The 117,791-nt window shown below is 44.3% G+C and overlaps 2 protein-coding genes and 1 long non-coding RNA gene across 10 annotated transcripts; 2 read left to right on the top strand and 1 right to left on the bottom strand.

Moving 5' to 3' along the window:
* The first annotated feature begins 16,107 nt into the window (after positions 1-16,107).
* LOC139552224 (chloride intracellular channel protein 4-like) lies at positions 16,108-21,266 on the top strand. The gene is made up of 6 exons (XM_071363737.1): positions 16,108-16,434; positions 18,749-18,858; positions 19,112-19,237; positions 19,461-19,567; positions 19,673-19,848; positions 20,227-21,266. Exons 1-6 carry the CDS (start codon positions 16,399-16,401, stop codon positions 20,389-20,391), a joined length of 720 nt encoding a protein of 239 aa, XP_071219838.1. The 5' UTR covers positions 16,108-16,398; the 3' UTR covers positions 20,392-21,266.
* A 7,251-nt stretch (positions 21,267-28,517) lies between these two features.
* Positions 28,518-44,953, bottom strand: LOC139551753 (uncharacterized). Of its 2 annotated transcripts, XR_011670316.1 has the most exons (3): positions 44,522-44,953; positions 29,751-29,900; positions 28,518-29,235 (listed from the first exon to the last, which is right to left on the bottom strand). It is a non-coding gene; the product is annotated as an uncharacterized lncRNA (long non-coding RNA). The 2 variants fall into 2 exon arrangements; XR_011670315.1 differs by lacking the exon at positions 44,522-44,953 and having other exon boundaries at positions 29,751-30,775.
* Positions 44,954-50,384: 5,431 nt separating this feature from the next.
* Positions 50,385-90,810, top strand: LOC139552225 (patatin-like phospholipase domain-containing protein 7). 7 transcript variants are annotated; one of them, XM_071363739.1, is made up of 36 exons: positions 50,398-50,541; positions 56,845-57,060; positions 58,840-58,931; positions 59,106-59,189; positions 59,911-59,998; positions 60,295-60,374; positions 63,317-63,405; positions 63,480-63,620; positions 63,748-63,907; positions 64,291-64,371; positions 65,428-65,556; positions 65,822-65,902; positions 66,305-66,521; positions 66,610-66,698; positions 66,849-67,004; positions 67,596-67,673; positions 71,428-71,633; positions 71,728-71,859; positions 72,339-72,462; positions 73,312-73,425; positions 75,551-75,617; positions 75,754-75,903; positions 76,423-76,486; positions 76,637-76,805; positions 77,695-77,877; positions 78,709-78,827; positions 81,038-81,194; positions 81,716-81,832; positions 82,131-82,200; positions 83,023-83,139; positions 83,414-83,562; positions 83,944-84,096; positions 84,759-84,884; positions 88,110-88,197; positions 88,824-88,942; positions 89,280-90,810. In XM_071363739.1, the coding sequence occupies exons 3-36, from the start codon at positions 58,842-58,844 to the stop codon at positions 89,397-89,399; spliced, it is 4,107 nt and encodes a 1,368-aa protein (XP_071219840.1). In that variant the 5' UTR covers positions 50,398-50,541; positions 56,845-57,060; positions 58,840-58,841; the 3' UTR covers positions 89,400-90,810. The 7 variants fall into 7 exon arrangements, 5 of the variants coding, with proteins under 5 accessions (XP_071219839.1, XP_071219842.1, XP_071219841.1 ...); XR_011670396.1 differs by lacking the exon at positions 56,845-57,060 and having other exon boundaries at positions 50,385-50,541; positions 88,489-88,942; positions 89,280-89,309; XR_011670397.1 differs by lacking the exon at positions 56,845-57,060 and having other exon boundaries at positions 50,385-50,541; positions 84,759-84,878; positions 88,489-88,942; positions 89,280-89,309.
* Positions 90,811-117,791: the final 26,981 nt, after the last annotated feature.

Below are 117,791 nucleotides of genomic sequence, written 5' to 3' on the forward strand. Positions count from 1 at the left end.
AAACAATAAAAATGAACAGTAAACATTACACTCAGTTCCAAAATAATAATAATTAAAAGGGGAAAGGGGGGGGGGGGGAATTAACATAAATATGGGTTGTATTAACAATGGTGTTTGTTCTTCACTGGTTGCCCTTTTCTTGTGGCAAGAGGTCACATATATTACTGCTGTGATGGCAGACTGTGGTATTTCACCCAATCGATATGGGAGTTTATCAAAATTGGGTTTGTTTTCAAATTCTTTGTGGATCTGTATAATCTGAGGGAATTATGTGTCGCTTATCAGGTTTAAGGTATGACAGTGTCAAAGAAAGAAAAGTTTATTTCTAGTACAGGGGCAGGCAAACGACAGGTCAAAGCCCGCCAGAGATCAGTAATCCAGAGAGGGTGCAAAAGGGTCCAGAACGGCAGGCAGTCTCAGGGTCAGGGCAGGCAGAACGGTCAAAACCGGGAAGGACTAGAAAACAGGATTAAGAACAGATAGGATCAGGGGAACAAATGCTGGAAAGTTTAACGAAACAAAATGAACTGGAAACAGACAAACAGAGAACACAGGTATAAATACACTGGGGATAATGTGGAAGATGGGCGACACCTAGAAAGGGGTGGAGACAATCACAAAGACAGGTGGAACAGATCAGGGTGTGACATGTAATATGGTCATACATTTATTTGGCAGGAGGTTAGGAAGTGCAGCTCAGTTTCCACCTCATTTTGTGGGCAGTGTGCACATAGGCAGACCTGGCTCTCAAGAGAAGACATGCTATGGCGTCCTCTCTCAATAGCAAGGCTATGCTCATTGAGTCTGTACATAGTCAAAGTTTGCCTTAAGTTTGGGTCAGTCACAGCAGTCAGGTATTCTGCCACTGTGTACTCTCTATTTAGGGCCAAATAGCATTCCAGTTTGCTCAGTTTTTTTGTTAATTCTTTCCAATGTGTGAAATAATTATCTTTGTGTTTTCTCATGATGTCGTTGGGTCTAATTGTGTTGCTGTCCTGGGGCTCTGTGAGGTCTGTTTGTGTTTGTGACAGAGCCCCAGGACCAGCTTGCTTAGGGGACTGTTCTCCAGGTTCATCTCTCTGTAGATGACGGCTTTGTTATGGAAGGTTTGGGAATCGCTTCCTTTTAGGTAGTTGTAGGCTCTTTTCTGTATTTTGATAATTTGCGGGTATCGGCCTAATTCTGCTCTGCATGCATTATTTTGTGTTTTATGTTGTACACTGAGGATGTTTTTGCAGAATTCTGCATGCAGAGTCTCAATTTGGTGTTCGTCCCATTTTGTGAATTCTTGATTGGCATGGGACCCCAGACCTCACAACCATAACGGGCAATGTGTTCTATCTCTCTCTCGGTCTCTCTCTCTCTCTCGGTCTCTATCTCTCTCTCTCGGTCTCTCTCTCTCTCACCCCCCCCCCCCCTCTCCCTGTCTCGGTCTCTCTCTCACCTCCCCCGTCACTCACTCTCTCTCTCGCGTGCGCGTTGTCTCTCCCTCACCTCATCTCCTCTCTCTCTTTCAATTCAATTTCAATTCAAGAGGCTTAATTGGCATGGGAAACATATGTTTACATTGCCAAATCAAATGAAATAGAAAATAAACAATAGTGAAATAAACAATAAAAAAATTAACAGTAAACAATTCAAAAGACAATTCAAATGTCATACTATGTCTATATACAGTGTTGTAATGATGTGCAAATAGTTAAAGTATAAAAGTGAAAATAAATAAACATAAATATAGGTTGTATTTACAATGGTGTTTGTTATTCACTGGTTGCCCTTTTATTGTGGCAACAGGTCACAAATGTTGTGATGTGATTGCGCACTGTGGTATTTCAAATCAAATCAAATCAAAATGTATTTATCACATGCGCCGAATACAACAGCTGTAGACCTTACAGTGAAATGCTTACTTACAAGCCGTTAACCAACAAAGCAGTTTTAAGATTTTAAGAAAGAAAAAAAAATGTAAATAACAAATAATTAAGGAGGAACAATAAAATAACAGTAGCGAGGCTATATAGAGGGGGTTCCGGTACAGAGTCAATGTGTGGGGGCACCGGTTATTCAAGGTAACTGATGTAATATGTACATGTAGGTAGAGGTAAAGTGACTATGCATAGATAATAAACAGAGAGTAGCAGCAGCATAAAAATGGGTGGTGGTGTGGGAACAATGCAAATAGTCCGGGGTAGCCATTTGATTAACTGTTCAAGAGTCTTATGGCTTGGGGGTAGAAGCTGTTAAGAATATTTTTTGACCTAGACTTGGCGCTCCGGTACCGCTTACCATGCGGCACTGGTGGAAAAAATACCCAATTGTCATACTTGAGTAAAAGTAGATACCTTAATATAAAATGACTCAAGTAAAAGTGGAAGTCACCCAGTAAAATACTACTTGAGTAAAAGTCAAAATGTATTTGGTTTTAAATATACTTAAGTATCAAAAGTAAAAGTAAAATAATGAATAATTTAAAATTCCTTGTACTAAGCAAACCAGACGGCATCATTTTGTAATTTATTTACGGATAGCCAGGGGGACCCTTCAATACTCAGACATAATTTACAAACGGAGCATTTATGTTTAGAGAGTCCACCAGACCAGAGAAAATAGGGATGACCAGGGATGTTCTCTTGATAAGTGTGTGAATTTGACAAAAAAAAATATTCTTCTAAACATTCAAAATGTAACGAGTATCTTTGGGTGTCAGGGAAAATGTTTGGAGTAAAAATAACATTATTTACTTTAAGAATGTAGCCAAATAAAAGTAATAGTTGTCAAATATATAAATAAAGTACATATACCCCAAAATACAACTTAAGTAGTACTGTAAAGTATTTTTACTTAAGCTGCTTTATTTTAGGGGTTTAGTGAAGGTCGGTCATTTTTTACCCTTAGGACTGTCAGGTTTTTTGTCACTAGATGTCCCCATTGCACCTTTTTTGTACCTTTTGTTTTTCCCTTGCTCTATTATTGTTTGCACCTGTATGTCGTTCCCTTGTTAGTATTTAATCCCTGTGTGTTCCTTAGTTCCTTGCTCAGTGTTTGTATGTTAGCACCCAGCCCCAGCCCAAGCCTTGTTGTGAACATATATTTTTCTCTTGTTGGATTTTCCAGAGGTTCTCTGGTTTTGTTCTTTTGTATTTTGTATTAGTCTTTTAGGTTTGTTTTTTCCCTTGCTGTTTTTACCACTTTGTGGATTTTCTTTGTATTTTGGAAGTTATCTATTTTTTATTAAACCACCATCTCTAGTACTGCTGTGTCTGCCTCATCTTCTGGGTTCTGCCGATTTAGTGACTGTTTCTAGCACCGGGTCCTGACAGAAACACTGAGCCATTAAAATGAACCCAGAGGCAGCCAGTACCCAGGACTTTTTTCCCATGCTGTCCCACCACGAGGGGACTGTCCAACGTCACGAAGCTGCTCTGGTTCAGCAAGAGGCCTTAATGGCTGGACATTCTCAACTTCTGTCGGAAATGATGACTTCCATAAAGCAGATTTCTGATCAACTTTCTCCTGCAACCGCTTCTGCTCCAGTTCATCAGATTCAAGTGCCCGTGGCAGTTAACCCCCTGGCTGAACCTCGTCTGCCGCCTCCCCAACGGTTCTCAGGTGATCCGAGTGGTTGTAAGGGGTTTTTCACCCAATGTTCTCTCTCCTTCGAGCTGCAACCCTCGTCATTTCCCACTGACCGGTCCAAGATAGCATATATCATCACCCTGCTGTCGGAAAAAGCCCTAGCCTGGGCTACTGCTGTGTGGGATGCCCAAAGTCCCTGCTGTGCCAGCTACTCTACCTTTGCTGAAGAATTCAAGCGAGTGTTTCAAGGTCCTACCAGCGGTCCTGACTCAGCCAAACAGCTCCTGACTCTCCGCCAAGGTCGGCGCAGCGTGACGGACTATGCCATCCAGTTCCGCACGGTGGCAGCAGCGAGTGGCTGGAATGACGAGGCGGTCACAGTGTGCTTTTTGAAGGGTCTTTCCGACACCATCCAAGATGAACTGGCCACTCGGGAACCACCGGACAACCTCGAGTCCCTGATCAAGTTGGCTTCACGCATAGACCAGCGTCTGAGAGAGAGAGAGCTCAACCGTAGATCTCTCACCCTAGCTCCTATCGGTCCCAGCTCCGAGTCTCCACCTTTATCCCCGCTGACTCCACCGGAACCCATGCAGGTTGGACGCATCTCCCAGGCTGAGAGAGGCCGCCGGATGAGGGAGCGATGCTGTCTATATTGCGGCAAACCGGGCCATTTCCTCTCCACGTGTCCCGGGCTCCAGGGAAAACGCACTCTCCCGTGCAGGCCTGGGAGGACTGTAACGGGAAACATAACCTCCTCCCATCCATCCAACTCCCGCCTGCTCATTCCAGTTACCCTTTCCTGGGACAACCACGAGCTTCCCCTTCAAGCCTTGGTAGACTCTGGAGCCGCAGGTAACTTCATGGATGGTGTCTGGGCGAAGGAGAATGGCGTTCCCTCTGAACCTCTAAGTGACCCCATAAGGGTTACTACGTTGGATGGAAGCCCTTTGGGATCTGGACTTGTCACTCGTGTCACTACCCCCTTGCGTCTTTCAGTTTCCCAACACCAGGAAGTGATGAACTTTCATCTGACCTCGTGTTCCGAGTTCCCTCTCGTCCTTGGATACCCCTGGCTTCACAGCCATAACCCTCACATCGACTGGTCTGTGGGCACTATCAAGCAGTGGGGTCCTACGTGCCAAGCCACTTGTATCTTCCCAAGTTCCCCGAGTTCCCCTCCCGAGTCTCTAGAATCCATCGACCTGTCCCGAGTTCCCGAGTGTTACCATGACCTCAAACCGGTATTTAGCAAACAGAGGGCCACCAAACTACCACCCCATAGACCTTATGATTGCCCCATCGACCTGTTTCCGGGCACCTCCCCCCCCAGGGGTCGGATCTTTTCCCTATCTCCTCCCGAACGAGCTGCTATGGATACCTACATCAAGGACGCTCTGGCAGCAGGCCTCATGCGTCCATCCACCTCGCCGGCGGGAGCAGGGTTTTTCTTTGTGGCCAAAAAAGACGGGGGATTACGTCCTTGCATCGACTACCGGGGACTTAATGCCATAACCGTCCGTAACCGCTACCCGCTACCCCTTATGGCCACAGCCTTTGAGCTGCTCCAGGAAGCAGTGGTCTTCACTAAGCTTGACCTGCGGAACGCATACCATCTTGTGCGGATCAAACCCGGTGACGAGTGGAAGACCGCTTTCAACACGCCTACTGGTCACTACGAATACTTGGTGATGCCCTTCGGCCTGACCAACGCCCCGGCTGTGTTCCAAGCGCTCATAAACGATGTGCTTAGGGATATGCTTAACATTTTCGTGTTTGTTTACTTGGATGACATCCTCATCTTTTCGAGCTCCCTTCAAGAACACACTAAGCATGTCAGACAAGTGCTCAAACGCCTCCTAGACAGCCATTTGTACGTTAAGCCGGAGAAGTGTGAATTCCATTCCTCTCGAGTACAGTTCCTGGGATTTGTAGTGGAACCCGGTCGAGTCCAGATGGACCCCAAGAAGGTAGGGGCGGTAGCAGATTGGCCCACCCCCAAGTCCGTTAACCTCTTGAGAATACAGGGGGTGCTATTTTCGCATTAGCATAATTTGCTCTACAGATTAAACTGCCTCTTATTCAATTATTGCTCTTACTATATGCATATGAATCATACCATTGGAAAGAAAACAATCCCTAGTTTCTAAATCCGTTTCAATTTTGTCTCTGAGTGATACAGAAGTCATTCAACAGCACTTTCCATGACCAAGAACATAAAATCAAGATGTTTATGCTGGCTTCAAAGCTCTGCCTATATATGGTCGTGCCTCCTATGACCCGAAACACAACTCACTGGCCTTCCTCTGGGTGTCTAGAGGACGTCAGAGGAAAAATTTCTTGTCTATCTGGGACTGACGTGAAATGAGAGCAAAATCTTTGGCATGACCGACAACTTCCGGTTCTCTGTTGCATGGAAATTGGAGCTACGTTTGTCTTCTGTTGTGCGGCCATTATTATCTCCGTGTCGAAGTTTGTTTGATACATGTGACCAGATCATCGTAATGTATGTTTTTTCAATATAGTTTAATCAGATTATTTGAATTTTTTAGGGAGTTTTTCGGTGTTCCGTTGTTAGATTTTAGTATCGTTTGAGAAATCCGTGCCACTCGACCGGTACCTGTGCTAAATGGAGTGGGAAAGGAACGACTCTGAACGGAACCAACAACTCATCTTGACAAAGGACACTTTGATCAACATTCTGATGAAAGATCAGCCATAGTAAGACCCAATTTACGATGTTATATCATATCTGTTGTGCATGTGATCTTGCCGTGGGCGCCCAGCCGAATCTGCCTGGTATAGCTATGCTAATTTAGCGCTACATTTTGTTTTCGTTATAAAACATTTAAGAAATCTGAAATATTGTTTGGATTCACCAGATGTTGGGCTTTCAATATCTGTACGCTGTGTATTTTTCTGAAATGTTTTAAAATGAGTAATTAGTTATATGACGTTGGTCTCTGTAATTGTTCTGGCTTGGTCGGCACCTTTTCAGATTGCAGCTGCAATGTAGAACTGTGATTTATACCTGAAAAATGCACATTTAAAAAAAAAAAACTATGCTATACCATAAATATGTTATCAGACTGTCATCTTATGAATTTGTTTCTTGGTTAGTGGCTATATATATTTTTATTTAGTCAAATTAGTGATAGCTACTGACGCAGGGAAAAACTGTTGGGAGTGAAAAAATCCTCTCCTTTGCTAACGTGGTTAGCTAATAGATTTACATATTGTGTCTTCCCTGTAAAACATTTTAAAAATCTGAAATGGTGGCTTTATTCACAAGACCTGTATCTTTCATCTGGTGTCTTGGACTTGTGATTTAATGATATTTAGATGCTACAAGTTACTTGTGACGCTATGCTAGCTATGCTAATCAGTGGGGGGTGGGGGGGGGGTGCTACCGGATCAGGGTTGGTGACTCGTGAGAAGTTAAGGAAGTTCAGCGTTTCCTGGGCTTCACTAACTTCTACCGCAAGTTCATCAAGAACTTCAGCTCGGTGGCAGCCCCTCTCTCAGCTTTAACCAAGGGTGGCAACACAAGGTTTCTGTGGGGAAGAGAAGCTGAGACGGCCTTCCAAGGACTCAAGCAGCGCATCCTCTCTGCTCCCATCCTGACACTACCGACGGCGGATGAACCTTTTGTGGTGGAGGTAGACGCATCAGAGGTTGGTGTTGGAGCTGTCCTGTCTCAGAGGGGTGAAGACAAGAGGCTTCATCCTTGCGCCTTCTTCTCTCACCGGCTTACCCCGGCCGAGAGGAATTACGATGTGGGGGATCGTGAACTCCTAGCGGTTAAGATGGCATTGAAGGAATGGAGACACTGGCTCGAGGGGGCTTCTCAACCATTTCAAGTGCTTACGGACCACAAAAATCTGGAGTATATCCAGCAGGCGAAGCGGTTGAACTCCAGACAAGCTCGATGGTCTCTTTTCTTCAGCCGATTCCAGTTTATTCTCACCTATAGACCCGGGTCGAAGAATCTCAAACCGGATGCCTTGTCACGAGTCTACTCTCCTGCCATTCGAGAAGATACTGACATGACTGTTCTTCCTGCCGCTAAGATCGTGGCTCCGATCTCGTGGCAAGTGGAGGATACCGTGAAACAAGCTCAAGCCATCGAACCGGGCCCTGGAGGAGGTCCTGCTAATCGGTTGTTTGTTCCCAAGGCAGCAAGGTCCCAAGTCCTTCTGTGGGGGCACTCCTCTCGCCTCACCTGTCACCCGGGCGTAGGTCGCACCTTGGAGTTCATCCAGCGTAAGTTCTGGTGGCCCACCATAAAAGAAGACGTTGCCACTTTCGTCAAGGCCTGTTCCGTGTGCTGCCAGGGCAAATCTTCTCACCTCCGCCCTCAAGGACTCCTTCACCCTTTATCTATTCCCCACCGACCCTGGTCCCATATCTCGCTGGACTTTATTACTGGCCTTCCTCCGTCCCATGGTAATACTACGATCCTAGTCATCATCGACAGGTTTTCTAAGGCGGCCAGGTTTGTTCCCTTGACCAAATTACCTTCTGCCAAGGAAACAGCTGAGTTGGTGATTAACCATGTGTTCCGAGTCTTTGGCATCCCGCAAGATATGGTTTCCGACAGAGGTCCCCAGTTCGCCTCAAGGTTTTGGAAGGCCTTCTGCCAACTCATAGGGGCCACGGCCAGTTTATCTTCAGGGTACCATCCGGAGTCCAACGGCCAAACTGAGAGGATGAATCAGGAGCTGGAAACCACCCTCAGATGTATGGTTTCCAACAACCCATCCACATGGTCATCCTTCATTGTTTGGGCTGAGTACGCGCACAACACCTTGTGCTCCTCCTCCACTGGTATATCCCCGCACGAGTGTCAGTTTGGCTATGCTCCTCTATTGTTCCCGGACCAGGAGGCAGAAGTCAGAGTGCCTTCAGCCTCGAGGTTCATCAGACGCTGTCGGCTTACGTGGAAGAAGGCCCGTCTTAATCTTCTGCGTTCCTCTCAGCAGTACCAACGACAAGCCAACAGACGTCGCCGTCCCGGTCCTACCCTGTACCCCGGCCAGAGAGTATGGCTCTCAACAAAAAAACTTACCGCTACGGGTAGAGTATCGCAAGCTGTCCCAGAGATTCATCGGACCCTTTAAGATTGCCAGGAGAGTCAATCCCGTTACTTTTCGCCTGCACTTACCCAGATCCCTTAAAATCAATCCCACATTTCACATTTCTTTATTAAAACCTGTTGTTTTTTCTCCCCTTATTCCGGCAGGCAGACCTCCCCCTCCGCCCCGTGTCATCGGAGGCCAGTCGGCTTATACCGTCCACCGGATACTGGACTCCCGCCGGGTGCAGCGGTCCTGGCAGTATCTGGTGGACTGGGAAGGCTACGGTCCCGAGGAGCGCTCCTGGGTTCCTGCCAAGGACATACTGGACCCTGACCTCATTCGTCAGTTCAGGGCCCTCCACCCTGAGAAGGCTGGTAGGAACGTCAGGAGCCGTTCCTAGGAGGGGGATTCTGTCAGGTTTTGGCCAGGACTGTTCTGTTTTTTTGTCACTAGATGTCCCCATTGCACCTTTTTTGTACCTTTTGTTTTTCCCTTGCTCTATTATTGTTTGCACCTGTATGTCGTTCCCTTGTTAGTATTTAATCCCTGTGTGTTCCTTAGTTCCTTGCTCAGTGTTTGTATGTTAGCACCCAGCCCCAGCCCAAGCCTTGTTGTGAACATATATTTTTCTCTTGTTGGATTTTCCAGAGGTTCTCTGGTTTTGTTCTTTTGTATTTTGTATTAGTCTTTTAGGTTTGTTTTTTCCCTTGCTGTTTTTACCACTTTGTGGATTTTCTTTGTATTTTGGAAGTTATCTATTTTTTATTAAACCACCATCTCTAGTACTGCTGTGTCTGCCTCATCTTCTGGGTTCTGCCGATTTAGTGACTGTTTCTAGCACCGGGTCCTGACAGAAACACGGTGAGCCATTACAGAATGTTAACACCAGAGGCAAGCCAGTTTACCCAGGACTTTTTTCACCACTGCTGTGCGCCACCACGAGGGGACTGTCCATGACGTCACGATAGCTGGCGTCTGGTTCAGCAAGAGGCCTTAATGGCTGGACATTCCTCTAACTTCTGTCTGGTAAATGATGACTTCCATGACAAGCAGATTGGTCCCAGTGATCAACTGTGTCGTCCTGCACTACCGCTTCTGCTCCAGTGTCATGCAGATTCAGAGTGCCCGTGGCAGTTAACCACACCTGGCGGTGATACAACTCAGTCTGGCCGCCTCCCCAACGGTTCTCAGGTGATCCGAGCTGGTTGTAAGGGGTTTGATGATCCACGCCAAATGTTCTCAGTCTCCTTCGGGGGAATAGGCGTTGTCATACCCTCGTCATGATTCCCACGGTGTACCTGGTCCAAGATAGCATATTAGTCATGCACCCTGCTGTCGGAACTTAAAGCCCTCAGCCTGCGCCGCTACTGCTCCGTCGATGGGAATGGGGGCACGCAAAGTCCTCCTGTTTCTGTAGTCCAGCTATCATCTACCTTTGCCTTGAAGACATTCAAGGCGAGTGTTTCAAGGTCCTACCAGCGGTCACTGACTCAGCCAAACAGCTCCTGACTCTCCGCCTTATAGGCTCGGCGCAGTGTTGACGGACTGTGCCATCCAGGCCTCCGCACGGTGGCAGCAGCGAGTGGCTGGAATGACGAGGCGGTCACAGTGATGCGTGTTGGAGTCGTGCTTGGCCGACGCCAGTCCATGGGTGAACAGGCCACTACGGGAAGGCCACCGGAGCAACCTCGAGCCCCTGATCGAGTTGGCTTCACTGCATTGAGGACCAGCTGTCACGAATAGCACCGAAGGTGGCTCCCCTTCCTGTTCGGGTGGCGCTCGGCGGTCGTTGTCGCAGGTCTACTAGCTGCCTATCGGTCCCAGTTTTCCTTTCCGTTAGTTCTCGTCTAACCGGTTTCATCCGTTCCTTGCTGGGTTTTTAGGGCGGGTACCATTCAAGTTCGTTTAGCCCGCTTGCATTGGTGCGGGCTTGTTGTCATCGTCCGCAGGAGGTGTATTGTTGATTTTGGGTTTTCGCTGTCCGGTTTATGTAACGGTGAGTCTTTGGTGTTGTGTTTGCGCCTGTGTTTTGGCTTCACCCATTTTTGTACCTGTTCCTGTTTACTGTGGACATTAAAGCGTTTTTTTCCCGTGAAACTTCTGCCCTCTGCGCCTGACTCCACACCCATCATTCTCCTGACGTTACAGAAGCCTGCACACCATATATGGAGAGGAGTGGTCCCTACTACCCCACCTACCCTCCCACCAGCAACTCTACCATCTCCTCCAGCGGAATCCGGTGCCAGCGCTCTGCGTATTACGCCTCCGAGGGAGTAGGATGGAGCGGCAGCGGGGTGCCAGGGATTCCTGCTACAAATAGAGCTCTACCTGGCCACCGTTCGGCCGGCTCCCTCGGACGAGGAGAGCGTGAGTGTCCTCGTCTCTTGCCTGACGGGTAGAGTCCTAGAGTGGGCCAATGCCGTCTGGAACGGGCCCGACTCAGCGAGGGGCGGGTGAGAGGTTGTTCCATCTCCGGCAGGGGACGAGGAGCGCGCAGGACTTTGCGCTGGAATTCCGGACCTTGGCCGCTGGAGCGGGGTGGAACGACAGGGCCCTGATAGACCATTACAGGTGTAGCCTGAGAGAGGACGTCCGCAGGGAGCTGGCTTGTCGGGACACTACGCTCAGCCTGGATGAGCGTAGTGAGCTAATAGACATTTCGATCCGGCTAGACCATCTGCTAGCTGCTCGCGGACGTTCTGAAAGGGTCCTGTCAGTTCCACCTCCTGGCCCTCCCACTCCCATCCCGATGGAGCTAGTGGGGGCTGCATCTAGGGAGACCGGAGGTGGAGGCTCCTCCTGTACCAGTTGTGGCCGGAGAGGGCACACTTCCGGTCGGTGCTGGAGGAGTCCATCTGGGAGTCGAGAGGGCAGGCAGAACACTCCGCGGTCACCCCAGGTGAGTCAGCACCACACTCTCCCAGAGCTTCCTGTTGGTCACATGTTTTTATTAATTTGTTTCTTAAAATGTTTTCCCTCTCTCCAGCATAAGGAGCTAGTCGATTCAGGCGCAGCGGGGAACTTTATAGATCGCGGACTCGCCCAGAGGTTGAGGATTCCGTTAGTTAAGGTAGACCCCCCCTTCCCCGTGCACACCTTAGATAGTCGACCGTTAGGGTCAGGGCTGGTCAGGGAGGCCACGATTCCTCTGGAGATGATTACGCAGGGGAATCATAAGGAGCGGATTAGTGTGTTCCTTATCGATTCACCTGCGTTTCCGGTGGTGCTGGGGATTCCCTGGCTGGCTATTCACAATCCTAAGATTTCGTGGAGACAGGGAGCTCTCCAGGGGTGGTCTGATGAGTGTTCAGGCAGGTGTGTAGGAGTTTCCATCGGTGCGACAACGGTGGAGAGTCCAGACCAGGTTTCCACCGTGCGCATTCCCGCTGAGTATGCCGATTTGGCTATCGCCTTCAGTAAGAAGAAGGTGACCCAATTACCACCCCATCGACAGGGGGATTGCGTGATAAACATCCAGGTAAACGCTGCACTACCCAGGAGTCACGTGTATCCTTTGTCCCAGGAGGAGACGTTGGCTATGGAGACATATGTCACAGAAGCCCTGGGACAGGGGTACATTCGGCCCTCCACGTCACCCGTCTCCTCGAGTTTCTTTTTCGTGAAGAAAAAGGAGGGTGGTTTGCGTCCGTGTATTGATTATCGAGGTCTCAATTCCATCACTGTGGGTTTTAGTTACCCACTACCCCTCATCGCTACGGCGGTGGAATCATTTCACGGAGCGCGTTTCTTCACGAAACTGGACCTCAGGAGCGCGTATAATCTGGTGCGTATTCGGGAGGGAGATGAGTGGAAAACCGCGTTTAGTACCACATCTGGCCATTATGAGTACCTCGTCATGCCGTACGGGTTAAAGAATGCTCCAGCCATCTTTCAATCCTTCGTCGACGAGATTCTCAGAAACCTGCACGGACAGGGTGTGGTGGTGTATATTGACGATATCTTGATCTACTCCGCTACACGCGCCGCGCATGTGTCTCTGGTGCGCAAGGTTCTTGGGTGACTGCTGGAGCATGACCTGTACGTGAAGGCGGAGAAATGTGAGTTTTCCAAACGAGCCGTTTCCTTCCTGGGTTATCGCATTTCCACCTCGGGGGTGGTAATGGAGGGTGACCGCATCAAGGCCGTGCGTAATTGGCCGACTCCGACCACGGTAAAAGAGGTGCAGCGGTTCTTAGGGTTTGCCAATTACTACCGGAGGTTTATCCAGGGTTTTGGTCAGGTAGCGGCTCCTATTACCTCACTGCTGAAGGGGGGGCCGGTGCGTTTGCAGTGGTCAGCAGAGGCGGACGGAGCTTTCCGTCGTTTGAAGGCGCTGTTCACCGACGCGCCAGTGTTGGCGCATCCGGACCCTTCTTTGGCGTTCATAGTAGAGGTGGACGCATCCGAGGCTGGGGTTGGAGCCGTGCTCTCACAGCGCCCGGGTACGCCACCGAAGCTCCGTCCCTGTGCTTTTTTCCCCGAAGAAGCTCGGGCCAGCGGAGCGGAATTATGATGTGGGCGACAGGGAGTTGTTGGCTATGGTTAAGGCCCTGAAGGTGTGCAGACACTGGCTTGAGGGGGCTAAGCACCCTTTCCTAATCTGGACTGACCACCGTAACCTGGAGTATATCCGATCAGCTAGGAGACTGAATCCTCGTCAGGCAAGGTGGGCTATGTATTTCACCCTATTTCGTTTCACGATCTCGTATCGACCAGGTACCCTCAACACTAAGGCCGACGCGCTGTCCCGCCTCTACGACACTGAGGACCGGTCCATCGATCCTACTCTCATCATTCCGGCGGCTAAGCTGGTAGCACCGGTAGAATGGGAGGTGGACGCGGACATCGAGCGGGCGCTAAGGGAGGAACCTGCGCCTCCACAGTGCCCGGAGGGTCGTAGGTACGTGCCGCTCGCTGTTCGTGATCAATTGATTCGGTGGGCTCATAGTCTACCCTCGTCAGGTCACCCGGGTATTTCGAGGACGGTGCGAGGTCTTAGAGGGAAGTACTGGTGGCCTACCTTGGTGAGGGACGTGCGATTCGATGTCTCCTCCTGTTCGGTGTGCGCCCAGAGTAAGGCTCCTAGGCACTTGCCAAGAGGGAAGTTACAACCCCTCCCCGTTCCACAACGGCCGTGGACCCATCTATAGTAGGATTTTCTCACTAATCTTCCCCTGTCTCCCCGATCTTGTTGTGGATCGGTTCTCGAATGTCTGCCATCTTATCCCGTTGCCCGGTCTCCCTACGGCCCTACAGACTGCGGAGGCGCTGTTCACCCATGTCTTCCGGCACTACGGGGTGCCCGAGGACATCGTTTCTGATCGGGGTCCCCAGTTTACGTCCCGAGTGTGGAGGGCGTTTATGGAGAGTCTGGGGGTCTCGGTCAGCCTGACCTCGGGGTATCACCCGGAGAGTAATGGGCAGGTGGAGAGAGTGAACCAGGAAGTGGGTAGGTTTCTGCGGTCATATTGCCAGGACCGGCCAGGGGAGTGGGCGAGATACATCCCCTGGGCTGAAATGGCCCAGAATTCACTAAGCCACTCCTCTACCAACATGTCAACGTTTAAGTGTGTGTTGGGGTACCAGCCGGTTCTGGCACCATGGCATCAGAGCCGGACCGAGGCTCCTGCGGAGGAGGAGTGGGTGCAGCGCTCTAAGGAGACCTGGAGAGCCGTCCAGGAGTCATTGCATCAGGTGAGTGGACGGCAGAAGAAGAGCGCTGACCGTCACCGCAGTGAGGCCCCCGTGTTTGCACCGGGGGACAGGGTCTGGGGTCCCCAGTTTACTGAGCCACTCCTCTACCTATTGAGCGAGTCACTGAAATTTCCTGCTTTAGTTTTTGATTGTAAGCAGGAATCAGCAGGATAGAGTTTTGGTCAGATTTGCCAAATGGAGGGTGAGGGAGTGCTTTGTACCTGTCTCTGTGTGTGGAGTAAAGGTGGTCTAGAGTTTTTTTCCCTCTGGTTGGACATTAAACATGCTGGTAGAAATGAGGTAAAAAGGATTTAAGTTTCTATGCATTAAAGTCCCCGGCCACTAGGAGCGTCGCCTCTGGATAAGCATTTTCTTGTTTGCTTATGGCCTTATACAGCTCATTGAGTGCCGTCTTAGTGCCAGCATCGGGTTTGTGGTAGTAAATAGACAGCTACGAAAAATATAGATGAAAACTCTCTTGGTAAATAGTGTGGTCTACAGCTTATCATGAGATACTCTACCTCAGGCGAGCAAAATTAATATTAGATTTTGTGCACCAGCTGTTATTTACAAATAGACACAGTCTTGCCGGAGGACCGCCGTTGTTCAGCCACGACTCGGTGAAACATGAGATATTACAGTTTTTAATGTCCCGTTGGTAGGTTAGTCTTGATCGGAGCTCATCCATTTTGTTATCCAATGATTGCACATCGGCTAATAGGACTGAGGGGTTTACTCACTCGCCTACAAATTCTCAGAAGGCATCCCGACCTCTGCCCCCTTTTTCTCCATCTTTTCTTCACGCAAAGGACGGAGACTTGGGCCTGTTCCAGAGAAAGCAGTATATCCTTCACGTCCAACTCATTAAAGTAAAAATCTTTGTCTAGTTCGAGGTGAGTAATTGCTGTTCTGATGTCCAGGAGTTATTTTCAGTCATAAGAGACGGTAGCAGCAACATTATGTACAAAATAAGTAAAAAGATAAGTTACAAACAACATGAAAAAACTAACAAAATAGCACAGTTGGTTAAGAGCACGTTAAACGGCAGTCATCCCCTCTGGCACCATTCTTCTAATAGATGTGGGAGTTTATCAAAATTGGATTTGTTTTTGAATTCTTTGTGGGTCTGTGTAATCTGAGGGAAATATGTATCTCTAATATGGTCATACATTTGGCAGGAAGTTAGGAAGTGCAGCTTAGTTTCCACCTCATTTTGTTGGCAGTGTGCACATAGCCTGTCTTCTCTTGAGAGCCAGGCTATGCTCACTGACTCTGTACATAGTCAAAGACTTCCTTAATTTTGGGTCAGTCACAGTGGTCAGGTATTCTGCCACTTTGTTTTCAAATTCTTTGTGGGTCTGTGTAATCTCTCTCTCTTTCTCTCTGTCTCTCAGTCTCTCTCTCTCTGTCTCTCTGTCTCTCTGTCTCTCTGCCCTTAACTCAACTCTCTTTGTCATCTTTTAGAGTGTTCAGATGAATGACGAGGTCTTCAGCCGGTCATAAATGCCGCTCAAAGAGAGAAAGTGGGCTTAATGTGTCCACCAAAAACACTGCAAAATGTATAACTGGGTAAGGTACGCAGGAAGGTGGGGGAGAGGGGGTGGGAGAGGAAGAGAGCCACACTGACATGACATTGTTTGGAGGCCTGTGGGAGAGTGAGAATAGGTGGGGTGATCTCACTTTACTGGTCTGACTGGTAGGTCTGGTGGGGGCGTTTTCTTCAGAGACAGATGACGGGTGCGGTGAGAGACAGCGAAACAGATAGAGGCGACAGAGAGGTACTAAAGAGAGGGAGAGAGGGAGGAATAGAGGATTGGTTCTAACAAACCAGTGTTGTTGCTTCCTGTGGAGGAGCTGACCATCTTTTATCATAACAGCAAATCTGACCTTCATCACTAAGAGAACCATTTGGATCCTCTGACCTTCGGTGACCTACGGTGATTTAGCCGTGTGTGTATGCATGTATGTGTGGATTGGGATGACACTGACAGCTCTCGCTTCTCTGAGAACCAACATTAACTAGTTGCTAAGCTCGAAGGAACTGAGAGAGATGGCGGAGGTCCCCAAGATTGAACTTTTCATCAAGGTAAAAGTTAGAATCCTAACCTGCCTCCAATGGAGACTGTATTACTGTGTTTTGAACTTTAGTCCTGTTTTATAACAACAGGGGTACATTATAGTTCCACCATCTTGGAATGGGAGACAGCATACAGCAAGGACTTAGACTTTCAGGATATAGATGAACGTTGACCCATTTTGCATGCCCCACCCTATCATGAGAAAAAGATAAACGGTTTAGTTTGATATCATTGGAAAGCTTAAAAACAGGGTTGTCAAACTATTTTATCATATATTTGTAAAAATAAATTATACTTTTTAAAACTTTAACATCAATGATCTAAAAATGTGTAAACTTTTTTCATGTTCATTTACAGTACCAGTCTAAAGTTTGGACACACCTACTAATTCAAGGGTTTTTCTTTATTTGGCTATTTTCTACATTGTACAACAATAGTGAAGACATCACAACTATGAAATAACACATATGGAATCACATAGTAACCAAAAAAGTGTTAATCAAATCAAAATTTAGTTTATATTTGAGATTCTTCAGAGTTGCCACCCTTTTCCTTGATGACAGCTTTGCACACTCTTGGCATTCTCTCAACCAGCTTCACGAGGTAGTCACCTGGAATGCATTTCAATTAACAGGTAAGCCTTGTTAAAAGTTATTTTGTGGAATTTCTTTCCTTCTTAATGTGTTTGAGCCAATCAGTTGTGTTGTGACAAGGTAGGGGTGGGTATGCAGAAGATAGCCCTATTTGGTAAAAGACCAAGTCCATATTATGGCAAGAACAGTTTAAATAAGCAAAGAGAAACGACAGTTCATCATTACTTTAAGACATGAAGGTCAGTCAATGCGGAACATTTCAATTGCAATCGCATCATCAAGCGCTATGATGAAACTGGCTCAATGAGGGCTGCCACAGGAAAGGAAGACCCAGAGTTACCTCTGCTGCAGTGGATAAGTTCATTAGAGTTAACTGCACCTCAGATTGCAGCCCACAAAAATGCTTCACTGTGTTCAAATAACAGACACATCTCAACATTAACTGTTCAGAGGAGACTGCGTGAATCAGGCCTTCATGGTCGAATTGCTGCAAAGAACCATTACTAAAGGACACCAATAAGAAGAAGAGACTTGCTTGGGCCAAGAAACACGAGCAATGGATATTAGACCGGTGGAAATCTGTCCTTTGGTCTCATGAGTCCAAATTGGAGAATTTTAGTTCCAACCGCCGTGTCTTTGTGAGATGGAGAGTAGGTGAACGGATGATCTCTGCATGTGTGGTTCCCACTGTGAAGCATGGAGAAGGAGGTGTGATGGTGTGGGGGTGTGTTGCTGGTGACACGGTCAGTGATTTATTTAGAATTCAAGTCACACTTAACCAGCATGGCTACCATAGCACTCTGCAGCGATACGCCATCATATCTGGTTTGTGCTTAGTGGGATTAGCATTTGTTTTTCAACAGGACAATGACCCGAAACACACCTCCAGGCTGTGTAAGGGCTATTTGACCATGGAGAGTGATGGAGTGCTGCATCAGATGACATAGCCTCCACAATCCCCCGACCTCAACCCAATTGAGATGGAATATGTGGGAACTCCTCCAAGACTGTTGGAAAAGCATTCCTCATGAAGCTGGTTGAGAGAATGCCAAGAGTGTGCAAAGCTGTCATCAAGGCAAAGGGTGGCTACTTTGAAGAATTTAAAATATGAAATACATTTAGATTTGTTTAACACTTTTTTGTTTACTACATGATTCCATGTGTGTTATTTCAAAGTTTCGATGTCTTCACTATTATTCTACAATGTAGAAAATAGTAAAATAAAGAAAAACCCTTGAATGACTAGGTGTGTCCAAACTTTTGACTGGTACTGTATGTATGGAAGGTTCAAATCAAAAGGGTGCAGTCAGAAAGTGATTAAAATGATATGGAATGACCCTGAAGCAATGTAACCTCTTCATAAAAGCTTGTTGTTTACATAAATCCTGTACAGTTACAGCGTATAGGTGTGTTTTCTGTTTGAAGCCAGGTCAGGTGAACAGAAACTGAAAAAGAGGATTGTCCAGTTTGGAGGCTTTCTGCTTGTCTTTATCCCCTGCTGCTGAAAATGCCTTCACTTCCTCACAGTCCAATGACTCAATTATCTTGATTCGCAAAGTGTTGTAAAAAGTGCTATATAAATAAAACGGTGACACTTTACATTAGTGTCCTTACTACAGCGGAATAACGTAAGGAAGTATAGTGTAACAAGTACAGCATTAAATCTGTCTTTGTTACACTGTACTTACAATATGAAAAAGTCCTTCTCGAATACCCCTCCACCCGTCAGGCCAGTGATGATGGGGAGAGCGTGGGGAACTGTCCCTTCTGTCAGCGACTCTTTATGATCCTCTGGCTGAAGGGGGCCAACTTCACTCTCACCACAGTGGACATGAAGAGGTACGTATGTGGCTATTCACCCTCACACATATACACTCTCCACAATACACCTAAAGCAACCGTTCCCTACATCCAAGCCACGCCTGAATCGAAGTGCTTGTCCAAACATGCCCATGCATCCTCCAAAGTCATTTGCCACTACTTATGAACTGCTAATGATGACAGAACGACTAGAGGATTGTGTGTAATAGATGAAGTGTGCAGTTGAGTGACTTTCTCCCTCATGTGTTTCATCTGGTCCTCTGGTTGTCAGGGCTCCAGAGGTGCTGAAGGACCTGGCCCCAGGTTCTCAGCCCCCGTTCCTCATCTTCGGGGAGGAGGTGCGCACTGACACCAACAAGATCGAGGAGTTTCTAGAGGAGGCCCTGGCTCCTCCACCGTGAGTGTGTGATGAACATAAACAGGCATAAATGCACGGAAACACGCACACACACACACACACACACACAGACACACAGACACAGACACACACACGGCAAATGAGACAGGTAATGAATAAATACATGTTTATTCCAGGTGAATTAACCTCTTTGCAGTCAAATGTATCCTCCACTGGTTTCACTGATCCAGAAAGCTGAGAGCTAATGGCAATGCCTTTCCAGGTACCCCAAGCTCTGTTGTCGCTACAAGGAGTCCAACGGTGCTGGAGATGACATCTTCCACAAGTTCTCTGCATACATCAAGAACCCTAACCCTGGCCTCAATGATAGTAAGAGTCCCTCCTTGTTTAGAAATCGCTGAGTCATTGAAACAGTATGTCCTGTATTAAAATGAGCCTCGTTCCAGCTTCTGATGAGGCTTTGCTCTTTTTCAGTGCTGGAGAAGAAGTTTCTGAAGAGCCTGATGAAGTTGGATCAGTACCTGCTGACGCCACTCCCACATGAGCTGGACCAGAACCCAGACGCCCGCCAGTACTCACGGCACTATCTGGATGGGAACTCCCTCAGTCTAGCTGACTGCAACCTGCTTCCCAAGCTCAACATAGTCAAGGTTATCAGATCAAGCATTCCAGGAACTCATAGACCACATCGCCTTTGCCTATGTCATCTATTGTCCTTTCATTTATTCTGTTCCTCTCTTTTGGAACCATCTCAATCTCTATCAGGAAATGCAAAGGTTTATTCACGGTATTTATAGGTGTACTCAGGGGTGTCACTATGGTAACATGGCACTGTAATGATCAAATACGGACAGTATGGGTAGTCTTGAAGATCAAACAATGGTTCAAACAATGGGAATATATACAGTGCATGGCCTTTTATTGGTCTGTATGACTACAAGTACCACTGGCACCACTGTGCTAATAGTAAACAGATGAAACATTGCTCAGTGTGGTTCAGTGTGTGTCCTCCCTCTTGCTCCCCACAGGTGGTGTGTAAGAAGTACCGTGACTTTGAGATCCCTGTGGCTCTAACTGGTCTGACCCGCTACCTGACCAAGGCCAACCAGCAGGACGAGTTCCGATATACCTGTCCCAAGGACTCCGAGATCCTACTGGCCTACCACTCAGTGGCCAAATACCTAAACAAGTAGATCGGCAGAGAAGGAGGGGGAAAGAGGGGTGCAAGGAGTGAGAATATAGAGAAGGGTGGGGGTGGGAGGGCAGACAGGGTAAAAGAGGAGCTGAAAAATATATGTTTAGAAAAGAGAAGAAATGTAAAAAAAAAAAATAATAATAATAAATAAGGGAAAAGAGGGCTATGAAGAGAACAATACGCCTGCTGCCCGTGCTGCAGAACGAGGCCTGTCTGTCTTCTTTCAATAACATATTGATGTATAACGCAGTGCGTGCAGGGTGAAAGTCTACTTATACTGTACATGTACTATTACAATGTGTAATATATCAATAATATATGCCTTTTCGCCGAAGCGTTTATCCAAAGCGACTTACAGTCTTGCGTGCATCATTTCTTTTTATATGGGTGGTCCCAGGACTCCCTATGGTGTTGCAAGCACCATGCTCTACCAACTGAGCTAGGGAGGACCATGTGCGTACAATACAATTGTGTGCTGCCTGTTTAGTTTATGTAGATATTTGCATTCTCTGAGTTATGGTCAACAGTTCAAATGTTATGTTTAATAACCTTTCAATGTATTTTATGCTCGCTTTAAAAACCTAGCAATGTGCATACTTTGTCTGGCAATTGTAATGATCTGTATTTTCTACCCGTGAGAGACAAAGAGACGGCACTATGTCACATGCCACGTCAACAAAGATAAATGTGGTGCAGTTATGTGTGGGTTGATAGGTTTTGCATTTATTGAAATGTTCTACGTTGAAATTACTGTCACCTCTCGTAGGCCCAGAGCAATATTAGTCTGAGTAGACATCATTTTAATTGGTTTATTTAAAAGTGTTTGGATTGCCAGAGGGAAACAGTACAAATCTAATAAAGTTCACGAAACTGCCTCATTTCATGAAAATTATTGATCAAATGGATGCCTTTTAATTGCTGTGGGGGTAATCATAACATGTGAATGATCATTCTAATTCTATGGGTGGAATGCACCATTACATCACAAATACATTGTTTTGTTTTTGTTGTTGATATTGGTTTTGGTTCAAACAGAATATAAGTCCATAGATATATTATATATGATACAGTCAGTCAGTTCACTGGCAGAAACACTGAATGTATCTCTTGTCTTTGATAAGAGAATCAATTCTATCAAGGAAGGAGATTCCAGAGAGAGGAGAAACAGATGGAGAGGGTTAAGAAGGAAAAACATAGATTGCCAATACCAAACCAGTCAGCGATAAAGACGGAGATGAGGAAAAACTGAGAGAGAAACAAAAGAAGGAAAGACAAATGGACATTGATCGGCTGAGAAGACAGAGGGAGCATGAAAAAGCAATGGAAAGGACGAGAGAGAGTAGGCCTACAAGGCGAAAGGAAAAGGTTCAACAGAGGAACGTAGCTAAACAGCGAATTGATGAAGACAAAGGAGCGATCGAGAAAGCGAGGCAAAACGAGAAACAGATTGAAAGACAGAGAGCACTGCCGGTGCGAAAATGGCAAGAGCAGCGCATTAAGGCAAGACAAGCAAAGGTAGAAAAAGGTACAGCATATGAGCAAGAGAAGAAAGAAAGGAGGAAACAAATAGAGCCAGAAACAGGTGGATAGAGAGGAAGAAGAAAGACCGGCAGAGAATGAAAGACAGGAGAGTAAAGAAATGGAGAGAGAGACAAAAGAGGAGATGAGGACCAAAGCGACTGTGGAGGAAGATGACGGTGGAAGCATCATTGAAGAAAAGAACAAGGAAGATAAAAGTATCAGTAGGAGAATCTTCAACTGGGGAAATACTAAGGTCAAAGAGAGACACCGACGACAAATCGAGAGGACCATTCAGAGGGAGAAGGAGGAAGGCGGTCATTTACACAGCATGGGTAGGAAGCTATGCTAGACAACAAATATTTTATCTCAAGCCTAACTGACCATTAGGCTACCGTCAGTATTTTCTCACTAGTTATCTCTTATCTCTTCTACTTTACAGATTCTATAAGTTTATTTTTCAAATTCTGTTTGGGAAAGCAGCCTGAAAATATTCTTGCTAATAAGAGCCACGTTACAATTCCCACTAAGTGGGTTAACCCTATTGGCGCAATGCGTTGGGTGTTAGCCTTCACGCCAGTGACTCGGGTTTGCTTCCCTACCCCGCCATTCGCTACACTGGTGCCAGAAGTGAGATGGCGGCCGTGAGGCCATTGGAATGCACATCTGGACGTGTCAGGCTGCTGATGTGTTCGAAGGGGGGGTAAGTGCCTTCCTTTTCGGAGGGGGCAGTGTAGCGATCCTCACTAATATGAGTCAAGTTCCTATTCCCACCAGGGACACTGTAATGAAAGTCATCGGGAGAAGGAGAGGAGGACCAAAGTGCAGCGTGGTACGTATCCATAACTTTTAATCAAGATGAATACACAAACAAAAACAACAAAACGACCAACAAACAGTTCTGACAGGTGCAACAAACACTAACCAGAAAATAACCACCCACAAACAAAAGTGGGAAAACAGGCTACCTAAGTATGGCTCTCAATCAGAGACAACGATAGACAGCTGCCTCTGATTGAGAACCATACCAAATACATAGAAATAGAAAACCTAGACATACAACATAGAATACCCACCCACATCACACCCTGACCAAACTAAAAATAGAAACATACAAAGCAATCTACGGTCAGGGCGTGACAGACACACTCTTTTCACGCCACTTCGATACAAAGTCATTTTCATAGAAGGTTATGAGAGCTAACTCTTTTCCTAACCTTAATTATCCTAACCTGCTGCGTAAGTTCTCCTAACCTGTTATGATAAAGTCACTTCGGTATTGAAGTGGTGTGAAAAGAGTGTTTCCCATTCCTACCAAGTGGGGTAGCCCTATTGGCACGATGCGTAGGCTGTTTGCCTAGCACGCCAGCGACCTGGGTTCGCTTCTCTGTCCACTATTGACAGTCTACCAACTCTCCCTTCTTCCCACCAGGCACCTTAGGAGGTGGTCTTGGGTCCGTGGCCCATTGTCTTGTCAGCACACGGGCCGAGCGCGAGAGAGAGCAGAGGCATAATCTGTTCAAGGCTGAACTAAGAAGACAGAAATGGGAAGGGTGCTGGTATGAATACCAAGACAAGAAAGAGGAGAAAAGGGAGAAGGAAAAGCTTAAAGAGGAGAAGATAAGGATGGCCTCTGAATCACTCCACAGTCTATACATTTATTTCTCCTGAAGTATATTAATAAAAATGATTCAACTTTTGTTAAGTTCATCCTGTCAAACATTCCATTCAAGGTAGTGACAAATAATCATCCAGTCAGTCTAGCAGTCTAGTGAAGCAGAGATAGCTAACTAGCTGAAGATACTGTAGTTATACCAAAGATAGGTTACACATTTATGGCAGCCAACAGCAGTGAAAAAAAGCAGGTACCATCTACCTTAAGCCTAAAATAGTCTTGGTTGGTGCGTAAAACCAATAAATAATGAAATCCCCAAAATTTTGAGCAGAAATGTCTCAATGATTGTAAGATGTCCTTGTTTCTCTATTGGAAACCACAAAGAAAGGTTTGGTAGCCTAGCCTTAGCCCATCAACCACCGATTCATCAGCTGGGTTACGTTAAGGAGTGTTAGTGCTGGGTTAGAACAAATACAGTAGCTGACAAATATATTGGCACCCTTGCAAATTTCTTAAATAAATCCCTATTTCTTCTCAAATAAATTGTTATTGAAAAAAAAGTTTGGGCTCCACATCTTGTTATTGGATTTTCAACATTGCAGAAACAATTTTATTCTTGTAAGCTTAAGTTTACAATTTTTAATTTAGAAAATAAAGACAAATGGCATGGACAAAATTGTTGGCACACCAGAGCTAGTACTTGGTTGCACAGCCTTTGGCCAAGATAACTGCAGACAAACACTTCTTGTAGCAATCAATGAGCTTGCTGAAGCTTTCTACTGGCAATTTGTCCCACTCTTCAGCAGCAAACGGTTCTAATTCTTCAAAGTTTGAGGGGTGCTCTCGACCAACTGCTGTTTTCAGATCTTGCCTATAGGTTTTGGATGTGATTCAGATCTGGACTCTTCGCTGGCCGCTCCAAAACAGTCTAGTGTTTCTTCTTGAACCATTCCTGGGTGCTTTTTGATGTGTGTTTGGGGTCATTGTCCTACTGGAAGACCCACAACCTTCAATGGAGACCCAGTTTTGGACACTGGGTTAATATTGGATTCCAAAACACCTGATAATTTGCTGATTTCATGATGCCTTGTACACGTTTAAGGCTCCCAGTACCAGAGGCAGCAAAGCGAACCCACAGCATTATAAAACCTCCCCATGTGTGATAGTAGGGAGGGTGTTATTTTCATTGAATGCTTAGTTTGATCGTTGGTAAACAGAGCGCTGATCTGTACATTCCGAAATAGCATTTTCCCAGGATTAAGCGTGTTTAGGTGGCTTTTTGCTACGTTCAATCAGGCCTTCTTGTGTCTCCGTCAGCAGCTGGGTCTTCTTATGTTTACCAATGACCAAATGAAGCATTCAAAGACAAGAACACCCTCCCTATAATGACACACGGGGAAGTTTGATAATGCTGTGGGGTTGCTTTCAAATGAAGGGGATGATGACGCAATCTCTGCGAGAGGTAGGGAACCAGATTTCATTGGTCCTCAACGCGTGTCATTTCATTCATGGTAAGTGGACTAATGCTGTGTTCAAAACAACTGGAAACGGGGAACTCTGAAATCTCAGACTTCTGACTTCATTGCGTTCAAGACAACTGGGAACTCTGAAAAAAACGAGCCCCGACTGGGAAATATTGTTTTGAACGGTCATCCAGCTCGGAATTCTAAGTCGGGAACTCAGGCTTTTTCTAGAACTCCGACTTGCCGACCTTGTTCCCCCCCCCACCCCCCAGAGTTCCCTAAAGCACCATAAATCCATCTACTTCGGGACACACCCGTGACTTGAATGACGCAATTTTGAACCTTAAGTATATTTTTGCAATTACACTTACTTTTGATACTTAAGTACATTTAAAACCAAAACGTTTTAGACTTTTAATGAAGTAGTATTTTACTGGGTGACTTTCACTTCTACTTGAGTCATTTTCTATTAAGGTATCTTTAGTTTCACCCAAAGTACGACAATTGTGTATTTTCTCCACCACTGCGCTTGTGCATACGGCAGATGCATGCGTGAACACGCAAATGGAGGGGCGAGGGGTAGGGAATCATTTGGAATTCAGCCTGAGAAGGCCATGACATATGGCTTACATCGTTTTCATGCTCATCAAACCATTCAGTGACCACTCGTGCCCTGTTGATGGATGCATCATCATCCAATGGAGAAATTGCCATGGTAGTCAAAATAATGGCCTGTGTTTTCATACATTATGGGATGTTAATTGCTTAATTAATTCGGGAACCACACCTGTATAGAAGCACCTGCTTCCAATATACACTGCATGACCAAAAGTATATGGACACCTGCTCGAACATCTCATTCCAAAATCATGGGCATTAATATGGAGTTGGTCCCCCCCTTTGCTGCTATAACAGCCTCCACTCTTCTGGGAAGCCTTTCCACTTGATGTTGGAACATTGCTGCAGGGACTTTCTTCCATTCAGCCACAAGAGCATTAGTGAGGTCGGGCACTTATGTTGTGCGATTAGGCCTGGCTCGCAGTCAGCGTTCCAATTCATCCCAAAGGAGTTGAGGTCAGGGCTCTGTGCTGGCCTGTCAAGGTATTCCACACCGATCTCGACAAACCATTTCTGTATGGACCTCACTTTGTACACGTGGGCATTGTCATGCTGAAACAGGAAACACAAAGTTGGAAGCACAGATTCGTCTAGAATGTCATTGAATGCTGTAGTGTTAAGATTTCGCTTCACTGGAACTAAGTGGCCTAAGAGAAGAAATTCAGTAGACGGCACGTGTCCGAAAGTGATTGATGACCACCTATTTTATGTGTCACACATTTATGCCCATTTATGTAGATCCTGAGTGGATGTTCTCAGGCTATGTACATCCTGTCCGGATGTTCTCACGCAATCGAGTGAGTGCTTATGTAACGTGATACTGCAGCTGTTTTGGGTAAAGCATGTGTTTGCAATAAAGCTGTCCTGGTGATTGATGTGTAGTGTGTTGAACTGAAAGAAGATGGGACATTTGGGAATTTATGTAGTGAATGGTGGAGGCCTGAGTTTGACAATTTTAAACAGATGGGAATTTTTGTAGTGAACTTACGGAGCTGATGCTAAGGGAGCTTGTGAAATGAAAAAGTATTTTCCAGGTAGGTCTGCCTAAGTATAAGTAACTGTTAGACTTGTCCTATTTGTATTTATTATGGATCCCCCTTAGCTGCTGCAAAAGCAGCAGCTACTCTTCCTGGGGTCCAGCAAAATTAAGGTAGCTTATACAATTTTAAAACATTACAATACATTCACAGATTTGACAACACACTGTGTGCCAGCAGGGCCCTACCACATATCTACAGTACTAAATCCATGTGTATGTATAGTGCATATGTTATCGTGTGTGTGTGTGTGTGTGTGTGTGTGCGTGTGTCTGTGTCTGTGCCAATGTTTGTGTTGCTTCACAGTCCCCGCTGTTCCATAAGGTGTTTTTTTATCTGTTTTTTAAATCTAATTTTACTCCTTGCGTCAGTTACTTGATGTGGAATAGAGTTCCATGTAGTCATGGCTCTATGTTGTACTGTGTGCGTCCCATAGTCTGTTCTGGACTTGTGGACTGTGAAGAGACCTCTTGTGGCATGTCTTGTAAGGGCATGCATGGGTATCTGAGCTGTGTGACAGTAGTTTAGACAGCTCGGTGCATTCAACATGTCAATACCTCTCATAAATAAAAGTAGTGATGAAATCAATGTCTCCACTTTCAGCCAGGAGAGATTGACATGCATATTATTAATATTAGCTCTCTGTGTACATCCAAGGGCCAGCCGTGCTGCTCTGTTCTGAGCCAATTTTCCTAAGTCCTTTTTTTGTGGCACCTGACCACACGACTGAACAGTAGTCAAGGTGCGACAAAACTAGGGCCTGTAGGTCCTGCCTTGTTGATAGTGTTGTTAAGAAGGCAGAGCATCGCTTTATTATAGACAGACTTCTCCCCATCTTAGCTACTACTGCATCAATATGTTTTGACCATGACAGTTTACAATCTAGTGTTTCTCCAAGCAGTTTAGTCATCTCAACTTGTGTCACGCCCTGACCATAGAGAGCCCTTGGTTCTCTATGGTGTTTAGGTCAGAGCGTGACTAGGGGGGTGATCTAGTCATTTTGTTTCTATGTTTTGGTATTGAGTATGGTTCCCAATTAGAGGCAGCTGATTATCGTTGTCTCTAATTGGGGATCATACTTAAGGGTTCCCTGTTCTCACCTGGTATGTGGGATATTACTTTGTGTTTTGTGCATGTGCACCATGTAGTTACGTTTCGTTGTTAGTTTATTGATTTATTGTTTTGTTCTGGCTAAGTTTCACTTTATAATAAATATGTGGAACTCAACATCCGCTGCGCCTTGGTCCGTCTCTCCTCACGTACGTAACAACTTGCTCAATTTCCACATAATTTATTACAAGATTTAGTTGAGGTTTAGGGTTTAGTGAGTGTCCTAGACAAGTCTGACACAGATAAACCACAGAAAACTACAGAAAACATGTCTCCTAGACCAATTCTAGGTGTATTGTGATTTACCTTCAATGAATGAAATCGCTCTCTCTCTCTCTGTCTCTCTCCCCCCTTGGGGTATGTGTGAGGCCTGGTTGCATGGGTGGTGCCAGGTTACAAGCTGTGAGGTTACAAGCAGAGAGAGAGAGAGAGAGAGAGAGAGAACCCTTCCTGAGGCCTTCTTTTCTAAGACATTAAAAGATCTGTCTTCCAACAATTAAAAATAATTATACATTTGAAATATACATTTTGTGGTAATGTGTGATAATAGTATGTATGATATATATATAAAGGTTTAGTAAAACAACAGAGGTATAGTTTAATATTGCATAGTAACTTTTAATAATAGTATTATGTTTAAATGTTGGTAGTAACATTTTGAAGAAATAACGGGTTTTAAAATGTAATTGACCTTTAATGAAATATAATGCACTTCAACCATTGATGGATGGTGACGAAAATAATGACATTGCCAGTAGTCATGTTAAGGTTTTCAATGTTTTATTGGTGGAGTTGATGGATTTGCATGTGGCTGTGTATTATATGATGCCTGAATAGGAAAGAGGATCTGATCGTCCCTATTAGTATTATTGATCAATTCTTGATCCAAAAAGACATACATCTGCTTGTATTAGCATGGTATGAGACAACATGAATAATACAATTTCATAAAAATACAAATAAACAGTATTATCCTAAATTGAGACATGAATAAAAATGTGTTATCACATCAACAACAATGACATGACATGTATGCAGATTATATTACAACTTTTTGTGTTTTGTCTTAATGACTGTTCTTTAGTAGATAGGATACTCAACAGTGTGTTAGTACAAGAAACATTAACTAGATAGTTGTTTTATGTTTGTGAAACCTTGAAATTAACACAATTAGAAGTGATTTTGTAACAACAGTTTTGAATAGGTAATTGTATCAAATATATATCATTTTATGTTTGAATTAGCGCTTCATCACTGCCTCGTAAACACATTCTTGTAAATTGGAGCTACCATACGTGATTATGTGGGGCTGCTGTACAGATTTGAGCACTTGACATAACGTTGACATTTCTGGGTATGTCTCACCTGTAACATAATCATAATAATGATTATGATAATAATCATATTGTTATATTATTTTTTATAATAACACAAATCTGTCAATCAACCAAATGTATTTCGTATTTCTTCTTTTCATTAGCCTGAGAGAGAGAGAGAGACAGGATCTATTACATAAAGTTATCACAGAAGCACACTATGTAACACAATATATTAATAATTCCCTAAAAGGTGGGTGTCATTGTCTTTCAGAACTGTTGCAATACAAAACGTTGAAACGTTGTTAAATATTTGTTCCTTTGGTATACATTGAGAGATGTAGTAGAGAGAGTAATATTACACAATTAAATAATAGATCATTACTCACACACACAGATATGGCTTCATAGTTGTTCATAGTTTCTCATCGTTGTTTGATCATAGTTTATCATAGTTTCTAATTATCGTTTCTAATCATAGTTTCTAGTCAGAGGTTTGATATAATAAGAGGGTCAAATAGATCGTTTACAAACAGTATGAAAATAAACAATGGCTACTGTTCAATGGATAAATAGCCTTCCTTTTTAAAAAACATACATTTCAATGAAAACAATTAAGACACATCATTCTTAAATAATATATATCCATATACAAACATCACATTGAATATTCAACTCACCTTCAAAAAGCTCCACAAGGAAGAAAGTTATCCAAATTATCTTTTAGCTGTTCTGTCTTCATGCTGTTCTGGGCTGATGGCTGTTGGAGAGGAGAGGGGCAGTTGAGTGAGCTGGGGCCTTTTATGGCCCTGCCTCTGGGAGCCTGTCAGCTTGTGACATGATGAGAGAGTGAAAGAGGGCCGACCGGTAAGATATTTTATGCAACAAACATACTTCTATTTGAAGAGGTTTTTGACCATTCAGGGATCTACTATCAAACAGTCATGAAATCATAAAAAAATGAATGCATACACTAAAGAATTTGAATTTGGTCATAAAAATACTTTTTGACAAAAGTTACATGTTTGAAAATAAAAATGCTTAAAACATTTGACATTTTGGAGACATTTCTGGACACTATAGGGGCCTCCTAGATCCTTATTAATGACAAGTGTCTATAAAGATAGATTGGTGTAAGATATCTGCTCCATTTTTGGGGCACATGTTGACAAGATGTTGGGGAATCACTCGAGGGGAATATTGACCAACTGAGCATCTCAGTGTACAGCTCAATAGGCATTTTGTTACATTTCAGTCTTCTGTGATGTATTTAAAGTGTCATATTGGGTTGCAAACTCAAAAATGAATACATTTACACTATCTGACATGTTACTGGTGTCTTCGTTTTTTAAGCCCATAACAATGTGTGTGAGGTGTACACTTTTGTTTCACAGTAGATTTTTGTAAGACTACCAAGAATCACTCTGTGTGACCTTGATTTAGCCCACTGCAGTAATAGGTTATTCAGGGGGGGGTATAATGGATCTGTTTAAGTCATAAGTAAAGGGCCCATCTTAAAGAGTACAATTACCCTTTCAAAAAGAGGATGGTGTGATTGACTGAGACAGTCCCCCCCAAGACAACTCATAACTGTTTTAAAACATTTGTTATGTGGTCTCCTGAGTTGTAAGGGTTGTAAACATTTGTTGACCCTTCATATGGATATATGGACATTTGTTTGACCCTTCATATGGATATATGGACATTTGTTTGACCCTTCATATGGATATGCCGAGAAGTCTTTTGGAAGGTCAGTGGTTCGACAGGTTTAAAAAACGCTGGTACAAGCACACACACACACACACACACACACACACACACACACACACACACACACACACACACACACACACACACACACACACATAGAGAGAGCCTTATATTTCATTAGAGGTAAATTACATTTTAAAACCCTTTATTTCTTCAAAATGTTACTATCAACATTTAAACATATTACTATTATTAAAGTTTACTATGCAATATTAAACTATACCTCTGTTGTTTTAATAAACCTTTATATATATCATATATATAAAGGCTCAGAACAGGGCAGCACGGCTGGCCCTTGGATGTACACAGAGAGCTAATATTAATAATATGCATGTCAATCTCTCCTGGCTGAAAGTGGAGGAGACATTGACTTCTTCACTACTTTTATTTATGAGAGGTATACACATCAAGTAACTGATGCAAGCAGTAAAATTTTATTTTAAAAGCAAAAAACAGATTAAAAAACACCTTATGGAACAGCAAAGACTGAAGCAACACAAACATTGGTACATACACACACACACACACACACACACACACATGGATTTAGTACTGTAGATATGTGGTAGGGGCCTGAGGGCACACAGTGTGTTGTGAAATCTGTGAATGTATTGTAATGTTTTAAAATTGTATAAACTGCCTTAATTTTGCTGGACCCCAGGAAGAGTAGCTGCTGCTTTGGCAGCTAATGGGGATCCATAATAAATACAAATACAAATAGGACAAGTCTAACAGTTACTTATACTCAGGCAGACCTACCTGGAAAATATTATTTCATTTCACAAGCTCCCTAAACAAGCTCCATAAGTTCACTACAAAAATTCCCATCTGTTTAAAACTGTCGAACTCAGGCCTCCCCCATTCCCTATATAAATTCCCAAATTTCCCAAATGTTTCACATCTTCTTTCAGTTCAACAAGGTTACTTCACATCAATCACCACATACTTTTGTATATATAATGTACTTCGTATCGCTCATTTATTCAAGTATTTCCATTATTTTGGCAGTTACCTGTAGCTTGTATTACAAGTCTTGTAATAATAATGCATGCCTTTGTAAAAATCATCTTGTTGACATTGTCTCACCAACACAACTTGACAGCTTTGAAGTGACTGGGCCAAAGATTGTCTATAATGTTGACAAGATATTCAAGTGGAAATACATGTCCTCAAAGATTGAAGACACGTGGGAGGTGAGATCAGGTGGGACCTTTCTAGCCAATGAGAGGGCAGATAAGCGGGTGCACAACAGTCCATAGAGATAGATAGAGGACTCATCTTTGTATCTGTGCCATTGTAGCGTCTGTGACAGCATGGGCCACGCCACTGAGGCTATCTCCATTTTAAAGTAGTTGATTTTGTTCTTCTTCATTGCCTGATTGCTCCCAACTCATAGGAATCCCCATCCACTTTAAAATGTGTTATATCCATTTTAAACATATTGCTGGTTTCGGAGGATTCAAGCACTGTTAAGGACAACAAACCCAATCAACAAACCAAAGCCAAGTTAGCGAAGCGGTATCAACGATGGCATCAAACCATCACCAAGCAAGAGGGCGCGCCTGGAGAGTGGGGAGAGGTTTACGGATATGGATGTTGACTTGTTGAAATCCATAAATGAAAGGCTTGCCAAACTTGATATCTTGGATATACTACGAGAGGACATCAATGCATTATGTGCCAGTCTAGAATTCAGCCAATGTCAGATTGATGATCTAAGGAAAGAGAACACAGAGCTGAAAGGTACTGTAGACTCTTCATGGCAAGGTGGATGTGGTGCAGAGGGAGAACAAACAACTTAAAGAAACCTTTCTTGATGTACAGTGTTGATCAATGCGGGACAATCTAATCTTTTCAGGGATACTGGAGAATGACAACAGCAGAAGCTGTGAGGACACTGTCCGAGACCCTAGGTCAAGTCAACTGAAACTGCCCACTGACGTTGTGTGTAATGTCACTTTCTCTAGAGTCCATAGAATGGGTAAGGCCTCTGGAAATAGGCCACATGCTATTATTGCATGTTTTGAACATTTTAAGCGAAAGAGAACTCAGAAACACTGATTTTGGAATGAATGATCACTTCCCCACGCAGATCAATGAAAGGAGAAAAAAAAAGTATCCCATCATGAAGGAAAAGCGTTGCCTAAATCAACGAGTCTCCTTTACATCAACGGGAAACTGTATCCGGACTCTAGAGTAACTCCCTGGCTATTTTAATCCAACTATATCGGGACTCTAGAGTAACTCCCTGACTATTTTAATCCAACTATATCAGGACTCTAGTGTAACTCCCTGGCTATTTTAATCCAACTATATCAGGACTCTAGAGTAACTCCCTGGCTATTTTAATCCAGCTATATCAGGACTCTAGAGTAACTCCCTGACTATTTTAATCCAACTATATCAGGACTCTAGTGTGACTCCCTGGCTATTTTAATTTAATGTTCAAATCTGAGTTTGTGTGTTGTAGTATATCATGACAACTTCAACTATATATATATTTTTTTCACCTTTATTTAACCAGGTAGGCAAGTTGAGAACAAGTTCTCATTTACAATTGCGACCTGGCCAAGATAAAGCAAAGCAGTTCAACACGTACAACAACTGTAACAGTCCTGACCTGTTTTATGTTGTTTTTATGTGTTTATGGTCAGGGCATGTGTTTTGGGTGGGCAGTCTATGTTATTCGTTTCTATGTTGGTTTTGGTTTGCCTGGTATGGCTCTTGATTAGAGGCAGGTGGTTTGCGTTTTCCTCTAATCAAGAGTCATATTTAGGTAGGGCATTCTCACTGTTTGTTTGTGGGTGATTGTCTCCTGTGATGTCTTTCGTCGTTGTCGATGTGTTTTCACTTACGGGACTGTTTGGCTGTTCGTGTGTTTCGATGTAACGTTCCTGTCCGTGAGTTTACGTTTGTGATGTGAGTTTATGTTCAGGTTGCGTTCTACGTCGTTTTGTTATTTTGTAAGCTTTGAAAGTGTTTGTTTTCGTGTCATCAGTTTTCGTTTTATAAATAAAGATGGCATATTTCCCTGAACCCGCATTTTGGTTAGAAGATCCTTCTCTCCTCACCTCATCCGAGGATGAGGAAAGCGACAGCCGTTACAGAATCACCCACCAACAAAATGTGACCAAGCGGTATGGGAATGCTCGACGGAGCAACAAGGACTTTTGGACTTGGGAGGAGATCCTGTCTGGTAGAGGACCCTGGGCGCAAACTGGAGAATATCGCTGCTCTCGTGAGAAGAGTGAGGCAGCCACAGCCCAGGAGCGCTGGTATGAGGAGGCAGCTAGGAGACGTGGATGGAAGCCGGAGAATCAAGCTCGTAACCGGAATTATGAGGGGACACGTCTTGCACGGAAGCCCGAAAAGCCCGTGAGTAACTCCCAAAAATTTCTTGGGGGGGGGCTAAAGGGTAGTGGGCCTAGGGCAGGTAGGAGACCTGTGCCCACTTCCCAGGCTAACCGTGGAGAGCGGGAGTACGGGCAGACACCGTGTTACGCAGTAGAGCGCACGGTGTCTCCTGTACGTGTGCATAGCCCAGTGCGGGTTATTCCACCTCCCCGCACTGGTAGGGCTAGATTGGGCATTGAGCCAGGTGTCATGAGGCCGGCTCAACGCGTCTGGTCTCCAGTGCGTCTCCTCGGGCCGGCATACATGGCACCTGCCTTACGCATGGTTTCCCCGGTTCGCCTACATAGCCCGGTGCGGGTTATTCCACCTCCCCGCACTGGTCGGGCAACCGGGAGTATTCAACCAGGTAAGGTTGGGCAAGCTCAATGCTCAAGAGAGCCAGTACGCCTGCACGGTCCGGTATTTCCGGCGCCACCTCCCCGCCCCAGCCTAGTACCTACAGTGCCTACATTACGCACTAGGCTACCAGTGCATTTCCAGAGCCCTGTTCCTCCTCCACGCACTCTCCCTATAGTGCGTGTATCCAGTTCAGTGCCTCCAGTTCCGGCCCCACGCACTAAGCCACCTGTGCGTCTCCTAAGTCCTGTACACACTGTCACTTCTCCCCGTACTAGTCCTGAGGTGCGTGCCCTCAGCCAGGTGCCACCAGTGCCGGTACCACGCACCAGGTATAGAGTACGCTTTGAGAGTTCAGTGTGCCCTGTCCCTGCTCCACGCACTAGTAGGAAGGTGCTTATCATTAGCCCGGTGCCTCCAGTTCCGGCACCACGCACCAGGTCTACAGTGCGCCGTATCCGGCCAGAGCCATCCGTCTCCCCAGCGCCATCTGAGCCATCCGTCTCCCCAGCGCCGTCTGAGCCATCCGTCTGCCAGGAGCCTGCAAAGCCGCCCGTCTGCCATGAGCCTGCAAAGCCGCCCGTCTGCCATGAGCCTACAGAGCCATCCGCCAGACAGGAGCCGCTAGAGCCGTCAGCCAGACAGGAGCCGCTAGAGCCGTCAGCCAGACAGGATCTGCCAGAGCCGCCAACCAGACAGGATCTGCCAGAGCCGCCAACCAGACAGGATCTGCCAGAGCCGCCAACCAGACAGGATCTGCCAGAGCCGCCAATCAGACAGGATCTGCCAGAGCCGCCAGCGAGCCATGAGCAGCCAGAGCCGTCAGAGAGCCATGAGCAGCCAGAGCCGTCAGTGAGCCATGAGCAGCCAGAGCCGTCAGTGAGCCATGAGCAGCCAGAGCCGTCAGAGCGCCATGAGCGTCGAGAGCCGTCAGAGCGCCATGAGCGTCGAGAGCCGTCAGAGCGCCATGAGCGTCGAGAGCCGTCAGCCTGCCATGAGCGTCGAGAGCCGTCAGCCTGCCATGAGCGTCGAGAGCCGTCAGCCTGCCATGAGCGTCGAGAGCCGTCAGTCTGCCATGAGCGTCGAGAGCCGTCAGCCTGCATGGACCTGCCAGAGCCGTCCAAACAGGACCTGCCAGAGTCCTTCAGCCGGGATCTGCCCCTTGTCCCGGTGCTGCCCCTTGTCCCGGTGCTGCCCCTTGTCCCGGTGCTGCCCCTTGTCCCGGTGCTGCCCCTTGTCCCGGTGCTGCCCCTTGTCCCGGTGCTGCCCCTTGTCCCGGTGCTGCCCCTTGTCCCGGTGCTGCCCCTTATTCCGGTGCTGGTCCTTATCCTGGTGCTGCCCCTTGTTCTGGTGCTGCCCCTTGTCCCGGTGCTACCCCTTGTCCCGGTGCTGCCCCTTGTCCCGGTGCTAGCTGTTTATTTAGGGGAAGGTAGTGTTAGGGTGGTCAGTAGAAGGGGTAGACAGAAGAGGGGAGTGACTATGGTGGTATGGGGACAGCGTCCTGAGCCGGAACCACCACCGTGGTCAACTGCCCACCCGGACCCTCCCCTGGACTTTGTGCTTGTGCGCCCGGCGTGCGCATCTTGAGGGGGGGGGTACTGTAACAGTCCTGACCTGTTTTATGTTGTTTTTATGTGTTTATGGTCAGGGCATGTGTTTTGGGTGGGCAGTCTATGTTATTCGTTTCTATGTTGGTTTTGGTTTGCCTGGTATGGCTCTTGATTAGAGGCAGGTGGTTTGCGTTTTCCTCTAATCAAGAGTCATATTTAGGTAGGGCATTCTCACTGTTTGTTTGTGGGTGATTGTCTCCTGTGATGTCTTTCGTCGTTGTCGATGTGTTTTCACTTACGGGACTGTTTGGCTGTTCGTGTGTTTCGATGTAACGTTCCTGTCCGTGAGTTTACGTTTGTGATGTGAGTTTATGTTCAGGTTGCGTTCTACGTCGTTTTGTTATTTTGTAAGCTTTGAAAGTGTTTGTTTTCGTGTCATCAGTTTTCGTTTTATAAATAAAGATGGCATATTTCCCTGAACCCGCATTTTGGTTAGAAGATCCTTCTCTCCTCACCTCATCCGAGGATGAGGAAAGCGACAGCCGTTACAACAACACAGAGTTAAACATGGAGTAAAACAAACATACAGTCAATAATACAGTAGAAAAATAAGTCTATATACAATGTGAGCAAATGAGGTGAGATAAGGGAAGTAAAGGCAAAAAAAGGCCATGGTGGCGAAGTAAATACAATATAGCAAGTAAAAACACTGGAATAGTAGATTTGCAGTGGAAGAATGTGCAAAGTAGAGATAGAAATAATGGGGTGCAAAGGAGCTAAATAAATAAATAAGTAAATACAGTAGGGGGAGAGTGTCACGTTCCTGACCTGTTTTCTGTTAGTTTTTGTATGTGTTAGTTGGTCAGGACGTGAGTTTGGGTGGGCAGTCTATGTTTTCTGTTTCTATGTTGGTTAATGGGTACCTAATATGGTTCTCAATTAGAGGCAGGTGGTTTTCATCTCCTCTGATTGAGAATCATATTAAGGTAGGTGTTGTCACATTGTTTGTCGTGGGTGGTTGTCTTCCGTGTCTGTGTTTGTTTGCACCATACGGGACTGTTTCGTTCGTTCATCGTTTTATGTAGTCATTTTTCCTGTTCGTGCGTTCTTCGTGTTATATGTAAGTTCGTATGTTCAGGTTTGTCTACATTCGTTTTGTTGTTTTTGTAAGTATTCAAGTGAAGTTTGTGTTTTCATCTTTGCTTAAATCAATTCATTATGTCTAAATACAACGCTGCATTTTGGTTCAATCCCTGCTCAAACGCCGTTACAGAACCACCCACCAATCCAGAACCAAGCAGCGTGAGTTCGAGCAGTGGACATGGGAGGACGTGTTAAATGGAAAAGGTTGCTACACATGGGAGGAGATCCGAGCTGGAAGAGAGCCTTCCATGGGAACAGCTGGAGGCGATTAGGAGAGCGGAGGCAACGGGAGAGAGACCGGATTTATGAAGGTACACGGCTAGCACAGAAGCCCGTGAGGAAACCCCAAAAATTTCTTGGGGGGGGGCTAAGAGGTAGTGGGCCAAGGGCAGGTAGGAGACCTGCGCCCACTTCTCAGGCTAACCGTGGAGAGCGGGAGTACGGGCAGACACCGTGTTACGCAGTAGAGCGCACGGTGTCTCCTGTACGTGTGCATAGTCCGGTGCGGGTTATTCCACTTCCCCGCACTGGTAGGGCTAGATTGAGCATTGAGCCAAGTGCCATGAAGCCGGCTCTACATATCTGGCCACCAGTACGTCTCCTTGGGCCGGCTTACATGGCACCAGCCTTACGCATGGTGTCCCCGGTTCGCCTACATAGCCCGGTGCGGGTTATTCCACCTCCCCGCACTGGTCGGGCGACGGGGAGCATTCAACCAGGTAAGGTTGGGCAGGCTCAATGCTCAAGGGAGCCAGTACACCTGCACGGTCCGGTATTTCCGGCGCTACCTCCTCGCCCCAGCCTAGTACCACCAGTGCCTACACCACGCACCAGGCTTCCAGTGCGTTTTCAGAGCCCTGTTCCTCCTCCACGCACTCTTCCTATGGTGCGTGTCTCCAGCCCAGTGCCTCCAGTTCCGGCACCACGCACTAAGCCACCTGTGCGTCTCCAGAGCCCTGTACACACTGTTCCTTCTCCCCGTACTCGTCCTGATGTGCGTGCCCTCAGCCCGGTGCCACCAGTGCCGGTACCACGCACCAGGCAAATAGTACGCTTTGAGAGTCCAGTGTGCCCTGTCCCTGCTCCCCGCACTAGCATGAAGGTGCGTGTCCTTAGCCCGGTGCCTCCAGTTCCGGCACCAAGCACCAGGTCTACAGTGCGCCTTATCCGGCCAGAGCCATCCGTCTCCCCAGCGCCATCTGAGCCATCCGTCTCCCCAGCGCCATCTGAGCCATCCGTCTCCCCAGCGCCATCTGAGCCATCCGTCTCCCCAGCGCCATCTGAGCCATCCGTCTCCCCAGCGCCATCTGAGCCATCCGTCTCCCCAGCGCCATCTGAGCCATCCGTCTCCCCAGCGCCATCTGAGCCATCCGTCTGTCCCGAGCCATTAGAGCCGCCCGTCTGTCCCGAGCCGTCAGAGCCGATAGTCAGTCAGGAGCCGCTAGAGCCATTCGTCAGACAGGATCTGCCAGAGCCGCCAACCAGACAGGATCTGCCAGAGCCGCCAACCAGACAGGATCTGCCAGAGCCGCCAACCAGACAGGATCTGCCAGAGCAAATGAATAAATTCATTATGTCTAAATACAACGCTGCATTTTGGTTCAATCCCTGCTCCTCCTCTTCGGATGAAGAGGAGGAGGAACGCCGTTACAGAGAGGTAGTTGTTTGGGCTAAATTATAGATGGGCTATGTACAGGTGCAGTAATCTGTGAGCTGCTCTGACAGCTGGTGCTTAAAGCTAGTGAGGGAGATAAGTGTTTCCAGTTTCAGAGATTTTTGTAGTTCGTTCCAGTCATTGGCAGCAGAGAACTGGAAGGAGAGGCAACCAAAGGAGGAATTGGCTTTGGGGGTGTCCAGTGAGACATACCTGCTGCAGCGCGTGCTACAGGTGGGTGCTGCTATGGTGACCAGCGAGGTGAGATAAGGGGGGACTTTACCTAGCAGGATCTTGTAGATGACCTGGAGCCAGTGGGTTTGGCGACGAGTATGAAGCGAGGGCCAGCCAACGAGAGCGTACAGGTTGTAGTGGTGGGTAGTATATGGGGCTTTGGTGACAAAACGGACAAAACGGATGGCACTGCATCCAATTTATTGAGTAGGGTATTGGAGGCTATTTTGTAAATGACATCGCCGAAGTCGAGGATCTGTAGGATGGTCAGTTTTACAAGGGTATGTTTGGCAGCATGAGTGAAGGATGCTTTGTTGCGAAATAGGAAGCCAATTCTAGATTTAACTTTGGATTGGAGATGTTTGATGTGAGTCTGGAAGAAGAGTTTACAGTCTAGCCAGACACCTAGGTATTTGTAGTTGTCCACGTATTCTAAGTCAGGACCGTCCAGAGTAGTGATGCTGGACGGCGGGCAGGTGCGGGCAGCGATCGGTTGAAGAGCATGCATTTAGTTTTACTTGCATTTAAGAGCAATTGGAGGCCACGGAAGGAGAGTTGTATGGCATTAAAGCTCGTCTGGAGGGTTGTTAACACAGTGTCCAAAGAAGGGCCAGAAGTATACAGAATGGTGTCGTCTGCGTAGAGGTGTATCAGAGACTCACCAGCAGCAAGAGCGACATCATTGATGTATACAGAGAAGAGAGTCGGTCCAAGAATTGAACCCTGTGGCACCCCCATAGAGACTGCCAGAGGCCCGGACAACAGGCCCTCCGATTTGACACACTGAACTCTATCAGAGAAGTAGTTGGTGAACCAGGCGAGGCAATCATTTGAGAAACCAAGGCTATCGAGTCTGCCGATGAGGATGTGGTGATTGACAGAGTCGAAAGCCTTGGCCAGGTCAATGAATACGGCTGCACAGTATTGTTTCTTATCGATGGCGGTTAAGATATCGTTTAGGACCTTGAGCGTGGCTGAGGTGCACCCATGACTAGCTCTGAAACCAGATTGCATAGCGGAGAAGGTATGATGGGATTCGAAATGGTCGGTAATCTGTTTGTTGACTTGGCTTTCAAAGACCTTAGAAAGGCAGGGTAGGATAGATATAGGTCTGTAGCAGTTTGGGTCAAGAGTGTCCCCCACTTTGAAGAGGGGGATGACCACAGCTGCTTTCCAATCTTTGGGAATCTCAGATGACACGAAAGAGAGGTTGAACAGGCTAGTAATAGGGGGTGCAACAATTTCGGCAGATCATTTTAGAAAGAAAGGGTCCAGATTGTCTAGTCCGGCTGATTTGTAGGAGTTCAGATTTTGCAGCTCTTTCAGAACATCAGCTGACTGGATTTGGGAGAAGGAGAAATGGGGAAAGCTTGGGCAAGTTGCTGTGGGGGGTGCAGTGCTGTTGACCGGGGTAGGGGTAGCCAGGTGGAAAGCATGGCCAGCCGTAGAAAAATGCTTATTGAAATGATCAATTATAGTGGATTTATCGGTGGTGACAGTGTTTCCTATCCTCAGTGCAGTGGGCAGCTGGGAGGAGGTGTTCTTATTCTCCATGGACTTTACAGTGTCCCAGAACTTTTTTGAGTTTGTGTTGCAGGAAGCAAATTTCTGCTTGAAAAAGCTAGCCTTGGCTTTTCTAACTGCCTGTGTATATTGGTTTCTAGCTTCCCTGAAAAGTTACATATCACGGGGGCTGTTCGATGCTAATGCAGAACGCCATAGGATGTTTTTGTGTTGGTTAAGGGCAGTCAGGTCTGGAGAGAACCAAGGGCTATATCTGTTCCTGGTTCTAAATGTCTTGAATGGGGCATGCTTATTTAAGATGGTGGGGAAGGCATTTAAAAAAAAATAACCAGGCATCCTCAACTGACGGGAGGTCAATATCCTATATATAAGGTCAATATCCTTCCAGGATACCCCGGCCAGGTCGATTAGAAAGGCTTGCTCGCTGAAGTGTTTCAGGGAGTGTTTGACAGTGATGAGTGGAGGTCGTTTGACCGCTGACCCATTACAGATGCAGGCAATGAGACAGTGATCGCTGAGATCTTGGTTGAAAACAGCAGAGGTGTATTTAGAGGGCAAGTTGGTTAGGATGATATCTATGAGGGTGCCCGTGTTAGTGAAATAATGAATGAATACATACTCTATTGATCTCCACTATAATGAATACATACTCTATTGATCTCCACTATAATGAATGCATACTCTATTGATCTCCACTATAATGAATACATGCTCTATTGATCTCCACTATAATGAATGCATACTCTATTGATCTCCACTATAATGAATACATACTCTATTGATCCCCACTATAATGAATGCATACTCTATTGATCTCCACTATAATGAATACATGCTCTATTGATCTCCACTATAATGAATACATGCTCTATTGATCTCCACTATAATGAATGCATGCTCTATTGATCTCCACTATAATGAATACATGCTCTATTGATCTCCACTATAATGAATACATGCTCTATTGATCTCCACTATAATGAATAGATGCTCTATTGATCTCCACTATAATGAATACATACTCTATTGATCTCCACTAATGAATACATGCTCTATTGATCTCCACTATAATGAATACATGCTCTATTGATCTCCACTATAATGAATACATGCTCTATTGATCTCCACTTGACAAGGAAAGGGCTGCATATAGCTCAGGTTAATGTATGTAGCCTTCCTAACAAAATACATGAGGTTTTAACTTGGTCAACATAAATCATTTTCATATTTTAGCTTTGACCGAAACACATTTGGATGCATCTGTAAATGATGGGCAAATTAACATTCAAGGATATAATCTACTGAAAAGGGACAGGAATAGGAATGGTGGGGGTGTAGCACTGTACATTCAGAATCATATACCTTTTAAGAGGAGGGATGACCTTAATGTATGTCAGATAGATGCACTATGGCCTCAAGTACATCTGCCTCACCAGGCAGCCATATTGGTAGGATGTGTGTATAGACCTCCTAGCTCTAATGTGTCCTATCTGGATGACTTATGCACTGGGTTTGACCAGGCCACAGATAGTAACATAGATTTCTTTTTCTTGGGTGATTTTAATGTAAATTGGAAGGATCATAATAATTATAATTCATGATTCCAATATAATTCAATTAATGAGATATGCTGAGATCTGTGGTTTGAAATGAAGGGTTAATGATACTACTAGATCATCAACTAAGTTAGGTCACAGTTCGAACACGTGCATTGATCTGATCTTCTGTAATATACCTTTGCAATGCTTAAAAGCCAGATCAATGCCAGTGGGCTGGACAGACCATAATATTGTGACCATAACCATGAACACCAAGGTTCCCAAAAAAAATTGTGGTCAAGAGGAATTTTAAAACATTTAATCATGAGCTATTTCAAAATTATTTGGCTGCTGTACCCTGGGAGCTGATTTATCTAGAGGATGGTTTAAATCACACTACAGAATGTTTTATTGATTTTCTCACTGAGATAATGGACCATCATACACCAGTAAGAAAGAGTACAGTTGGGGGTCGTCCATCTCCATGGATTGATGATCAACTGGGTGAGGCATTTTCTCTATTTTACAACAATGCTTTTATTGATTGTGAAACTTATTCTAAAAGGTATGGAATACAGTTAAGGGCTTACTTGGTACATCTATCTCATCATGCCTATCTAGTGTGGAGGTTGACGGGAGAACAACAACAAAACCAGCTGATATTGGCAATCATTTTTCAGATTTTTTTTAACAAAGAAAATGTATTTACTGAGCGATAATGTGAACAGCAATTCTTCCAAACAAGCTATTGTTCAATGGATTGATGATCATATTATGAGAAAGAAACCCTGCTCTTTTAGACTACAAATGCTGTCAGTAGAGGAGGATTTAAACCTACTGATGTCATTACCCGATGGTAAAACTACAGGTTATGATCTTATGGACAATGTTTCACTTCACTATGCTGCTCCCCAGATTGCAGCACCACTGAAATACATATTTAACTGGTCACTGGAAAAGGGGACATTTGCAAATGTATGGAAGCATGCTAAACTGTGTCCAATCCCGAAAGACAGCAAAGAACCCATTACTACTGCCAATAGTCAACCAATTAGTCTACTCCCTTCACTCAGTAAGATATTGGAGGGTATTGTGAGTAGACATATATGGGAGTACATGGAAAAGAATGATCTGATTACAGCCAATCAGCATGCTTATCGCAAAAACCATTCCACTACCACTGCATTGGTTGACATGACTGGCCAGAGGCTCAATGCTATGGATAATGGCAGGTTTGTGGGTGTACTATTTTTAGATTTTAGTGCAGCATTTGATTTAGTGGATCATAAAATAATTTTGACAAAATGATTGCATTATGGTTTTAAGGAGGTAGCATTGACTTGGGTACAGTCATATCTAACTGACAGGAAACATTCCACCTATATCAATGGTTCATTTTCTTCCCCTCATGCTTTAAACTGTGGAATATCGCAGGGCAGCTGCCTTGGGCCACTTCTTTACTTAATATATATACCAACAACCTTCCTTATGCCTTATCTGAAACTCAAGCTACTATATTTGCAGATGATACTACAATTTATACAACAAGACAATCGGTTCAACAGGTACAGAAAGCTTTAGAAGTAGATCTAGGAAATATCAGGGAGTGGGTTTGCTCGAACAAACTTGTTGTGAACACTAAGAAAACCAAGGTTAAGTTGGTCTGTTCCACCAGGAAAAGACCAACAAAGAATGAGATACAATTAAGTATGGGGAAAGGAAAGGGAAAGGGGGATACCTAGTCATTTAACCCAACCCCTCTGAATCAGAGAAGTGCAGGGGGCTGCCTTAATCGGGGATTACAAATTGAGGAAGTGGCAGAAACCAAACTACTACGGGTGCAGCTACACAGCTGCTTATCATGGTTGTCTCAAATAACTAATCTATTTAAAGAAAAATATTAAAACTGCATGCATGATCAGAAGGATAGCTCAATATTTACTGGGAAAGATTCTTAAGCAAACAACCCAAGCATTAATTTGGGAGTCAGGTGAACTACTGTTCTGTTCTGTGGACATGCATCAGCAAGTCAAATTAGGAGGCTGCAGATCGCACAGAACAAAGCAGCAAGGATTGTTTTAAGGTGGTTCTTCTGTTGTAGTCATGCTCACTGCTCAGTGAATAATGGCACCGGAGGGGATGGCTTCCGTTTTACCGGGCTCCTAACCAACTGTGCTATTTCTATTTTATTTTTTGCATGTTTTGTAACTAATTTTGTACACAATGTTGCAACTAACGTCTCTTATGACCGAAAAGAGCTTCTGGACATCAGAACAGCGATTACTCACCAGGAACTGGATGAAGATTTTTTCTTTAATGAGTCTAACTGACTGCTTCCCGGAGACCAGGCGCAAATCCCCGTCATTCGCGTGAAGAAAAGACCGAAAAACTGGGGGTGGAGGTCTGGGTGCTGTAAGGGAATTCTGCCCTATGTGAACACAAGTGACCACAGGAAACGTCTTTGATCAGAGGTTTATTTGTTTAATAAGGATTGCAACGCAAAACCGGATTGCAACGCGAAGTATACACATACAGTAATTGCAAGTAACACAGCACAAAATATGGTGTTTTCCCTTTTTATCCCCTACTGAGGATTACCCCACCCAGGGTGATGTCCCTTAACTTTAATACCATATAAGCTCATAATGAATAGTTGCTAATACAAAGATGTTTCTGCAAGGCGGAGTTCAGCTCATTGTTATTTGCAGTTAGTTTCCCAATCCTTCTTCCTCCTATTGCTACCATGTGCTAGCAGAAGTAAGACTGGAACATAGTATCAACAGGAACTGAAAGTATAGTTTCAACACATAGACATCTGACTTTTTGTACAGTTGACCTCTTCATGCACTTACAAAGTCTCTCGCAGTGATTCTTAATCTCAAGCTAAAGCAAAACATTAATCATTGTACTTTTGTAATTACAGATGTTCCTATAATGTACCGATATTATAAAATTCCTTTCAGTGCTTTGTGAGAATTTGTTGGCAAGTGAGCAAACCACCACTACCATCTGTATTATTGGCCAACGCGCAATCATAGGAAAACAAACTGGACTATCTACGATTAAACTATCCTACCAACGGGACATTAAAAACTGTAATATCTTATGTTCCACCGAGACTTGGCTAAACAACGACACGGATAATATAGAGCTGGCTGGCTTCTCCATTTTTCGTCAGGACAGAGCAGCTACGTCTGGTAAGACGAGGGGCAGGGGTGTGTGTCTATTTGTCAATAACTGCTGGTGTGCGATGTGTAATATTAAAGAAGTCTCGAGGTATTGCTCGCCTGAGGTAAAATACCTCATGATAACCTGAAGACCACACTATCTACCAAGAGTTCACATCTATATTATTCGTAGCCATCTATTTACCACCACAAACCGATGCTGGCACTAAGACGGAACTCAACGAGCTGTATACGGCCATAAGCAAACAAGAAAATGCTCATCCAGAAGCAGCGCTCCTGGTGGCCGGGGACTTTAATGCAGGCAAACTTAATGCAGGCAAACTCCGTTTTACCTCATTTCTACCAGTATGTCACATGTGCAACCAGATTTAAAACAACTCTAGACCACCTTTACTCCACACACAGAGATGCATACACAGCTTTCCATCGCCCTCCATTTGGCAGATCTGACCATAATTCTATCCTCCTGATTCCTGCTTACAAGCAGGAAGTACAAGTGACTCACTCAATACAGAAGTGGTCAGATGATACGGATGCAACGCTACAGGACTGTTTTGCTAGCACAGACTGGAATATGTTCCGGGATTCATCCAATTGCATTGAGGAGCATACCACCTCAGTCACCAGCTTCATCAATAAGTGCATCGACTTCGTCGTCCCCACAGCGACCGTTCGTACATTTCCCAACCAGAAGCCACGGATTACAGGCAACATCTGCACCAAGCTAAAGGCTAGAACTTCCGCTTTCAAGGAACGGGACACTAATCCGGAAGCTTATAAGACATCACACTATGCCCTCAGATGAACCATCAAACAGGCGAAGTGTCAATACAGGACTAAGAATGAATCCTACTACACAAGCTCTGATGCTCGTCAGATGTGGCAGGGCTTGAAAACTATTATGGACTAGAAAGGGAAACACAGCAGCGAGCTGCCCAGTGACACGAGCCCACCAGACGAGCTAAATGCCTTTTATGCTCGCTTTGAGGCAAGCAACACTGAAGCATACATGAGAGCACCAGCTGTTCTGGATGACTGTGTGATCACGCTCTACATAGCCGATGTGAGAAAGACCTTTAAACAGGTCAACATTCACAAAGTCACTGGGGCCAAGCTTCCTAACATCCAGGACCTATATACAAGGTGGTGTCAGAGGAAGGCCACAAGAAATTGTCAAAGACTCCAGTCACCCAAGTCATAGACTGTTGTCTCTGCCACCACACAGCAAGCGGAACCGGAGCGCCAAGTCTAGGACCAAAAGGCTCCTTAACAGCTTCTACCCCGAAGCCATAAGACTGCGGAACAACTCAACTAATCAAATGGCCAGTCCTTAAACATTAGAATACAATTTATAATACAATGCATTTTCACATGTAACACACTGTTACAAACAGACATAATACACTGACATGGGGGGGGGGCCATGTCAGCGTATTATGTCTGTTTGTAACAGTGTGTTACATGTGAAAATGCATTGTATTATAAATTGTATTCTAATGTTTAAGGACTATTGGAAGTCTAGTCCAAATGAGGACTAAAAGAGATCATAATAAAATAAAATCAATAAAATCAATCCTCTATGACAACAGGCACAATCCAGATATAAAGAATTGTGCATACACTTACAGGATATCCGTGCATTCATAACAACCTAAACATTACAAAACATATATTACATAAAATAAGCCTCATGTAGCAAATTAGCTATTAAATGTTTTGTTTACCAAATTCAACTATCTCTCATTATGGAGGACCAAATCTGCCATAATTGGAATTAAATTAATAAATAAATGCACACATAAATAGATAAATAAACAATTCCACACATAATTAAAGAAATGAGTAAGGAAATAAATGTTCTCTACATATCTCTATGTAATTAAATATTTATCTATGTATTATCAAATTATTCAAACTTTAATTTATTTTATTCATATATTTATTTATTTATGTATTTTTTCCTCCAATATGATAATGAGGGGGGTGTAAATACTTATGAACTGAACATTGTATGTGAATTTCCATATATCAATGACAGTAACAAAAGGGTTGAATTGTTCAGCAACATGTGCAGTAAATGCTAACATGGTTTTGGTGATAAAAGATACTGTCACGCCCTGACCATAGAGAGCTGTTTATTCTCTGTTGGTTGCGGCGTGATAGTGACTAGGGTGGGTCATCTAGGGGATTAATGGTTTATGTTGGCCTGGTATGGTTTCCAATCAGAGATAGCTGTTTATCCGGCGACGACACACGGTCCGGTTCCTCCTGCAACGATCCTCGCACCAGAGCCGCCATGGAGGAAGACGTCGTATCTGCGAGCGGAGTGGGTACTTCGCCTCGCACCGGAGCCGCCCCCCCGACGGTAGATGCCCACCCGGACCCTCACCGATTGAGTCAGGTTTTGCGGTCGGAGTCCGCACCTTTGGGGGGGGGGGGTACTGTCACGCCCTGACCATAGAGAGCTGTTTATTCTCTGTTGGTTGGGGCGTGATAGTGACTAGGGTGGGTCATCTAGGGGATTAATGGTTTATGTTGGCCTGGTGTGGTTTCCAATCAGAGACAGCTGTTTATCGTTGTCTCTGATTGGGGATCATATTTAGGTAGCCATTTTCCCCATTGTGTTTGTGGGATCTTGTCTACAGATAGTTGCCTGTGTGCACACCAGTAGCGTCATGTTTCGTTTGTGGTTTTGTTTGGTGAGTTTCTGTTTAATAAAAGATGTGGAACTCTACGCACGCTGCGCCTTGGTCCATTCCTTTTCGACGAGCGTGACAGGTACATAATGCATTTGTCATCTCCCTGTCAGGCCACTGGATGATGTGACATGGGCCTGGATGGGGACACATCTTCAAGCTGCCTGACTGAAGACTGTGGCCTTCAGTGGTACCGCAGCCATTCTGTCAACATGTATTGTATGTAACCACTCAAATTCATACAAACAGCAACAGACACAATCACTGACTTATATTCACTTTGTCTACTTGTCCCATTCTTCAATCTTGTCTGGGATATATTTTAGTTGGCACACCTGTGTGGTGTATCTGATATACAGTACCAGTCAAAAGTTTGGACACACCTACTCATTCAAGGGTTTTTCTTTATTTGTACTATTTTCTACATTGTAGAATAATAATGAAGACATCAAAACTATGAAATAACACATATGGAATTATGTAGTAACCAAAGAAGGGTTAAACAAATCAAAATATATTTTATATTTGAGATTCTTCAAAGTAGCCACTCTTTGCCTTGATGAGAGAAGAGAGAGAGAGAGAAATATCATGACTTACTGACACAGACAAATTCTACTATTGTGGCTAATCCGTATTGTGGCTAGCTTCACATAGATTACTTATTCCATCACAACAACATGCTTCTCCCTATTTGACTGTAGTAAAGCTAGCTGCTAACTTAGATACCTGTGATTTTTGAGACCTAATTTTGCAGCCAAACTGCTTCAAAGAAAGATTATGTCAATAATTAGCCAATGTAGCTAGCTAGCTAACTAAATGACAACCCTATTAGTTAAGTATCCACCATATTGCTTAATAAATGATCTAGTAAATGATCCTGCTGACAGATATTTAGCTACCGTATCTAGCTAGATAATAATGGTTTATCATAATTGCAGTTTAGTTCCTTATTTAGCTAGCTAGCTAAGTGTAAAACTGAGAGTTTGTCTGTAAAACGCAGCTAACTAACCACCTTGACTATATTAGTTGTAGCCAAGCTAGCTAGCTTGATACTCACTAACGTTATATTTTCCGGCCAACTAGACATTCCTCTCGCCCATCCCGGGTTGACTCCTTGGTTGTCTTCTAGGTTCAAAACTATATGGCTGTAGTCCGGTGCCTTATTGTCAAAAGCAACCCACTTGTAACACAGACACCTGGTGCAGGCAGGCAGTCAATGGCTTACTGTCCTAAAACTGTTCACCTGTCTTTACATCAAGCAAGGACAATGTTGCATTTGTTATTTTTATGTTGCGCTTGCAACACAGCAGCATATAATAGATTGTATTTTCTATTTCCCCCCCAAAAAGTGACATCATATTGATACATATCTATATGCGCTACACATTTATTTATTTTATGTGCATTTTTTTATCTATTTATGTGTGCATTTATTGATTTAAATCTAATTATGGCAGGTTTGGTCCTCCATATTCTCATTGACCTGCATACAAAAATGCCTCACTTGGTTGGCTTATTTTGGAAAGGAATGTGTAGCATTGGGGAAAGTAGTGGTATGTGTTAATTGTAGGGGTGCCCATGGTGCTGGGGATCAGAAATGTCCCATGCGAGAGAGGCACGTTGAGGTTTCCAGGGTTAGAGTAGTGCAGAAGCTGTCGTATGCTGAGGCAGTGAAGAAAGTAGAGGAAGATGGGTCAAGGCCAACAAGTGATATATGTTTCAGTAAGATTTGATTTTTAGCATTTATAGCAATGGTTATCAACTGACCTGCAGGGATGGAACGTACGTTGCAGAAAATTGGGGTTGTGGTGGCAGCTGCAGAGAGGTATTTGGGTGTGCGAGACTTGACATCAGATGAGTTACAGGGTGTGTTAAGTGGTGGTGTCCCATCCTTTCAGGTTGTTGGCCTGAGGTAGGACAAACTACATTTAAATAGTGGAGTAGGGTATTGTTATTTTTTTATAAGATGTTATTTAAAAACAATTGTGAGTGTTGTGTTAGATGGTAGGGTATTTTCAAGCATAGTATAAGGGAGTTGTACTCCAGTCTAGTAGGTGGCGGTAATGCAACATTTATTGGATGCCAACCGACGTTAAACCTCATCGAAGAAGAATACGGTTTATTTTGGGTGGCGTAAAAACTCTCGCTTCCTCTCTGACCGTGCTCGTGTAAACAGGAAGTACATAGCTAACTGAGAACATAAGCACGACTCTGATAGGATGAGTGCATATAACGATAGCCAATTGGAATGAATGACACTGTGTGTTGTTTTTACGGCAACAGCAGGGATTGACTAGTGATGTAAATGGGTGGGATTGGGCAGCCAGGAGGAATAGCAACATTTTATTTTATTTTTCAACTGTATCATATGGCTAGCTATGTTGGACGAGAAAGAGAGACATAGCGAGTCAAGAAAGTTATAAAGTAAGTTTCCAGCGCCAACATTTCATGGGCTTTATCTAAATGTGATTAGACTTTGTGTGGCTTCGATTGATTGTGACTGTTCCCTACGTTAACCAGCTTTTCTGCTTTACTAGTAACATTAGCCAGGTAACGTAAACTAGTACATGAACAGTCTATGCATGTCTTCTTGTACACACCAGCGTGCACGTAATAATCGTAATGAATATTGTAGCTAACTAGCTAAGTCAAACGCAAGTCAGCTAACTAGCTAGCGTCTCGCTTGAAGTTGCATGGATAGTGACTGGGACGTCAAACGTTCAGCCTGCTGCCAGAAGTTCTAACTTACCTCGAACGTTACTAGAGGCTCTAGCCTCTACTGCCTCTGATCTGGCAGACTCACTAAACACAAATGCTTCGTTTTTAAATGTTTGAGTGGGACTGTGCCCCTGGTTATCCGTACATTTTAAAAACAACAATGTTTGCGTCTGGTTTACTTAATATCAGGATTTTAAAAAATACGTTTGATACTTAAGTATATTTAAAACAAAATACTTTTTGACTTTTACTGAAGTAATTTAGTATTTTACTGGATGACTTTTACTCGAGTCATTTTCTATTAAGGTATCTTTACTTTTACACAACAATTGGGTATTACTTTTTCCACCGGTCACGAACAATACCACCCTCAAGGGCTAGGAGATGACAGGGATGTTTTCTTTAAGTACGTGAACTGGACCATTTTCCTGTCCTGCTAAGCATTCAAAATGTAACGAGTACTTTTGGGTGTCAGGGAAAATGTATGGTGTCTAGAGTACATTATTTTCTTTAGGAATGTAGTAAAGTAAAAGTTGTCAAAGATAAAAAAGTAAAGTACAGATACCCCTCAAACACTTAAGGTATTTTTACTTAAGTACTTTACACCTCTGCTCATGCCAGTACCTCGTAAATCCTTTCCCCAAAAATCCTTTAGTCTCAGGAACTGCTCCGCCACATCCACAATAACATCCATCCTTCTGGACCTCTTCTCCACCTTAGCTGTGCCATTGACCACCATTGCCATAAAAAAACACAAATTCCACCTTCACATGCAACATCTCTGGGACCTGCTGGTGAGAGCACGCCCGTAGAGAATGCCTACCGACCAACCCTCGTCAGGCACTCCAAAGATGTCGCTTCATGGTTCCCACCACAATTGCAACACTTCACTTTCTCACTTCTACAATACATTATAATTCACATATCCCAAATTCACCTGGGTAGGGAGGGGCTCCGCTTTAAAAAAACAAAAGAACAGACCCGACATTTCACTTTCGCTCCATTAACCACTCGATTCAACCGACGTGCATCAATCACTCCGAGAACATGTTTAATCTGTGCAACATCGATTTCCCACGAGATGCCAGATATTACCACCTTGAAGTGCGCCCTGTTCCGAAGAGACACGGCAAACTTCTCGAATCAGGTGAGATGCAGCACACACTGATCCTCAGAAGTACATAAAACAAGCCTGCCTTGTGATTATCAAAGCCTTTACTTTACCCAGCACTCTCTCCACCAGTTTGGATATCTCAAATGTATTCTTCAAGATTGGTAATCCAATCAACTGCTCATCATCAACAAACAAAAATAATATCTCACGATCTACAGCAATCTTTTAAGTGGACCACAATAAATATTTAGTACTTAGGATGCTTAAGTGGCAACAAACAATAAATATATAAGGATATCTTTATTCCATTACTCAAAAATATGAAAGCGGATCTAATTAAATAGAATAATCTTCCCATAAACCTCGTTAGAATGGCATGGATCCCAAAGTTTTTGTATTTAATTTTGGTGATACAGAAATTTCCCCACAAGTCATTCTTTATAAAAAAGTATACATGGTCATAAGACTTTATATGGGCAAATAAAATTAATACGATAAATAAGACGGCTCCCGAGTGGCGCAGTGGTCTAAGTCACTGCATTTCAGTGCAAGAGGCATCACTACAGTCCCTGGTTCGATTCCAGGCTGTATCACATCCAACCATGATTGGGAGTCCCATAGTGCGGTGCACAATTGGCCCAGCGTCGCCCAGGTTTGGCCGGGGTAGGCCATCATTGTTAATAAGAATGTGTTCTTAACTGACTTGCCTTGTTAATTGAATACAAAAAAGTTTTGCATCTTCCTAAGTCTGAGGGTGGTTTTAACCTTCCAGACTTGGAATTGTATCAACTCGCTACCAAAGGCTTTTACTTGCGACGTGTAGTTAAATGCACTAAAAAGGAACAATTCGTACATATTGAAGATGCTCATTTGCAGAATCTTTTTACGTGTCTATTTTCAAAGGATAAAGCTAAGAACATTAACAACTTCATAGTTAAGGAACACTAAAACAACATGAAAGAAAATGAAACGTATTCTACAAGAACCAGTATCTCCCTAAAAACACAACCTTATGGAACAGTCATTGGATAGCTTGTCAGAATACACATATAAAGGGCCTCCCGGGTGGCGCATCTCATATGCAGCAGTGGCTAGCTGTGCCACCAGAGACTCTAGGTTCGAGCCCAGGCTCTGTTGCAGCCGGCCGCGACCGTCCGGGTTAGGGAGGGTTTGGCCGGTAGGGATATCCTTGTCTAATTGCGCACTAGCGACTCCTGTGGCGGGCCGTGCGCGGTGCACGCTGACCAGGTCGCTAGGTGTACGGTGTTTCCTCCGACACATCGGTGCGGCTGGCTTCCGTTGGATGCGCGCTGTGTTAAGAAGCAGTGCGGCTTGGTTGGGTTGTGTTTCGGAGGACGCATGGCTCTTGACCTTCGTCTCTCCCGAGCTCGTACGGGAGTTGTAGCGATGAGACAAGACAGTAACTACTAACAATTGCATACCACGAAATTGGGGTTATTTATTTATTTAAAAAAATAAATAATAATACACATATAAATTGGTCCACATGGAAAACTAAAGCAGTAGAAATGTCTTGGTAACAGGAAATATGGCTATTTCCATGACACAGTTAAAAATAAATTTTTGACTGACCACATGCAAATACAGTCAACTTAAGTTACATATCACAATTTTCATTTGAAATATTTTGGCGATCAGAGCAACGTTGAGGGAATCTTATTTGAGTCAGAAAAGTATGTTCGTATGACAAGGAAGATGTACAAAACCTTGCAGAGAGCGCTTCCAACTGAAATCACTTAGAAAAAAATAGAAACTATTGGAACCATGACTTAAAAATAACTGATGTTGGCACATGATGGAGGGAAAGTTGGAGCTTAACTAACAAAATTACAGTTAACAAAAATGTACGCTTAATCCAGTATAAACTAATGTATAGAATTTATAATGAGACAAAGTTCACAGATTCTACAGCACAATGGCAGAGTCATGTCTTAAGTGTAAAACTAATAATGACTCAATAATCCATGCTTTCTTGGAATGTCAAAGTCCAAAAGTTATGGACGGGAGCTAGAAAGTTACTGTCAGAGGTATTACAATGTAAAGCTACTTTGAATCTGTTTGTCTGCATATTTCAAAACATAGTATATGGGGGTTTAGTGATATACCCAATGGGTTCGAAGATTCTCTTCTCATTATTAACACAATGGAAAAATCAAATTTATTATTGAAATAGCATGGAAAAACTAATTGGAACAATTTAAGGCCAAGTGGCAAACAATAATGCAATCACAAAGGATGGAGGTGTGAGCATGCGGGTCTGGGCAAATGAGATGTACAGTGCCTCCAGAAAGTATTCATACCCCTTGGCTTATTCCACATTTTGTTGTTACAGCCTGAATTCAAAATGGATTAAATATATATTTTGTTCTCAACCATCTATACACAATACCCCATAATGATAAGGTGAAAATATGTTTTTAGAATTTTTTGCTAATTTATTAAAAATAAAACAATTTAATTTAAGTAAGTATTCACACTCCTGAGTCAGTACTTTGTAGAACACCTTTGGCAGTGATTTACAGAGTCTTTCTGGGTAAGTCTCTAAGAGATTTGCCCACCTGGATTGTGCAACATTTGTCCATTTGTTCTTTTCAACATTCTTAATTTGGTTGTTGATCATTGCTAGACAACCGTTGTCAGGTCATAGATTTTCAAGTAGATTTAAGTCAACTGTAACTCGGCCACTCAGGAACATTCACTGTCTTGTTGATAAGCAACTCCAGTGAAGATTTGGCCTTCCGTTTTAGGTTATTCCTGCTGAAAGATGAATTTCATCTCCCAGTTTATTGTGGAAACAGACTGAACCAGGTTTTCCTCTAGGATTTTACCTGTGCTTAGCTACATTCCATTTATTTTTTATCCTAAAAAAAACTCTCCATTCCTTAACGATTACAAGCATACCCATAACATGATGCAGCCACCATCAAGCTTGAAAATATGGAGTTGTGGTACTCAGTAATGTGTTGTATTGGATTTGCCCCAAAATAACACTTTGTATTCGGGACAAAAAGTGAACTGCTTTGCCACATTTTTTGCAGTATTATTTTATTACTTTTGCAAGCAGGATGCAATGTTTTTGGAATATATTTATTATGTACAGGCTTTCTTCTTTTCACTCTGTCAATTTGGTTAGTATTGTGGAGTAACTACGATGTTGATCCATCCTCAGTTTTGTGCTTTCACAGCCACTAAACTTTGTAACTGTTTTAAAGTCACCATTGGCCTCGTGTTGAGATCCCTGAGCAAGTTTCCTTCCTCTCTGGCAACTAAGTTAGGAAGGACACCTGTATCTTTGTAGTGACTGGGTGTATTGATACACCATCCAACGTGTAATGAATAACTTCACCATGCTCAAAGGGATATTCAGTGTCAATTTTATTTGTTTTTCTTCCCATCTACAAATAGGTGCTCTTCTTTGCCATGCACTGTAAAACCTCCATGGTCTTTGTGGTTGAATCTGTGTTTGAAATTCAATGCTCGACTGCCAGACCTTACAGATGTGTGTGGGGTACAGCGATGAGGTAGTCATATTGCACACAGAATGAGTCCATGCAACTTACTATGTGACTTGTTAAGCACATTTTTTATCAACTTATTTAGGCTTGCCATAACAAAGAGGTTGAATCCTTGAATAACAAAGAGGTTGAATACTCGAGACATTTCAGCTTTGAATTTTTTATTAATTTGTACTAAGAAAAATATTCCACTTTGTCATTATGGACTATTGTATGTAGCCCAGTGACAAAAAAATCTGAATTGAATCCATTTTAAATTGCTGTAACACAACAAAATGTGGAGAAAGTCAAGGTGTGTGTGAATACTTTCTGAAGGCACTGTAGTCGTTTGTGTGAGTCTGTAAGTTGTTTGTACAGTACCAGTCAAAAGTTTGGACACACCTACTCATTCCAGGGTTTTTCTTTATTTTTCCTATTATATATATTGTAATAACAGTGAAGACATCAAAGCGATGAAATAACACCATGTTGTAGCCAAAAAAGTGTTAAACAAATCAAAATATTTTATATTTGAGATTCTTCAAAGTAGCCACCCTTTGCCTTGATGACAGCTCTGCACACTCTTGGCATTGTCTCAACCATCTTACCTTAATGCATTTGAGCCCATCTGTTGTGTTGTGACGACAAGGTAGGGGTGGTATACAGAAGATATCCCTATTTGGTTAAATACCAAGTCCGTATTATGGCAAGAACAGCTCAAATAAGCAAAGAGAAACGATAGTCCGTCATTAATTTAAGACATGAAGGTCAGTCAATCCAGAACATTTCAAGAACTTTGAAAGTTTCTTCAGTTGCAAAAATCAAGAACTGTCTCTCATGAGGACTGCCACAGGGAAGGACGGCCCAGCGTTACCTTTGCTGCAGAGGATAAGTTCATTAGAGTTAACTGCACCTCAGATTGGAGCCCAAATAAATATTTCAGACTTCAAGTAACGGACACATCTCAACATCAACTGTTCAGAGGAGACTGCGTGAATCAGGCCTTCATGGTTGAATTTCTGCAAAGAACCATTACTAAAGGACACCAATAAGAAGAAAAGACTTGTTTGGGCCAAGAAACACGAGCAATGGACATTAGACAGGTGGAAATCTGTCATTTGGTCTGAGTCCAAATGTGAGATTTTTGGTTGCAACCGCCGTGTCTTTGTGACACAGAATAGGGGAACGGATGATCTCTGCATGTGTGGTTCCCACTGTGAAGCATGAAGGAGAAGATGTGATGGTGCTTTGCTGGTGACACTGTCTGTGATTTATTTTGAATTCAAGGCACACTTAACCAGCATGGCTACCACAGCATTCTGCAGTGACACACCATCTCATCTGGTTTGGGCTTAGTCCCACTTATTTGTTTTTCAACAGGACAATGACCCAGCACATGTCCAGGCTGTGTAAGGGCTATTTGTTCAAGGAGAGTGATGGAGTGCTGCGTCAGATGACCTGGCCTCCACAATCACCCAACCTCAACTCAATTGAGATTGTTTGGAATGAGTTGGACCGCAGAGTGAAGGAAAAGCAGCCAACGAGTGCTCAGCATATGTGGGAACTACTTCCAGACTTTTGAAAAAAGCATTCCAGGTAACACTTCTTTTTTTGGGGGGGGTTACTACAGTCGTGGCTAAAAGTTTTGAGAATGACACAAATATACATTTTCACAAAGTCTGCTGCTTCAGTGTCTTGAGATATTTTTGTCAGATGTTACAATGTACTACTGAAGTATAATACAAGCATTTCATAAGTGTCAAAGGCTTTTATTGACAATTACATGAAGTTGATGCAAAGAGTCAATATTTGCAGTGTTGACCCTTCTTTTTCAAGACCTCTGCAATCTGCCCTGACATGCTGTCAATTAACTTCTGGGCCACATCCTGACCGATGGCAGCCCATTCTTACATAATCAATGCTTGGAGTTTGTCAGAATTTGTGGGTTTTTGTTTGTCCACCCGGCTCTTGAGGATTGATCACAAGTTCTCAATGGGATTAAGGTCTGGGGAGTTTCCTGGCCATGGACCCAAAATATTGATGTATTGTTCCCCGAGCCACTTAGTTATCACTTTTGCCTTATGGCAAGGTGTTCCATCATGCTGGAAAAGGCATTGTTCGTCACCAAACTGTTCCTGGATGGTTGGGAGAGATTGCTCTCGGAGGATGTGTTGGTACCATTCTTTATTCATGGCTGTGTTCTTAGGCAAAATTGTGAGTGAGCCCACTCCCTTGGCTGGGCAACCCCACACTTGAATGGTCTCAGGATGCTTTACTGTTGGCATGACACAGGACTGATGGTAGCGCTCACCTTGTCTTCTCCGGACAAGCTTTTTTCCGGATGCCCCAAACAATCGAAAAGGGGATTCATCAGAGAAAATGACTTTACCCCAGTCCTCAGCAGTCCAATCCCTGTACCTTTTGCAGAATATCAGTCTGTCCCTGATGTTTTTCCTGGAGAGAAGTGGCTTCTTTGCTGCCCTTCTTGACACCAGGCCATCCTCCAAAAGTCTTCGCCTCACTGTGCGTGCAGATGCACTCACAGCTGCCTGCTGCCATTCCTGAGCAAGCTCTGTACAGGTGGTGCCCCGATCCCGCAGCTGAATCAACTTTAGGAGACGGTCCTGGCGCTTGCTGGACCTTATTGGGCGCCCTCAAGCCTTCACAACAATTGAACCGCTCTCCTTGAAGTTCTTGATGATCCGATAAATGGTTGACTTTGTGAAAATGTATATTTGTGTCATTCTCAGAACTTTTGGCCACGACTGTACATGTTGTCTTCAATATTATTCTACAATGTAGAAAATAGTACAAATAAAGATGAACCCTGGAATGAGGATGTAGATTTAAATATTATTTAAAAAATAAGAATTATCTGATACAAGGCAGAATTCATTGTTCCTTCAATGATGGCAAGTCGTCCAGGTCCTGAGGCAGCAAAGCATCTCCAAAGCATCACACTACCACCGTTGGTATAAAGTACTTTCTGTGGAATGCAGTGTTTGTTCCCTTTATCTAATATTAGGTTTTGGTTGAAGATCTGATAACATTCAGTGTCCAAAATATGTAAAAAATATAGGCTCAGAAAGGGGTAAATACTTGTTTGCGGCACTGTATCACATTGTACACCAGATAATCTATAGCTAGAATGTGCGAGCTACTTTAGCAACTTTCTCCATCCCTGCTTTTCTCACCCCGTGTGTGTGTGTGTGTGTGTGTGTGTGTGTGTGTGTGTGTGTGTGTGTGTGTGTGTGTGTGTGTGTGTGTGTGTGTGTGTGTGTGTGTGTGTGTGTGTGTGTGTGTGTGTGTGTGTGTGTGTGTGTGTGTGTGTGTGTGTGTGTGTGTGTGTGTGTGTGTGTGTGTGTGTGTGTGTAGGAATGGGCGGCGAAGAGGATACTGATGACCAGTGCAGTTGGACCAGTGCATTGAGTCACAATCTCAACGATGACATGTCAGGACTGAAAACGGTATCTTAAGTCCAGCAAATGCCATGTTCTATTACACCATTTATTTTCAAACATTCCTATCACAATATTGATTCCTGTGTGTGTGTGGGGTTACTGGATCTATGAATCTTTGCATTTGTCTGCACTCTACATCAATTATTTCCTTTATGACTTTGTTTGCCTGTTTCTCCACAGTACTTAGCAGGAAAGGTGCCTAGCAGGGAGGATATCAGGGCACGTGTCCAGCAGTTTGTGGAGGAGAGGATGCAGACTACCATGGTACAGAGATCCACTAAGCCTTATGAACGTGAATGTGTACTTAGCTAGGGTGTATTTATTGTTGCACACCGTAGCAAAACGTTTTCACCGCAGCAAAACTTTTCGCAACAGCATACATTTTTTGTTAGACAAATTCAGTTTGGTCCCTCCCCGTTTCGCTCCGTTAGCTTCTGTTTACCTCCGTTCGGTTCTGATGCTTCCTAGTGAGTACACCCGGGTGTATTCACTAAGACGCTAACGGAACGAAATGGGGAGGGACATACCTGAAATTGTCCAATAGAAACTTGTTTACATTGCAAAAACGGTTTTCGTTTGTGAAACGTTTTGGTACTGTTTGCTACGGTGTGCATGCACTAGTGAATACACCCCAGATAAACTTCTATTTCCATGCGTGCAAAACATTTTAATAAAGCAAAAAACCTAACATAATAACCATAGTAAAGTCTCTGGCCTTCTGAAAGTAAATCCTACATCAACAATGTCTAGTAAAGCCTCCTTAGACATCAAGAATAAACAAAAAGAGGAAGGAGGTCTTTGATGTAGCCCCCCCACATCCCCCTTTGGTCTCTCCATGACTTCTTGATCAGACTTCAGTGATCATGTTTGTTGTTGTTGGAATGTTCTGTGGTTCCCAGTGTCTGTGTCTGACACCAAACTAGCCATAGAATAGAACACTGTAATTGAATGGATCTTTATGGTATAACTTTGTTTTGTTGTCCAGTTGACTGGCGTGCTGATCGGGGCTGTGGTGGCAGTTTCTCTAATTGGCATCGTGGTGCTCTTCCTCTATAGAAGATACAAGCTGGCCAGTGAGTCATCCATCCTCTTCCTCCCCACTTCATGGGACAAACATGAGGGGCAAGGAAACAGTTGATATTAAACTTTGACATTAAAGTAACTGAACTCATTTTGTGGCAAATGACAAAGTGTAACCACATCGGCATAATAATAGGAATTAATAACGGGACTTATGAATTGGACCTGAACAGAGAGGTCCTATGTTTTACGGGACATCATTCATTGTTCATTCGTTGTATGCTCAGTAGCCACTGTTGCATAAGTGCTGTTATCTTTGTTGATAGCATTTTGTTGTGTCTATTCGAAGGTGGACAGCAGGCTGTTCCCCGCTATCGCTTCAGGAAGAGAGACAAGGTGCTCTTCTACGGCAGGAAGATTATGAGGAAGGTTAGTCATTATTGCTCTGTGTTCCAAATGGCACCCTAATCCCTTTATAGTGCCACTACTTTTGACCAGGGACCATAGGGATCTCTGAGCGTAACGGCTAAGATGTTTGGTTTACAGTCTCTGGACCCGGGTTCGAATTCCAGCCAGGGCTATCACCCGAATTCGCCACAATACTACTTTTACCTGGGGAAATGGAATGATTCTTCACCAAGTCACTCAGCTCTATGCCATGCATTACGTATCAGGGCCCATATTCATAAAGCGCCTCAAGAGTAGGAGTGCTGATCTAGGGTCAGTTTTGCCTTTTAGATTATAATTAATACAATTGCAATTGGACAGCTGGGACCTGATGCTAAATAAGCAATTACTACTTTTCTGAAACACTTTATGAATACAGGCCCAGGAGTTTCAACACTCATATAATGCTGGAGGGCCCTCAGCCAATTCTCATTGCTATCCAATTAAATTTCAGGATATTACATATCAATTTTAATGTACTCATTGCAATTATCAAGTTTCAAATCATTTAGCATACTCATTTAGCACTCGTATGGTGTTCTTTGAATTCATACTGTGATACAGTTGCGGCAATATACAGTGCATTCGGAAAGTATTCAGACCCCTTGACTTTTTCCAAATGTTGTTACTTACAGCCTTATTCTATAATTGCTATAAAAATGTATCATCAAACAACACAATATCCCATAATGACTAAGCGAAAACAGGACATTTTGTTAAATTTATGAAAAATAACTAACAGAAGTACCTTATTTACAGTATTCAGACCCTTTGCTATGAGAAAAAATTGAGCTTGGATGCATCGTGTTAACATTGATCATCCTTGATGTTTCTACAACTTGATTGGAGTCCACCTGTGGAAAATTTTAATTGATTGGACATGATTTGGAAAGGCACACACATCTCTATATAAGGTCCCACAGCTCATGTCAGAGCAAAAACCAAGTCATGAGGTTGAAGGAATTGTCCGTAGAGCTCCGAGACGACAGGATTGTGTCGAGGCACAGATCTGGGGAAGGGTACCAAAACATGTCTGCAGCATTGAAGATTGCCAAGAACACAGTGACCTCCATCATTCTTAAATGGAAGAAGTTTGGAACCACCAAGACCCTTCCTAGAGCTGGCCGCCCAGCCACACTGAGCAATCCAAACTGAACAATCAGGGGAGAACGGCCTTGGTCAGGGAGGTCACTCTGACAGAGCTCCAGAGTTCCTTTGTGGAGATGGGAGAACCTTCCAGAAGGCCAACCATCTCTGCAGCACTCCACCAATCAGGCCTTTATGGTAGAATGGCCAGACGGAAGCCATTCCTCAGTAAAAGGCACATGACAGCCCGCTTGGAGTTTGCCAAAAGGCACCTAAAGACTCTCAGACCACGAGAAACAAGATTCCCCGGTCTGATGAACCAAGATGTAACTATTGGGCCTAAATGCCAAACATTGTCAAGCATGGTGGTGGCAGCATCATGCTGTCGGGATATTTTTTAGCGGCAGGGACTGGGAGACTAGTCAGTATTGAGGGGAAAATTAACAGAGCAAAGTACAGAGATTCTTGATGAAAACCTGCTCCAGAGCTCTCAGGACCTCAGACTGGGGGCGAAGGTTCACCTTCCAACAGGACAACGACCCTAAGCACACAGCCAAGACAATGCAGGAGTGGCTTCAGGAGAAGTCTCTGAATGTCCTTGTGGCCCAGCCAGAGCCCGGACTTGAACCTGATCGAACATCTCTGGAGAGACCTGAAAATAGCTGTGCAGCCATCCAACCTGACAGAGCTTGAGAGGATCTGCAGATAAAAATGGGAGAAACTCTCCAAATACAGGTGTGCTAAGCTTGTAGCATCATACCCAAGAAGACTGGAGGCTGTAATTGCTGCCAAAGGTGCTTCCACAAAGTACTGAGTAAAGGGTCTGAATACTTACGTAAATGTGATAATTTACTAACATTTCTAAAAACCAGTTTTTTTTCTTTGTCATTATGGGGTATTTTGTGTATATTGAGGGTAAAAAAACATTTAATACATTTTTAAATAAGGCTGTAACGTAACAGAATGTGGAAAAAGTCAAGGGGTCTGAATACTTTCCGAATGCACTGTATATATATATACAGTGGGGAGAACAATTATTTGATACACTGCCGATTTTGCAGGTTTTCCTACTTACAAAGCATGTAGAGGTCTGTAATTTCTATCATAGGTACACTTCAACTGTGAGAGACGGAATCTAAAACAAAAATCCAGGAAATCACATTGTATGATTTTTAAGTAATTAATTTGCATTTTATTGCATGACATAAGTATTTGATCATCTACCAACCAGTAAGAATTCCGGCTCTCACAGACCTGTTAGTTTTTATTTAAGAAGCCCTCCTGTTCTCCACTCATTACCTGTATTAACTTCACCTGTTTGAACTCGTTACCTGTATAAGACACCTGTCCACACACTCACTGTAAATGTCCTGGGGACTTTAAGTAGCAACCACCTAGCAGACCAGGTATGTTAACTGCTGGTGGTGAAGGAGACCAGACTACAGAGGTAAAGAGGGTTTTTACCCAAAAGGGCTTTGTAGATGAACACATACAAATGTATCTTTCTGCGCATATAAAGTGAAGTCCAACCTACCATTTGGTACAATGTGCAATGGTGGGTGAGTGACTTGGCATTTGTTTATCATGCATCCTTGCTCTTTATTACAGAGTCCAGTCTCTTAACCATAATTGCTCCAGGACAAATAAGCACCACAAAGTGCAAGGGGTGCCAATATATTTGGCTGCAACTGTGTCTTCTGATGATAAGAAATGTCAGTTACATGTTTCCCCACTAGAGGGCAGAGCGAAATAGCATTTTGTGCTTTTGGGAACTCATTCCTTCATCCCCTTCCTTCCTTCCTTCCTTCCTTTGTTTTCTCTCTCTCTGTCACTCACAGGTCCAGACCCTTTCCTCCCCACCATCTTCTACCTCGGTGTCCAAGCTGCGCCCTCGGAAGAGACCCAAAGTCCTGAGTATAGCTCGCAGGTACCATCTCTACTCAAAACTACCGATAAGGAAGGGTGCACTAGTCTCTGCTATTTAATGTGTTTGTGTTCTAGGATCCTGCGTATCCGTAAGGAGCCCCCTACTCTGCAGCCCAAGGAACCCCCTCCCTCCCTGCTGGAGGCGGACCTGACTGAGTTTGATGTTCAGAACTCCAACCTTCCCTCAGAGGTCCTCTACATGCTCAAAAACGTCAGGTAATCACAACCTTGTTGCACACACACACACACACACATACACACACACGCGCGCGCGCACGAGAACACCAGTAGCATTGTGTGTGTGTGTTCTGTGTCACTCTTTGCGGTCTCCCTCTGCTCTCAGGGTGCTGGGCCACTTTGAAAAGCCTCTGTTCCTGGAGCTGTGTCGTCACATGGTCTTTGTGGAGCTGCAGGAGGGGGAGGGGCTGTTCCGGCCGGGCGATGACGACGACAGCATCTACGTTGTCCAGGATGGACGTCTGGAACTCTGCATCCACGAGAACGTAAGACTGGGCTAGAAAAGCTGCTGGGAATACCCAATGAAACCTACTGTAGACGAGCTCAGAGCTAGCTAAGTCAGAGCTAGCTAAGTCAGAGCTAGCTAAGTCAATATCAGACTTATTTTTGTAAGTTATTCTGTGCACCATGGGGGAACTTATCTTTCTGGACAAAAATTTGACCAACTGGGGACATTTTGTTAGTCCCCACAAGGTCAAATGGTATTTATAGAGGGTTTAGGGTTAGGGTTATAATTGGGGTTAGGGTTAGGAGCTAGGGTTAAAGTTTAAGTTTTTGGGTTAGGTGCAGTGAAAATAGGATTTTTAATGAGACTGAATTGTGTGTCCCCACAAGGTTAGTTATCTGTGTGTGTGTGTGTGGTGTACAGGATGGCACAGAGCCGGTTGTGAAGGACGTGCTCCCGGGGGACAGTGTCCACAGCCTGCTCAGTATTCTAGACATCATCACCGTGAGTTTTCTGCGAGTCTTATAGGGCACCCTATTCCCTTTATAGTCCACTACTTTTGACCATAAGGCTGTGGTCAAAAGTGGTGCACCATACAAGGAATTAGCTGTCATTTGGGACGCATCTTATATCTTCCCTCCATCTGACGCTTGTGTCACACCCCGCCTCTGTCCTCCACCTCTGGCTTATCCTCGACCCACTTCTCCATCCATCCATCTCTCCCTCTTCCCCGTCCTGTCATCCATCCATCTCTCCCTCCTCCCCGTCCTGTCATCCATCCATCTCTCCCTCCTCCCCGTCCTGTCATCCATCCATCTCTCCCTCCTCCCCGTCCTGTCATCCATCCATCTCTCCCTCCTCCCCGTCCTGTCATCCATCCATCTCTCCCTCCTCCCCGTCCTGTCATCCATCCATCTCTCCCTCCTCCCCGTCCTGTCATCCATCCATCTCTCCCTCCTCCCCGTCCTGTCATCCATCCATCTCTCCCTCCTCCCCGTCCTGTCATCCATCCATCTCTCCCTCCTCCCCGTCCTGTCATCCATCCATCTCTCCCTCCTCCCCGTCCTGTCATCCATCCATCTCTCCCTCCTCCCCGTCCTGTCATCCATCCATCTCTCCCTCCTCCCCGTCCTGTCATCCATCCATCTCTCCCTCCCTCCCCGTCCTGTCATCCATCCATCTCTCCCTCCCTCCCCGTCCTGTCATCCATCCATCCCTCCCTCCCTCCCCGTCCTGTCATCCATCCATCCCTCCCTCCCTCCTCCCCGTCCTGTCATCCATCCATCCCTCCCTCCCTCCTCCCCGTCCTGTCATCCATCCATCCCTCCCTCCCTCCTCCCCGTCCTGTCATCCATCCATCTCTCTGCCTTTTGTCTTTTAACTACTGTACCTCTATTCATCTGTTCATGTTTCCCCCTCTCTTTTCAGACATCACTCCTCCCTCTCTCCTCCTCCTTTCTGTTTTTCTGATTTCAGTGTTCCATTCACCTCCTCCCCTGTCTCTTTTGTCCTCTCTGTCTCCCCCTCCCTGTGTGATTGGTTGGTTCCTGTGTTCCTCAGGGTTACCCCGCCCCCTATAAGACTGTGTCAGCGCGGGCTGCGTCTCGCTCCACAATCCTGCGTCTGCCCGCCTCAGCCTTCCAGTCTGTGTTTGAGAAGTACCCCGAGACTCTGGTGCGCGTCATTCAGGTACGGCCCCAACCTCAGCCCACTCCCGAACACACTTCAAATAAACAACTCTTTGGATGAGACCCCCCTAATGGCAAGGGCCTGCATCCCAAACTCCACCTTATTCCTTATTGGCCCGTTTGGGACACACCCAAGGGTGAATACTCTGCCTAACCTGAGTTGAAAGTACACCCTGATTGTTCTGGAGAGGTCTTTATTTTGGCTGTATCACAGGCATTGTTGTGTCGTGGTGTTTGATCCACCTTGGTGTTTGTTTGTGTTCCAGATAATCATGGTGCGACTCCAGAGAGTGACTTTCCTGGCGTTACATAACTACCTGGGCCTAACCACAGAGCTCTTCAACCCGGTAATACACGCACATTACGCCCAGCATCATAACGCTATCCTCCGTGCAGAATCATAAAGCTCAGTGAAAAGGAATAACATGGATCCCAAGCCTCTATAAATAACATAAAGGGCAGTAACACTGATGGAAGAGAAACGGCAAGAGGGTTTAAAAGTTATGTCACTCAGACCCTCCCTGACCCAATCTTCTCCAACAGCCACATTATTCTACAGTGGAATTCTGTCATCTAGATTGGATTTTCTCTGGTATTCATTCTATTGTTCACCCACCTCATATTGCATTCTCTTTATAGCCAATCAAACATGCATCCAAGGACACATTTGTTGTGTTATTAGTGAAATGTGTGATGAGGTTGATATGGTGTGAATAGTTAATGTAATATTTTGCCTCTTTGATTGACAGGAGCGTCAGGCGGTCCCCTTGGTGGCGGTTGCTGGGGTGATGGAAGGGAGTCCGGGCAGGATCCCACGCAGACCCCACTTTCAGGAGGACCCGGTCTTCGCCCCCATCCCCACACCTGCACTCGCAGACACCTCCTCGGACACAGACGCCGGGAAAGATAGCCCCTCCAACGCCTTTAGGAAGACTCGCTCTATCTCTATGCCCACTGACGGCACAGGTAGGCTTGTCCCCTGCCCAGTGCTGCAACTACATTCACTTGTGACTTCACACGTACACTATGCCCATCAATACCTCTCTCTGCTCAGCAGGGGTGACAGGGATCGACCTGAACATGGCGTACGAGCGAGCCAGAGTCACCATAGACGAGCGCCCCTCTAGCCCTGTCATTTACAAGGTGAGCCTCCTTTCTCCCTCTGCCTATGGGCCCTGGTCAAAAGTAGTGCACTAAATATGGAATAGGGTGCCATATGGGACTCAGTCATTGACAGACCTCTGCTTCACTCATGTCTGAACCCCCTCCCTCTCTCCCCTAACCTTCCTCCAGTCCATCCTGAAGAAGAGTGTGACCATGCAGCATACGCCCTCTGCCGTGTTCCACTACACGGACAGCGGGGGGCGCTCTGACACCGTCCACCCCAGCAAGGTCAGCTCCATCTTTCAGGCTGCCAAGAAAGACCTGCTGGGCATCATCCAGCTGCAGGTGAGATGTTTCGGACAGGGAGTACCATATAGATCTATAGTATATTGTTAAATACACGGAAATATAATTACTAGACTTTCCAATTTAAGTCATTCCAGTGTGACGGGTGGATCGGCGGCCACATGTATTCTATTTCTCGCTCTCCATAGAGATAGAATAACTAGAACAGTCGTTACCTTTCAAGTCATTCTTCTGTCCATGTGTGGATCGGCGGCCATATGCGGTTCTACATCTATGGCGAGCACTACTGTGAGACAGTACCGGGTGTGTTCCGGGAACTATGCTTCCTCTTGCGACCTCACGTTCTCTCTGTCAATGTCTGAATCGCTAGCAGTCTCTCACACCTACCTTAATCCTGCTGTACCATAGTCTCTCCCTCTCTGTCAGGACCCTGGTCTGTTGGAGGGCAGGGTGACTCTGCACCAGGTCAAAGCAGGCTCTCACACCTACCTTCATCCCGCTGTACCATAATCTCTCCCTCTCTGTCAGGACCCTGGTCTGTTGGAGGGCAGGGTGACTCTGCACCAGGTCAAAGCAGGCTCTCACACCTACCTTAATCCTGCTGTACCATAATCTCTCCCTCTCTGTCAGGACCCTGGTCTGTTGGAGGGCAGGGTGACTCTGCACCAGGTCAAAGCAGGCTCTGTGGTGGCCAGACAGGGAGATCAGGTCAGAGCACCATACTGTCTGCTTTACTTCATCAACCATAAGCTGGTTCTCCTCTTTGGTCATACCTATCATCCATACCTGTTCAAATACTACTTGGAAGCATTCCTTTATCTGTGCTTGATTGAACTTCCATAGCTTAATGGACCAATGGAATCATCCGAACACTGGGGAAATTACAACATTTCCTCCCCAATGTCGCACTGATGCAATTCCACAAAATACGCAACGTGTGCAGCAGAAGATTGAAAAATATGAAATGGGACATTATACAAACAGGTTGTCACATGAAAGGCTTTAGGCTAATGTATTTACCACACAAATTCGCCATATATTCAATGTACACGCATAATTGACACTGGATTGGACAATTGACTGCACACGAAAACCGAATGCCGTTTAGAGTTCTCGTCAGAACTGAAAATTCTATTCCCTTCTATCCCCTTCTGACCCCAAAATTAAAGCTCAGGCCTTGTCCAACATCACAGAAATTAAAGAGCCAACACGCGGAAGCGAAGTAAGTAGAAGAGGAAACAGCCATTGTGCCTAGAAAAAGCGCAGAGACAGAAACTCTTTAGTTAGGATCAACTGAATGATGAAAATATTGGAATTAAGTAGGCTAATGCAATTTTAGTCATTTATCAAATTCTGGCTAATACTGAAACTCCCAAAGTCATATCCAACCGTCATACTAATTTAAAGCAATAGTCGCGTGTTTGTGGTAACCTAGGTTATCATTTCAGCACTGTTTTAATTGGGATCGCGCTGCTTTGAGACAAGCGCAGAGGACTCGTCTAGATAAATCAATCAATGTCAAATTTTTGTTTAACACTGAATCTCCATTTGGATATTTGGTAACAATTAGGCTGGGAAAATGTTAGCTAAGTTAAGGTGAGTGCTAATGATCATCTTTACTCTTGTTTGCTCATATACAGTTGAAGTCAGAAGTTTACATACACTTAGGTTGGAGTCATTAAAACTCGTTTTTCAACCACTCCACAAATTTCTTGTTAACAAACTATAGTTTTGGCAAGTCGGTTAGGACATCTACTTTGTGCATGACACAAGTCATTTTTCCAACAATTGTTTACAGACAGATTATTTCACTTATAATTCACTGTATCACAATTCCAGTGGGTCAGAAGTTTACATACACTGAGTTGACTGTGCCTTTAAACAGCTTGGAAAATTCCAGAAAATGATGTCATGTCTTCAGAAACTTCTGATAGGCTGATTGACATCATTTTAGTCAAATGGAGGTGTACCTGTGGATGTATTTCAAGGCCTAACTTCAAACTCAGTGCCTCTTTGCTTGACATCATGGGAAAATCAAAAGAAATAAGCCAAGATCTAATAAAAAAAATTGTAGACCTCCACAAGTCTGGTTCATGCTTGGGAGCAATTTCCAAGCGCCTGAAGGTACCACGTTCATCTGTACAAACAATAGTACACAAGTATAAACACCATGGGACCACGCATCCGTCATACCGCTCAGGAAGGAGACGTGTTCTGTCTCCTAGAGATGAACGTACTTTGGTGCGAAAAGTGCAAATCAATCCCAGAACATCAGCAAAGGACCTTGTGAAGATGCTGGAGGTAACCGGTACAAAGTATCTATATCCACAGTAAAACGAGTACTATATCTACATGACCTGAAAGTCCGCTCAGCAAGGAAGAAGCCACTGCTCCAAAACCGCCATGAAAAAGCCAGACTGCGATTTGCAACTGCACATGGGGACAAAGATTGTACTTTTTAGAGAAATGCCCTCTGGTCTGATGAAACAAAAATAGAACTGTTTGGCCATTATGACCATCGTTATGTTTGGAGGAAAAAGGGGGAGGCGTGCAAGCCGAAGAACACCATCCCAACCGTGAAGCACAGGAGTGGCAGCATCATGCTGTGGGGGTGCTTTGCTGCAGGAGGGACTGGTTCACTTCACAAAATAGATGGCATTATGTGGATATATTGAAGCAACATCTCAAGACATCAGTCAGGAAGTTAAAGCTTGGTCGCAAATGGGTCTTCCAAATGGACAATGATCCCAAGCACACTTCCAAAGTTGTGGGAAAATGGGTTAAGGACAACCAAGCCCTGACCTCAATCCTATAGAAATTTGTGGGCAGAACTGAAAAAGTGTGTGCGAGCAAGGAGGCCTACAAACCTGACTCAGTTACACCAGATCTGTCAGGAGGAATGTGACAAAATGCACCCAACTTATTGTGGGAAGCTTGTGGAAGGCTACCCAAAACGTTTGACCCAAGTTAAACAATTTAAAGGCAATGCTACCAAATACTAATTGAGTGTATGTAAACTTCTGACCCACTGCGAATGTGATGAAAGAAATAAAAGCTCAAATAAATAATTCTCTCTACTATTATTCTGACATTTCATTCTTAAAATAAAGTGGTGATCCTAACTGACCTAAGACGGGGAATTTTTACTAGGATTAAATGTCAGGAATTGTGAAACTGACTTTAAATGTATTTTTCTAACGTGTATGTAAACTTCCGACTTCAACTGTATTAGCTCATTTTGCTAGCATGTTATACAAGTAGATCCTTCTCTTCAGCCTTGTCCTATTCCTGACCAAAAGCCTTTGACTTGTCTGATAATCAATGTGATTTTGTTTCACTGAATCTGTCTGTATATTTGGTTAATTGATCTCTGGCAGGACAAGTGGAAGTGCTAGCTCATTTATTTGTTTTCTCATCTATCACTGATCAGAAACATTGAGCATGCAATAATGTAGTCTAAATCAACTGTATTATTGACGCAAGTAGTAGCATTATATAGAGCCTAGGCTATTTCCCTGTCGTCCCAATTCCACTGAAACCCCAAATCCTCACTCCTGTCTCGCATGACAATTCCACTGAAACCCCAAATCCTCACTCCTGTCTCGCATGACAATTCCACTGAAACCCCAAATCCTCACTCCTGTCTCGCATGACAATTCCACTGAAACCCCAAATCCTCACTCCTGTCTCGCATGACAATTCCAAACTTTATTCTGTAATCCATAGGTTGCATGGTCAAAATACTGCTATGACATTTCCCCTGCTTCTCTGCACTGTCTTGTATCGCTGCCCATATGAGAGCTTAGTTAGAGAATGTGTGATCAACAAACTGTATGAATGTCGATATGGATATATATTTTTTAAGAGTTGGTCCCCGTTAAGAGCTTGATATTTAAACAATTTCCTCTCTTCGTCTCCCTGTTATTCATGAGCTGATCTGCTATCTGCATAATCATCAACTCGATTTTGCCAAATCGGAGATATTCTGTCATTCGTTAGAGGTTATTTAGCAACTTTGGTTATCTGTTTGTCTGCCGTTAATAAGTTTGTATGATTTGACAACGCATTAGCCTACTCGTGGTACGTTCTGTGCGTCCTGAGCGCGCTCTGTGTCGAGGTAGCCTAGGCCTACTGCTGAAAATGCGCTGAATTAATTGAGGAACACCATCATGCTCCGAATTGATGAACATCCTGTTTCGTAATTCACAACAATGTCATTGGCGATCAAAGTTACACTCATGACCAAATATCAGTTTCACTTGCTGTGAAATGTTGATATAGAGGCGCAGCCAAGTCGGCAATGTGGCCCAGCGACAATCTTATTTTGGGAGAACCCTGGCATAGTGACCATTTCTTAGTTTGAAATTGGCACTTCCAATTTTTCGGGTATATATATGAATTATTCCCAGGATAGGAACTTGGTTGATTTCCTGGAAAGTATTCATCCCAGTGTGTTTTGCAGGAGGTGAGTGTGCAGTTTGTGATCTTGGGCCTGCTGCATGTGTACCAGCGGATGATCGACCGCGAGGAGGACACATGTCTGTTTGTGACCCACCCCGGGGAGCTGGTGGGCCAGCTGGCTGTACTGACCGGCGAGCCCCTCATCTTCACTGTCCGAGCCCACCGAGACTGCAGCTTCCTCTCCATTTCCAAGACCCACTTCTACGAGTGAGGCACAGGGAATACACACTGTCGTGCACATGTATTTCATATGCATACATGCATGCACACTCCGACATTTACGCGTGTGTGTGTCCCTCAGGATCATGCGTGCAGAACCCACAGTGGTGCTGAACGTAGCTCACACGGTCGTTCGGAGGATGTCTTCCTTCGTCAGGCAGATAGACTTTGCTCTGGACTGGATGGCTGTGGAGGCCGGCCGGGCAGTCTACAGGTAGGTAACCCCTCTGTCCACACCGATGTCTAATCACGCTCAATTCAGCTTTACTGCCTTCACTGATCTACAGTATTTCCATCTCATCTAGAGATGGTACATCTACAATGAAACCCCAAGCGTGATTAGTCTTAAACTGCGAGATTTCAAGATTTTAGGTCGTTTTTCTACTTACCCAGAGACAGACACACTCATTGATAGAGATTTATAGAGATAGCAGGGCATCTGTCCCATTATTGCGTCTGTTAGTGCACGGGCAGCGCCATTGAGCGCTAACTTCAATAATCTCCAAACGGTACCCGGAGACACAAAAATGGTTTCCATGAATTTGTCTGACTCTCGTTACGTAGAAAAAAAGACTGAAATCACGCAATATCCCTTTTAACCTCAAACATGATAATGAAAGTCAAGACATTACTACAATCCAATTCGGAAGCTTGAATTTGTCTGGCTACAGTTGAAACAATTCTCTCTCTCAGACAGGGGGATAAGTCAGACAGCACCTTCATAGTTCTGAGTGGCCGTCTGCGCTCCGTCATCATGAAGGAGGACGGCAAGAAGGAGCTGACCGGAGAGTACGGCCGCGGTGACCTCATCGGCGTGGTAAGGGGTCAAATGTCATGTGGCACAATGGGTAGAATAAACAATGCCAGGCTTTTAAAGAATTCATAGTTTTATTGATTGTAGATGTAAGCAAACCCATTTAGACACCGACACGGTTTTATGCAGGGTCATGAGTAAGCCCCACCATGACATGGCTATTCACAACATCTCAGAGCTGTGTGTGTGTGTGTTTCTCTGCTGTCCAGAGAGGATTTAGCTCTGTTTGGTAACCCCTCTCCCTTTAATTCACTGCATCACGCTCCCATTGGCTGACGTGGATTTGCATTGCTGTGGCGATGCCTATGCTGCTAAGAATACCAGCCTGAGGCGAATGGTCCGATGCCATGGTTACCGGCTCCAGACGGTAGCCGTAGTTACGGTGTCCGTGAGGACAGAGTCAGGAGAGTGTGGAATGCGAGGATACAGAGTTAGACCATGTGTGTACCAGCAGCACAGTGTTATTACAGAGGGGGAGATCAATCGCTTTGATATGAAAGGTCACTGCCTGGCTGGCTTGTTGACGCTGATGAAAATGGACACGAGAATCACCGGGGCTTAAAAAGTCTTGCTCACCATGCTTTTCTTGATCCGTTCCTCTGATCACAAATTTTATCTTAAATAGTTATTTACATTTTCTGCACCAGTGAGTGCTTTTTAAAAAACTAAATATGTTCCTATTTGTAGGGCTAAGATCACTTCAACTCCATATGAAAACAAGGAATGTGCAATGATTATTAAATCAATTGCATGAGTGTTACGGGGTAAGTTTGGTGCATAGTTCCTGTATAATGATTGAGGGATGATTCGCAGTGTTGACCAATGGGAGCCTGTGGTGGTTGTTGTGTCCAGGTGGAGGCCCTGACCCATCAGAACAGAGCGACCACGGTGCATGCAGTACGTGACTCAGAGCTGGCCAAACTACCAGAGGGAGCACTCAGCTACATTAAGAGGAAGTTCCCACAGGTATGTAGGTCAACTGGCTTCATAGACTTAGATAGACGACTCTAATACCCAAAAGCACGTTTTAACATTGGCAGCACCATTGAGAACTTTCACCATTTGTGTAGTTAACTGGGTGGGAAGGATCAGATCATTCCATCAAGGTCATCCGGAGGGATCAGCCAATGAATTGTGAGTAGGGCTGTTACGGTGACCGTATTACCGCCACATCGGCGGTCACGAGTCATGAAGGCAGTCAAATTCCACGTGACCATTTAGTCACGGTAATTAGGCTTCTCCATGCTCTGATGCTGCTGATGGTCATTAGTAGCCTACAAAACTTGATAACTGCCTGGTACTCAGCACTCTTATGTCCCTCTAATCACTGACATCAATGCAAATAGTTCGAAAATCTAATCAAACACTTCATGAGCTCATGCTGCGCAACATTTCTATAGGCTATGCAGTTGCATGAGAAAACAGAGTGATGGCATCTACTAAAAAGAGGAGGAGCCCATCAGCTTTCTATAGGCTAGGCCTACTATATTTATTTGTCAACTTTCCTAATATTAAGCACATTGTTTATCTTTACAACCGGAGTAGCCCTTTGTTAAGAAGCCTTTTGGACTTAGACTTGGCACTCCGGTACCCCTTGACGTGCGGTAACAGAGAGAACAGTCTATGACTAGGGTGGCTGGAGTCTTTGACAATTTCTAGGGCCTTTCTCTGACATCGCCTGGTATAGAGGTTCTGGATGGCAGGAAGCTTTGCCCCAGTGATTTACTGGGCAGTACTCACAACCCTCTGTAGTGCCTTGCGGTCGGAGGCCGAGCAGTTGCCATACCAGACAGTGATGCAACCAGTCAGGATGCTCTCAATGGTGCAGCTGTGGAACCTTTTGAGGATCAGAGGACCCATGCCAAATCTTTTCAGTCTCCTGTGGGGGAATAAGCTTTGTCTTCACGACTGTCTTGGTGTGTTTGGACCATGACAGTTTGTTGGTGATGTGGACACCAAGGAACTTGAAGCTCTCAACCTACTCCACTACAGCCCCGTCGATGTGAATGAGAACGTGCTCGGGTCTCCTTTTCCTGTAGTCCACAATCATCTCCTTTGTCTTGATCACATTGAGGGAGCACCACACAGCCAGGTCTCTGACTATAGGCCGTCTCATCGTTCGCTGATCAGGCCTACCACTGTTGTGCAGACTTAAAATCTATTAAAAATCTAAACATATAGCCCATTTTCGTACAACAAGAAGTTACATGAATAACTCTAAATGAAGAATATCGAGAATCTATTTCTTTGTTAACCGCTCAACACAGAATAGCCGCATGTGCGCACTCCCTCATCGTTTGGAGAAAATATTGATATTTTATTCCGATTTGTTCAATTGTATTCTTCATACTATAAAATAATGCCACGGAATTCTAAGCAAAACTTGTCTGCTTAATGAACTAGTGTAGCCCATAGCCATTTTGGCATAGCCAGATCAGGACCAAACATAAGGACAACTTGGAGTATGCTATTCTGTTCTTCTGAAATGGAATACATTTTCTTCATATTATGCTTCTTTAGACCTGTCTAAAATAAATCATTGATTTATCGTGAAGGTTTGGGCTATATTACATGGATTTATTAGACTTGTTAAAATGTAGACGTTTCAAAGTTCTGCATCAGTGGCTCGTAAGCTATGTGTGGAAGCCAGGAGATGCTAAATGTATTTGTTAATTAACGGTCAATTACCGTGAGGCCGACAGTTATTTGTTTGACAATCACCGGCTGACACAAATCCGTGACCGCCACAGCCCTACATATGAGCAAACGTTCCATAACTGCAGGTAAATCGCCAACCTTGGGTTTTATACCTGTTCAAACAACCCACTCCAGGTGGCAGTATGCACCCTTTCAGTTTGTTTACCAACTCATAGAAGTAGTGGAAGAAATGGACTACTTTAAAATAGAGATGGACTCTATGGTGCTGCCCGTGCTTTCACAGATGCCGTGATGGGACAGATACAAACATGAGAAGTCTAACTTGGTCTATGACTGGCTTTCACTCACTGACTCACACACACCTCTCACTCACTCATTCACACACATGACAATCCTCCACACACACGCTGACGCTCTCTTTCTTGTGTTTTAGGTAGTCACGAGGTTGATCCACCTTCTTGGCCAGAAGATCCTTCAGCAGGTCAATGGCCCTCTGACAGGTGTGTAGGTGTGCGTGTGTGTTTACAGGCATCTTTTGTACAAGGATCTAACGCCTCATTTACCTGCTATGTGTAATATATCTTTATGATAATGTTGCTCTCTCCATCCATCGCTGTGTGTCTGTCCTCCTCCCAGCTCGGAGCCTGGCCCTGCACACCCCAGGCAGTAAGTGGGATGCAGGGAACCCAGCGTCCAACCTGTCCACTGTCACCGTGCTGCCTGTGTCTGAGGAGGTACCTCTCACAGCCTTCACACTGGAGCTGCAGCATGCACTCATCGCCATTGGTAACCACACACACATTCCACCTCTCTCTTCATCACGTCAGTTCAAGGCTGTCTAGACAGTGCAGTTCAGCAGTGCTGCCCTTCTATAGATTTCTCATCTATATAGATAGGGGGGGGGTGACATTGTGTTTATGCCCGGGTGCTCTTTCCTATGATTTAATATTCTGCCGAGGCTGAAATAAATGATCTCCATTCATGGGGACCTTGAATTGGCCGTCCTCCCTCCTCAGTAGAATGAGCTGAGTCTGTGTCCCAGTGGCCAGGTCATCTCTTAGAACGCTTTAGGGCCTGGGGAATGATATGAGTTCGTACAGTTGTACTATGACTGTGTCTGTATTCCTTGTGTCTTTTCATTTTGTATTATCTTTATCTTTAACTTCGTTGTTGGAAAAGGGCCCGTAAGTAAGCATTTCACTGTTAGTCGACACCTGTTGTCTACGAAGCACGTGACAAATACAATGTGATTTGATTTAGGTATGCCCTTTCCACAGACCTGACCTAAATTGTCCTTCTTCATAGGCCCCACACTTCTACTGACCAGCGACAGCATCAAGCAGCGCCTGGGCGCGGCCGCACTGGACAGGTGAGCTTGACTGAACGGGTTTGTGTGCATCTTGAACTGCCCACATGCATTATAAAGGGTTCCTTTTATTTTTTAAAGAAGTAAATCATTGTCTCTCTCTCGCTTCACCCTCTTGTGTCTCGTCTGTCTCGTCTGTCTCGTCTGTGTCAGTGTTCATGAGTATCGTCTGTCCAGTTGGCTGGGCCAGCAGGAGGACATCCACCGCATCGTGCTCTACCAGACAGACTACACCCTGACCCCCTGGACCCAGCGATGTATCCGCCAGGCTGACTGCATCATCATTGTGGGACTGGGGGAGCAAGACCCCGCTGTGGGGGAGGTACGGGGGGAACCAGGAGGGACTGGGGGCTCTGGGAGGGGAACTGATTTTAGGAAATGGAATTCTACTGAGCCATCCTATGAGTCTGTCACTTGTAACACATTTGGACTGTTACATTATTCTGGGGGTGTAGACAGAGGGTGTAGACAGAGGGTGTAGACAGAGGGTGTAGACAGAGGGTGTAGACAGAGGGTGTAGACAGAGGGTGTAGACAGAGGGTGTAGCAATACGTTAGCGTGCATGACCACATCTACTAAATTTGCCTAGCCTTTGAATATCTTCAGGGGCAGCAAAAGCTTCAGAAGTAGAGGAAATAGTCCCCTCTCCTGCGGTGTGATCCTTAGTGCACACCGAGGCAAACAGTTGCAACCAAAACAAGAGTTTCTATTGGACAGATTCCGGTAGGTTGCTCACCGTTCTGTTTGACTGATGGACAAAACAGGGAGGGACCTCCCGTTTTTGTTGCAAAACTAGCATTAGGCTTTTGGAGAGGTTAGCTAGCTTAGCGTGTTAGCATGATGCTTAGAGGGAGGTTAGCTAGCTTAGCGTATTTCCATGGTGCTTGGGGAGAGGTTAGCTAGCTTAGCGTGTTAGCAGGCCACTGTGTTTGATGTGGGATTAGGGTCAGTGCAGATCCTTGGGTTCTTTAGTCATGTCTGGGGCTTGGTGGCAGGGTCGACCTCGCTGACCTCTTATCCCTGATATGATATCCATTTACTAAGATAAAGAGAGGAATACCAACCAGTCACAGACTCAAGTGGCTTGATACTATTGTGTAAGACACTCCTCTCCTCTCAGTATGCAGTACATGCCTGTTTAATTCTGGACAAACTATGTCCTACTTCTTCTTGGCCAACCTCTAGTTGACCCCTGGCCTTTGACCCTGTAGTTGGAGCGGATGCTGGAGGGCAGTGCGGTGAGGGCCCAGAAGCAGCTGGTGTTGTTACACAGGGAGGACGGCCCCCCGCCCCAGGGCACTGTGGAGTGGCTCAACATGAGGAGCTGGATCTCCAGACACCTGCACCTCTCCTGCCCACGCAGGGTCTTCTCCAAGAGAAGCCTGCCTAAACTGGTACACACACACACACCGGATCTGCCCAAACTGGTACACACACACACACCTGATAAGGATGTGACATATGGTACATTTTTTTCTTTAATGTTTAAACTGCCATTTTTAATCGGTTTTCCGTTAAAACAATAAGAAAATGTATAAAATTCCACGTGAATTCACAAGGCTGCTGCCAGCTACGGTTTGAGTCTCTTTCAGGGTCTCTTTTTAAGCATTGCACCTGTACTATCATTACTGTACCTCAATTCCACCTTGCAAAGTTTCCATTTCCTTCTCATTTAACCTTCTCATTTCAATATTGCCATACAGGACTTCGCTGCCGTCGCTTGCCTTTCCTCTGCCATTTTTCCAACTGCTAACGATGATGTCATAGTGGTGAAGAGTCGACTCCAAAATAATTGATTCCCCGACTCCCATTGAGTGTCAAGATTCGTTAACTCTAAGAATCGACTCCTAAGATTCTGAATTTTTGGAGACTGATTTGCTGCCGTATCTGCGCATGTGTATTGGCTCGCTTCGTGCTGTTCACGGAGTGGTAGCCAGGGCACCAAAACAGCGGAGAAGTTGAGCATCGCGCTTCTACGCTCTTAGTTGTTGCTGAGATGCTGTTTACTTTCTGCATCGACGTAAAAAATAAATAAATAAAACTAAGTCTTTCGCTTAGGGATTCTTAACGTTAAGCATCCCAATTTTGTTTTAACATTTAAATGTTCACGCCCCTAACCCATAATTAAGGAAGGAGTTGCCTCACAACCCCACAGTTATTTCCAGTGTCCCACCATTTTAAGAAATAGTGTTTTAATATCTGCTGTGTATTGCTCTCCTCTCCAGATTGAGATGTATCAGCGTGTGTTCCAGAAGCCGGCTGACCGCCACTCAGACTTCTCCCGCCTGGCCAGGGTCCTGACCGGGAACGCCATCGCCCTCATACTGGGGGGAGGAGGGGCCAGGTACGCTCCAATGACCCCTGATCTCTAACCTCTGTCCTCTAGGTCACTGACATCACTCGGCCCCATGTATAGTCATTTCTATGGAGCCGTCCCGTGTAGTGTAGGGGGGGGTGTTGTCCTTCCTAATGCATGAAACACTCAAAGCAGACTGCTTCCACTTTTCTGCCAAATGTAATATCTTGCTCATTTCATTTTCTCTTCTCCTGTCTTTCTCTCTCTTCTCCTTCCGTTTGTCCTGTGTTTGTGTTGTGTTCAGGAGATGTTTCAAGGTTGGTTCCTCTTGTCTCTCTCTCGCTCTTAACTCGTGCCTGTTAAATGCTTTGTACTAATAGTTGTCTTGTTTCCCCTTGGGGAATTCGGACTCACGTTAAGCATGCGTAAATGGAAGGTCATTTCCTTTTCATGCTCCTTTCTCTCTACGCTTATTCTGACCTTGAACTTCAGCATGAGAATAGCATGCTATTCACCCGCTATTCGTTTGGGGTGGAGGTCGTATAAACGAAGGTGTGTCTACAGATACGCCGTATTCTGACCTTGACTTCATTCCCCTCCTAAAGGAGGAAACCATGAATAAGTTTCAGCGAACTTACTGGTTCCAAGTGGGAAAAGCATCTGCTTTATTTTTCCCGATTTTAGAATCTCAATGCACTGTAATTTAGACATTTATAAGAGCTGGGTAAATTAGTAATCTGTTTGGAGATTGTAAATACACGTAGCAATTGTTTTAGATATTTTCCCCTTATGATCCCTGAAGACGAAGGTGAAACCATACCAGCAAACTGACAAGCATATCAACGTGACATGTATTGCGGCCCCTTTTCCACAGTGAAATAGGCTACAAATAGCTGTGCTGTTTTTCAGAATTTTTATTGTATGCCCTTATAATTTGCAGGGATAAAATCTGTTTTATTTGACCATTTCTAGCAAGTTAAATATTAGCCACTATCGGGAGCCACCGTCTGTAATTCCCACATACATTTATAACTGTCCCTTTAGTGTTTCCTTCTATTTGTACCGTACATCTTACATCATTCCATTCCAATGTACCTTTCTTTCCTCTGTCACGTCCGTGTAGTTGTTCCTGAGGGTCGCTAGCATTAGTGGATCATATTAGGCTAACGTTGTGCGATAATATGGGACATGTAGCCTGTTTGAATCGTTATGGAACTCAGACCCCACGTAGCAGTTTAAACCTGGAGCCTGGCGCATGGTTCATGATGACTGGACCATTGTCATACAGTTCCATGATTAGGGTAGATTTATAGAACTATTGTTCAACCCATATTGTACACTTTTTAAAGTTCCAATATGTCATGCATTGATCTTGAATATGGCAACTTTCAGGTTGAAGCAAACCACTGTATTTTTGATTCCTCAATATATTTTGTGCGTAAAGGCTCTTAACTCAGTTTTTTTATGATTCATCAATACTTTCCTAACCCTAAAATGTGCCTAAGTAATCTCCAAGATCAGAGTATTTTTAAATCTACCAGTTGGTGCTGAAACGGAGACAAATATACATACATTTAGATGGCTTTCTTTTATTGATCCCTATATTCTGAACCCGTTCTCTCAATGTCTTCTAGTGAGTCTGTCAACAACACTTTATGAAAGGTATAGTACACCGTATTTAAAGGGATCGCTTAAGATAAATGCACTGAAAACCCTATTGAATGCAAACTCCACGAGCAAATGTGTTGTCCAGTAAGTGGGAGGATTTTCAGTGGTTGAATTAAATGTATTCAGCGCACGCAAGGGAGCCACGCCTGCAAAGCCCGTTACATACCTGCATAAGGTAAGCCTGAATACCAACTACTGAGAAGTGCGTAGGATAAGGCGTACATTTTGGGCCCCTTGTGAATTGTTGTGGTACTGGTGTTGACATACTGTATGTGGTAGTGTTAAACAAGTTGGCTACTTGGCAGTTACAATCCCTAACAGTACATGGAGATGTATGTATGTTGTGTGAAACCATTTCCAAGAACCTGCAATGCAATCTGTTAGTACACCTGCCAAATACAGGGAACACTGCAGAGACTGGTTAGTCATCAGAACCACAAACATGACGATGAAAGCCAAGACATTACCTCAATCTACATTCCTATACGTTTTAATGAGGGAGCTTGTGTGTGTGGAGTCGTTAGCATATTTCAAATGTCTGAGTCTCTCGCTCCTCTTCCTCTCGTCCTGTCTCTCTCGTCCTCTCTCAGGGGCTGTTCTCAGGTGGGTATCATGCATGCTCTGAGTGAGGCAGGGATCCCCGTGGACCTGGTGGGAGGTGTCTCCATCGGCTCCCTGATGGGGGCGCTGTACGCAGAGGACCGCAGTCACTGCCGCATGAGGATGAGGGCACGAGAGTGGGCTATGGTGAGGGGAATTCACCACGGCTAGTCTCTTTCGCAACGCATCTTTCCACGATTCCTCGCGCCCTTCAGTAGACGCTCTGATCCAGAGCGACTTTTTTAGGGTTGTGCCTTGCTAAAGGGCACATCAACTGATTATTTTTTTTTTTTTTCGTCTCCGGGATTCGAACCAGAAACCTTTTGGTTACTGGCCAAACGCTCCTAACCGCTAGGCTACCTGCCGCCCCACCTGTCCTCACCGCTTTCTCAAAATGCATTAGGAGGAACAAGTCCAAGGGGAAGGACATTGTATAATTTTGTCCAAAATGCCTTGAGAAGGAGGCAAGGAGAGAGGATGCGAGGAATATTAACTTGATCTTCACTCAACCTTCAAGTGTCATATTGGCAAGTGTTTAAATGTTGTCCAGGCCGGTCAACCTTGAAGAAACATGATTTTGACCTCAATGGGACAACTTAGTCAAATAAAGGTGGAAATGAACGTGTTCTCATGGATTTGTTGGGGGTCTTCTTGGTGGTGTATTGCAGGGAATGACGTTGGTGTTCAAGAAGGTGTTGGACCTGACCTACCCCATCACTTCTATGTTCTCTGGCGCTGCCTTCAACTCCAGCATTTACACAGTGTTCAAGGGCAAGCAGATAGAGGTGAGGAACACTCGCAGCGCAGTTGGAGTTAGACGGTCTTGCGACTCTTGTAAAAGGCATTTTTCATCATAATGTGATCACCTGTATAAACAAAGAGTAGATTAAATACATAAAAAATTGCCTGTCGTACACGGCCTGAAAGATTTAACTTATTATACTCATTTGAAAAGGAGCCTGCTTTGAAACGCGTTAGCAATAAATATAATTGAAGGGAATTAAGCCTCCGTCCTGAACCTTCTTTCACAGTTGCAATATTAACATAACCATTTAATGACTAGTGGTGCTGTTGTTTGTTCAGGATCTGTGGATCCCCTATTTCAACATCACCACTGACATCACTGCCTCCACCATGAGAGTGCACACTGACGGTTAGGCCTCAAGTCTCTCTCTATACCTCTCTCTACCACTCTCTACCTCTCGCTCTCTACCTCTCTCTCTCGCTCTCTACCTCTCTCTCTCGCTCTCTACCTCTCTCTCTCGCTCTCTACCTCTCTCTCTCGCTCTCTACCTCTCTCTCTCGCTCTCTACCTCTCTCTCTCTACCTCTCTCACTCGCTCTCTACCTCTCTCTCTCTCTACCACTCTCTACCTCTCGCTCTCTACCTCTCTCACTCGCTCTCTACTTCTCACTCGCTCTCTACCTCTCTCGCTCTCTACCACTCTCTACCTCTCGCTCTCTACCTCTACCTCTCGCTCTCTACCTCTCTCTCTCGCTCTCTACCTCTCACTCTACCTCTCTCACTCGCTCTCTACCTCTCACTCGCTCTCTACCTCTCTCGCTCTCTACCTCTCCCTCGCTCTCGCTCTCCCTCTCGCTCTCTACCGCTCTCACTCGCTCTCTACTGCTCTCACTCTCTACCTCTCGCTCTCTACCTCTCTCACTCGCTCTCTACCTCTCTCTCTCTACCTCTCTCTCTCCCTCTCTACCTCTCTCTCTCGCTCTCTACCTCTCTCTCTCGCTCTCTACCTCTCTCTCTCGCTCTCTACCTCTCTCTCTCGCTCTCTACCTCTCTCTCTCGCTCTCTACCTCTCTCTCTCGCTCTCTACCTCTCGCTCTCTGCTCTCTACCTCTCGCTCTCTACCTCTCGCTCTCTAACGCTCTTTCCTTCTCTGTTTTAACTGACTGAATTGTGAAGAAGGCACCTGTTCCTCTTATATCTGCCTCCATGTGTTTAATTGTCCCTCTCTCAGGCTCTCTGTGGAGGTATGTGCGTGCCAGCATGTCTCTCTCTGGCTACCTGCCCCCTCTATGTGACCCTAAAGACGGACACCTACTGATGGACGGAGGCTATATCAACAACCTACCAGGTCAGCAACACACACACACACACACACACACACACACACACACACACACACACACACACACACTGCAGTGGCAAGATAAGACAAGGTGGGGATAGGCATAGGTGTCACAGTACACAGAGTACTTCTCTCCTGCTCAGCGATGTACCACTAATAATTATTATTTGGTGGGTGCTTCTATTTGTCCGATGTACATGTTCAAATGTGTAAAAAGTGAAACTCCTCAATGTTCATTGTTACTCTAAGCCCTAAACCTGCTTCTCTGCCCCTCTCCCAGCGGACGTGGCTCGCTCCATGGGTGCCAAGGTGGTGATCGCCATAGACGTGGGCAGCCAGGACGAGACCAACCTCACCAACTACGGCGACTCGCTCTCCGGCTGGTGGCTGCTATGGAAACGCCTCAACCCACTGGCAGAGAAAGTCAAGGTGAGCCTCTCTCACAGCACTGTACAGGACTACAGCCACAGCTGCTGTGTAAACCGAAAGATATGGTGTAATGATATTGCTTTCATGTTTTGTCCTACTTTGCGATTCATTGTTATGAAATGGTTTTGGGTTCATATCGGAGTGAAAATGTGTTGTCGTTCACTGAGAATATTTCTGCAGTTTTTTCAAGAACTCTCAATGTGTGGAGTTACTTAGTGTGTCCAAAATGGTACCCTCTTCCCTATTTAGTGCTCTGGTCAAAACTTGTGCACTATATAAGGATTAGGGTGCCATTTTGGTCACAATAGACACTGGAGGTATGTGCACAGTTGTCACCCTGCTGTGCTAAGTGTTGTGGCATTTGACCCTTGACCCCTGTAGGTATTGAACATGGCAGAGATTCAGACGCGGCTGGCATACGTGTGCTGTGTGCGTCAGCTGGAGTCGGTGAAGAGCAGTGACTACTGCGAGTACATCAGGCCTCCCATAGACCGCTACCGCACACTGGAGTTTGGCAAGTTTGACGAGATCGCTGTGAGTCTCTCTCTGTCTTTGACCTGGGCAGTCAGTCTGTTATTCTCTCTGTCTTTGACCTGGGCAGTCAGTCTGTTATTCTCTCTGTCTTTGACCTGGGCAGTCAGTCTGTTATTCTCTCTGTCTTTGACCTGGGCAGTCAGTCTGTTATTCTCTCTGTCTTTGACCTGGGCAGTCAGTCTGTTATTCTCTCTGTCTTTGACCTGGGCAGTCAGTCTGTTATTCTCTCTGTCTTTGACCTGGGCAGTCAGTCTGTTATTCTCTCTGTCTTATGACCTGGGCAGTCAGTCTGTTATTCTCTCTGTCTTTGACCTGGGCAGTCAGTCTGTTATTCTCTCTGTCTTTGACCTGGGCAGTCAGTCTGTTATTCTCTCTGTCTTTGACCTGGGCAGTCAGTCTGTTATTCTCTCTGTCTTTGACCTGGGCAGTCAGTCTGTTATTCTCTCTGTCTTTGACCTGGGCAGTCAGTCTGTTATTCTCGCTCTCCAATGACCCCCTCTTACTCTAGACCTCACCTCTTCACACATCACTATTTCTCTCATGCCTCCATCTTCAGTCAAAAGTGTGAGAAGGTTTTGAAGGATTGCATGAGATCCCCCCCCCCCCATTAGCTCCATTACATTCAGCCTTGTGTGTGTATATTGTGTTTGTGTGTCCTGCAGGAGGTGGGCTACCAGCACGGCAAGACGGTGTTTGACGTGTGGAGCCGCAGTGGAGTGGTGGAGAAGATGCTGAAGGACCGCCACCAGGAAGAGTTTCACAACACGCACAGCAACAACAACGTGAGGGTCAGGGAGTGACTATATCATCAAATGTTTAAATGTTCAGGAGAGAATTCCAGGACCACGGAGCTGAGTAACTAAAACAATTTCTCCCATGACCTGTTCTAATTCTTGGTACTGTTAAAAGCAAATGAGAATGGGACCGTAATTGATATTTAGTTACTGACCTGATTTAAAAAAGAACAGAGATAGATAGTGGCATTTTACCCAATGTGGCCTTAAAAATCAGTGTATACCAGTGTTTAAGCCTACGCAAGGTCAATGATGACCAGCCAACGGCGCTGTAGAGACCACAATGATGTGGTAGACGTTTCTGATTGGTAATGAACCTGAGGGCCGCATGATATGCTGAGTCAAGTGCTCTCAGGGTAGTGGTTGAGGCCTGCATATATACAGTGCATTCGGAAAGTTTTCAGACCCATTGGCTTTTTTCACATTTTGTTACATTACAGCCTTATTCTAAAATTGATTAAATAGTTTTGGTTCATCATCAATCTACGCACAATACCCCATAATGACAAAGCAAAAACAGTTTTTTAGATTTTTTTTCAAATGTATAAAAAAAATATATATAATTACATCAAGTATTCAGACCTTTTTCTCAGTACTTTGTTGAAGCACCTTTGGAAGTGATTACAGCCTCAAGTCTTCTTGAGTATGACGCTACAAGCTTGGCACACCTGTATTTGGGGAGTTTCTCCCATTTTCTCTACAGATCTTCTCAAGCTCTGTCAGGTTGGATGGGGAGCATCGCTGCACAGCTATTTTCAGGTCTCTCCAGAGATGTTCGATCTGGTTCAAGTCCGGCTTCTGGCTGGGCCACTCAAGGACATTCAGAGACATTCAAAGGCCTGACTGGTGGAGTGCTGCAGAGATGGCTGTCCTTCTGGAAGGTTCTCCCATCTCCACAGAGGAACTCTGGAGCTCTGTCAGATTGACCAACAGGTTCTTGGTCACCTCTCTGACCAACTCCTTCTCCCCCAATTGCTCAGTGTGGCCAGGCGGCCAGCTCTAGGAAGAGTTTTGGTGGTTCCAAACTTCTTCCATTTAAGAATGATGGAGGCCACTGTGTTCTTGGGGACCTTCAATGCTGCAGAAATGTTTTGGCACTCTTCACCAGATCTGTGCCTCGACACAATCCTGTCTCGGAGCTCTACGGACATTTCCTTCAACCTCATGGCTTGGTTTTTGTTCTGGCATGCACTGTCAACCTTGGGACCTTATATAGACAGATGTGTGCCCTTCCAAATCATGTCCAATCAATTGAATTTACCACAAGTGGACTGCAATCAAGTTGTAAAAACATCTCAAGGATGATCTGTGGAAACAGGATGCTCCTGAGCTCAATTTTGAGTCTGATAGCAAAGGGTCTGAATACTTAAGTAAAGAAGGTATTTCTGATTTTTGCTTTGTCATTATGGGGTATTATGTGTAGATTGAGGATTTTTTTATTTAATCCATTGTAGAATTAGGCTGTAACGTAACAAAATGTGGAAAAAGTCAAGGGGGCTGAATACTTTCCAAATGCACTCTGGAACTGGCGCAGCGGTCTAAGGCACTGCATCTCAGTGCTAGAGGCGTCACTACAGACCCTGGTTCAATTCCAGGTTGTATCACAACAGGCCATGATTGGAAGTCCAGAGGGCGGCGCACAATCTTTCCAGCGTCGTCCGGGTTAGGATTTGGGCGGGGTAGGCCGCCATTGTAAATAAGAATTTGTTCTTAACTGAATTTCCTAGTTAAATAAAGGTTCAATTATATCTAAAGCCACCAGTAATGTACATCGTACCAGCTCCTTCCTGGCCTCCAGAGAAAAACAAGCCTTATGCCGGTAATAATAATACCATGCATTTTGTTTTACCCGAATTCAGAACCAGCTTCAAATCATACAGTTTCTGTTGTATGGTGTTAAGTGCTCTTTGGGCATTTTCAAAAGCTGAAGATAAACTACTACCACTTGAATAAAGAACATATTTATCTGCATAAAAATGTACATCCGCTATTTCAATATGATCCCCAATGTTGTTGATATACAAAATGAACAACAGTGGGCCCAAAATAGAACCTTGCGGAACAACTAAGTACAACTCTGTAGACTCAGATTTGAAACAACCCACCATTACACATTGTGTACGATTTGATAGGTAATTTATAAACCAATCTAGAGCATGACCAGTAATTAACAGGGGCTCATGTAGACCTTTAACCTTTTCAAATAAACTGCCTGCATCTAGAAAGTTCTGATTTAAGGCTTTCAGAATAGAGGTTCTCTCAGTTACAATCTGTGTGTCTACCAACAATTGTTTGGGAAGCTGTGTCTCTTTTTTGCACTCCAAACCTTTCGCTACTTGCCAAAATGTGGCGGGATTATTTAAATTATCCGAAGTAGATTTAAGGTAGTGGTCTACTTTCAGTTTTCGGGTCATAGCCACACCCAGATTTCAAAGACGTTTAAAAGCTATCCAATCATCCGCCGAACCAGGCCCTCTTGCTTCAGCCCACATAGCATTTCGTTCCCTTATGATTTTAGTAAGTTCATCAGTAAACCAAGGGTTCTCTCTGCCCGTAATCCTGAATTTTTTTAAGGGGCCTATTGCATACATCCTGGAATACGTTGTGGAAGTAAGAAAAGGCTAATTCAACATTGGGGATTAATTCTATTCCATTCAATGCTAAATACAAATGTAAAAAACCTTGAATATCGAACCGCTTCCAGTTTCTTTTCGTAACGACACGTGGAGATCGCTTAGGAATTTTACCATCTCTCACACAGGCAATAGCACAGTGATCACTTATGTCATTTGCAAAAAAAATCACAAATCAAATAGTCCAACAGCAGATCAGTAAACAGTTTGCGATGTAGGTGAGCAAAGCTCCGGGGAGAGAGAGAGAGAGTGGCAGGGGCAACTGTACCAGACTGAGAGAGACAGACCAGGGCAGGCGGGAAGCAGTGCAGCAGGTAACAGGAGGAGGTTGAAGAGGTCCTCAACTAGGCAGACATCCAGGGCAACAATAGATAATAAAATAACCGTTGGTCGAAAAAACAAAACCATGACGGTGATACAATCGCTAACCAGAACAGTAATAAAATTGCTAAAATCCAGACCAGAATGGATGGTCATGACTAGATAATGTACAAATGTGTATTTTAATGCTATTATTCTGAATGATTTCTGTATGAGGCCTCTAGTGAATGATTCCTGTGTGCTGTCTGTCCTATGTGTTCTGCAGGGACCTGTGACCTGTCCCAATGCGTCCTTCACTGACCTGGCAGAGATCGTGTCCCGCATCGAGCTGGCCAAACCAGCTCTGGTCGACGGTGAGACTGGCAGATTATCTGATCTGCACATAGAGCAGCAGAGTGCTATGGAGGTCAAACAGGCATTATAAGTTGTAGGCCTATCACAACAAGACACATGACCTCTGGGACCCCAGATATTTGGCAACAAGAGAGGGGAAAAGCTGTAACTGTTATTTTAACTGTAAAATGTATTTTTTTATTGTAAGCTGGGAAGAGCCTGCCAGCCAATAGCTAGCTAGCTGTTGACCTTCCTGTTACCATCACAGCTGGAGTAATTGAATATTTATGTTTTTAATACCGCTCTGCTAGCTTTTCACCCCCCTCCCCTCTCTTTCATGGGTTTGGCACTCTGCCTCCTGCTGTCCTGGAGAAGATAAGCTTATTTTCTATCTTGTCTTTCTCCTTGCTTGTTGTTGACTATTGTTTGGGCTCTGTGAATGCCGCCACACTCACTTAGCAGATACATTTGTTTCGGTTAAATGATGATTAATATGCAGCTATGACAGTTCCTGTACACACCCCTCCTTCCTCTTTCATCACCCCTGTCCACTCTCTTCTTCACTACCTTTCTCTTTATGCACCTTTCCATCTCTCTCTTTCCACCCCGCCACGCTTCCCTCTCCATTACCCTTTCCCTATCTCAGAGGAGTCCGACTACCCCACAGACTATGAGGAGGAGGCAGTAGAGAGTGCCTACTCAGACTTTGAGCTGTCCAATCACTACAGCGAACACACCACTGAGGGGGAGGAGACTGCGGACACGGTGGGGTGAAGCGTTTACATTTTGAGTCATTTAGCAGACGCTATTATCCAGAGTGACTTATAGTTTACAGTCATATGTTTTTGTCCTTTTTTGTACTAGTTCCCCGTGGGACTGGAACCCACAGCATGGAGTTGCAAGCACCATGCTCTACCAACTGAGACAGACATTGTTGAATGTTGATTCTTTTTCTTAACTCGATATTGCATGACAGTGTAAAATAAGAGGACATTTTAGGACTTGGGGCGTCTTGTCATTTTCTCTCTCCTTTTTGAGACTTTTAAGCCTGAGATTAGCCTAATGACATATCAGCTAATCACTGTGTCCTCCTCATGCTCAGGATGAAGAGCTGCTGGACATGGGGAGAAGGCGTCGCCCTCCTCCCCCGGGCTCTAGCAACGTGAGCCCCCTCTCCTCCCCCCACCCCGCGCCTACAGCCCCACCCCTTGGACGAAACTGAGGAGAAGCCCACCGCTGAGCAAAGACCATGCCAAGAGTCACTGAACCCACAGTCTGGAAGCTCAAGGAACTGACTCTTTGGCTGTCTGTTCCTCCAGCACTAGTGCTAACACAGTGCCTTACAGACCCACAACAAATACAGGACCAACTATTTTTAACAGTCAATGCATAATCATATTCCTGTCTGAGTCTGTCTGACTAGCCACCTGGAGATGGTGGAGGTTGATTCACTATTTGTGTCCCGTGTTCTTCCCTCTTAATATAAATCATTCTAGTTTAATGGGACACAAGCTGGGCGGTGGTAAAGATGTGGCGATCTCTTCTGAAATGGCTGCCTACTGATGTTTGGAGCTCACACCTTCTGTACGCCTCCCGTCAGGCTCAGTGTCTGAGGTCCTAGATTGCGATAAAACGAGAAAGGAGGAGACATCCTTTCCGGTCACGGGTATGGGCGCAGTTCAGCGGCAATTCGACATGCACAGTGTGACGGGAATGGACACATAGAAGAAGCACCGGTAGCATCAGTTTATTCTTCTCCTCTGTTTTCTGGCTTCAATCAATTAGATGAAGGGGTGGTTAAATGCAAACTACACTGTTAATGCTATATAGCATTTATATATGTACATGCACATTTAAGACAGCTGGACAATTCACCAGTGTAACACACATTTGATTTGCCTAATGAATTATTAACGTTTACTTACTTCTACAGCTAACTTTAATGATGTACTGGCACAACATTAAGCAAATCAATGCAATGTATGATTTTTTTTTTTACGTGTCTTTATCTGTGCAGTGCCTTTAACCCAGCTGATACTGACACTAGAACCACCGGTAGCCTTTCATTGTGTTGTAGATCTTGGAAAGTCCCTTTTGGTACAGTCCCCTGAGGTAAGGCTGCGTCCTAAATGGCACCCTATTCCTTTTACAGTGTACTACTTTAGACCAGGGCCCGTAGGGCTCGGATCAGAGGTAATTCGTTATGTAGGGCATAGGATGCCACTTGGGAGTCAACCAGTCTAAATGCAGAAGAGACACTGTGTGTCTGTGTATGTGTGTGTGTGAGCATGTCAGTAACAGGAGGCTGTTTATAAAATGCATGCATATGTTCAGTGAATGGAACGAAGCTTTTTGTGAACCCTTACTGAACTAAACTGGCCAACTTGACCTTTTAACACATTTCAAGCTATTTAATTGTGCCTTTGGTGACTGACAATCACATGCTGATTAGTTAAACTTGAATGTTGAGCACAGTTTGCCAATGACCCTGTAAAACAATGAAGGACTCGTGTACTATTTAGGCGTTGCTTGTGTGTGAATGTTATTTGTACCACATAATTGATGTTTTTGATAATCCATTGTATAACACTACTCACTAATAATAAACACTATTGGTTAGCTGAGTCTCTTTACATTGGTGTTTGTGTCTATTTCCCCAGCTTTGGACTAATAAGGAGGAGGTTTGTTTAAAGGCTGAATGCAGCTGTTTTTTATCGCTATCAAATCATTTCTGGGTAACAATTAAGTGCCTTACTGCGATTTGTTTCTTTTTGACCATTTGAATTGAAAACAAAGAGCTTTATAGCAAGATCAATTTTTCAAGCAATCATTTTTCTAGGACTCTGGGAGTGGTCTGAGTGGGGAGGGGAAAACTATCTTTTAAAGCCGCAATATGTAACTTTTTTGGAAACCCAATCAAATTCACATATGTGTGTTAGATATATTATACTAATTTAAAGCAAGTCTAAGAAGCGGTAGATTTGTTCTATGTGAGCTATTTCTAGGCATCCCGTTATTAAGTTTTGTTTTTGTGTCTTACTTTCGGTTTTGTACACCAGCATCAAACAGCTGAAAATACAATATTTTTGGTTATAGTAAAGATATTTCATAGCGGTTTAGATGGTACAATGATTCTCTACCTGCTTGTTTTGTCACGAACTACACTGAACAAAAATATAAACGCAACATGCAACAATTTCAAAGATTTTACCGAGTTACAATTCATAAGGAAATCGTTCAATTGAAATACATTCATTAGGCCCTAATCTATGGATTTCACATGACTGAGAATCTGTTGGTCACAGATACAGGACATGCTCATTGAACATCTCATTCCAAAATCATGGGCATTAATATGGAGTTGGTCCCCCCTTTAATGCTATTACAGCCTCCACTCTTCTGGGAAGGCTTTCCACCAGATGTTGGAACATTTCTGCAGGGACTTGCTTCCACTCAGCCATAAGAGCATTAGTGAGATTGGGCACTGATGTGGGGCGATTAGGCTTGGCACGTAGTCGGAGTTCCAATTCACCCAAAAGGTTTGATGGGGTTGAGGTCAGGGCTCTGTGAAGGCCAGTCAAGTTCTTCCACACCGATCTCGACAAACCATTTCTGTATGGTCCTCAGACTGGTGCATGGGGGTATTGTCATGCTGAAAAAGGACCTCATACAGGAAAGGACCTTCCCCGAACTGTTGCCAAGTTGGAAGCACAGAACTGCTAGAATGTCAATGTATGCTGTAGCGTAAATATTTCCCTTCACTGGACCTAGGGGGCCTAGCCCAAACCGCACCAGACCATTATTCCTCCTCCACCAAACTTTACAGTTGGCACTATGTATTCGTGCGGGTAGTGTTCTGGCATCCGCCAAATCCAGATTCGTCCATCGGACTGCCAGATGGTGAAGTGTGATTCATCACTCCAGAGAACGTGTTCATCACTCCAGAGAACGCTTGTGTGCGGCTGCTTGGCCATGGAAACCCATTTCATGAAGCTCCCGATGAACAGTTATTGTGCTGACTTTGCTTCTAGAGGCAGTTTGTAACTCGGTAGGGAGTGTTGCAGACGATTTGTACGCACTACACCCTTCAGCACTCGGTGGTCCCGTTATTGTGTGGCCTACCACTTCGCAGCTGAGTCATTGTTGCTCCTAGACTTTTTTACTTTACAATAATAGCACTTACAGTTGACCAGGGCAGCTCTAGCAGGGCAGCAATTTACAAACTGACTTGTTGGAAAGGTGGCATCCTATGACGGTGCCTCATTGAAAATCACTGAGCTCTTCAGTAAGGCCATTCTACTGCCAATGTTTGTCTATGGAGATTGCATGGCTGTGTGTCGGTTTTATACACCTGTCAGGAACAGGTGAGGCTGAAATAGCCGAATCCACTAATTTGAAGGGGTGTCCATATACTTTTGTATATATAGTGTACCAACAAAAAAACAAGGGCGTGGATCAGAAAACCAGTCAGTATCTGGTGTGACCACCATTTGCCTCATGCAGCGCAACACATCTTCTTTACATAGATTTGATAAGGTTGATGATTGTGGCCTGTGGAATGTTGTCCCACTCCTCTTCAATGGCTGTGTGAAGTTGGTGGATATTGGCAGAACTGGAACACGCTGTCGTACACGTTGATCCAGAGCATCTCAAACATGCTCAATGGGTGACATGTCTGGTGAGTATGCAGCCCATGGAAGAACTGGGTCACTTTCAGCTTCCAGGAATTGTGTACAGATCCTTGCGACATGGGGCCATGCATTATCGTGCTGAAATATGAGGTGATGTTGGTGGATCAATAAAACGACAATGGACCTCATGATCTCGTCACGGTATCTCTGTGCATTCAAATTGTCATCGATAAAATGCAATTGTGTTCGATGTCTGTAGTTTATGCCTGCCCATAACATAACCTCACCACCAACCTCACCACAAAAGCAAACATCTCACCGACATGACGCCATACACGCTGCCATCAGCCCGGTACAGTTGAAACCGGGATTCATCCGTGAAGAGGTTACGACGCCGAACTGCAGTCAGGTCAAGATCCTGGTGAGGACCTCAAGCACACAGACAAGCTTCCCTGAGACAGTTTCTGACAGTTTGTGCAGAAATCCTTCGGTTGTGCAAACCCACAGTTTCATCAGCTGTCCGGGTGGCTGGTCTCAGATGATCCTGCAGGTGTAGAAGCCAGATGTGGAGGTCCTGAGCTGGCGTGGTTACACGTGGTCTGCGGTTGTGAGGCCGGTTGGATGTACTGCCAAATTCTCTAAAACGACATTGGAGGCGAATTATGGTAGAAAAATTAGCATTCAATTCTCTGGCAACAGCTCTGGTGGACATTCCTGCAGTCAGCATGCCAATTGCACGCTCCCTCAAAACTTGAGACATGCAGTGCATTCGTAAAGTATTCTGACCCCTTGACTTCTTCCACATGGATTAAATACTTTTTTCCCCACATCAATCTACACAAAGTAGCCCATAATGACAAAGCGAAAACAGATTTTTTTTGCAAATATATATTTTAAAAAACAAAGTCCCATAGTTGACAGTGCATGTCAGAGCAAAACCAAGCCATGAGGTTGAAGGAATTGTCCGTAGAGCTCCGAGACAGGATTGTGTCAAGGCACAGATCTGGTGAAGGGTACTAAAACATTTCTGCAGCATTTAATGTCCCCCAAAACACAGTGGCTTCCATCATTATTAAATGGAAGAAGTTTGGAACCACCAAGACTCTTCCTAGGCTGGCAGCCCGGCCAAACTGAGCAATCGGCGGAGAAGGGCCTTGGTAAGGGAGGTGACCAAGAACCCGATGGTCACTCTGACAGAGCTCCAGAGTTCCTCTGTGGAGATGGGAGAACCTTCCAGAAGGACAACCATCTGTGCAGCATTCCACCAATCAGACCTTTATGGTAGAGTGGCCAGACGGAAGCCACTCCTCAGTAAAAGGTACATGACAGCCCGCTTAGAGTTTGCCAAAAGGCACCTAAAGGACTCTCAGACCACGAGAAACAAGATTCTCTGGTCTGATGATACCAAGATTGAATCTTTGGCCTGAATGCCAAGCATCACTTCTGGAGGAAACCTGGTGAAGCATGGTGGCAGCATGATGGGGGGGGGCTGTTTTTCAGCGGCAGGGACTGGGAGACTACTCAGGATCGAGAGAAAGATGAACAGAATAAAGTCTAGAGAGATCTTTAATGAAAACCTGCTCCAGAGCGCTCAGGACATCAGACTGGGGTGAAGATTCACCTTCCAACAGGACAACGACCCACAATCAAGACAACGCAGGAGTGGCTTTGGGACAAGTCTCTGAATGTCCTTGAGTGGCCCAGCCAGAGCCCGGACTTGAGCCCGATCAAACATCTCTGGAGAGACCTGAAAATAGCTGTGCAGTGACGCTCCCCATCCAACCTGACAGAGCTTGAGAGTATGTGCAGAGAAGAGTGGGAGAAACTCCCCAAATACAGATGTGTCTTTTAGCGTCATATCCAAGAAGTCTCGATACTGTAATCGCTTTCAAAGTTTCTTCAACAAAGTACTGAGTAAAGGTCTGAATACTTCTGTAAGTGTGATATTTCAGTTTTTTATATTTTATAAATTATGGGGTATTGTGTGTAGATTGATAAGGGGGGGGGGGGGGGGAGACGATTTAATCCATTTTAGAATAAGGCTGTAACAAAATGTGGAAAAAGTCCGGGGGTCTGAATACTTTCCGAATGCACTGTATATGATATTGTGTTGTGTGACACAACTGCTCATTTTAGAGTCATTTTATAGTCATGCTGTTTAATCAGCTTCTTGATGTGCCACACCTGTCAGGTGGATGGATTATCTTGGCCAAGGAGAAATACTCACTAACAGGAATGTAAACACATTTTTGCACAACATTCGAGAGAAATAAGCTTTTAGTGCGTATGTAACATTTCTGGGATCTTTTATTTCAGCTCATGAAACATGGGACCAACATGTTGTGTTTACATTTTTGTTCAGTGTATTAGAATTTTAGTAACCAGGAAATGACAGAGCGATTTCTGCATAGTGCGTCTTTAATTTTAGCAACCAATCATACTGATGCGTGTAATTAGTTTTTTCTCACTCACCATCTCCCCAGGGACAGTGGACCTTGGTCAGCTAATGAGGATCTGCGGGGGAATTTGGGTCAGAGAGAGTGGGGGAGAGAGGGAGATAAAGGAAATGGAGAGAAAGCAGACTGTGTGCTCTTAACAGGATCTACTGTACATGTCAGAGGAAAGAAATGAGAAGGTGAAACGTGAAAGTGACGTGAGAGAGAGTGATCACGATAGAGGAAGGTGACACTAGAGGAAGATGGGGGGGGGGAAGGTGGGTGTGATCAGATGTGAGGAAGTCCAGTACTGAATGTCTTCGACAGGACTTTAAACACACAGACGGATGGGCTGTTATGGGAATATGTGGGCTGAGAGGTCATTTTTGAACTGAGGCTAAGTTGATTTATGGAAAGTCATTCTTCATGGTCATACACCTCTTTGTCTCTCTGTCTCTCTCTCTGACCAGTTCATCTGGGACACAGATTACTTAAACAGGTAAATGTGTCACTTTCAACGCTTCAGGTATTTGAATATCTAATTCTGACGCATGAATACAAATAGAAACACATGGAAACTTCATCAATTACACAAACACTCACTTACAGTACATATAGTATGTCCTTATGTTGACTTGCAGGTAAACTCCCACACACTTCCTTTTACTCACATAGTCGCCTATGCACCACATTCTCTTCAGTTGAGACATCATTCTTTCCTCATTTAATCACTGCAATTGTCTGTGTAATTGTTTTTATCTGTTCTTTGCCCCACTAAATCTTCACAGGACTTTAAATGGAAGAAAATCAATTTCCTAACAAAATTAGTTTTGATTAAACTTTTCTGTATGCGTGAGCGCTTGCCCGTGCGTGTTTTTTTGGCACACTGGCTCAGTGGAGGATTAGATGGGTCATTTCCACAGATGCAGACTGGCCTCGTCTCCTCAAGGAGCTGTGAGTGAAATTGAGCCAAGCCCCATAGTTAAGGTCGGCCTGGACGAGTCACTTCATCTCATCTGTATGAACTGAACATTGTCCTCTGACAGTTCATCTGCCAATCAGCCTGCAGTAAGACTCTCTCTCCCAGTATGTGCCTGCATCCCAAATAGCACCTTATTCCCTATATAGTTCACTACTTTTGACCAGGGCCCATACGTAAGGAATAGGGTGCTATTTGGACCATATCTAATAGTGTCTATGTCCGTCTGTGTTAGTGATAACATGACACCAATATCCCTTCACCTGAAAGGCACCAGGAGGAATCAGTGTTCTGAGAGAATGGGTGTATTGATGGGTAAGTTTGCCTTAAGACAGAATCCCTTCATCCATAATAGTGCCTTGTTCTGTAGACGGGTGTAGCTTGTTCTGCCGTTGTTGAGGTTCCCATTTGTCTGCAGTGTTCAATACTTCTAGTAGATGAAAATGTGAATTATATTAGTGGCCAGTGGCCATGTCCTGTATATGACTTACCTCTTTCTGGCATTATGATCAGTGCCCACTGCTGCACAGGCCAAATCACTATAAGATTTGTTACCACCATTTTTTCCCTGTCGTCCATGATGAGGCCCAGCAGCCTGCTCTGTCTACTCCGTGGTTTACCGTGCTGCAGGTAATTCAGAATGACCTTAATCTTTGTGTTTGTGAATTAAGTTTTCCATCTGGGTCATGTCTGGGTGCGAATGTGTTAGTTTAAATATATATATATATTTTACTATAGGCTTAAATAGGCAGGATACACAGTTCAAGAATGGGATGTTTTTCTGTATTTTTAAGATTAACTTTTAAGATCACTTTATTGATCAATTGCATACAAGGTCCAACCAAAATTTGACTTCCGCTTTTAACCCAACCCCTCCGAAAGACACACATACACAGATTTTTTTGGAGAGGTGCAGGGGCAGCCAAATTGCCCACTGGGCACATGCTGGTTGAATCAACATTGTTTTCAAGTGGAATAGACGTTGAATTGACATCTGTGTCCTGTTGGTGGGTGCCCGGGGAGCTGTTGTTGTGGTGGCTTAAGTGCCTTGCTCAAGGGCACACCAGCAGGCAATGGTATCTAGGATTTGATACCAGCAACCATCCGGCTGCCAGCTCACTTCCCAACAGATTTTTCCCGCCGGACCCGTGATTTGAACTGGCAGCCCTCCAGTTGCTGGCGCACTGCTAGGCGATCATTTCCTCTCTCAAACACATGCAGCCCATACCTTCCTAGTTTTGTTTTAACAACCTTCTTTACCTCTGTCTCTCTCTCACACACACACACACACACACACCTTATCCCCCCCTCTCCTTATCTCTCTGTGTTCCCTGGCGGCCTGCTCTGGTTTTTGGGGCGACCAGGAGGTGGTTCTTCTGTGGGTAATCACTCACTTCCATCTCCCCTGACAACGGCGGGGCGCTGTAATTACACTCTGGTTGCCGTGGTACACCTGCTGATATGGACGACGCCACACATCCTTCAGACAGCACAGTCATCAGGCGACAGAGTAGGCACCAGGACGAGACATGGGAGCAACACACTGTGATTGGCACTGCAGGTGGCCAATAGGCATCAGTGTAGGAGACAATGGGGAGGAATCCCAGAGGGAGATGCACAGCAGTGGGTGTAGACACAGTGGGAGAGAATAGATGTGAATGTAGTACCTGGCTTGTGTTCTGGATTGCATACCACCTTGGCTTATTACACACCACGTAGTTTTTGACCTTAATAGTTTTACTTTTTGGAACGATAAGAAGAACACAGTGGTTGATGGCCTTTGTAGGTTACATTGTTATGAATTTGTTGTTGTTTTTTATGATTTAAAAAAATGAAGCATAGGAATAAATTATTGGATTGATACAATAGGCTTTACAGGAGGGGTGTCAATCAAATGTTGTACTGGGCGCTGCACTGGAAATGGTTTCTATTTCCTCGCCGTCAAAATGTGCAAAAAATAGTCCTGTATCAATAGTTTTGGGGATTTTCAGTGCTGATTACCTATACGGCAAACAGTATAGTTAGATAACTTCATATGGAATCGTTTAAGAGGTGTAGTGAAAAGCCCCAATGCATGCACTTGAAATGGATGAGCTGATGAGCTACGTTTCTGGAGGAGAAGAAAATATTGTCCCATACTCCCAACCTTTTTTGGGTACTGTACCACTAAAACACTTTGACCTGCCTGAAGTACCCCCTCATGTGCGTCCGACCGGCATGATTCCTAGGTTAGATTTAAATTGGACTAAATTAGGTTTAATATCAATATTATTTGTCTATGTCTGTCATAACTGCGAATAATGATAATACGTTACTATAATAATACTTGTGTACTCTTAACATCAGTTTAATAATAATACTTGTGTACTCTTAACATCAGTTTAATAATAATACTTGTGTACTCTTAACATCAGTTTAATAATAATACTTGCGTACTCATAACATCAGTTTAATAATAATACTTGTGTACTCTTAACATCAGTTTAATAATAATACTTGCGTACTCATAACATCAGTTTAATAATAATACTTGCGTACTCATAACATCAGTTTAATATTTTTTATTGGATTGTTTCACATCTTCATGTGTCCAGACAAATTATACAAAAACAAAGATCACATTTTATACACATACTCCCAATACATGTAACCCATATTTACAGTGTAGACTTATGTATGAAACAAACAATGAGAAACTTGACCCTGTCCCTCACTCATAAGCTTTGTCAATCTTGGGGGCAGTGTGGCAACAACAGTGATCAGGCTTTTCTCCATGTCGAGTCTGTTCCTGTGCTTGATCTTGATTAGGGTCATGGATGAAAACGTCACTTTACATAAGAATGTAGTTCCAAAAGGCAGCAGTTCATTCTGTGCATGTTTCCACAAATCAGGATATTCCTTCTCCACATCACAGCAGAACTGTGACGGTCTTGTCTCTGAGTACCTCATCTTCAGGCCACGGTCTGAGAACACATCCAGAAGATTTGTCTGCAGTCTGGTCGGAATGTTGTTGTTGGTACTGTCAGTCATGAAATGATTACACACCCAGTCAAGTTTGGCAGACTGGTTTTCAATGTCAGTGAAGTAGGAGTTGAACTCACTGAGTTCGGATAAATGTGAGCTTACTATTTGCACCATAGGAGTTCTGTCAACATCACCTGTAGAAAGCTAGTTATATCCCCATTTTCACATTTCCTCTCCCAGAGTTTGATCTTCTTCATTTTTTTATTTTTTTATTTAACCTTTATTTAACCAGGTAGGCTAGTTGAGAACAAGTTCTCATTTACAACTGCGACCTGGCCAAGACAAAGCAAAGCAGTGCAACACAAACAACAACACAGAGTTACACATGGAATAAACAAACATACAGTCAACAATACAATAGAAAAAGTCTATATACAGTGTGCAAATGAGGTAGGATAACAGAGGTAAGGCAATGAATAGGCCATAGTGGCGAAATAATTACAATATAGCAATTAAACACTGGAGTGATTGATGTGCAGAAGATGAGTGTACAAGTAGAGATACTGGGGTGCAAAGGAGCAAAATAAATTAAATAGATAACAGTATGGGGATGAGGTAGTTGGATGGGCTAATCACAGGTGGGCTATGTACAGGTGCAGTGATCTATGAGCTGCTCTGACAGCTGGTGCTTAAAGCTAGTATTCATGTATTCATGAATCCACACACTTTGTCTTTACCTTGCAGAGTTAGATTCAGATTGTTCAGTTTGCTGAATACAGCAAGATAGACGATTGAGGCCACCCAGTCTGTGTCCTCGAACACAGCCACAAGGGGGTGTGAGTACTCAGACAGAAAATCCCTTCAACGTGCAGCTCAAAAGGCCTCTGTAGTGTTTTCCCTCTGGATAGCCAACTGAGGTCGGTGTAAAGCAGTAGCTGCTGGTGCACAGTCCCATTGTCATCACAAAGCCTTTAAAACAGTCAGTGATTCAGAGCCACCTGGTCTCAGAGCATTTCGTATTATTCTGTACGTAAATCCGTGACACTCCATTTAGTGTGATATGTTACGTTTCGTATGGTATGTATTAATCTGTGGATGTCCATCACGCATTTCGTATGATATATTACGAATTACAATTTATATTAAATGTTACGATTTGCAAAATGTACAATGATGTGATGAATTTGCTTAATATACAATATGTTACGGATTTCCTAAATGTTTTTGCACTAGCACTAAACACCTGATTTAAATGACCAACTCATCATCAATCTTCGATTATTTGAATCAGCTCTGTAGTGCTAGGGCAAAAACAAAAACGTGCACCCAGGAGGAAGGACCCTGATCTAGGTCATTACTGGCACTGTCACCTAATATATCCCTCCTCCTCTCTCCTCTTTAGATGAAGTGACAGGGCACTGAGTCATCATCATAGGGTAGACCCAAGGATTCTACAGTGATCCCCCTCAAAGTAGTATACAACTGTGATGATGGAAACATCTTACTTTTGCTTGAAAGGAATTCTCTTAAAAGGTGGTGTACGGCTTGATGTGAGGAAAAACTATTTACAACTCGCATTTCATTTCAATTTAATGATCCTCTTTTTTCAGTCATCTGATTTCACCCTAGGCAATGACCAACAGTATTCAGAGAGTTAATGATGCAATGTTCTCTCTTATGGTAGTAGATTAGAAATTAATTAGATTAGAAGTTCAGTACAGAGAGAGAGAGAGAGAGAGAGAGAGAGAGACTTTTGTATATTATCTACCTCACTTGCTTTGGCAATGTTAACACATGTTTCCCATGCCAATAAAGCCCCTTGAATTGAAATTGAATTGAGAGAGAGAGAGAGAGAGAGAGAGAGAGAGAGAGAGAGAGAGAGAGAGAGAGAGAGAGAGAGAGAGAGAGAGAGAGAGAGAGAGAGAGAGAGAGAGAGAGAGAGAGAGAGAGAGAGAGAGACAGAGAGTAAGAGAGAGAGAAAATCAAATGGGGAAAAGGAAGGATAGACAGATTTAAAGCTCGGAAGAAATAAACGCAGGAGAGAATGGCAGAGTTGACCTCACATAAACAAAGTGACTCAGCACTATGCTCAAAATGGCTGCCTGATCAAGTGGAGTGTTTTTTTTTCATGTCCATGCAGACGCAGTTTCTGAAGGGTTATGCTGTTGTTTCTGAAACAGTACTACTACTTTTTATTTACTCCTTCATGCAGTATCCCTCGTTATCGGCTATTTAATGCCACTACGTCCCCTCATGTTAGTGTTTAGAATTCTCTTTGCTGGATGGGGACGACAAATATTTCAACTGACCTACTGTATATCTTGAGCAACATACTTTTTCAGATAAGAGTGTAAACTTGATGACACCTGGATTTATGTCATGTCCCTTTGAAGGTTTCAGTACCATTGGTGACCCCATCTCTCTGTGCCTCTATTGACACATTGAATGGTTAAATAATATAATGTGATACGGTGGGTTCTGGATGGTTGTATACACATCATTACGTCTTATCAGTAGTGTATTTTCTAAGAGAGACATATTTTGAAGGCATCCTTGTCAAAGTGGTTTCATCAGATCAGTGTAGCGATGTAACGCCTGGGCCACTATGGAGGTGTGATGAAGACACGTTGTCTGATGTCTCTCCATGAAGATCAGTAGAACATTCTGCCCAGAGTTAGACCCATGGGCCAGCTATCACTCAGCGATCCCCTATGTGACGTAGGTTGGGTCTATACATTTCTGGTCTGGCTGAACAACTTTCATCGCCCATTTAATAGGGGATGACAGCGAAGGTGTCATCACCTATTAAAGGAGGAAAGAGAAAGAGAGGGAAAGGGAGAGAGAAAGGGAGTGCGAGGGAGTGAAAAACAAAACTTAATGAGATGAGAGTCAGAGTTGCTGATTGATCCAAAATTAGAGCGTGTGATGCTGGGAGGCTAAACGCGGTTCCTGGTTGGTTATTTATACCCACTGGTGTTGCTAAGTGGGAGCGTGAGGCGCTATGTGGAAGGTGAGTGGAAGCTCGGCCCTGTCGATGTGCGTCACTGGGGTTCGGGAGCTTCTAAATACAGAATCGATTTCTATCACACACTACCTGCGTCCCAAATGGCACCCTATTCCCTATATAGTGCACAGCTTTCGATCAGAGCCATAATAGGGTGCCATGTAGGACGCAGAGACGGATACACACGTTGCATTGCACACTGTCAGGAACACAGCGTAGGCCCAGATCTACACACTTTAAGCCAAGTGAGCAAAGGCGCAAACTTAGCCAGAGTCATATTTACTTTCTCATTTGACTTTTGCTTACAAAGCTCATGGAGGTTATTGTAAATAGCTAAAGCAATTTTCCCAGCACAATATCAATAGTTTGAAATTATTAAAGAATGAGTTAGATGTATTAATATGCATGTCAATGACATTTCATGGGCTGTTTAATGCAAATGAACGACAGTTAATGAATATGCCAATGAGTTAGACATGCCAGGTCAATATGATAACCTTTCGTACAGCAGACCTGCATTCAAATACTTTTCAAAATCATTTCAAATACTTTTTCTGTGCTTGAGTGAGCTTGCCGCTATTAAGAAACATTGGAATGTGCTCATGGCTGATCCTTCTTGCCAAAAGATTTTCTCAGACTCTCCTCTTTTAATACTGCAGGGCCAGGAATGTCAGGGACTTGGTTGTTCGGGCTGACACTCATGTCCCCCCGAAAAGAACTGACTGAAGGCTGACTTGTTTCTACCCCTGCCGTAGTTGTGCAGCATGTAGGGATTCCTGTAAAAAAGGGGAGCGTGTTCAGCAGCTCTGCCACTGGCAAATAATACACTATCAAACAGTTCCTCACATGCAGCTCTCCTAACGTCATATATCTTATCTATTTTCCATGCAATAAGCAATATGTGGGCTATACAGCAGATAAAACGTTCACGTAGGGGTGGTCAACTTGAACTTAGTTTTCTCCAGACAGAATGCAGGTGGATGTTCTATTTAAAAACCTCACCTTGTCCGAGAGAGATTTACACGGTTATCAAAACACCACGCCAGGGTAAGCCTACACAAAACACAGCCCTTATTTTAAGTGTATTTAAAATCCCCTATGGGAAAAATGAATGGTAGAAAAATGATTGGAACCATTTCCCTGTTTGACCGCTAGGTTTTATGGGTATTGTGACACGTCCACTGTGGGGCTCTATTGCCTCTTATTGGTTTTCATACCGCCATTTAGTGGTCCACCTGCATTTTGAAAGTGTATCTCCAAGCTCCCTTCTCTTACAATCCTGTGTTATTTATTCTGAGGAAATGTTCACATGGTATATGTAAAAGCAATAATCGATGATATTTCTAGATCATACATTCTACTGATTCATTCATTTTCTGATGTGTTTTCTTGCTTGATCATATGACATACAGTACCAGTCAAAACTTTGTACACACCTACTCATTGAAGGGTTTTTCTTTATTTTTACTATTTTCTACATTGTATAATAATAATAGTGAAGACATCAAAACTATGAAGTAACACATGGAATCATGTAGTAACCAAAAAAGTGTTAAACAAATCAAAATATATTTTATATTTCAGATTCTTCAAAGTAGCCACTCTTTGCCTTGATGACAGCTTTGCACACTCTTGGCATTCTCTCAACCAGCTTCACCTGGAATGCTTTTCCAACAGTCTTGAAGGAGTTCCCACATATGCTGAGCACTTGTTGGCTGCTTTTCCTTCACTCTGCGGCCCAGCTCATCCCATACCATCTCAATTGGGTTGAGGGCGGGTGATTGTGGCGGCCAGGTCATCTGATGCAGCACTCCATCACTCTCCTTCTTGGTCAAATAGCCCTTACACAGCTTGGAGGTGTGTTGGATGAATGTCCTGTTGAAAAACAAATGATAGTCCCACAAAGCGCAGACCAGATGGGATGGCGTATCGCTGCAGAATGCTGTGGTAGCCATGCTGGTTAAGTGTGCCTTGTTGGTCACCATGATGTTTTAATATCTTTATTTTGCATTCAAGCCTCAGAACATACAGAACATTAATAGACAAGAACAGCTCAAGGACATGATGGGTTCTGACTCTTAAACTTGAAATATTGTTAATTATCAGGTAACCTATGGAAATGATGAGTGCCTTAGTCTGGTTTCTACGCCAGAAGGTAATGGTTATCTGTCGGAGGAATGTAAATGGTGGAGGCAATTTAGCTTGGAATGTACTGAGTAAAGGAAGGGCCATCACATGGTTGCAGTCACTGATAAGGGTGGGGAGACTTGGTTTAGTGAGGAATGGAGGTCAGGTCAGGTCACATTAAGGGAGAAGGAACCGTTTATTGCCTGCATCACTTAATTTCCTGCCCTGCATCAAATATGTGATGTTTAGAGAGAAGGAGGATACTCTACCAACATTGAGGTATATATACTACCACTGGTGGAAACATGTCTTTGTCTGTGAAGCTGTCCGACCCTTGAGTGAATAAACTTGGTTTGAGCTTTACTAAGCGTCCGTGAGTTTTTTACTCTGTTTATTTAGAACCTAACAGACAGAACTACATCAATTAAATTAGCTATTCAGTAGTAAGGACCTTAAGAGTGCAGACAGCCTCTTATCATTTAAGAATCCAGTATATAAATACAGGCGGTTGATATCAACAGTGTAACTACAAAGCAATGTACAGTAGTAGAAATATTAGAGTGAGCTATGTCGAGAATACAGTATTTAAATACACAGTACAAAAAACATGACAAAATGGATAGAATTCCAGGAAATTAGCTTCCGGACCAGAATCCAGAATATAAATATACAGTATATGTATGTGAATGGTGTATGCCCCTGGCAGCCCAACAACTACTCATTAATCACTCTCTCCTCTCTCTCTCATTCCTCATTTAATACACTTCTCCATTCATCTCCACTCTGGATGGGCTGTCACCAGCCTTCCCATTCCCTCCATCATTCATCTCTCGATGCTGTATATCCCTCTCTTCAGCAGACTGGAAAATGTCCCTCTTTCTTTCTTACTCTCATTTCTCTCCTCCTCATTCTCTCCCATTCTACCTCTCTCTTTAGTGCCATTCTTTCTGCATACTACTCTGCTTAGAACCCATTTGACTCTTAAAAAGAGAGAGGGGGGTAGAGAAAAATTGGCCTTTACCATTGAGCAGAGATGAGGCCAGGTTTAATCGGATCACTGTGCCCTTTGTCATTTCCCTGTCCTCCCTGTCTGTCCCTTTGCCTGGAGGACATATCTGGGTCAGCACAGACGTGACTTACTTTGTGCTCCTCTGGTTTGGGACCTGTCTCAGAGTAGGCCTGTTGCTCCTAACAACATTATCCCCAAAGGAACATCCTGTTCTTAATGGACCATGTCATGCAGGACCTGAGTCCCCAGTCTGACTTGCCCAGGGCAAGAGGGATGTGTGTGTGTGTGTGTGTGTGTGTGTGTGTGTGTGTGTGTGTGTGTGTGTGTGTGTGTGTGTGTGTGTGTGTGTGTGTGTGTGTGTGTGTGTGTGTGTGTGTGTGTGTGTGTGTGTGTGTGTGTGTGTGTGTGTGTGTGTGTGTGTGTGTGTGTGTGTGTGTGTGTGTGTGTGTGTGTGTGTGCACGTGCACGTGTAAACACAGGGAAACGCAAACTTTCTCAGAGTCAATGGGCAGCCAATATCCATTGACATCATGGAGCTCCATTTCAGCCGTAGCTGCCAGCTACTCACACACAAACAGAAGGGGGAAGGAGGGGTGCTGCAGGGGCAAGGTGAGACAAGGTGGGGATAGGCATGGGCATCATGTACGTTGAAGGCCTCTCTCTCTCTCTCTCTCTCTCTCTCTCTCTCTCTCTCTCTCTCTCTCTCTCTCTCTCTCTCTCTCTCCCTCTCCCTCTCCCTCTCCCTCTCCCTCTCTCTCTCTCTCTCTCTCTCTCTCTCTCTCTCTCTCTCTCTCTCTCTCTCTCTCTCTCTCTCTCTCTCTCTCCCTCCCTCCCTCCCTCCCTCCCTCCCTCCCTCCCCCCTCCCCCCTCCCTCCCCCCTCCCTCCCTCCCTCCCCCCTCCCTCCCTCTCCTAAAGCCCCGACAGGAATGTCATTAATTCCATGTGACGGCTGTACTGAAGCAGTAATGAGATTGGTGAACTGGCATAGTGTTACGTCACTAACAAGACTGTAACTTTATCTCACTCAGATGAGGAGGTTTTGATCTATGTTCACATACCAAAACTATGAAATAACACATATGGAATCATGTAGTAACCAAGTGTTAAACAAATCAAAATATATTTTAGATTATTCAAAGTAGCCACCCTTTGCCTTGATGACAGCTTTGCACACTCTTGGTATTCTTTCAACCAACTTCACCTGGAATGCTTTTCCAACAGTCTTGAAGGAGTTCCCACATATGCTGAGCACTTGTTGGCTGCTTTTCCTTCACTCTGCGGTCCAACACATCCCAAACATCTCAATTGTGTTGAGGCCAGGTGATAGTGGAGACCAGGTCATCTGATGCAGCACTTCATTACTCTCCTTCTTGTTCAAATAGCCCTTACACAGCTTGGAGGTGTGTTGGGTTATTGTCCTGTTGAAAAACTAAGCGCAAACCAGAGTGTATGGCGTATCGGTGCAGAATGCTGTGGTAGCCATGCTGGTTAAGTGTGCCTTGAATTCTAAATAAATCACAGACAGTGTCACCAGCAAAGCATCCCCACATCATCACAACCTCCTTCTCCATGCTTCACGGTGGGAACCACACATGCGGAGTTCATCCGTTCACGTACTCGGTGTCTCACAAAGACACAGCGGTTGGCACTAAACATCTCAAATTTGGACTCATCAGACCAAAGGACAGCTTTCCACTGGTCTGATGTCCATTGCTCGTTTTTCTTGGCCCAAGCAAGTCTCTTCTTCTTATTGGTGTCCTTTAGTAATGGTTTCTTTGCAGCAATTCGACCATGAAGGCCTGATTCACGCAGTCTCTTCTGAACAGTTGATGTTGAGATGTGTCTATTAACTCTGTGAAGCATTTATTTGGGCTGCAATTTCTGAGGCTGGTAACTTTAATGAACTTATCCTCTGCAGCAGAGGTAACTCTGGGTCTTCCTTTCCTGTGGCGGTCCTCATGAGAGCCAGTTTCATCATAGCACTTCATGGTTTTTGCGACTGCACTTGAAGAAACTTTCAAAGTTCTTGAAATTTTCCGGATTGACTGAACTTCATGTCTTAAAGTAATGATGGACTTTTTTCTTTGCTTATTTGAGCTGTTCTTGCAATAATATGGACTTGGTATTTTACCAAATTGTCACACCCTTGTTTCTCTATGGTGTAGTTGGTCAGGGTGTGACTAGGGAGTATTCTAGTTTAATAATATATATATATATTTTTTTTATTTTATTTTACCCCCTTTTCTCCCCAATTTTCATGGTATCCAATCGCTAGTAATTACTATCTTGTCTCATCGCTACAACTCCCGTACGGGCTCGGGAGAGACAAAGGTCGAAAGTCATGCGTCCTCCGAAGCACAACCCAACCAAGCCGCACTGCTTCTTAACACAGCGCGCCTCCAACCCGGAAGCCAGCCGCACCAATGTGTCGGAGGAAACATCGTGCACCCGCCCCCCTTGGTTAGCGCGCACTGCGCCCTGCCCGCCACAGGAGTCGCTGGAGCGCGATGAGACAAGGATATCCCTACCGGCCAAACCCTCCCTAACCCGGACGACGCTAGGCCAATTGTGCGTCGCCCCACGGACCCCCCGGTCGCGGCCGGCTGCGACAGAGCCTGGGTGCGAACCCAGAGACTCTGGTGGCACAGCTAGCGCTGCGATGCAGTGCCCTAGACCACTGCGCCACCCGGGAGGCTAGTTTAATATTTCTATGTTGTGTTCTAGTTTATATTTTCTATGTTGGTGTTTTGTATGATTCCCAATTAGAGGCAGCTGGTAATCGTTGTCCCTAATTGGGGATCATATTTAAGTAGCTATTTTTCCCACCTGTGTTTGTGGGATATTGTTTTGTGTTTGTGCATGTGCACCACGTTTCGTTGTTCATTTATTGATTTATTGTTTTTTGCTTAAAGTTTCACTTAGAAATAAACATGTGGAACTCAACATCCGCTGCGCCTTGGTCGGTCTCTCCACACAAACGTGACACAAATAGGGATATCTCTGTATACCAACCCTTCCATGTCACAACACAACTGATTGGCTCAAACGCATAACGAAGGAAAGTAATTCCACAAATTAACTTTTAACAAGGCACACCTGTTAATTGAAATTGCATGCCAGGTGACAACCTCATGAAGCTGGTCGAGAGAATACCAAGAGTGTGCAAAGCTGTCATCAAGACAAAGGGTGGTTACTTTGAAGAATCTCAAATATAAAATATTTGTTTAACACTTTTTTGGTTACTACATGATTCCATATGTGTTATTTCATAGTTTAGATGTCTTCACTGTTATTCTACAATGTAGAAAATAGCACAAATAAAGAAAAACCCTTGAATGAGTTTGTGTGTCCAAACTTTTGATTGGTACTGTAGTAGAAGGGCTTCTTTGGTACAAGTGCGTCAATGGAACATGAGTGACAATGGCAGGTAAAGACTTTCATCAGCCCATCTGCCTTGCCCGGCTATATACTCAGGGTACATCCCAAATTGCACCCTATTCCCTAAATAGGGCACTACTTTTGGCTAGGGCCCTATAGTCGCCTTGCCCGGCTATATACTCAGGGTACATCCCAAATTGCACCCTATTCCCTAAATAGGGCACTACTTTTGGCTAGGGCCCTATAGTCTCTGATATACCCTCGAAATATAGGGAATAGGGTGCCATTTGGAACGTAACCCCAGTGAGTAACAGCTGCTATTGTCCTGCAGGGCCTCTCCATTTCTGGACCTGTCACATCAACTTAATTGAACCCCTCCAAGCCCAGCCACTAATCCACACACACACACACACACACACAGGTATTGATACGTGTTGAGCTGTTAATAATCTCAGGGTGGCTGTGTGTATGTGTGTGTTTCCCTGTCTAGGTTTGTGTGCTGCACCAATGTGCTGTATGCATCACTGGATTCTGGGGTGCGGACACGACGGATTGGGGATATGAGTGTTTGACCTCACCTCAAGGTGTGCTGTGCTGCTGAGAGATAGTCCGTCTCCTTTGTTGAGCAGGCTCTAGACGCCAGAGTCAGCGTTGCTGCCTCTGTAGAGTAAAGAGCCATCTCATCACTGTCAACATCCCACAGTGATGCACTATGGGCTTGTTGTGGCTCACATACATAAAACAATCTGCTTCAAGGTTTGGCCAGAAGTCTGTTTGTAGATAGCGCTGATGTGACGTCATATTATGCAGAATGCCACTGAAACAGGGATTACTATCCTCCTAGTAGCCTGCAGGTGTATAATCTTAATTTGAACCAGTTTGCTACGGCATAAAAGTAATCCTGCAGCAACAGGAACTTTTACTTATTATGTATAATACATTGTAGGGGTTGATATATTTTTTGTAAGGGAAAATGAAGTCTGCGATTTCATATTGGAAAATATTGCTGCAAGCAGCAATGCTGCGGTTCAGCTGTGGGCCCACTGTGCCACCATCCGGACAAATTGGACACATCACCATAGGATGAACTACTTCTGAAATGTTTACCATACTTGCCAAATATCGGAACTCAGAATCAAACTGATCATACAATATACTTTTGATGTATTTTGGACTATTTTTAATGATGTTGACTACTTTTTTACTTCTTCTCCAGAACTGCTGGACTGATCGGCACCAAATATCGCATTGCGAGACCTTGTTCCATAGATGCTATATATACATTTTAGTGCAGAACAGTGATTTGGTGCAGAGGAGTAGCATTTTAAGTGTTTTTCACAAATATCAAAATGGAAGAAAACCCATTATGGGTCCTTGAGGTACGAAAATAAAATGAATCTAGGTCAAATTGGGTGAGGGGCGGGACCTTTCACAATTTGCATCTTCAACCAAGTTGAGCTATCCTAGGCCTACCAATTCACAGGAATTTGCATGTTATTTTCCTTGGGGGAAGAACATGGTATAATAATAATAATAATGAACGCAAACAAATACAACAGGGTTTCAGCAGCTTTGCTTTTGAACCCCTAAGTACAAACATCAGAAGTATTTTTAAACCTCAAATACACAAGTTTAAGATTTCCTGGAAAATTCTCTTGCAACAGGATGATCAAATTAAGATCCTACAGTGCCTTCAGAAAGTATTTACACCCCTTGACCTTTTCAACATTTTGTTGTGTTACATTCTGAATTTAAAATTGATTAAATTAGATTGTTTGTCACTGGCCTACACACAATACTGTATAATGTCAAAGTGGAATTATATTTTTTGAAAAATTTACAAATTAATAAAAAATTTAAAACTGAAATGTCTTGAGTCAATAAGTATTCAACCCCTTTATTATGACAAGCATAAATAAGTTCAGGAGTAATTATTTCCTTAAAATAGGGGGCGCTGTTTTCACTTTGGTAAAAAATCGTGCCCAAATTAAATGGCCTCATACTCTGTTCTAGATCATACAATATGCATATTATTATTACTATTGGATAGAAAACACTCTGAAGTTTCTAAAACTGTTTGAATTATATCTGTGAGTAAAACAGAACTCATTTGGCAGCAAACTTCCAAACAGGAAGTGAAAATTCTGAAAATGGGGCTCTGTGTCAGGGCTTGCCTATTCAATTGCCTTATATTTATGGATCTGTATGCACTTCATACGCCTTCCACTAGATGTCAACAGGCAGTAGAATCTTGAATGGGGTGTCTAGCTTGATGTGAGACCGAATGATTGGCCGCCCTATTGGCAGTATTCAACTGCGCACCAGGGAACACGACATTGTCTTCTGAAATGCGTTAGGTATACACGACGAAATGCTCCGTCTCGGACTTTATTGGATACATATGAGAAAAACATCATAAAGATGGATTTTCAACCGAGTTTGACCAGTTTATTCGACGTTTATTGTGACTTTTGGAATTTTTCGTTCCATGCGCCAAGAGATGATGGACACGTGTGCGCCACAATGCTAGCCAAAGTTGCTAATTCGACAGAAGAAATGGACATTCTAAAACAGAACAACGATTTATTGTGGAAATAGGACTCCTTGCACTACATTCTGATGGAAGATCATCAAAGGTAAGAGAATATTTATGATGTTATTTCGTATTTTTGTGGTATATGTGGCTCCAACAAGGCGGAGAATTGCTGGGCGCTGTCTCACAATATTGCATGCTGTACTTTGTACTAAAGTTATTTTTTTAAAATCTAACACAGCGGTTGCATTAAGAACCAGTGTATCTTTCATTTGCTGTACAACATGTATTTTTTAGTCAAGTTTATGATGAGTTTTTTGGTTAGATTACGTGACTGTCCAAAATTTCTCCGGACAATTTGGTGCATTATGGCGCCGTATTCACAATGTAAAACCAGGATTTGTAGCTATAAATATGCACATTTTCGAACAAAACTGTATTGTATAACATGATGTTATAAGACTGTCATCTGATGAAGTTGTTCAAAGGTTAGTGATTAATTTTATCTCTATTTGTGGGTTTTGTGAAAGCTACCTTTGCGGTGGAAACATGGCGTTGTGTGTTTGGCTATTGTGGTGAGCTAACATAAATATATATTGTGTTTTCGCTGTAAAACATTTTAAAAATGTTGGCTGGATTCACAAGATGTTTATCTTTCATTTGCTGTATTGGACTTGTGATTTCATGAAATTATATTATATGATATCCCTGTGGCTCTAGGCTAGGCTATGCTAGTCAGCTTTTTTGATGAGGAGGATCCCGGATCCAGGATGGGGGGTCCGTAGAGGTTTTAACAAGTAATTTAATAAGTTGCACCAATGGTGACTTTAAAACAGTCACAGTGTTTAATGGATGTGATAGGAGAAAACTGAGGATTGTAGTTACTCCACAATACTAACCTAAATGACAGATTGTAAAGACGAAGCCTATACGGATTAAACTATTCCAAAACATGCATCATGTTTGCAATAAGGAACTAAGGTAGAACTGCAATAGATATGGCAAAGAAATTAACTTTATGTCCTGAATACAAAGTGTTATGTTTGGGGTAAATACAACACATCACTGACTACCAACTCTTCATATTTTCAAGCATGGTGGTGGCTACATCATGTTATGGGTATGCTTGTTATTGGCAAGGACTAGGGAGTTCTTTAGGATAAAAAGAAACGGAATAGAGCTAAACATAGGCAAAATCCTGGTTCAGTCTACTTTCCAACAGAGGCTGGGAGACAAATTCACCTTTTAGCAGGACAATAACCTAAAACAAAAGGCCAAATGTACACTGAAGTTGCTTACCAAGACAACATGGAATGTTCCTGAGTGGCCTAGTTACAGTTTTGACTTAAATCAGCTTAAAAATCTATGGCAAGAATTGAAAATGGCTGTTTAGCAATAATCAACTACCAACTTCACAGAGCTTGAACATCTTTAATAATAATGTGCAAATGTTGTACAATCCAGGTGTGCAACACTCTTAGAGACTTACCCAGAAAGACTCACAGCTGTAATCACAACCAAAGGGGATTCTAACATGTATTGGCAAAGGGGTGTGAATACTTATGTAAATTAGATATTTTTTCTGTATTTAATTTTCAATACATTTGCAAAAAATTCTAAAATTATGTTTTACTATGTCATTATGGGGTATTGTGGGTAGATAGGTGAGAAAAAAATGTAATCCATTTTGAATTCAGACCGTAACACAACAAAATGTGTAATGAGTCAAGGGGTATGAACACTTTCTGAAGGGACTGTAGATCTGTAGATGATATGCCACTATGGTACGATGAATCATACTTAAATGCATGGAAGCCATAAGAATGCACATGATTGAAAGGGAATCATTGAGTTTCCTTCTTGCTAATGACAACTGGTGTGGGGTGCTCGAGTTCCACCCTGCAAGCAAATCCCTGTTTAAAGGCTTCTTCATTCTATGTGATAAAAAGATAGGTCATATCCCAAATGGCACCCAATTCCCTCTGTATTGCCCTTACTTTTGACCAGATCCCTACGAATGGGCCTTGGTTAAAAGTAGTCTACTATACAGGGGATAGGGTGCCATTTGGGACACAGACAAAGACAGAGTGTTCTCCACAACCCGCATCATCTCCAGGACCTCCAGCCCATCCATCCACCACTGTCACACCGTAGAATGTCACCGAGGGGGTGGTGGTGGGGAGATGGGGGGCGGGAGGGAGATTCCCGGTAACCCACCGGAATTACAATTATCTGCCCACCACCTTGGCATTCCGCGTAATAGCGTGTGTTTATGGAGAGGGGGAGTGGATGTCTGGGTGGAGGGGGCGTATGGGATGACTCACCCAGGAGAAGGGCATGGTGCTGAGGTAGGATTGGCCTGGTAGGTGGAGGTGCTTAGCCCGCTAATGAGGTGGCTGTCCAGGAGTCATAAATAAACCAACCTGTCTGTCCTGCTGTGGTGGCTGCATGCTGGCACCACATCACAATACGGCTGACTGGGACATGTTGGCATAGTGGGCACTCACCACGCACTGCTTTATCTATAAAATACCTTTCACCCTTTTTTAATCATTTCTATATTCCTCTTTTCCAATGTTATTGTCTCCTCTCTTCCCACCTGTTCCCTCTTCCTCTATTTCAGTCGGTCCCTCTCTCCCTCTTCCTCTATTTCAGTCGGTCCCTCTCTCCCTCTTCATCTATTTCAGTCGGTCCCTCTCTCCCTCTTCCTCTATTTCAGTCGGTCCCTCTCTCCCTCTTCCTCTATTTCAGTCGGTCCCTCTCTCCCTCTTCCTCTATTTCAGTCGGTCCCTCTCTCCCTCTTCCTCTATTTCAGTCGGTCCCTCTCTCCCTCTATTTCAGTCGGTCCCTCTCTCCCTCTTCCTCTATTTCAGTCGGTCCCTCCTCTCCCTCTTCCTCTATTTCAGTCGGTCCCTCTCTCCCTCTATTTCAGTCGGTCCCTCTCTCCCTCTTCCTCTATTTCAGTCGGTCCCTCCTCTCCCTCTTCCTCTATTTCAGTCGGTCCCTCTCTCCCTCTTCCTCTATTTCAGTCGGTCCCTCTCTCCCTCTTTCTCTATTTCAGCCGGTTCCTCCTCTCCCTCTTCCTCTATTTCAGTCGGTCCCTCTCTCCCTCTTCCTCTATTTCAGTCGGTCCCTCTCTCCCTCTTCCTCTATTTCAGTCGGTCCCTCTCTCCCTCTTTAACTTCCACTTTTCCTCTCTTTTGATCTATTTCTTTCATTATGTACTTTTTTCCATCTCTTGGGTTCTACATTCTTGTACTACATTGTACTGTCTTGTACTATCTTGTACTAATTGTGGCTCAGTAGGTTTGTACTCTGCTATCCTCTCTAAGAGCCAGCCTGATCCACAACTCTTTATTTGAATAATGTTGATCATTTTAAACACAATACAATGACACATGTGGATACAGTACATTGACATTGTACTGATATTTGAGGATGACACAAAAAAGTTAAAAAATGTATTTCCATTGTGGTCCTCGTGAAAACATACATATGAAATATACACATTTCATATAATATGAAAAGAAAATACTATACTTTACTACTCATCAATAGGGTGGAAACCGTAATAGAACAGCACACTCCGGTAAGATGAGGGGGGGCGGTCTGTGCATATTTGTAAACAACAGCTGGTGCACAAAATCTAAGGAAGTCTCTAGATTTTGCTCGCCTGAAGTAGAGTATATTGTGATAAATTGCAGGCCACACTACGTGCCTAGAGAGTTTTCAGCTATACTTTTCGTGGCTGTTTATTTACCACCACAGACAGATGCTGGCACTGAGACCGCACTGAGTCAGCTGTATAAGGAAATAAGCAAACAGGAAACCACTCACCCAGAGGCGGCGCTCCTAGTGGCCGGAGACTTTAATGCAGGGAAACTTAAATCAGTTCTAACAAATTTCTATCAACACGTTAAATGAGCAACCAGAGGGAAAACAATTCTAGATCACCTACCTGTACTCCACACACAGAGACACGTACAAAGCTCTCCCTCGCCCTCCATTTGGTAAATCCGACCACAACTCTATCCTCCTGATTCCTGCTTACAAGCTAAAATTAAAGCAGGAAGCACCAGTGACCCAGTGGTCAGATGAAGGAGATGCTAAACTACAGGACTGTTTTGCTATCACAGACTGGAACATGTTCCGGGATTCTTCCGATGGCATTGAGGAGTACACCACATCAGTCACTGGCTTTATCAATAAGTGCATCGAGGACGTCGTCCCCACAGTGACTGTACGTACATACCCCAACCAGAAGCCATGGACTACAGGCAACATTCGCACTGAGCTAAAGGGTAGAGCTGCCGCTTCCAAGGTGCGGGACTCTAACCCGGAAGCTTACAAGAAATCCTGCTATGCCCTGCGACGAACCATCAAACAGGCAAAGCGTCAATACAGGGCTAAGATTGGATCACACTACACCGGCTCCGACACTCGTCTTATGTGGCAGGGATTGCAAACTATTACAGACTACAAAGGAAAGCACAGCCTTGAGCTGCCCAGTGACACAAGCCTACCAGACGACCTAAATCACCTCTATGCTCGCTTCAAGGCAAGCAACACTGAGGCATGCATGAGAGCATCATGTGTTCTGGACGACAGGTCAACATACACAAGGCTGCGGGGCCAGATGGATTACCAGGACGTGTGCTCCGGGCATGTGCTGACCAACTGGCAGGTGTCTTCATTGACATCTTCAACATGTCCCTGATTGAGTCTGTAATACCAACATGTTTCAAGCAGACCACCATAGTCCCTGTGCCCAAGAACACAAAGGCAACCTGCCTAAATGACTACAGACCCGTAGCACTCACGTCCGTAGCCATGAAGTGCTTCGAAAGGTTGGTAATGGCTCACATCAATACCATTATCCCACAAACCCTAGACCCACTCCAATTTGCATACAGCCCAAACAGATCCACAGATGATGCAATCTCTATTGCACTCCACACTGCCCTTTCCCACCTGGACAAAAGGAACACTTATGTGAGAATGCTATTCATTGACTACAGCTCAGCGTTCAACACCATAGTACCCTCAAAGCTCATCACTAAGCTATGGATCCTGGGACTAAACACCTCCCTCTGCAACTGGATCCTGGACTTCCTGACGGGCCGCCCCCAGGTGGTGAGGGTAACACATCTGCCACGCTGATCCTCAACACTGTAGCTCTTCAGGGGTGCGTGCTCAGTCCCCTCCTGTACTCCCTGTTCACCCACGAAAACATGGCCAGGTACGACTCCAACACCATCATTAAGTTTGCAGACGACAGAACAGTTGTAGGCCTGATCACCGACAACGACGAGACAGCCTATAGGGAGGAGGTCAGAGACCTGGCCGGGTGGTGCCAGAATAACAACCTATCCTTCAACGTAACCAAGACTAAGGAAATGACTGTGGACTACAGGAAATTGAGGACCGAGCACGCCCCCATTCTCATCGACAGGGCTGTAGTGGAGCAGGTTGAGAGCTTCAAGTTCCTTGGTGTCCACATCAACAACAATCTAGAATGGTCCAAACACACCAAGACAGTCGTGAAGACAAAGCCTATTCCCCCTCAGGAAACTAAAAAGATTTGGCATGAGTCCTGAGATGCTCAAAAGGTTCTACAGCTGCAAAAATCGAGAGCATCCTGACTGGTTGCATCACTGCCTGGTACGGCAATTGCTTGGTCTCTGACCGCAAGGCACTACAGAGGGTAGTGCGTACGGCCCAGTACATCACTGGGGCTAAGCTGCCTGCCATCCAGGACCTCTATACCAGGCGGTGTCAGAGGAAGGCCCAAACAATTGTCAGGTCACCCCAGTCATAGACTGTTCTCTCTACTACCGCATGGCAAGCGGTACCGGAGTGCCAAGTTTAGGACAAAAAGGCTTCTCAACAGTTTTTACCCCCAAGCTATAAGACTCCTGAACAGCTAATCAAATGGCTACCCGGGCTATTTGCATTGTGTGCCCCCCCCAACCCCCCAACCCCTCTTTTACACTGCTGCTACTCACTGTTTATCATACAGTATATGCATAGTCACTTTAACTATACATTCATGTACATACTTTCTCAATTGGGCCGACCAACCAGTGCTCCCGCACATTGGCTAACCGGGCTATCTGCATTGTGTCCCACCACCCGCCAACCCCTCTTTTACGCTACTGCTACTCTCTGTTCATCATATATGCATAGTCACTTTAACCATATCTACATCTACATACTACCTCAGTCAGCCTGACTAACCGATGTCTGTATGTAGCCTCGCTACTTGTATAGCCTCGCTACTGTATATAGCCTCGTTACTGTATATAGCCTCGCTACTGTATATAGCATGTATTTTTACTGTTGTTTTATTTCTTTACTGACCTATTGTTCACCTAACACCTTTTTTGCACTATTGGTTAGAGCCTGTAAGTAAGCATTTCACTCTAAGGTCTACCTACACCTGTTGTATTCGGTGCAAGTGACAAATAAACTTTGATTTGATTTGCCAATAGATTACCAAGTAACGTTCATTGAAACAATTATACTTTCTTAAAGCCTGTGCAGTTTTAAAGCA

This window comes from Salvelinus alpinus, chromosome 24 (assembly GCF_045679555.1).
Source record: "Salvelinus alpinus chromosome 24, SLU_Salpinus.1, whole genome shotgun sequence".
In the NCBI taxonomy this organism is placed as follows: domain Eukaryota; kingdom Metazoa; phylum Chordata; class Actinopteri; order Salmoniformes; family Salmonidae; genus Salvelinus; species Salvelinus alpinus.

Excerpts from the sequence above, each read along its gene's own strand:
- LOC139552225 (XM_071363738.1), top strand. The coding sequence starts at position 58,842 with ATGGGCGGCGAAGAGGATACTGATGACCAGTGCAGTTGGACCAGTGCA. Across the intron at positions 59,190-59,910 it reads AGAGGATGCAGACTACCATG|TTGACTGGCGTGCTGATCGG; the intron begins GTACAGAGATCC and ends TTTGTTGTCCAG. Across the intron at positions 72,463-73,311 it reads GCGGTGACCTCATCGGCGTG|GTGGAGGCCCTGACCCATCA; the intron begins GTAAGGGGTCAA and ends TGTTGTGTCCAG.
- LOC139552224 (XM_071363737.1), top strand. The coding sequence starts at position 16,399 with ATGGCGGAGGTCCCCAAGATTGAACTTTTCATCAAG. Across the intron at positions 19,238-19,460 it reads GAGGCCCTGGCTCCTCCACC|GTACCCCAAGCTCTGTTGTC; the intron begins GTGAGTGTGTGA and ends ATGCCTTTCCAG. Across the intron at positions 19,849-20,226 it reads CCAAGCTCAACATAGTCAAG|GTGGTGTGTAAGAAGTACCG; the intron begins GTTATCAGATCA and ends TGCTCCCCACAG.